Source organism: Chamaea fasciata, unplaced genomic scaffold (genome assembly GCF_029207755.1).
Source record: "Chamaea fasciata isolate MVZ Bird 193981 ecotype frontalis unplaced genomic scaffold, bChaFas1.0.hap1 SCAF_3, whole genome shotgun sequence".
Lineage (NCBI taxonomy): Eukaryota > Metazoa > Chordata > Aves > Passeriformes > Sylviidae > Chamaea > Chamaea fasciata.
Window position 1 is genome coordinate 69,245,208 of NW_027094088.1, and position 132,630 is coordinate 69,377,837.

Sequence of the window (132,630 nt, forward strand, 5' to 3'; positions counted from 1 at the left end):
GTTTCAGAGGCCATGGGACCATCAGAAGTGCAAAAGCTACTCAGCAAAACGTTGCCAGAAACTTTTTTGCTAGTAAATTTGTGCGTATCATCCTGAGGTGTTCAAAGGCATGTCAGAAAATGCCCCTCACTACCTGAAAAGCAGCAGCAGGCCAAGTCCAAAGGGTACTGGAGAAGGTTTTGCTTGACTGTTCTCTCCAGTGCAGATGTGTGTGCGTTTGTACCCTCTGCACAAAGGACTGTCTGGCCTTGCCTGCAGGAGGTGGGGTAAGTGTCAACAGTGATTCTTTCCAGATCTGCTCTTAATTTCATCTGTCCTCATCAAATACTGCTGTCCTCCAAATCCTGCTGTTAAAGCCTCCAAAGCCTAGCAGTTAAAGAAAAGATCTCCTCACAAGAGCAGACACACCACAAGTGCTGCCATGAAGAATTTCATAGAATCATAGAATGGTTTGGGCTAGAAGGAACCTTAGAGATCATTTGGCTCCAGCCCCCTTCCATGGCCAGGGACACCTTCCGCTAGACCAGATTGCTCACAGCCCCATCCAGCCTGGTCTTGAATACTTCCAGGGATGGGGTTTCCACAGCTTCTCTGGGCAATCTGTTCCAGTGTCTCACCACCCTCATAGTGAAGAATTTCTTCCTGATGTCTAATCTAAACCTGTCCTCTTTCAGTTCAAAGCCATTCCCACTTGTCCTTTCACTTCATGCCCTTGAAAAAGTCCCTCTCCAGATCTCCTGTAGCCCCTTTTAGGCACTGGAAGGTCCTGTAAGGTCTCCCCAGAGTCTTCTCTCCTCCAGACTGAACAACCCCAACTATCTCAGCCTGTCTCCATAGGAGAGGTGCTCCAGTCCTTTGGTCATCAAACCATACAAGAACTGAAGAAGTGAAGTCAGTCCATGCAGCCTGTGGCACACCCTATAGGGTGCTATAGGACACCAGTCACACAAAACATCTGAGATGTTCCCATCTGAATCCAAGCCTTAGCAGAGACATCCTGGCATGGCCAGCTCCACATCTCTCATTCCGCACTCAGCAGCCGGATGCGAAACAACAATTACATTGTGAAATGTCATGGGTCCACTGGGAAGCAAAAACACATCAATATTGTCTCCTGGTTGCATTGAGCCATGATGATTTTGCTTGACTACATGCCTGGATGAAACAACAGACAACACAAACAGAGATGGGGCCAGAGCTTGCATGTGCACTACTTTTATCTTCCTGCCTTTCCAGTGCACCCATCGCAGCAGCGTCTAGGCGATAAGTCTGTCTCTTTGCGAAACAGGAAGACCGTGGGCTGGCTGGCTTCTCTGATGAGCTATAAATTACAGGGGTTTTACCTGGCTGCCAGCCTCGCTGTGCACTAGGTAATGCAGGGTGCTGTGGTGGCCGGTGATAGGATAATTACTGTTATTGCATTAGGAGAGAATAGCTGAGACTTAAGAGCCGGAGGGTAAAAGAGTCCCAGAAATTGGAGCACCAAAGGCATTGCCAGCTTCATGCACACAAAGGCGACCGACCTATAAATAATCTGACCTCTTTGTTCCAGTAAAATGGCACAAGAATTAAGACCCCGGTTTAGGAAGAAACTTAAAATGCATGACTAAACTCAGCATAGCTGAGCAGACCTATTGACATGCCGGGGGCCCAAAGGCATTTCTGCTCTGTGAGCCTTTGTGCTCACCTGCGAGAGCGGCTGGCAGAGGTGTCCCGCTGGCAGAGCTGCTTTCCAGAGGCTGTGGGAGGCCAGCTTAATTACTGCAGGTAAAGGAGCAAAAGCACCCTGCCAAATTTCAAGTGGGACTTCTCAATAGTCTCTAGTCTTCCTCTGCTTTCTAAGTTACAGCTAAAGAAAGAGACCTCTGTTAACCTCAGTTACCTGATAGTAGCTGGCAATTTGAAAATTAAAAGCTGACATGTAGAGCAAAAATATGAAGTGTTAGAACATGAGCCTAACAAATGTAGCCCAAAAATTTTCCAGTAAAACAAACCCCAAAACAAAACAGGGACCAGGAAAAAAAAAAAAAAAAGATTAGCCAGCAGCAGGGCAGGTCATCTCTAGGTTAGCTTCACCCTGCATGTATATCATCTCTCAGCTTTTGGGAGAAAACCCACCCAAAGATGTGCTTGTTCAAATTAAAAGGCTTGTCGTTAGACCCACAAACCACATGGAATCCTTGATAAAGTAAAACTAGAACTACTTCTGAAAAGAAAGCTTTGATGGTTGCCTGACATGGGGAGTAGCACCATTTACAAATATTTTTCTCCGAGGTCTTGATCACAGAGACTTAGAAAAAGTATACCTGAAAATTATTAGTGAATATAAATATGTTATAAACCCTCCCCTGCTCTTTTTTTTTTATATCTTTGCAGTAGAGAGAGAGTAAATAGCTATTTTCCTCATGCTGGAGGTGGGGAGTAAGCATGGAGAAACTGCAAGACTGACTCAGCATCACCCACCACCAACCCCTGGCCTGGCCCCCCAAGTTTGGGATCCACGACAAACACGTGTGTCCCAGGGAAGACATACGCAGGGTGGGTGTAAGAGCCATTCTGTTCCTTGGGAGGTGAGTAACAGGGTTTGGTAAGCAAAGTTGGATCAAGTGGAGTATCAGACTTGATTGTGTGCTACTGGTTCAGCAACTTAGCTGCTGGCTGGCATAACAATAATCCAGCAGCCTTTTTCCCAGGTGAGGGGGAAACAATAGGACACGCAAAGTGATCTGCCAGAAAGTTTGCAGTGGACATTTGGACAAAAGCAGGAAGTCCAACCACCCTCATTTGTGCTGTGAACACCTGGAAGACATGGAGCTCTCAGGTGCACACCTGTCCCTTTTGCCTGCACTGTTTTTTGTTGTGTCCAGGAATAGTAAGGGTGAGGAAAGAGCCACATTCTTCTCTTATGACTGCTTATCCCGATCCACAGCATCTCTCCACCAGCCTTCCCTGTGCCCCACATGTACACACAGCCCCTAAAGCAAGCACTTTAAGACTGGAAGTGTAATCCAAGTTTGGACTATAATTCTTCCTAGGTAGCTCAGTCAGTAGTTACTGTGGAGCAATTAGGAACTAACAGGTCCAGCAGAGAGACATGGTGTTTTCTGGTGGCTTTTTCCAAGCTCCCAGGGCAATTTTTGGCTGTTTTCCTGAGTGGCTCACAGCCCCGTCATGGTGTTATCTGTCAGAAACTCAGTGGCCCAAAGCTCTGCAGCCACAGGCTGTGTGTGCCCTGTGCTTACACCATTTCCTGCTGGGAGCCATGATGTTAAAAGCCATATTGTCCGCCTGTTTCTCACACTCCTCCCGTGAGTGCGGCCCCAGTGTCCCAAAGAGCCGTCAGGCTGCCCACAAAGCCAAGAGGCAAAGTTCATCTTTTTGTTCTGAGGCAGCGCAGTGCCTGGCACAACTATTTCTGGTCCCTGACTCAGAGCACAACCATCTTTGAAATAAATAAAATGAAGAAGGAGAACATCTCTGGGCCTATATTTGACACTTGTATTCCCACACCATTTGGCTTTATATAAACATATGAATTGGTATGGTGGTTATTTTGACTCATCTGCTTAGCAATCATTTTATTTTAATCAATATTTATTTAACTCACCAGCTAGACAAAAGCTCCCTAATTTCTTCATCTGATTTAATTGATGTTCCCTGACAGAATGAAGCTAGACTGGATAAGACAGTACAAGCTGTGCCAGTCTTCTTTGGTTTGCATCTCTTTTAACAAGTCGTGTGACTGTCACAGAGCCAAGCACATCTTACATCTCGCACAGGAACTGGGACCATACGTGGCTGTATACCCTGGGACAAAGAGCCAAGAAACACGCCAAAACAATAAGCGTTGACACAATAATTAGCATATTGCTTCTCCATGCAAATTACCTCTTCATACATTGTGAAACACTTTGCATTGTCAGAGGACTTCAGAGGAGCCTGGAGTTTCTTACAGGCACCACAATAATTGAATAAATGTCTTCAGTTGTAACATTAAAATACAATTCTGGATGAAGGACCATAGAAAGAAGCATGCACATTGTGCAGATAAAAATGTATGGGATACATCTACCTGTATCAGGAATAGCATGGCCAGCAGGAGCAGGGAGGTCATTCTTCCCCTGTACTTGGCACTGGTGAGGCCACACCTCGAGTGCTGTGTCCAGTTCTGGCCCCTCAGTTTAGGAAGGACGCTGAGATGCTTGAGCGCATCCAGAGGAGGCAACGAGGCTGGTGAGGGGCTTGGAACACAAACCCTGTGAGGAACGACTGAGGGAGCTGGGGTTGTTTAGCCTGGAGAAAAGGAGACTCAGAGGCGACCTTATCAGTCTCTACAACCTCCTGAAAGGTGGCTGTAGTCAGGTGGGGGTTGGTCTCTTTCTCCAGGCAGAGAACTGGACAGAACTGACAGAACAAGAGGTCACATCTTCAGCTGCGCCAAGGGAAATACAGGCTGGATATTAGGGAAAAGTTTTTTACAGAAAGGGTGATAAAGTATAGGAATGGTCTGCCCGGGGAGGTGGTGGAGTCACCATCCCTGGATGAGTTTAAAAAAGACTCGATGTGGCACTCGATGCCATGGTTTAGTTGAGGTGTTAGAGCTGGGTTGGACTTGATGATCTTGGAGGCCACTTTCAACCCAGTGATTCTATGATTCTGTGACACCCCAACCATGAAACACACACCATAAATTATGTTCCTGAAGGAGCTTTCAGGCCACGAATATTTCAGGCCTTCTTAGAAGTACATTTTGGTTTTTTATTTGAAGGAAATGATCTGTACCTTGTGTCATCTTAACCTCATGCCAAGGGTGAGGAGTGGCTGCAAGTTGAAGGATTGAATCACAAAGCTCAATCTTAGCCCAGTACTCCACTTGCCTGGAAAGAAAGGTTCACTTTAACAAATGCTAAAACACACTGGCTTTCAGAGGAACTAATTTTTCAAGCTCAGTCACAAGTGCAGGGGGAAAAATGATCCTCCAGTCAACACGTGGAAAAGCTTAAGTGAAGCAACCTGTAACTTGCTGCCCAGATTAGTTCATGCCCAGCTCTCTCTGCCAGCATTTAAAGTCTTTGTGAAATGCTAAAGTGTAAAGGGTAGCAGCGTCTCTCAAGGCCAAAGTCAACTGATGTTAGGAATGGGTACAGTAATTTTACAGCCATTAACAGCATTAATGACCCTGTGAGCCAAGACAGAAATCTGCTAGAAACACCCAGAACTGCCTCTGCAAGGAGGAAAAATTGCCTTGCCTCCACAAGCATACTGCACTGCTGTAAAAATCATGTAAATATCTTGACTGCAGGCTGAGAGGGCAGAGCTGTCTGCAGTGACAGAGAGAGATCCCATCCAGAGACAAATGTGACACCATGAAGCACCCACCAGGACACCTAGACTTGAATGTAGGTTGAGATACATCAGAGCAGGGTGGTGAGTCCTACAAAGGGAGCTGCTTCATCACTGCAAAGTTTTAGAAGCAGGTCACCATCCTCTAATGGAGGGTCCTGGGTTTCATTGAGAAGACCAGAGCTCATAGATGGTGCCCTTCCCTTTCTCTCTGGCAATGCCCTTTTAGTGCTCCTCACCTGTGTTGCCACATGCTCGCGCTACCACAGCTTCTTGATGGAAAAACACCAGCTGCCAGCACATTCGAGTGCTTCAAGTAAGGCTTTGGGGGAGGGGGGGCGGGGGGGGGGGAGGCCTGGAAAAGGTCTTGTAAAGACCCAGACCCCACTCCTGAGGGCTCCAGGCAACAGGAGACAAATGAAGAAATCTCATCTTCTCCAAAGGCACTCAGTCCTGCTCAAGATTTGTTCAAGCTTGGTTTTCTACACAAACAAGTGGTCAGACACTCCCTGTACAGCAGCTCTTGAAAACATTGCCTGTTTTTGGTCAAGCATGGCAGGACTGAGGATTTATGTAATCACTCAGTTTCTGGAAGTTTTCATGCAAATGTTACCCTTTCCTGGTTTGCACGGGAAGATATGGCCAGAGGAGTTAGAGGTACTGGCAGAGGACGTGGAAGTGCGTATGGATTCATGGGGTGTCTGTTTCCCACAGCAGAGGAGCAACTGATTGCAGCTGGAATCATGGGACATGCCTGCTCCAAGGCCAGATCCTGGCTTTCACGCCTGCACATCCAGGAATGAGGGGAGGTCCCAGCCCTGGGGGGTTGAGTGGCACCGTATGAAATAGCTTTCATTCTGGTCCAAGTGCAATCTAGCTCCTCCACTCTGTGCCCCAACAAGTCCTGGCTGTCAGCAAAAGCTGCCATCCTTGAAAACTGCCCGTAATTGCAGGCTTTCTGTGCTCAGAGGGAAAGGGGAGGGACTGGATCAAAAAAACACCTTGGGTCTCTGAAACACAGAAAACATGTCCGAGTTGGTTCAATAGCCTTTCACAAATTCAATAAAAGATTATCCGAATCATCCATAATGAAAGCAGGTTTGGCGTCCTTGTCCCTGGGCTAGTGGTAATGCAGAATCCTCATGTGCAGTTTCTTACAATTGATGCTATTATTCGGGAAAGGCTTCAAGTACTGTCCTGTGGGGGGTGATAAAAAACCCACCCCAAACCCAAAAGGATGCATGGGCGGAATTGTGATAGAAATTTGTACTTTTCCTGCCTGTGAACAATAATTCATTCAGTTAGTGCTTTATCAGAACTAATTTAACCCATTTTTTCATTTAAAGGACAGGAAAGCAAGTTCAAGTAGGTTTCTCTAACATAAAGGACATCTTTGAACCCAACTTTTGCTCCTGTTCACCCCACCCCCACCTATGCTATTAAATGGCTTGAAACATGACACAAAAATACATGTCTTATCATATCAGTTGGCTTCTCTCACTATAGCAGCCCTTATCAACGTTCAGCAGCCCTATTAATGCAGTCCCCTTCAATCAGCATGAAAAAGTAGAGCTCCACAGATCTCTGATCCGTCCCTTCCCGGTATCACGGGCCATTTCTGGATGCCGAATAAAGAGCAGGAACTCTTTTAATGCCAGCAGTTTGCTCCTTTACATGTGGCCTGTATGCCTGTGGTCCACAGTCCTCACAGCTTGCTCCATGGAAGACTCTGAGCTGCCAATCTCACATGAAGCTGTCCTTCCCCGGATGCAGCTGCTGGAGCTCCGTCCCTGTCCCACTGGGTTCCTTCCAGTGGCAAGGCTGGGAGAGCCCTGTGCTTATGCCCTTTGTCCAGCACATACTTTTAGGGGAAAGTTTACCTGTGTAAGTATAACATATATTGTACTGCTAAATGCAAACTGCTCTGAAAATATAACCTAGATTTGCCTTAATCCTACACTACGTTCTTGAGAGATGTGATGGAATAAAGTGCTAGAAAACCATTCCTCATGAACTGCCAAGATTTTTGTAGAAAAGAACTGTGGAGACCCAAACCTACAGAGCCTACTGCAAGAAGTAGAGCTTCAGGGGTCAAACTGTTCAGGAACTGGGAAGTGGACACCCTCAATGGGCACTAAATTTGACTTAAAAAACAGAGAAACACAGACTTTGGCAGCCATATCTCTGTTCTTTTTAGTAGCAGTATATTTACCATGTTGTAGTCCTCATTGGATATATTGGCAAGCCCTTTACTAACATTTTCCCTTGGGTTATTTTCATTTCATGCATGGTTGTATTTCATTTAGGTTTCCCAAGAATTTACAAAATAATGTAAACAAATGTTTTCAAAATTGTTTGCATCTCTCCTTTTCCCCCCATGGAACTGGGGTGTCCTTGAGATATTATACTGGACCTTAGCCAACAGACTGAGAAACAGGATTGGCAAAAACAGAGGAAGGATGTTGCAACACACCAGTTGAATCTTTTCCCCTAGGGTTTTGAGTTTGGTCTGGCCAGAGAGGTTGGCAGGAGGTGAAGGTGACAACCTCTCCACTTTTGCTCCACGTGGAGGCAGGCTTGAAAGCGGGAAGCCTGTTTACTGCAAATGCCTCTTGGGCAGAGTTTAAACCAGGCTTGAGAGGTTATTTGGGGTCCACAGGACACCCCAGGGCCGTCTTTTTTCCCTGAGGCTTCATGCCCCTCTTTCAGGGCATGCAGGTCAGGTAGGGAGACACAATCTCTGCAGACAATTTGTGTTGCAAGACAGAAACTGCAATGCACGGTTGCTAGCTATGAAAAACTATCCAGGGAGAAGGTTTCTCTCTTACGAAATGCATCTCCTGATCACCCTGCAGAAATCATCCCTGCCCTTGCTTGTGCTGCCATTCCTCAGCTTTTCAGTTCTATCTTTGACTCCCTTACAAGCTTTTAAGAATGTCTCCACACGAGGCTGCCGAGCAGTGCCAGCCTTGCTGCCTTTCCTAAAATGTCCACTTTCAATTAGAGGAAAAGAATCCCCAACACCTATCTCAGCGTCACACTATTGGTGCAAGTGGTTTAAGCTTTACTGGGGCTTATCAGATAGAATTCTAGTTAATCTAAGGTCAATTTCTATAGCCAGAGTGCTTGTTTATTATTCTTTAGTGCATTGTTTGGTGGCGTTATTGACATATAAAATGGTGAAATGAATGGTGGAATGATCTTCCCTTCAAGTATTTAGTCATGCACACAAAAGCAAAGAAGTTTCTACTTCCCTGACAATTTTGTTTCTCTATTTCCAACATCATTCTTCAGTGTCTGAAGAATCATTCCTCGGTTAAATAAAAGTGTCTGTGCTTTTTGTAGGAAAGGAGGAAAAAGCAGGTATTTTTATCTTGCCTTTGAGAACTGTTACCATTGTAAGAATGGACTAAATTTGGACCCGTCACCTAGAGCCCAAACACATGTACTGCCAAATTGATTCCCTTTTTCTAGACTTCTAGTTTGCATTAGGTTGAATATGAAAACAATTTCTTAATGTTCTTAACATTAAACCCCCACTTGGTACAAATGCAATTCAAAAGGTGCAAATTGCTAAAAGTTTGAGGAGAGACACTTCTTTAGCTGCTAATCTAGGTAATCACAGGTTCTCAGTGTCCTCTCTTTGAAACTCTTCTGTATCTTACCATCTGCACACATCATCATCATCAGGTCAATTAGTGGTGATAAAGAAAACTGTTAAGAGAAAACTTCCTTCAGAACTTTTGGCTTCGATGTTTACAAGGCACTGCGTCTGCCACATGAGCATTCAGATCACCAAACTTCGTATTTATGTGAGGTGAACACCTTTTTCTTGGGGAAAAGGAACAAACTCCTCTTGCCAGTCAATTCATTAGGGTTTTGTCATTGTTTGCATGGAGTGATTTAGGCATGACTGGGGAGCAGGCTCTTCAGGAGCCACACGCACATGGATTACACAACACACAAAAAGCTTGATAGTGTCATTACCACACCTCTGTTTTTTTAAATACACTTCCTCCTGCTTTTAGGTTGGGTCCAGTTATTCATAGGAACACCTGGCTCTGCACAAGGAAGCACTAAATCCTTTGCCTTCAAAGGACACAGACAGCAAGGAAGGTCAAGTATTACTCAGGGATTTCTGACCAGATCTTCTGATCAGATCTCTTATTTTCTCAGTAAAATGCAGCACATCATTTTTGCATGTACAGCTCTGGAGGAAAGGCCTTGATTAAACCAGTGAAGCTAAAGCATGTCCCTGAATGTCACTAAAACAGGGAAACATAAAAATCAGCATTTAAACGTACCATTGAGCAACTAATCCCAGTTAATCCCAACATCTCCTGAAAGTCCCTTGTGGCACAGGATGGGCAAGGACCAGCCATCTCCTGCAGCCATGGATCATGCCAACAGCTTCACAGCCAGGAATGGCTCCTCCTCACCCAGGGGCACAGGGTCTGCAGTCCCACAGCCAGCCAGGAGTCCTCAACACTCCACCAGTGGGACCAGGAGAGGAGTCAGACAGAGGGAAGTTCAAGGTTTGTTTGCTTTGTTTGCTTGTTTGTTTGCTTGTTCTCTTCAGAGAGCCTGAGCCGCCCACCCCTCAAAACAACAACACCAGCACAAGGGAGCAAGAGACTAATTTATCATTATTTGGAAGGAACTGCTCTAGGTTTACTCATAGGTAAGGGCAGTTGTAGATGAAAGAGCAACAAGGACAAGGACAGACCCCTGGCAGGTTTTTCTCCAGATCTGTGCCCTGGGCAGGGCAGGAAATAGGATCTGCAGCACCATAAATCACCTCACAGCAAAGGGAGAAGAGAAACGGATTGTGAAATGAACTGTAAAATAAACTTCTAATGTAAACATCGAACAGGCATGGGGTTGTTTTTTCTGTCTGGGAGCCCAGGTCTGGTACAGTTTACTGGCTGACTGTGCTGGGACCTTGTTTGGTGAGGTTACTCCTTGCCTTGTTGCAGGGCAAGGAGGCAGCTATCACTCTTTTTTGCTAGTAGGAGAGGAGGCTGGTGCTGCCACAAGCATCTTCTTGTCCTCTGGTGTAATTTTCTTGCTCAGGCTCTGAAGCTTTGCCCACACTTGCCATTATGGACTGTCTGGATCCTCCTGCCCCAAAATGACACCCTCCCATACACCTGCCTTGGTGACCTGGCAACAGTGATGGGGACACCCCAAAAGGCTTCAGGCTGCATCTTTCACCAGGGCCTCAGTTTTCTGATAAGCAGGTGCTCACCCAAAGCTGCCTCTCCCTGACATGTCCCTGCCCACTCCAGTCCTGCTGCTCACAGCCAGTGGGGGCTTTGCTGCTTGCACCTTTTCCTGGTTTGGCCTGTTGTCCCTGCCGGGAAAGCCAACACGTGCCCTCAGCAGGGAAAGCAGGCCACCTCGGATACAAACACTGCAGGAATGTCTGTATTTTCACCTGTGTTTATACTTCTAGTCCAGAAGGAGTCAGATTCTGTGATCCTCAGGGGTCCCTTCCAACTCAGCATATCCTGGGATCCTGTGATTGTACTACACAAATTCCTCCCTGGGGTCGGGGGCACACCCTGGCTCATGCGTCAGCACAGTGGGACAACATTACTCAATACCTGTTACAGTCAAACCAGCAGAAAAGATAACAGTTTGCTACTGTACATAGAGACCTGTGCCTCATGCCTCAGGTAGGAAAGGACAGAAGCCTCGATGCCTTTTTTTTTGTTTGTTTGTTTGTTTGTTTTGTTTTTTTGTCATCCTGTTTTAAAGCTGCTTTAAGTCCTTAAGGCAAGTCATAGGAGCTAGAGGTTAGAAGTGACCTCTGGAGCTAATCCTCCTGCTCTGAGGCAGGGCCATGGAAAATCCAGGCAAACATTTTGCTCCCAAAATCACCCTTAATGAAGAAAAGTCCACACCTCTAAGGAAATGTGTTAATTATCCTCATAGCTGAGAGAACATAACCTACATTTCCTGCAGATGAAACACAGCTATGTCCTCTCCTTACTGGGTATGAAGGGTGGGGGATTTTAAGTAATTTTCTACATGAAGTGATGTAAAGGTATTTTGTGTCCCCTCTCAACTTGTTCTAACAAATAACATCAGCCTTTTCCCCCCACTGGTCCCCATTCTCACTGCCTCTGCTCATTCTTGCTCCCCTCCAGCCTGGCTTAACATCCTAGGGGCCCCCTGTGCCACAACTCTACAGCAGGAGCTTAGACAGTTTTTGCCTTATTACGGCCAAACAACACCTTTTTGCCAGGGTTGTTGCTTGTGCCCCACTTGGCATTTTGCAGCTGGCCTCTTTCCTCAGCACAACACCTTTGTCTCCTGAATCTCACCTGGCTGACTTTCCCTCCCAGCTTCTCATGTTGGCACATGGTGGCAGTCCTCATTCTGCACGAGGGCCTTGCTGGGTGCTGGGCATGTGTCCTCCAGCTGCTGGGCTGGCTGACACACCAGCACTCAAAGGCTGCTGCCAACTTTTGGGCTTCCAGGGCCCCGCAGCCATGGGCACTCAGACATGGCTGGGTGGGGCAGGTGGCAGGAGGACTAGAGCGACAAGTGTGGCACAAGATTAGGCTCACAGAAGGAGCATAGAAGGGACAGTTGGGAGGGGAGATAGCAGGCAAGTCCTACTTTTAGAAATGCACACAAGCAAGCCGATAGTTATTGAAGTCTCTTGGCGAAAAAGCAGCTGCTCTCTCCAAATTCCTCTTCTCTGGTCAAGCACCTGTGGTTTTTCTGCCAGGTAGAAGGTAGAGGGGCTGAAAACTGACAATTGGCCAAAAAGTTTGTGGGATACGGTGGAGAAATCCCCAGGATGTAAGGACTGGTCATTGTTTTCCAGAATGAGAGTCTTCATCCCATAATGGCCTACCCAAAATTTGGGAGTAAACTGCTTAAACACAAAGTACTTCAGCAGTTTGTCATAATTCAGGTTTCAGATAAGAGGGATCAGAACAATGTAATTCTGCTCCATCTCTTTCTTCAAACATTTCTTTTGTCAGACTCTTATTATTATCTTATATTTCAGGTGCCAGATTCAACCCACATCTAACATTTCTAGTATAGCTCTATCCTGAAACTCTCGGCACATGGGTCATGTCTGAGACAAGGCTAGACCAAAAAGAAATGCGTGTGAACTCTGAGTGTGTGTGTGTGTACAGATGTTAGACAAGTCACCTTTAGATAAGTCTTTCTTCAGCCATGAGCTCATCCAACCATGAGCTCTGCCCGTATGGTAAATTTGACCTTCAAGTTAGTCTTGAAATGCTGAACATGTGCCTATAGAGGACTGTCAGTTATAGTGGAAAAGAAACAGATAAGCTTTTTGTTAGCTTATGGATGAGGTGATCAGCATAAAATGTTCAAATTCTGATAACATTCAGCTGGAAAAGTTTGCAGATTCTTGACTCATTGAAATAGAGAGAATCAAAGATTATCAATTTTATTTTGCAGATTATGGCCCAGGGAATTATTGCAGGTCGCATGTGCCAGCACTGCCAGAGAGCAGACACCCCTGTCAACTCTGTAGCTGGTTGTTCTGGGCTGCACCTAAACTGTACAAAGCTACCTCACAATATTCATTTCTCACAGAAAAACTTGGCAGAGCATGAAAAAAGAGAGACATTTTCTGAAAGAACAAGGCACTGATTTCTTTCCTATTTCTTTTTCGTCTGTAGGAGTTTGCTCTGAAGTGGTGGGCTGATGTCCCTTCAAGCTGCCATACCTGGTAGGAGGTTCACAAACCATTTGTACTCTCAGCTCTACATCTCCTCACCTTAGCAGACCTGTGAATACAGCCACCAGACCACACAAACTTACTATTCCAAGTGAAGCAATGTTCAGGGTTTAGCCTGTGTTCGGAAAGGGTGGCTGATGCATCTAGAGCAGCAAACTGTGTCTTGTGTAACTCGTAGCAGCAAAACAAGTGTGTCTTCCTAGTGTAGCTGGAATGGTGTGACTTATGCTGGCAATGAGCTCTTACCAGGTAACTGTGTTACCTGGACTTCTTGCTTTACAAAAAGCCTCATAAAAAATAATCATGTCCACAACTTAGATAATTGACCCAACAAACATTTCAATAACTGGCCTTAGAAAAACAGAGAATGTAAAAAAGTCATAGAATGAAGAAAAAAAAAATCATTTCCAAAGAAAGATTCATGAGGATTAAAAGATAGGAAGATCATTGCTGACAGCAATGGAAATCACTGGTGACTTTAGATATGGATTGAAGAATGACGGAGCGGAATGAAAAAGAGGTTCAGATGCCCCCATGGGATTGTATCATTTAAAGAGTAGCATTTTATGAAACCCTTTCTACTTGTCGCTTTGTTTTTCACTCCTGTGTGCTCACATCTCTTGACATTTTCTCTGGACACAAGGAGAAGCCCCATTGGATGCATGGTCCATGAGATCCATAAGGTGGGAGCTGGCCATCCCCTCCTCCTCACACATCCCTTTGTGTGGGAAAATCAAACCCTGAGAGTATTCAGCTAACAGCAACATCATGTTGTCATCCCGGAGGCCCTTTCTTAATAAGGGAACAAAGCTTTGGCAAGGGAAGGTGAAGACATTGTGGAAAAGCAAAGATGTTCAGGTGGGAGATTTAAGAGGCTGGAAATGCAGCTGCAGAGTCTCAGCCACGTCCCCCAGGACCCAGCAATTCAGGGCATTTCCTGCAGACAACTTCTCACCTTGACGTCCTCTGGTGAAAGACCAAGTGAAATCGGCTCACCCTGAAGTGCTTGTTCTGGATGAGGAGAAGGGAAGAGAGGCTTTGCATTTGTGTTGCTCCAGGGAAACTTCCCACGTGACTGCTCCTGTCTGTGTAACTTGGTTAGTGCTGACCCTTTGGTGGCAACCACCGTGCCCAGACTGCAGAGCGAACACAACCCCACCGCACGTCCCCATACATCCATGCCTGACCTTCCCTTCTGCTACCTTCTCCAGAGGCAGAAGCTTCCGAGAAGACACCCAAAGGTAGCTGTCCCCCTCAGGAAGAGACTTAGATCCAGCTCTGAAAGCCACTATAATTTTATAACTGCTCAGGCAGAGTAGAATTTTAACTTGAATTGTGGCTTTTCCATGGGAGTCTGCTAGGCTGAGTGACAGTGCATGGCAAAAACTTCTGTATAAATGAGACAGCCTCACCATAAATTTTGACTAACAGATACACACTGAGGTTGATAACACAATTTGATACTGCAAATATGACTCCCCAGAGAAGTGTGAATGACAATGGGTTTCATTTAATGAGTAAAAGGAGAATGTTGGGGTTTCTTTATTGTATGTCTTTTATGAATTGCTTTATTGCTTTCTAAGCAGTGACTTTTCTCCAGGACATTCATCCATTAATTAATGGTATACAAGCCTGGTTAGACTTAAGAGGAGCCTAATAAGAGATTTTTTAAAAAGCGCTGGTGAAAAATGAATTTTCTACTGAAACAACAAATTCAAGACAAACACCAGGCCAGTCATTCACAGCAGAAGCTTGGATAGGCTGGACCTCTCCCTCCTGGAGGGGAAGGTGTCAGGAGCAGCTTCCTCTGCTGCTCTCCAGGGAGCCCATTTGAGGTGACTCTGCCAATGCACAGTTTTCCTTCATCTTTTGCTTTGGAGGTCAGAGGTGGAGTACGCTTGTATTTCTTAACTTGCACTTTCTAACCAATGCCACCCTTTTCCAAGGTGGTTAGGAACAGCATTGTCCATGCAGCAGGTGAATCTTCAGCGAGGTTACCAGACACCAGAGCAAGGTGCTGGCATCTGCTGTGTTTGCTCCCACTGATGTCCTTCCCATCCTCCTGCACTGGACCTTGCTGCACCAGCCATGGGATCTTTCAGGGTTTACGGTGGCCCTCAGAGCATGAAGAAGAGCCAAGGTCCGACATTTCTGTGGTGCCAGGGTCCACAGGTGCCAGCAGCAGCCTCAATGCCCATTGCAGTGAGCACTGCTGGAAGGCTAATGCCCAGAGAAAGGCAACACTTGGGAGTTGCTCTGTGCCTTAAATTTCAGCAAAAACAAACTTTTAAGGGATTGCCCCCAAAATATTGAAAACTGAGGGAAAAGACTCCTAATCAGCATGATATTTGTCTTGGAAGTTGGAAATAGTTTCATGAGATGTCATGTATCTTTACAGTTTCCCCCCATTTCTCCACATGTCACTCAGAGGACACAAGCATCTTTAAACCTCCACGGCATAATGTAATATTAAAAGAATGTTACAGCAGTTACCCTCATTTAGGTCAGTTGTTCCTACTGAATTGGGACATTTTATCTCATTTTCTAGATTAAATCAGGTCCTTGGTCTGTCATCAAACCATCAAAAAATAAAAGCAGGAGACGCTTTGTTCTAGTAAGTAAATGTTTTGACATATGCAAAACTGCTCATGTCATGAGTATGCAAAGAAAATCCAGGTGCAAAAATAAAAATTCCAAGCTGGAGATTCTGAATTTTGTCAGACAATTCCGAAGTTTCTCAAGGATTTAAACCACAGTTTAAACCCCGCCCCCCCAAAAACAACAACAACAACAAAAAAACCAAAACCAAAAAAACCCCCCAAATCCATAAAAAAGCAACAACAACAAAAAAACAACAACAACAACAAAAAAACCACCAAAAAAACCCCAAACCCCCAACTTACTTGGTTCTTTTGTTGCTCTGATGGAATTTTCTATGCTTTGTACTTATGTGATAAATATATTTTCATTTTTAAACATTCCACAGGCAGAGCCAGCGGGAAAAAAACCTCTGTGGGCTGGGTTGGGCAAACAGAGATGTCATGAGACACTGCAGAAGCTGCTGGCAGTGGCATGAATCTGTGCACCAGCAAGAACAGTATCTACTCCATCTAGCTTGGGCTCCACTTCATCCAGGAAAACTTCCTTTTGAAGGGGGAGATTCCAGTCATGATGACTCCAACCAGTAAAAGAGGTAGCCTCCCAGATTTACTTATCTCACCCTGCTTGAAAGCACCCCTAACTTCCTTGGAAGCAGTAACCAAACAAGAGCTATAAAATACTGTTTTCCCTGGTCAGGCTGAACTCACGACTCAGCATATGTGGTGGGGAGCTCCTAAAATAGCTCTCGGTTGCCTCACCAGCCTCAGCAGCAACTTGAAAAGTCTTTTGCCTTCTGGGACAACTTGGAGAAGTTTTAAAATGTTTGGACTTATTTTGAAAGTACTGTGAAAGATAAGAATGATCTATTCCAAGGCTGGGTGAACTGAAGGTCACAGCTAAGGTATTGCACAACAGACCCAAGTAGGTTCAGCACAAAACTCGCTCAGGATTTGAACAGCTCGTCTTCAATGCTGCCGCCGCCCCTGCCTAAATTCAGGTTAAAGCTGAGTCCCTTTGATCTGGCACCTCACTGGGGCCAACCAACCACAATAGTTTGTTCCAAATCAGTGAGGCGATGCCAAGGCAGAGGGCACAGGTTCTTCCCTGGCAGAGCGTTGTTGGAGAAGCCTTCTGATAAAACCGAGCAAACAGCTCTGTTTGTGAGAAGCTGCAGTTGCTGCAGGACAAGTGCACTGTCACTCTTGAGTTTAATGCATACTTTCTCCGAGTCAAAGGCTATTTATTCTCTGTCTGGATCTTGTCATGTTTTAGGCTATCTCTAGTTAGAACAAAACCTGAACAGCTCTTGCTATGTTTAACAAGGGATATCCCCAAGCTGCTCTTTATTGCTGCAGTACTTCAGCATAGTGTTCCTGTGGGCTCTGCACGGACATTGGAGCTTGTCCCCATGGAGTAACAAGAATGTCCCCCCCCCCCTTCCTGTGAGGAAAGGCTCCTCTTTCGTGAAAATGTAATTTCTTCCTGAAAGACGACTCCAAAAGACCATATACGTCTCTGACTTCCCATCAGGGTGGGAGAGGAGTTTTTTTGTTGACATGTCTCTCATTTCCAAGCACACTCTCCAGTGCCTCAGCCAGAGCCCTCAGTATAACTTTCTGCTGAGTCAGGCTGTTGGTTTTATTATCCCAAATCCCAAACGGGTGGTTTCAAGTACTCCAGGCATTTTTCAAAGACAGTTTGAAACCCAGCCAAGCCCATGGTGTGGGGTGTAACCCTTCTCCCAACAGGTCTGCAGCCGGACTGGTTCTCTCCCAGGTCAGGCGAGCTGGTCAGCAGTTGCAGAGTGCAGCTGCCACTCCTGAGGACAACCCCCCTCGTCCCCAGATTCAAGTGAACTTTGTGATTTTTTTAGCAGCAGTAAATGATCCCCCTGGGGGTTATTTGACCACCAAAACTACACTGGCTTGGCTGAAGGATTGAAGGGCCGAGGCCCATGTCAATATGCATTGACAGATATTAGTGGAGGCAGGCTGGGGACCCCTCCCCAGCTCCAAGCTGCCCACCAGGAATTTTCACTTGCTGCTTGAAAGTGACCCTTTCTCCAGGGGTCACATGTCTGTCCATGACACAATAAAACAGGGCAAAGGCAAATGTGCAACGTAGAGATCCATTATGCTTTATTTACATGCGTCACCATCTCTTTTACAAACTAGATTACAATTTAAAATGGAATACACAAGGCAATATCTACTAACACCAAGTGGAGTAAGCACTGCGTCTCTACTTCATTTGGAAAGGGGCAGGTTTTGCTCCAAAACAAACTTCCTTCCAACCTCTGAGCAGTAAGGTAATATATTCCTCCAGGGCAGCATCTTTTTCCTTTTTTTTTTTTTTTTTCCTTTTTTTTTTTTTTTTTTAATATAAAATCCTCAGTAAGACTGCAACGTGAGAGTGTCTGCTTTCAAATGAAAGTACAAGATAGCCCAAATGAAAAGTATAAACTGTTCAGCTCTTCGGTATGTAAAGACGGCCATGCGCGATAAGGCTGTGGATTTAATATTCTTCCAATTTACATGGCTTGAAACAGAAACAGATAAAACAGTTTTACAGATACTGTATACATATTTTTTCCAATCATGCAACTTTTTAAAAAAAAAGTTTAACATGTGAAGCCAAATGTACAACCCATTTTTTCCAATCCATAGTTACGAAATGTATCTGGTCCCCCTTCGCATCTGTTGGCAATTCCAAAGGTTTATTGTGTACTTGAAACACTTACAGGACACCAATTGCCAAGCAATGATATAATTTTGGAGAAATACATGACCTAAAAGGTAAGTTTTTTAAGCAGTGGCACAAAGATTTCTGGAGTTAAGCAGTGTTTAACTATCCAATTATTCTTAAGAGATTTTTTTTTACAAAGTCATTAAATCATTAAATCAAGACCCAACCTGTGACTAGAAACTGCATAAATAACACCTTTTTAGACCTTTTGTTTAGACCAAGTGTTCAAAAGATAACCATGTAATTGTGATCTTGACCTTCATCTGTTTTACATGATTTCACAAGGAAAACTTCTAGGCATAAACATGTTCAAAGACTCAAAGGCCAAATTTTCAAAAAGTAGGTTCCCCAACCTAGCTATTCAAGGCTTAATTTTGACACCTAAATATCTGGCCCTTTGAATTCAGGGAGATTTATTTAGCACCTCTGGAGTGAAGAGCCTTTGCTGGGCACCTCAGCAGGTGTAGAGGGTGATGACCTTACCCTGGGCCTGGGGGAACCTGTCACCTCCCTTTCCTTCAAGAAGCCATGAGGGCAGAGCAGAGCAGCTCGCCTCTGCGATCACGCTGGAGTCGCTGATGTTCGGTGCCTGACACCAGGCACTTCTGCTTGAAAATTCTGGCCCCAAAACTGAGCAACAGAAACCAAAACAAAATGAAGAGGCTGGCCAAGTCCACCCCTCTTCAGTGAGTGCTGCATGTTCTCCAAAGCAGGGGCTCAAGCTGTCCCAGCCATGCCAATGGGAATGCACCCTTTGACATTGCTGGGAGGCAGGTAAGCCTTTCAGCTACTAATACTTTTCTTTTAAAAAAACTTCTCTGTCATTGATGGGCTGTCTCTAAACCAAGTGGTTTTTTTCCATTTTCTGAACAGAAAGGGGCCATAGTTTTGTCTCTCAATTCTGCCAGTGGAAAGCAGTTCCTCTGAACCCAAGCAGGCTAAGTTGCTGGAACAGAGCAGAATTTGCAGTCGTTTCATTTAAGCTTTCCCTTGCCCTTGCCAAGAACTGAACCTGTACTAAGAAAAGAAATAAATCAGGGGGTTTGGTCACTTTGGCCATACCATTGAGCCAGGCTTTACTGATCTGTCAGCGATGGAGGGTCCTTGGGCAGCACTGGGGGTCTCACTGGAAGCTAATCTGTGTAGGGATCAAAAGCTGCACCTCCGCATGAGGGGCCACCGAGTGAGCTCTGATGACAGCCAAAATGTGGGGTTGGGGCACAAGCCCAGCCACAGGGGAGCAGCTGCAGAGAAGCCTCAGCGAAGGAAACACCAGAGGGAAGTCCTTCAGCATTCACTCACATTTTGCAGTGTACCAGCTACTGGTACACGCTCACAGAAGGCCAGTGATGAACTCCTGATCAATTTCAGTAGAAGGTGCCTGCAACCGGACTCGGGCAAGCAGGGTGCCCAGCTGTGCCACACAAGCATCTTGGGAAGCCAGCTGGTGATAGACATGCACCAGCCAGCTCCCATGAATGCAATAAACTAGGCCACATGCTAACAAATAGAACCCCTCAGTGTAAAAAGAAAGGAGAAGTTTTTTTAAAAGGCAAATGATAAACCCTTGGCTGCTTGGAAGAGTTGATATGCTACAGGGCTATGCTAACCACAACTGCACAGAGGCTACACAGTCATAACTGGGGAGAGAAACCAAGAGGTGCATCTTTATGAGAGAACAGCATGGGGGCTACGGTACAAAACCAAAACTTCCATCACACTAGGAGCTGTTGTTTCACCAAAATCACCTCAGGGACCTGGAAAGTAAGGAGTGAGGAAGGGCCCACGAATGCATATGAATGTTGGTGCATGACTGTGCATGTGTGGTGGCAGTGGCAAGAGGGAGTCACTCCACATTGCATGGGACACGGGTCGGTGGGAACTCATGCACTGAGACTTTGGGTTAAAATGCTAGTTTTTGTTTTCCTAACATCCATGCATAATGATCCATTTCTGTACATAATAAAATATATTTATATATTTATATGCATAATGCTTTTATGCAAAGGAAAAAAAACTTCATATATCGCTTTGGAGAATTATGTATACACTGTCCTATTCAGAACCTCTTCATACCAAGTTCCTATGTACCACTGGTGTTTTCCCCTCTTTTTTTGTGTCCCTCCCCCCCAAGATATTAATAAAAAGTAATCAAACTTTCCAGATTATAGAGAGGATCTATACAGCACCATACCTTTTATTCATTATTATTATTAATTATTATTCATTTTACAAAAGAAAATCTTAGAAGCAAAATATATAAAACTGCCTTGTCTTTCAGTGTCATTTATCCTGCTACAATCTACACTCATATGAAAAGCCATTTATATGATACTGTCACCTTGCCATTCCCACTCCTGCTTCTTCTGCCTCAATGGATTATACATAATGAGAAGGAAAAAATAATCAAGGATATGTCCAAAACAACAACAACAAAAATAAACAGGATCACTAATGCCATAACATACCCTGCAGTGATCTGTGCCTCAGCTCCTGGCATTGTCACTGGAAGTCACCAGCGGCTAGGTTTCCTTTAATTTCTGCATTTTCAAACACATCTCTGCAGGTGACCACGTCCACCTTGTGTGGCAGCTCAGCCCACAATTCCTCACTGTGGCAGTGAGGGCAGCTTTGCTAACGTAAGGCAGGAGGGGAGCCTGCTCCAGTGGGCAGGAAAGGGGCTCCTGCCTTGGTGCATGTGAGGGCAACGGCGCCCGCTGTCAGTCCGTCCTCATGAGCCAAGAGGCAAACTCACCAGCTTCCCTTGCTTTGCAACCAACTCTGGGTTGACCCATATGGAAAACAGGGGTGTACCATTAAACTTAAGGACAGAGTAAGAAAGAAACAAACCCACCAACCCAACAAACAAACAAACAAACAAACAGGCCAGGCACATCCCCTCTCTGGAATCCAGCCAGCTGATAGGACTAACAAATGCTGTATCTTCAGAAAACCCTGACACCTGAGCCGTGTTGGGTTACGGTCATTTCCATGCATGTGCACAGTGCCTCAGATTTCCCAGGGAGAGAACGCAAAAATGGTTAAAAAATCTATGGAAATCAAGCTGGAGGCTGTAGCAGGGAGGGTGGGCAGATAGGGAAAACCTCCAAAAAGAAAAGCCAACTTAAAACATCCCATAAACCATTAATATATTGACACACCACATACTCATTGACAAGTAACTAGTGTAAAGGCTACACAGTGTGTTCTCAACAGGATGGTGCTGAACATTGTCTCCACAGCAGGTGCTTGGCCATCCCAGAAAAGGAAGATTTTGCATACATCAGAATGAGTTCAATTTCCAACAAAAAGAGAAAAAAAAAAAATAGAGGGGGAGAAAAAAAAAAGTAGGTTCTTCACTCCAGTAAGGGGCCTATTAACAGTCTGCTTCATTAGGAAAATAATGCAGGGTTCACAAAGGTTGTAAGCTGTAAACAGTATCACTGTCCACTTGCTGACAGCAGATTTGGCAAAGGGTTCTCTCTCTACATCTCGTGTCAGTTTGAGGGCCTGGAGAGGAGAAAAAGAAGAAAAGACAGTGAGATTACTGCATGTAGGAAAAAAAAAACAAACCCACAACAAAAAAGGCAACTAAGCAAACCTCCAAACAAAACAACAGCTAACACCGAGGAGCAATTCAGATATGTTTACACCCAGGAACTTCAAACATATAGCAATGAATAAGATCACCCTGCCTGAAAATACTTCTCCTTTGCCAAGGTTCATGTGTTTCTTTGCCGGCTTAGCTACTCCCAAACATGACAAAAAAGCCCCTCTCTCCGATGAAAAATGATGGTCAAGTCTGATTTACAGAAACCAAGTGCATTGTCTATTTGTTAAGAGTATTTCCAGGTAGAAGCAATGAAGGACCTTCCAGTTTTTCTCCATTTTTCATGATCACCTTTTCTCAGAATCACCAAAAAGCTGAATAAATCTTCTGTAAGTGTTTGACATCCACCACCACCCCTGAAGGACAGATGAAGACGATGCTCAAGACAAACTGTAAGGAGCCACAGAATTTCAGTGTGGACTTCGGAGTTTTCCATTTTCCTGCTCACAGAACACACCAGCAACAGACAGGGTCCACCCGGCTTTAAAAACTGGGTAAGGATCCATCTGATTCTGTAGCCAAGAAACTTCTCTGTGGAGAGAGAAGCATGGGGAAGACACCTTGGATACAGCATGGAGATGCCTATGAAGAAACACTGAAAACAGACAAACATTTCAACCAAGGGGGCCAAGGGGACAGAGTTTTAAAAGAACTCAGTGGCTTAAAGATATAGGCAGGTACCACATAGGGTTTTGGAAAGTATGTACATTTAAACATTCCCATGAAATCCTCTCTACATTTTCAGAAAGTCCACTTGGTAGACATCCATGTTGCTGGGCATGGAGCTTCTGGCTCTGAAATGGCTTCTGAAAACGGGGTTTAGAAAACAGGGTTTAGTCCCCTCACACCACTTACCACCTTTTGAGGATTTTCGCCAAGACAAAAGATTGATGATTTTTTTTATACAGTGCAAGAACAAGGGGACACTGGCTGAATCCAAAAAGCCATTGAGCTGATTGCAGGAATGCCTTTGCTTTCAAAAGACCCTGCTATCAGCCACCCTCATGAAAAATGGTGGATTTAGTGGAATTGCTGTTTTAACCAGGATGGCCATCTCCTGCAAGGAGGATCACTCAAAGACTGTCTCCTGTCTAAGGTGCCAGGCACTGATCCTATGATAACAATTTATTAAAATGACCTATTCTGATAATGCTAAATGATTGATGGAAATTTAATCATTTTGTCTCGTGGTTATTAGAGCAACTGCGTGACAGCTGCTCCCTGCACCATTAGGGGAGAACTTCATTCAGCACAGCTTAGGGAGCAGACAGATTGCGCATTTCACCCAAACAAAATTTGGCTTTAGCCTTAATTACGTGGAGGGGTTTGGGGTAGACTGTTTTGTGAATAAAGCGATTTCCAACTGGATCAACATATTGATTTCTTCATTTTCAAAGGGCAAATTAACGCTGGCCGTTCGTTAATGTGACTGCCTGGCAAGGACTCCATTTGGTGTGCCCCGATGGCCGTAACAAGGTCAGCAGAAGATACCCAGACAGCCCTGGTAGCGCCCAGTAAAACCTGGCTAGCGGCTCATAAGCAGCTCAAACAAGTGCAAGCCCATTTCTCTACTTCTTAAAGCCTGAGCACCAGAGTGGGCCGGAAATGAGTGACTTCCCAAAGCACAACATCCTCTGAAGGCAAGGCTCGGGTCCCAAATGCCACAGCCTAGCAAGTCAGCTCCCTCTCAGGCAGCTGCCAGCTATGCTGAGCATGCATGGGCTTAACTCTGGCACGTGTGAGAAGCCTTGCTGACTTTGAATAAAGCTACTGATTAAAAACAAAACAGTACAGAAACTCCCAATAAAGCATATTGCTTAAAGTTTAAATTAAAAATCTATGTGAAATACTATACTATGAAACCAAGTGATGAGAAAAAAACTGGAGGATGGGTTAAGCTGAGCATCTTTTGTGGAAGTGGCACTGCCCAATATTTTTTCTTGTGGGACCTGTACTTCAGGCCGTGCCAACATTTTGGAGACAAATGTACAGCTGAGATGTGCATCACATAGCAGAATCAACCTATGTTCCACTTTCACAGCTCTGCTTACATGGACTTTGCAAATGGATTAAAAATGAAAAGAGCTAGATCAAAGTCTTAACCTTCCTGCCTTCAAATTTCCCTGTCAAAGTCTGCAACAGACCCACACAGTCTTGCTTTCTGTCTCACCACAAAAAGCCTATTTACCCTGAGTTAGCACCCTGCTATCCCACAGTGATGAAAACTGTATCAAGGCAGGGGAACAAGTGCTCCACTTACATCTCTATCACAGAATCAGAGAATGGTTTGGCCTGGAAGGGACTTTAAAGATTGTCTGGTCCAATCCCCCTGAAGTGAGCAAGAACATCTCCAACTACATCAGGTTGCTCAGAGCCTCATCCAACCTGGCCTTGAGCAGTTTCAGGGCTGGGTCATCTGTCACCTCACTGGGCAACCTGTTGTGGTGTTTTTCCACCTTCATTGTAAAAAACATTTTCCTTATACTTTATCTAAATCTACCCTCTTCTGGTTCAAAACCATTACCCTTGTCCTACTGCAACAGGCCCTGCTAAAATCTTTGCAAAGACTTGTGCAGGAAATGAGATGCCCTTTTCTTCTGTCCTATTCTCTGCCCTCTCATCCTCTACCTTGCTACTAACCAGTTACAAATACTACTCTCATTCTGTGGCCAAGCTGACTGGTTTTAATTTCCCTCCAGCAAGAACATTTTGTCACCTCTGTCTCATATCATTCCACCACTTAACTGCACTCCCAAGCCCCATGCCAGCTTGTGCACCATCAGAGCAGCTCTGAAGAACCATTTGCCACCTATTGCTTTCTCCACTTGATTCCCAATGGTGCCAATTATGAAGCACTGGAAATTCCTTCAGAACGGAAGGGTGACGCGGCAATGCTCCCCAGAGAGGGGCATAGATAAAGTGCCCTGGTCTACCAGGGAGCCAACACAGCAACCAGCACATAAAGTTTTCTGTTGGAAGAAAAGCTGTGTGCTCCTCTACACAATTATGGTATGAGAATCTGCACTGCCAACGCACAGCTCCTCTGCATGGCAGCCTAACATGGATCCCTTGATTTGGCTGCAAGGCTTGTTGAGTGGATCTCATCTTGGAAAATATCACCCTTTAGAGGTCTGTAAAACAAGGGTTCTCCCTGGGTACCATTTTCTAACAACTCTCCAGGGACAGGAAATCCCAATAACTACTTTAACTGTCTAGACACTTGGGATGCAAACATTTTCAAGGAAACTTGTGTCCTTTAGTGACAGATGTACATCTGTTCTGGTGCCTCTGCCCTTTGATTTGTCTTCACCTCTAGCAATCGAGCTTCTACTCCGAAGTGGGGGTAGGCTCAAAAAGCAAGACTTGATTATGTGTGGTTACAAGTTATTACTCTGCCTGAGGTTTCACAGCTGAAGACTGGAAAATTCACAGAATTTGTTTAAACACAAGTAAGGAAGATAACTACTGTGGCCAGTCTTTCTATAATGAGAAATTACAGCATGAGATTTATACTTCAAGCACAATAAAAACTGGAAATCCCAATGCCACAGCAGGTATGCCACAGTGACACCCTACAGGCTTTGCACACACTGCACTAGGATGGCCCTGTGCTGAGGGACAACACTGAGGTCAGGGGACAAAGCCCAAGGACAAAAAAAAAAAAGAGTTGGCAACTTAATATGGGGCTTTATTTCCTGAACTTTCGGGTATTTTGCAACTTCGCTTTTTCTCTTTAAATTCTGCTTGCAAAAATAGATCTTTCCCAGCTCAGAACTGGGGGCAGAGAGTAAGGGTTGAAGGATGGAAAGAGGAAGAATGCTAGCCCAGAACCAGGACTTATGGGAGCTAAAATGTTGTGGTGCTTGTAGCTGCATAAGCACGTAAAGCACGAAAGTGTCTCTTTTCCTTCTTTTGCTGCTCTTCTTCCAAGGAACACTGAAAACCATAGGAGACAACCACGTGTTTTGTAAGTAAATGTAACTTAAGACAGAAGATCATTCTCTCATCCTGTACCAGCTCTCTGGGAAAGAAGGCCAGAACTGTAGTGAGCTGCCACAACTGTTTATAAGCAGGTTATTCTGATATCCCACTGGTCTACATCATCATATAAAAGTCCAGGTTGGAAGGGATCAGCATCATCTGGTCCAACTTTCTGTTCAAGGCAGGGCCTTAGGTTAGATTATTCAGAATCCTGTCATGTATTTTCAGCATAGGAGAATCCACTGCTCCCTGGGCAGTTCATTTTACCCACAAAGGTGGGTAAAGTCCCTTCTACCCATTGTACAGTTGAAAAGGAAACTCTGAGAAACTCAAGCACTTGATACACAATTGCTGCTGAGAACCATCACATCTGGCTGGGTTTAATCCTCCACCCTGGCCAACACAGGAGAGCTTAGATACAGGACAACTTCTCTCCTTAAGGTCATCAGGTCTCTTACTTGACAACCTTTTGGTCAATTTTAATCCCTGGATTTTGTCCAGGAGCCCAAGGAGCGGGATGGAAATCCTGCCAGCTATGGGTGACACTGCCAATGACCGAGAGACACCAGCCCAGGTATTCAACACAGCCCTTTTTAGGCAGGATGTTATTGGACTAGAGGAAGAAGGCAAAAAATACTTACAAAATACATCTTTTTTTAGGGGTAAAGCCCATCAGCTGGCATAACTGTGCTTTCTTTAGGTACTCGGGAGCACTGGGAAGTAGATGTCTACTGTGGAGCACAAAAAGATGTGTAACTATGGCACCTGTGCAAGACCAGAGAAGGATTTTGCTTGCATTTTTTGAATCTGAAGAAAAATAGTCACATTTTAGAGTGACAGGCACCTGCATGGCTAGAGACATCCTGAATTATGGGTTTATAGTGCTATGGAAACATGCTATGTAGCCGTTATTCTGAATGTGCTCACAGACAGCTTCTTTTTCTTTGCTAGGTACCAAGCCTATTTTAAAAACATCTTCCCTGCTTGGAATCTTCTTATTTTTCTCTACAGTAAGTTGAAAATGAGAAGCCAATACCATGTTGAAAAAAGGCAGGACATCTTCTATCGTAACTTACAAGTAGCAGAGGAGGCAAGAGAGGAAAGATCCTACCTCAAACCCAGATTTTATCTACATTTGTATGTAGATAAAAGCCAGGAGATGCAGGCAGTGCAAGGGAAAAACAATGGGCAAGACATTCAGCTCAGCTGTAGAAGTGCGTAAGCACAAGCCATTCTCCACAGCATCATTTGGGAAAAGTGGCCTTTTTCCTGGAGTAATGGCAGAGAGCTGCGGCTGCACAGCAGCTTCCGCTAGCCGAGCTGCATCCCCGTCCCATTCCTGCTCAGCAGATGTCCCCTCTGCCAGACTCCAATAACTGCCACCCTGTGCAGCAGTTGGAGTGGAAAAGCTGATTAAACAGCACCGGCAGACTGGACCAGAGCGGAGCATTCCCACCACCCAGCCACAGGTACCTGACTGAACAGGGTCAGTGTTCCCACACACCGCTCAGGACTTCACTGGGGACAGTGCTGATGGGAACATCCTGCTGGACATCCTTCACCATTGGCACCAGGAGCTCAGGGGAGCTCCTTCCTTCATCCCCCTTCCCCAGGCCAGGACAGAAAGGCTGGCTATCGGCACAGAGTACCACTCAAACATGCACTCCCACTGCCCACACTGTATCCGTGCTTTTTGGCTGTCATCAACACAAGACAAACCTCTCCAGCTGTCAGTTCATCACCTGGGATGAGTGCCCAATTGCTACAAAAAAAAAGATCCTGACCTTTCCTCAGCTGCATGACGCTATGTTTCTAAAAAGGAGTTCTTATTACGCACTTCTTCAAGAAAGTATGCTTTCATGGGGGCTATTTAAAAGTCTGGCTCAAAGGAAGGAATGAACAAAGAAAAGCCACCTGTAACCAGCCCAGTTATCAGGCAAACCACATATCGAGGGACCAATACTGATCTGCAGCTCTAAACAATCATTATGGCTCATTCACATGAGACAGACAATTTGCAAAGACTCATTCTGTAACAAAACCTGTGCACTGCTGATCCAAGGAGGAAAGCACTGGGGAGACCAGTTGATGTGGGCTGTTCTAAAAATATCAGTTTGTGCTGTCATCTGGTGAGAGTATGTCATCCTGTAATCTTAGCATCTGCAGGGACAGCAAGTTTCTGCCTAATTATTGCTGCTGAATCACATGACAAAGCATGAGGTTCTAAAAAATACATCTATATAAAACACCAACAGAAGAACACCCAAACCACAGGATACGACCACTGTCCTGGCTTCAGCTGCTTTATACTCACAACACAAGCCTGTGCAGGCAACCCTGGTTTTTACAGATCTTTTCCCTGCGTTAATAAAACCCCAAACAATAAACCCAGATTAAAAACATACCAGAACAAAAAAGCCCTACTCCCAGAAGGAGTGAGCAATTCATTGTGTTTGTGTACCAGCTCCTGCTGTCTTCACACAGCATAAGTCACAGCATCCCTGCAAGCCCAGGACTGGCCTCTGTATGCAAGGGGCTTTGATGAGCTTCAGTGGGACCTCATGGGGGGCAGTCCCAATGGGATTTGCCCAGATTTCCCCTCTCCTCCTCCCGAGCAGTCATGAGCACAGAGTTTCTTCCTGTGCCACTGATGTATTCCTCAGCCACCGAGGAGCCTGCTCAGGGCAAGCCCTCCTTGGAGTTGAAGGGATCTCTGTTCTCCACAAAATACATTCTCTACATAAATATTTTTGTTCAAAGACTAAACTTGGCATGTGTGGAGTTCAGCTAGTCACAAAACCACCTTTCAAGACTTGGGCTGGCAGAAACATTTAAATGTTACAAGTGCCACCACCTTAACCACTAGCCGACTAGAAATGGAGCAGAAGAATGTGCTGCTCTTGAATTTCCTTTAGATTTTTTAAAGGCAGACAGCCACACCTTAGCTCTGTGTACGAAACCTGGCAGACCTACTCCTAAGACCTCATTTTTGAAAATAAGAGAGAAGGATGTGCAGCTATGGTACTGAGGCAGTCACATGTCATCAGGTAAGAGGTCCAGTAATTCAGCTCTCATGGGCAGAAGTTTTCTGGCAGAAAACAAAAATCATCTTCTTTGTGGCAAACTGTACAGAACTCCCTGATTCAAAACTCCATCCAAATGGAGACCTTTGACTACTTATTTTCACTTTTAAGATGGTGGTGTAAACATGAAGTCACCCTCAGACTTATTTGTCTTAGGTATGAATTGATACCAGAAACAGGCTGAAGACCAATTAACAAACTGGCAAATAGTCCAAGCTGACATGGACTAATTAAAGACTAACAGACATTTTGTTAGGCTTCCTAAGATTTTTTTTTCACCAGAGACGTTAATCATCAAGTGCGAACATTACATGACATTGCTATTTGCAGCTTGTGTATTCTGCAATAAGAAGATGTGGGACCTAGATGATACTAGTGGAGAATGAGTGACTTTAACTGATCCGTCAAGTATTTTACATGGAATTTTCAAATAAGTCCATGTGAGTCCAGCACAGCTCTGTTACAGAGCCCAGGGGCACCCTGATAAATGACATATTGAAGTCTCTTTCAGAAGATGCAGCTCAGGTGAGTTTTTCAGACTATGACACCAACTCAGGAAGTTCCTGCTCTGCGCCTGCTGAGCCTTTCTCCACCCCATGCCCAACCCTGTCAGCATTGCTGCCTGCATGATGCCATTGTAAACTGGATCACTGAAACAATCCAGGTAAAAGCAACTTCTTGGATGGGTTTTGGTGCTGGAGAAAGTGTTTGCTCATGCAGCAACTGTTCACCAGCTCCTGACCTTCCAGGCAGCAGCAAATGACCTGAATAGTCTTCCCTGATGCTCTGTTTTGGGATTACTCTTTGGCAAAAGCCAAATCCCTTTGGACTTGCCGAGTGAGACAGACTCCAGAGCAAAGTGCAGAGTTGTGGGAATCCCAGACTAAGAGAAGGACCCATTAATTTCAAAATAAAAGGTATTCCAGGGACAGATGAAGGAACAGTGATGTTTATTTATTGCTAAACCCGCTGAAATACCAAGGTGATGATTGTCTGAGTGGGAGGAGGGCATTATCCAGTCCTTTTGGAAAGCAGGTAGAGATAGAAGAACAGAGGCCCCAGGCAGTATAAGAGAAAAAAAATTATGGCTGAGTGAATAAAGCAAGAAAAAAAATAGTTTCTCCATTCTGTCTTGTAAAAGAAAAAAAAAAACCCAAATCAAACCCAAATTCATTTATATGCCTCAGTGAGGGCACTCTGAAAGGCTGGGCATGGGCAGCCTCATGAGCACAGGTTGGTAGGGTGGGATTGAGCAGGATTCTTTGCAGGGACCACGCACAGGTTTATGTGCAGCAAACATGCACAGCCACTAAACCTGCAACAGTGGCATCTCCTGCAGGGTTTCTTAAATTTCCCTATGAAGAAATTGCAGTTGATTTTCTTCCAAAGTAAACCTCCCTCTATACCTAAGTATGAATAAATTAAATATCTGTGTATTTGCCTTCTTTCTTTTCTTCCTGAAAACTGACTCCAATGTTTCTCTTATTTTTAATCGAAAACACAGCACTCAGTATTCTTAGGTATGCCAATAATCCATTGTAACTGCTTTTGCCTGCCTGCAGAACACACCTGGCTACCCTTGTGAAAAAGATTTAACATAAGCAATTGCCAGGCTGTTATGCCGAAAGCATTCCCCAATCTTTGGGCTTGTAAAGACTCACTACTGGGGTCATGAACATTGCTGAGAGAAGATTTTAATTCAGGGATCCCTACTGCTGTAATGGGGAAGTAACCAAGAAAAGCAACAGAGAATGACTGCATCTGATGTCATGCGAGAAGCCCCTATCAAATCGTGAGATGCTCACAGGGAGGCAAACTCTCAAACAGCACTGCTTAACAGATGAGGAAGGGTGCATGATGAACCAGCTCAGCAGAAATCATCTGTGCTTGCACCTGATACCGGAGGCACCCCGCAGCAGCCGGTCCACTTGTCAGGAAGAGGGAGAGAGGCTTCCACAGATGACTGGACAGTAATCCGCCAAGGAGAGCTGTCTCGTTAATAAATCTGTCCTCTGCAATGAGACTCTGCTCACACAGATGTGTCAGTTCCTTTATTCAGAGGGAGCAGCCTGAAAAAGATCACGGCAACTATGCTTTCCACAGATGCCAGAGGCTGGGGTGAAGAGGCAGCAAGGAGCATCAGTGAGGAGGTGGGGTGCTGCCTCTCCTCCACACTGCCCACACAAGTCCCCCTGCGGCGGCTGCTACCTACACGCAGCACGCGAAGCTATGGAAGCAGGAGGCTGCCCTATTTGCCTGTGTCAAGATAAACTGTCAATAACGTGTATTTTTCAGGCCCCATTTGACAGATTGTACTGCTGGATGTTGCACAGCAATAAAGTTCCTACAGCCTTTTCTTTTTACATTGTGCAAAGAAGGTTTTTAAATCCAAGCAGCTCATGCACCCGAAGGAAGAGAGAACTGGTCAACAAGCACGATCTTCTGCAAATTTTTGCTTCCTCATCCTTGAATCAATTCTCTTTTTTTCCCCACTTTCTTTTCCTAAATTCTCCAGTACTGGAACTGAAGAAAGCCCAAAACTCATCCACAACCCTGGCCTTGCCAAGTTGCTGCCTTGTTGAGGGTCTGTGGGACGCAGTGTCCTCTATAGCCCTTCTCCACAGCCCATCTCCTGGCTGTGCACCGCAGTGCTCTTGCTAAGAGTGAGAAGATGTGCAACGACCAGAGGAAATCCTTGCACTGACAGAGAAAGGACTGTGCACACCAACCACTCCATCAGATCGTGGCAGCTTTGCAGATTGACTGAAAGGAGGATGCCTGAGCAGCCTCGTTCTCCCTCACAAAGAGCAGATCACAGCATGTCTCCTGAGGTGCTCTGTACATACAGGAAACAGGAAAACATTCTCGAGGTTCACCACTGCTGCTCACCTACCACAAAGCTTCCCCTTGAACATCTAACTGTGAAATAGTGAATGAAAATGCAATTAAAGATGAAAGGGACAAATTATGCACCATAAAGTCAAAGGACACTGACTCCTTCTTTCTGTCCTTCAACTGGAAAATACAAAAGTTGGAAGTAAGCTGTAAACTGAAAGAATGCCTCATTTAACCTCACCACTGAGATGCTCTACATACTATTCTGAAGTTAATAGAAGACTTTCAATAATTTATAGTTAACCTTTTATCCTATTACATTTTGGAATTTACTCCCTTATACTAATAAATAACCAAAGGAGAAAGCGTACTTTGTGTGGCACCTGCCCTATGAGTCAGGGAATATGTATGTGTGAGCAGGTAGAGGTATGGGCAGGATCCTACAGAATCACAAAAAAGTTGACAGAAACAATGATTACAAGTCCCCAGCTGTGGAAAATAAGCAACGGGAAAAAACGTATCAATCTTGAAAAAAATTAATCTGAAGAAGCTAACATTTAAAAAACACCTATGTCAGACCCCAAATCTACAGACACTCTCTTGGAGGAGTCCAAAAGAAAAAGATATCTACCCCAGTCAGGGGTGGGGGAGAGGAGGACAACAGTTATTGCATACTTAAAACATTAAGTAGGCCAGGACATCCCTGAGACCAGGATCCCACCAATATATAATTCCTCCATTTGATACCATTTTTTGGCCAAGAAATACGATTTTACGAAAAAGCAAACCCAAACAACTTTGCTAGTGTTGCTATGCCACAGCAGCAGCACCACTCTGATTCTGTCCAGATCTGTCCCACACACCTGACCCCCAGTGAGTGCTCTGATCTTGCAAAGACACTCTTCTCCTCCCCCACAGCAACACTGCTCCACTGACTGCAGAGCCCCTCGCCCCATCCCTGTGTAACACAGCCTGGCTACACGTGGCATCAGCAAGAAAGAACCCATCTGTTGCGACATCAAAGAAGATGAGTTAGAGCTCTGAGATTCCTAAAACCCACAAATACTCCACCTTGGTTTGCCTGATTTGTCATTAACATTTCTCATGCCTAAATTAAGAAGGGTGCTGAGCACCAGATGCGTGCTGACAGTTTTGCAGTCGAGCAGCTTTCATAGCTTAGCCTCGTTTCCCTCCACACCTCCACGTTTCTTGGTTGTGCCTGTTGCATACCAACACACAGCAAGCCAAATTACTATTATTACTGTGCACTAACTAGTAAGGGTTTGGTGCAAACTCCAATAAAACTAAGGAACCAATTATTTTACCACATCCATGGGGCACTGACCTGTTTGCCCGTTTTCCCTGTTCTCAAAGATCCTTCAGCCTGGTACCCAACTCTGTGATGAAGCCTGTTTAGCACCAGTGAAGTTCCCCACATTCAGACTGACAACGTTCTGAGCTGAGATGAGGGAATCAAAGTTAAAATCCAGCCCATCGGCATCCATGAGTTCACTGCGGATAATGGACTCCATGTCACACTCCAGGCTCCCATTGAAAATATCCAGGTCCAAGTCACTCGGGAATTTCTCATGTCCCATGACCGGGAGGTTCACGCTAGAGGAGTACAAAGAGGAGCCTGACAGCGGGTCAGAAAGTGTTTGCATAGACTGATTGACAGGTGACTGCTGATGTTTGGTGGATCCCAAGCTGCTGGAGTCACTCAAGCCTATGTTACTGATGGAGTTGGACAAGGCACGGCTGCCACTAAGAGAGGAGCTGTGGGACTGGTGCTGGTGATGGGACAGGTTCTGATTGACCAGGCCGCCCTGGCTGGACTGCGCGGCAAACGACATCATGGGGTCGTTGCGGAGCATTATATTCCTGCGGGAATTCTGGGCGGACACAGCTGTGCTGGCTTGTGACATGAGTGGGTCAGACTGTGTCATCATGACATCACTGTGACTAAGCGCATCCGAGGTGAGGAGATCCTGCAGCGTCTGGTTGTTGTAATGGGAAATGGAAGAGAAGGTGGCCTGCTTGTTCTCCTGAATAGTCTGCATGGGTGACTGGCGGAGGGAATTCAGGGACGACGGCCCAAACACAGCGTTGTTGAAACTACTTGATGGGGAGCCCAGCCCTGAACCTTTGGAACCATAAGGAAAACTGGAGCTTCTCTGCATTATCCCTCCTGTGGGCGACTGCTGGGAGGGAGGGAGTGTTATATTGTCCAAGAGATCATCCATGAGGTTATCAGTGAGTCCATCATTCAAGTTCATTGTCCCAGCCATATCAGTCAACCTAGGCAACTCCACAGTACATGGTTTGTTTACCGATGGGGACAAGCTCGATGGACTACTGTACAGCATGGGAGAAAGTGGAGCATCGTCGTCTTGAACATCATCGAGCTCAGTGCTTGCCAAAATTGGTGACAAGCGGCCACTGATCGTACTGGCGTTTGAATTTGTACGGGAGCGGAAATCTGTCCAAGCATCCAGCTCGTCACTGCTGCGGGAGGTGGGACTCCCTGGCCACTTGGAGAGCTGGGAAGGGCTGTCCTCGCTCGTCTCCTGGGCTGTCTGCAGGGCTGCCTTTTTCTTGGCCGCCCGCCCTCTGCTCTTGGTGTACTTGTTGCTGTTGTCCATTGACACAGCGCGTCTCCGGGGCGCCTTGCCACCTTTTCCACCATCTGGATTGATCATCCACCAAGAGCTTTTCCCAGTGCCTTCATTCTGCACCCTGACGAATCGGCTGTGGAGTGACAAGTTGTGCCGGATCGAATTCTGCAGGAAAGGAGCAAAACAAAACGTCAAGATCGGCTCCCCACTTCTTTTACAACCCAAATCTCAATCATTAAACCAACATCCCATGATAACAGTAACCTGAATAAAATCATTGAACCCTCACGGACATCTCCGTGAACTTCTCTGGTGCTGGATATAGGAAGGCTAGTGTGTGACTGTGGCATGGCAGTGTCCTGCTGTAAAGCAAGCCCCAAGCTTGCACTAGCTGTGCATTCCTTGTGCCCATCTCTACACCCCTAAAAGCTTCATCCTAAGAAAAGGCATCTGACATTCCTGATAGAAAAGAGCTAGATGTTTCTCCCTTACTTTTGACTCAGGACAAACTACTACTATCAGTAATCTTGCCATCAGTTCCTTGAAATAAAAACTGGAAAGGCACAGCAAAAATCTGGCTGGAGGGGTAGTCACACTCATCGCAGCCTCTGCAAATGTCTTTTTAATTCTTCATGGGCACGTGTGCTGTATATTTGTTACAATAATTCCTGAGAAAACTGCAAGTGCTGTTGCTCCTCTCCCACAGGCACTCTGTGCATGACTAAGCTGTACTTTCTCTCTTGATTAGAGGCACCAGAATTATGCCCATACGGCAGTAGCTGGCCAGCTGTCCCCTCACTATAGTATCCTCACAGTCTTCAAAACATGATGTGACACAGTATGCAACGATATCCCTGTCCCCGTAAGCTGCTGGATACAGAGCTGTGTAAAGCTGCTGTACACAGCTGGATACTCCGTGCGGTACAGGATGCTATGAAATACAGGGCTCTCAGGGGAGCCTGCACGCAGCCTGCTCTTGCATCCTACCTGCTTGCACTCGTCAGCAGCATCGCACTGCCCAAACACCACGTTGGGTCAAACCGATGACAATCACCTCAGAATCAGAAAGATTCTTGAGAAAAGATTTCCTGAGGAAACCAGCCCACAGTACCCCCAGAGAAACGGCACCAGATTTAAACCAAAATAACTAAGATGAAAATCCCACTCCACTCATCCTGCTGATCTTGTGCTTAAAATATGGATCAAAGAAAAGAAAAGCAAATAGTATTTGTTAGTGTGAATGCCTCCACGTTTGGTAAATCAACATTTTTTTCCCATGTGGAAGTCAAAAGATTTTTGGAGCTATCCCATATTCCTTTGAAAAACTCCTTGTGCTATTCCTCTAATTTCCTCTAAGCTTAAAGGGTGCAGTGTTATTTTTTCTTAAATTTTGGCAATTACCAGGTGTATCTGTGAAAAGGATAAAATTGCATTTGTTCTATCAACATCTTCTAAAAACACATAGTCAGCAAGACCGTAACACAATCAAACCATTCAGAACAAGTGCCCTTTGTTTACAAAACACTGAAGAAACGCCAGGTTTAAATGGGCAAAGAATGAATCAGTCAACAAATCATTCACCAGCACCTCAATATTTGCATCCTTAGGAAAAATGGATGCTTGACATAAATAAACTGGAGATACATATAAAGCAGGACAGCCCAGCTTTTTTAAAAACAATTCTTTTCAGTATAAAATGCCTTTCTTTCCCCACTGTTGAGCATTGTGGTTTTTGTCAGATTGTGAAATGGAAAACATGCCTGAAGTTCTCGCATGCAGACAGCAGACATGGTTGTGATTATCACTTAATGAAAAGAGAAATCATATGGACCATGCTTCAAAACAGCAACTGTTATGTTTTAAACAATTTACACAAAGCAGCTGATCAGACTTTGCTGACATGCTCAAGAGAAGTCTGGGTCAGTGCCTATAAACATGTCCATTTCTGAGGGACTATCATGCCATCAAAATACAGTGAATTGAGTTGCGCCATAATAGTTCTTCAGTCTAAAGAGGGAAAAAGCTTTTTATTGTTTAACTGATGACATTTTAACCATATTTTGAGTCTGGCAACAGTCTAACTTGTAATAACTAGGCACCACTCCTTACTTCCTCAGGTTTCTCTCTGTAAAACTGGCTGGAGAACAGATTTTTTTTTTTTTAATAACCTTTCTTGATATTCCAGCTTGTACTGCATCTCTGCAGATAGCTCTCACCCTCACTCCCCATAACTTCGATGAACAACCACTTGTGAGAATATCTGCACAGGGATTTCTCCACACAAAGTCCACGCCAGGCTTCAAAAACCATACACACCAAGCTGATCCCCACCTAAAAATGCTGGGTATAAGAATACATGGCATCCTGACACTTGCTAATGTAAAACAAATCTAAGAGAGAAGAAACACCTGAGGTGGTATATGCAGGGTGCCATGCACAGCTTCAGACATAAAAACACTTAGCCAAAGTGCCAGCAGCTAACAGTTTTCAGCCTATAGTATTTTCATAAAAGGGCTCATTTCTGCTGCTGGTATCTGTAGTATGAAAGTATTTGGCCTAAAACCATGAAAAATCCTAAATGGTAAAATTGTGAGACTGAGGCACCTTTCAGGATGAGGACTCCTGCATGTGCGGATATGTATGTGCACATGTATAATTTTCTTCTTATTATATCCTTTTGCTCAGTGTCCATTTTACACAAATAATAAAAGAATGTAATAATCCTTCTGCACTGAAAATTGGTGGTTATAAAAAATCCAAGCAGTTTGTTTTCCTTTACATTAAACACTATGCCACTTATAATCCTGCTTCTGTTTTTCTTTGCTTTTCTTCTGCAGGAAGATTTTCTTAAGCATAATTATGGGCTAATTTATTTTTGTGTATCCCATCTCCACCCTCTGTTCAAACACTGCCTTAAAACCCACTTCTTTCAAGTAACCTCCCCCAGTAACCTCTTCAGCAACACTATCTTGAGTTTTTTGGCTTCTCCTTCTGTTGGATGCCCTGCCAAATCAAATTAGGGCTGGATACTATTATCCTTTCTCATGCAAGTTTTGCTACAGAAGCCACCAGGATTGACAACTCACATCAGTAAAGGCTGTTGCACTGTGCTACCAGGTGGCAATCTGGATGGAAATAACTGTATTTTCTACATGTTTTCTGAGCTGTCAAAAATATTCCCATCCGCTTAAAAGATAGGAAAGTATATGGGGACAATCGTCGCTCACAACCACGTACATTACTAATATATGACCACGCAACAAACCACAAAGGAGGTGGGGAGGCAAAGAAAATACAGCTTATCATTTGAACCCGCTGCTGATGAAATTAATGGGGATTTGTCTTTGACTCATGTGGGAGATGAATTAGGCCATAATGATGGAAACTTAACACATTTTTCCATGCCAAAATGAGATGAGAAACTTTAAAAGATCCATAAATGAACTTCCATCATGTGTCCTGGGGACCATCTGTAGATGGGATAGATGCTAGCCAGGCTGCAGACAGCTCAGATACCACCGATGGGTACAACATATGGACTGTACTGGAGCAGAGCAAAAAAGAAATATGATGAGCTCCTCCCTTTATTAGTGTTACTATTTATACTGGGCTTGAAGAATGCCGTGCGCTCCACTGAAAGCCAGAAGACTGAGGTTCCTACAGATAACATCTAGAGCATCATGTACTGCCCTGAGGCCAGACCAGCTGGATTGAAGTCTCCTTTGAAAGTGGACCTGCAAGAAGAGGGAATGTCCCTGGAGACAAGAAGACTCAGGGCAGAGGAACACACAAGACAGGGCAGAACTGGTGTGAGCAGAGGGTGGTGCAGTGCCACAGGCAAGCGGTGTTGCTGTCCTCCCTTGGCATAGGCTGATGGCACCAGGAGAATGGGTGAGCTGGGTGCCCAGGACAGCAACACCAGGGCTTATATCACTTTCCCCAAACTCAGGGACATGCTCTCAACTTCAATAAATGTTGATCCACTGCACTGTGTTTTATTCGGTTAATACTCCTCCAGCTACATTTTGCTCGCAAGAAAATCCCCCGAGATCAGCTACCATGTCCTAATTACACAAGTCTCTCTCAATATTTTGATAAGACTGCAAACCGGCAAGCTGACAGAGAGCACACTCAAACATTTCCAAAGTGCCGTATCCCTAATTTGATACAAACAACTGAATGAGTCTCCCAAGGAGGCTGGGACATGCTATTTCAACACTCAGACCCGGCCAGACAACAGCAGCAAATGTTTGAGCTTTCAAAATGGAGAAAATTCCCCCTCCCTGTGCCCATTTCAGCCTCTTCCAAGCCATGTTTACCTTGTGGAGCCTGTCCACTAACTCAGACACCAGCTGCAAGTGCTTCCACTGCAGTACAGAGTCTTTTTTGTCTGGAAGCAACATGTGGTATCAATTTATCATCCTCGACAACGCAACAAGGAATCCACTCACTTTAAAAATAAAATGAGAGTTGTGTAACTTAACTCTTAAAAGTCCCTGCTTCTTTTTTTTTTAAGGAAAAAAAAAAAAAAGAAAAAGAGAAAAAAAACCCCCTAAAGATTAGCAAGATGAGGTGCAGCTGGTGGCTGACGAGTCCAAGTTACACACTGGTCTGTTTTTCTTTCAGTGTTTTGTAGTGAGTAGCGAATTTGCTATTTCAGGTATGGGCTCCTAAACTGTAAAGTTAGGGCTAAAAATCAAAAGCAGTAGTTTAACAAGTGGGATATTAGGACATGTTGGGAGAAAAACAAACACTATCTGCAGACCCATAAATGCTGCTAATGCTCACTTGGGAGAATTACACTTTATTTCACCCTGTATTAAAATATATAATGTTTTTACTTCACCATATGAAGTTGTCTAGTGGCCATACAGTAGAGAAAAGCATCAGATCTAATACTACTGAAAAGAAGTCATGAAAATAACTCCAGTTATCAACCTCCAGCTGAACAGAGGGAATCCAGCTTCTCCATGGCTCTGCTTGCTCACTTGAATTTCAGTTTTCAGCTTATGTCATCTTGCTCAAAATGTTCTCACAGAAATCTCGTTTGGGATGAATACCACTAGAGATACCTTCCACCAAAAAATTATTTTCTTTAAGAAAGCCCTACTTTTTTTGATTCAGTGGTTGATGAAACTGGAGTCTGTTAGTAATTCAACACATTTTGCCCACCTGTCCAGACCAGTGTCTCTGCCTTCTCTTTGAAGTAACTCAAAACTTGCTTCAACTACCAGTTTTCCTAGAATCACAGAAGCACAGAAGATGTTGAGTTGGAAGGGACACATCAGAATCATCAAGTCCAACACCCAGCCATGCACAGGACACCCCCAGAGTCACACCATGTGCCTGAGAGCATTGTCCAAACACTTGAACTTAGACAAGTAATGCTGTGACCACTTACCTGGGGAACCCCGCCACCCTCTGGGTGAAAAACCTTTTCCTGATCTCCAGCCTAACCCTCCCCTGGCACAGCTTCATGCCATTGTCTTGGGTTCAGTCAATGGTCACCACAAAGAAGAGACCAGTACCCTCTCCTCCTCTCATGAGGAAGTTGCCGATTGCAATGAGTTCTCCCCTCAGTCTCTTTTTTTCTCCAGGCTAAACAGACCAAGTGACCTCAGTGCTCCTCATATGACTACTCCTCAAAGCCTTTCCCCATCCTTGTGGCCTTCCTTCGGACACTTTCTAGTAGCTCAATGTTGTTTTTACAACTGTGGTGCCCAAAACTCCACACAAGACTAAAGGGGATGCTGCATCAGTGCAGAGCAGAGTGCATTTTACACTCTGATTTATAAAAATCGCATTTTACATTTCACATGTTTTACATTTTGTTTGCTGTAAAGTCCCCAAGGAGATCCAGTTGCAACTAAAGAAGAAAACAGATGCAGTAGCTAAAGTTGCCAGTGATGTGCATGTACATAGGAATTCCTGGTGAGAGGGATTTGCAAGCCTAGGGAAGTTGATCTTTACAAAGTACCAGTCTATTGGTTCCATACAGTCCTTTGTTGCCTAGCTCCATAAGGCTGAAGTGCTACTCTTCTCAAAGAACTTTGAAATCCCAAAGAGGTGTCAGAATTTCCTCCTCTTTCCCATGAGTTTTTGCAAACCAGAAAAATGCATATAATTTAATAAAGTAGTGAGGGTGCTCTGCAGATACAGGAAAAGCCAGAACTAAAACATAAAGAGAGTTCTCCCACAATATCTATCCAGCAATGTTGTCCTGATATAGCTCTTTTTCCATATTAAACCAAATATTATGTGTTCCAGATTGTTATATTTTCCCTAAATTATGGAAGCCGAAGGGACAAAAAAAGCATTAAGAAAATTACGCACAGAAAAAGAAATCTTCTCTGACACCCAAAGTGGTTTTGATGCCTGATGTTTGGTATCATCTGCATACTCCCTAGGCAGCTCCCAAAAATCCCACCAGCTGTCCAGCAGAAGCAGGCAGCCAGAGCACACCAGAGTCCTGCAGGGTACACCCCTTCACACCCAGCTGGCAAAGGCACTGTCCTCACACTCCTGGATATGTGGGGTGGGTGACACACTCCTGGATACGTAGGGCTGCTCAGCCCTACCCAAGCACGCCCTCCTTTAGGAAAAGGGAAAAAATATCCCACAGATTTAAGAGAGTCAGGTCAGCATCTGAAAGGTGGCTCTGTGGTTTCCCTTTCTCATCCTCTCTTCAAAGGAATTTTCTGACCTTGGCGGTAGGGGAAGAACACTAGAAGAAGCCTCCGTTATGATTAGCTCTGCCTGCACTTCTGCCCATTGTCCCCCACCCCAGAAGAGCAGAGCCTTAAGGGATTTAAGCTTCCTGGGAGAACAGTAAGTCCAGAAAAGGTTTATCCCCTGCAATGTGCTGGCTCGGATAGGACAGGAGTACATGGATCTTCCTCCGTCCTGCACACAGGGCAGCGCGCCGTGCCAAATTACCACAGGAGAAAGTGATTAGCACGGGGAAAACAAACCCTCCCCGACACGCACGCCACGCTTCCCCAGCTGCGCTGGCCACGAGGGCAGACAGCGAGCGACCTGCCCAGCAAGGGGGTTTATGACCTCCTCTTTAAAAAGGAAAGCATCTCAAAACATCGACCTATGGGAATTGAGTCATGACTTGAAAGTTTTTCCTAAAAGAAAAAAGTAAAAAAAAAATTAATTCTAGTTAAAACAACAACCACTGCCTCGCTCTTTGCAAACAGTGATATTGCAAATTGCTACACTGACGTAAATAAAACTTAGCTGAAAATATACACTGCCTGGAAATTGCCTCAGAACACCACGCTTCCAGTTAGCAGAAAAATGTCCAGTTATTTTACAGTCAGACATGCTCTGACCACATGAGGACTCTAATAAATAACATTTGTTTTGCTGTGAATGGAGCATGCTGGTTGTCATTTACCCTGGGTGTTGGGAGACGGGAAGCAAAGTGCAAGGAAAATGCTGATACTTTAACGCAACTGTGGAACAGGAAGGTCAGGCTCTCTAGCAACCCCTCCCAGTGTCAGAAGCCAGGTACCTCGGCACCCTTTGCTATAGGAAGTTCCCTAAAAAATAAGTTGTTATCCTCTGCATGTTATGGCAATGCTTTTTCACATTAGAATAGGATTTGGGAATCAGGAGGCAGGCACTGTCACTAAGAGGTTGCTAGGGCACCTTGTCAAGAGGCACCTTTTTCAGTCCCTTCCTCCCACTTCATATTGTGGCTGCCCAAAACTCAAAAACACAGTTGATTTAAATGAAAGGATTTAACTTAATTAAGAGCAAGAATTTACTGTGAGGCATTGCACCTGTAAGTGAAATCCCAAGGCAACTCATCACAGGCTTGACTGGGACACGAACAGAGTCAGCCAGAAACTTATTGAACTTAAACCCAAGGAGTTGCATACAAAAAGGGTGCAATGAAAACACAGGGCTGTGCCTTTGCAGAGTCAGAGCAAAACAGCTGTAATTTCTGTTCAGCAGTGGTATCACCAGCAGATAACGTCTTTCTTTCCTCCTAATGTTTCTCAATGGCAAGCCCCAGCATTTCAAGTGCTTCCACTGTAGGAACTTTGGAAATAACACCAGGCTTTATTTGTGGAGCTCCTTCAGGACAGCATTGCTGCATTCCTCCTCCATGCCACAGAGCCCCCAGAGAAGTGCAGTGCACAACTAATCAACCTGAACACTGTATGTAACAGTAACTCCCACAAAAACAGCTACTTCTGTCAGCATAGCCCAAATCCACCAGCTGCTGAAGCTACTGAAGAGTATTCCCAAACCTCAGCGGTCACCCAGTTAGACCTCAATGAAAACAATGCAATTTTACTGCAAGGCAGACTTTCACCAAGAAGGCTTTGGGTTTATATTGCTAGAAAGAAGATCTAGGGGAAAAAAAAATGCACCTCTGTTTTTAATTTCTTAGATGCAAAGATCCCAGCACTACTCTCACGCAGCATTGTGGAAGCCAGAGTGCTCAATTCTATTTTTACTCATTCTCAGCATATGGCTGTTACTATACATTGACTATTTAGAAACAAGTATGGGCGTTCTTTCATGCCTTTATAAATAAATGTGAGTGATGCTACTGCTTATAATAATTCACTAAAAATAGTAGCTTCCCATGGAAGATCACAAAAGCCTCTCACTGCTGAATCACCTATTATAAATCTTTATTTTTTTGAAATCTTTTGCGGCCATCGGTTGATTTTTTTTAACACTTTCTAAGCCTATGAAATGCAACTAAACCAGCAACAACTCCCACCACACAGTGGAATGGGGGGAGTAAAATCTATGTGTGTGGAGACAGCATTCCAGGGCTCCTGGAAGCCAAGCTCAAGGCCGCCCTGCCCACGGCTCTGTGAAGTGCTAGCTCTGAAATGATAAATTGTTAAACACCTGGCCTGGATTAATTGGAAGTGTTGAGCTGCACACACTAAATTGCCAATCTGGTGACAGTTATAGCAAACATGTGACTGATGAGAGGAACAGATCCTATACACTGTTGCCTGACTTGAGTTTGATCTGGCCCGAGCAAGCCCTTCAAAAGCTAGCACAGGCACCTGAGACCTCTCAAGAAAGCCCACAAGCAACCTCCAAACCAGCCCCCAGCATTTCTGCTCTGTCAACTAATCTGAAACAGGACCCCTCTCCTGTGCTATTTTAAGCATATAATTACTTTATTATTGAACCAGAAGATACTATCTGATATATATTTTTTAAAAAAAAGCATTTTAAAATATGATATGCTTCACTTGGCAGCTGAGGTGGCAAAGGGAATGGTCCTGCTTCACAGACCTGAGCTCTGGGGGAAGCTGGGGATGCACCTAAGCGTGGCTCTCGGTGGGTCTGACCCACTGACTTTTTCAGGCAAAAACCCCTTGGGAGCCTTACGAAGGGCAGCTGGTGTGGGAACATGTACCTGTGACTCCAGATATCCACTGAGTTGCTGCAGCACTCTGGTGGACCGGGTGTGAATTAGGAGACAAGGATTTGTAACAGAGCAACTTGAAAAACAGGTATCTCCTCCTTCACGACTCTGGACTGGATAGCTACCAATAAATACCTGAGCACTCTTCAAAACGTAATGGCAGCTGTAAAATATTAATGCCTTTTGAAAGTAGAAAGTGATCGGTTTTCCTTTTGATGTATTTTGATGTGCATTCTGCTTGCGTCCTGTGAATAACACATGGGTCCTCCCCAGCCTCTTGGTTACACAGATTCCTGTATTTTCCCTCTGCACTGGGGAACATATTTTAAACACTGCACTTAGGGGTGTATTTGAAGAATCATACAGACTCACTTTCCGTATGCACAAACACAGCTCATGCTGTGCCAGACGACATGGGTGGACAAAAATATCCATCTCCACACCATTTTTACAAGAATAGCAGCAAGGTGGGTTTACCCACCTTACTCCAGAAGTCTTTCCCCAGCCCATTCTTTGATCTGTCTTTCACTGATACACTGCATCAGGGCACGCAGTCCCAAAACCATGTCTGCCCAGAAACTCACCACCAAGGCATGTGGTTTTAGTTTCCATGCTGTGATGCCCTGGATGGAATCTCCAAGTTGACAGCATTTGATTCTTTTTTCCCTCCCTATAGAAAAAAGCTTTTCTGCAGACGTAAAATCTGGGCAGCTCCAGGTCAGACCCGGAGCTAGTGACACCAGCCACCCTGGGAGTGAAATGGGCACCTCCACCGAACAGGCCCATCAGTCTGACATCCTGTTCTCGTCGGAGAGTGCCTGACCCTCTCCACTGGTGGGGGTGGATCTCATCCCCTGGCAAGGAGGTTTTGGGATGGTGACTCCCACTGCCTCCCAGGGCATGGCAGCTTGAGAGAGCTCCTCCGCACCCAAACCAAACTCTACGTCTCTGCATTCATCCCAGCCTCACCTAACCCCACTTATGAACTGTTTCAGTTTTCATTGAACCTCACCTCACTCGGACAACGTGCATGTTACTGGTTCTACTGGATTTTTAAAATTTATTTTCTGTTTACTGCAGGGACAAAATATACCCGAGGAGCTGACAAAAGGGAATATGACACCTATTACAATGCCAATGAATCAGACCTTTGCTACAGCAAGCAGGACATTCCTGTTTCACACGTAACTGGCAGCAGCACCATCCCAGAAACCTCACAATACAGGTAAATGCACAAGCATGAAAAGTAATTTTTTTTAAGCTGTTTACCTAATTTTAAAAAATAAAACCACTGTCATCGATACAATCAAAATCCCAAGTGCTGAATGTTGAGCCTAAAGCTAGACTGTGTCAAAATGCTTCATCACTTGATGCTTTGTTAAAGCCCCACCCCAACACCAGAGCCTGAATAGCAGAATGATGAGTGGAGGAGCCTTTTCATGTTCTGGATTTGAACCTGTACACATGAGTAATCCCTCCTGAGGCCAACACTCAGGCCATGATGGGGTCCTTGTATTGTTCCATACATGCCTTTCTCAGAGGCAGCTGTGGAGCCACAGGGCAATGGGTTTTAGGACCTTGACTGTGTCAACATCAAGAGCCGTCACCAGGTACTATGACAAGAACCACCCACCCTGTAGGATGCAGTCTGGTTGAACTCCACGTGTGGGAAGGACTGCACCCATAAAAGACATTTGCATCTGAAAGTTTACACCCTCAACAGGCAGACAAAGAAGCACTAACTCAATAAAGATACTACAGAAAATAAAATGAAGAGATTTGTTTTGCTTTCATTTCCTAGCACAAACTGGCCTCGCCCTCTCGGCCCTTCAGGACAGGCCTTGAGGCAACTTCACAGACACCATCCTGTATGGTGGAAAATTTTAAGTTTTGACTTGCTGAATCAAAATCAGCATTTTGGGGTTGCATTTTGGGGTTGCAGTAGCCATCTGGACTCTAAGATGGCCCTACAATTCCTCCAAATACATTCTCTCCCAGATAACATTCTGCTTTTTAGAGAAACTAGCCCAGATCCCACATAGGTTGGGTGGACACAGGCCACACTTGTTTTTTAGGGGAAGACTGTTGACTTTTATTAGTGGAACTACACTGCTACAAGTAAGCTCTTCTTCAACACCTACATATTCAAGACATAGGGCAAATTTTAAAGGACAATGCCAAGAATGACGATGCCCTTGTACATCATCTTTTTCTTATGACACTGTTCACAGCATTCATAGCTCAAGAATGCAAGGCCTCCTAAGTATGCCAGGTATCATTTCCATAACCAAAGTACACAAGAAACAAGCACCTTCAAGTTGCAGTTGAATAGATGAGGGCAAAAAGAGCAAGCAATGGCAAATACTTACGGGGATATTTTCCCTCCATCGGAAAGGGAAAGGACCCACTACACCAAGAACCCTGAGATGCATATACATTATGAAAGGCCTGCTAATACTTTTGCAATATGAGATGACATGCAAAATGTAAAATGGGCTTACTAGGTTTGTGCTTTTTATTTTCTTCTTCTTCTTCCCACCCCCTACCCCCCATGACTGAAGTTTAGAGGTGACGGAATATCTAGGGGAAAAAAAAAAAAGAAATTAACCAGGCTACTTTCTGGTTAAGGTTACAAAAAGGGGAATGAAAAAACAATGAGATGGAAGAGTCCACACCAATCTCCAATTTGACTTTTTTCAGAGCTAGTGGAAACTAATTCTGTTTAGGAGGATCTGCTCATGTGCCTGTTGCAAAGTGAGATTCTCACCTGCAAAGGCTTTTTTTGCATGTCTAAATGCATGTGAACTACTTTGTGTGCTTGAACAGGAATGTCCTCAATGTGCAGGGTAGATGTGCACCAGCCTTTGCCAGACTCTGCCTTGTTGACAAGGATAAACATGAGGAGACAAACAGAAATTTCCAATTTTGTTCACAGGCAAGTTTAAAAGCTTGCAAAAGCTAATAAAAACCTTCTAGTAGTTTTGTAACAGGCTCTTTTTGAGGTGAAAATGCACCATATTAATTATTTTCAGCAGAAATGGGTTTTTGGTGCCATCCAATCACAGCTATGACACCAGCAGCCCGTCTGCAGGAGAGCGACAGCTGAGTCACTAATGCTAAAACAGGGATGAGAAAAAGAAAATGAAAAAGAAAGTAGGCTACTTCCCCTGAGGAGCTAAATACAGTATTTAATGGCATCTTTTTATAAGGTTAACAAATCAAATGCTTCAGCTGTGAATTGTTGCCATCATTGTAACTACAACAGGATGACCCTGAACAGCCTATCTCCATCTAGGTTTTTTCCTCCTGTGACACATAAATAAGGAGGAAGAGGCTGGGAGCAGCCTGGCCTTTCACCATACTCTGATCTTCGGGGAGACAGGTTGTGATAACCACATAAGGACTGGCAGGACAAACAGCTATGCTGTCAACACAGGGGGAAGGCGGCAGGAGGGAGCAGCTGGGTACTTGTCTCTTCCTGCATCTGCAGCAGCTGCCATCTTCATCAGCTGCTGCCCCCGTGGCACTCTGCCTGCACGAGCTGGAGTAGGCAGCACTCGGGTTCCTCTTGTTTAACTTACACTCAAGAGTTGTGTCCCCTCCCTGCCCCACTGCCCTTAAATGAGTGTGTCAAAAGTAATTAAAGTCAGGAGGGCAAGAAACCTTAAAGCTCTGTGTACAGAGGAGCATCCTTTTTCCATCACCACAGAAGTGCTGGACACTTTGGACTCCATGTTGCAAGTTGCATTTTAGTAAGGTGCCTTTTAGTGAAGTATCTAAGAAATATGTGCATACTCCAGAAAATATCTGTTCAGCAGAAAAGGACTGAAGCAGATTCTCCAGAAAATCAACTGCAGCTACTTGACAAAGCCTTCTGTGTTAGGAGACCCTATATATAAGGTATTAGAGCACAACAGAATGAAATTTTTGCTGTTTTACCCAAGGTCATGGCTGTCAGCAATAGGCCTGGCTCAGGGCTGCACCAGGGGAGCTGCTTTTGCACCTTCAGGCCCCAACAAATGGTTCCCACTGCAAGAGCCAAAAATGTAATCACAAATGCAACATGATCACGGGGTGGTTCGGAACATTGCCTCCTGATCTGATAGCCAAACACGGGAGTGCACAAGACACTGGTATGCAGGGAACTGGGCCACCTGGGCAGATAATTCCTGGCAAGATCATGTGCACTTGGACTAACCTTCCTCCTTGAGGGCAATGCCAGGGAGTGCACATTGGACACTGGTAGCACTGCATTTATATATTCTTTTTAGGGAGACACTTTCTCTGAGTTGTAGAGTTTAGCCAAACCCAGCCATGCCTGCCAAACACACAAAATTTCTATTTAATTAATCCCATGCATGTCTTCAGCCGACTCCCTGCTGAGTTGGCTTAAAGCACCCCATCCACGCCTTATCGCAAACTCTGACCATGTTTTTATGACTACTTTAAGCATAATTTGAGCATGATGCCAAATAGCAAATAAGTCACCGTTCGTGCAAAATGTCTGGCTGACCTCTGTAGGACTCTTCACATGAGAAAAAGTTTGCAGGATTAGGACCAAAGCCTGGAAGCAGGGTCATCCCTTCCCTCTGCCCACACCCCCCCCTCCCTTGGCTCTAACATCGAGTACATGCTGTCCTCTTCATTACTCCAACACAGTCCTTAAGGCCTTAGACCTGAATGAAGAAAACGAGCAAGTTCTGTGACGCAGAGTATTTAAATGTGGAGAAAAAGGGCAACTGTTAGGCAGAATCTGCTAGAAGGAAGAGAAGGAATTGGCAGAGTGCCAAGAGACAAGAGTCCATAGTCTTCAAATTTCAAAGGCTTTCAGGATAGATGACCTCAAGATACTTTCACAAGCTAGTCTGAAGGAGTCACAGTTTGGTAGTTTACTGGTTTTTTCCTCCTCACCTTTTTTCCACCGAGATAACTTTGGTTTTTTTTCACTTGGTGAAGGACAAAATAACTTTAATAACTTCAAATAACTTTACTCCCCCGTGGCACTTACATGTCAATTAGCTCTGGATTGCTGCTATATACTGGGACAGTGTACATGCTTGGGAAAGCGTCCCTGGGAATTGTAACGCCATAAAACGCCTCGGTGCTTCAACCCTACCCCATCATTCTGGTACACCAGTCAGTGAACACAGAGTGCTTTCTTCTGCTGTGCCCCTCTCTCTCCCCCACTCCCTCCATGGAATTAGGACATTGCTGGAACTCAGCACAATGCTATTTGCAGCCATGCATGTTTGAAAGAAAAAACGAAGTCCAGGATTGTATTTCAGGCTGCCTGAGATTCAGCCCCCTTCTGCTGCTCAAAACCACAAAGACAGTGTTTGCATGTTGAGATAACAACTATAGCAAAATGAAGACTAAAACAGTAAGCAATCCCTTTTAAATGCACACAGGGCAGGGAGTGACTGCCAAGAAGCACTGGCACTAACCCGATGGAGCCTCATGAACATTTGACTTGTTTTGCTCCCAGATTTCCACCCTGAGTCCCAGGGGCATGGAAGTCATCTGGGGGCACAATTGGGTTTGTTATCTAATGACAACGAGCTCTGCTCTTTGGGTGAGATATTTGCAACTTCAGGAAGTACCCAGAGAAAAGTTGGGGGATGAGTCCCATGAGCCAAGTTTTCAGGGGAGCTACTGAGAAGAAAAAAAACTGCCTGGGAAAAGTCATGGTGTCATGCCATTGTCCTGTTAGATGGATTTTTGGACTTTGCCACACATGCTGCAGCAAGGTTTTCACCCTACAGCCCCAAGCACTGCAATACAGGCACTTAATGGGCTAAATCACATCAGGCCTCCAGACTTGCAGTGGTTGATAGAAACAGTCTTCTTCAGAAACAGGAAAAATTTCAAGCATCCTACAGGACACAATCCACACTTCTCCATGACTGCCTCAACACATAAGGGTAAAATGAAAAGCCTGGAACAGACGTCAGCAGCTCCCAGAGGCCTGACAAGCACTGGAAAGGAGAGCTTTCCAGCACCAAGAAAAGGCTGGGAGTATCACCTTCCCCTGGGTACATAGCAACAGTTGCTAGTTTTGGCAGGCAGCGAGATGCAGTGCAAGACGTGAGGGTGACATCATTTGATTATCACCTCCCTTCCCTTAGATTCAATTGGATTCCAATAAGAAATTATTTTTAGAATCACTACAGACAAAAGCCTTGAAAACTAATTTATTACAGATTTGGGTAGAGGAGGCTGGGGACTATATTAATAGCAGACAAAGCCTTAACAAGGGCCAAGTATTTGGAACCCAAAACCACAGCAGGAACAGTGTCTACATATTAACAGTGAAGGTAATTAACCTTCTGAAAAACACACGTGAAGGTGGGATGGATTCTCCACTGCCTTAAGTTTTTGCATTTAAAACTGGATATTCTTCCAAAACATGGGATGAAGCTGAAACTGAATTTGGTATTTGCTGTTGAAAGATCTGATGGGACCTCTGGTACTTTTACTCAGAAGTCCTGCCCTTAAAACTTAAAAGCTTGCCTGCTGCCTGTGCTTGGGAAATTAAGTCCCCGTTTGTTGATTCAGGCACTTGCAGTTTCTAAGAAAGTTAAGAATTACTAGAGAATATCATGACATCTGATATAAACTCTCCAGAGGAAGCAGTACAGGAAAAAAAAAGCTCTCCAAAATATTAAGCCTGAGGTCCATTGCTTTTGCCCTGGGCACAAGAAATGAATAACATCATGTCTTGTTACTTCATGACACCAAGAGCTTGAAAGGAATTGATCTTGCCTCCAATTTCAAGGTAGCCACGGTGTTTGTTTAGGAGAAGAGGCTCACATGACAGGCAGGAGCTTCTGAAGGAGACCTTTCCCTGAAGTGGTAGCAGCTGTCTGGAAATAAATAACTACAGGGATTCCCAGGCAGTTGTGGAACTGTCAGCAGCAGTCCACTGCTTAGTGGTGCACAGCATTTCTTCATTATGTTTATGCAACTACAGGTATTAGTATTTACAGCAAGCGGCTTCTTTTTACATCCCTAACTTTGAATATTTGATATCCTATATGAATTTTAATGGACTGTCGTACTGTCTTCTGTTTTTTAGCTTGCCATTTAGTATGCTTGCACAGTGACAGACTAATGAACTACTGAGTGATGTGAGGAATCATGTAGTATGCCACAACAACTTGTTTTGTAAAATAACAGGGCAGAGCTTTGTCTACTTTTATAGCAAGGACGGAGTCTCTGCTCTGCTTGCCCCAAACGACAGTGAGAAAAAGTGTTTTGAGCAAGAAAGAAGGAAAACCAAAAAGCAGAACAGAAGTGAAACTGCACTGTCAGGTTTTCATTCTGTTAGAGCCCTTGTAATCAAACCCAGGAAGGCTACCCAGTGAGGGGCCCTGGGCTATCACATCATCCCCACTGCAAAACTTCTGACTGACGTAAGCAATTGAATTGTCTGCTAATTTGATTTCTACAACTCACTGCATCGGGACGTGACTGATAAGAGCTGACTGGCAATTCCCACAGATAGGGATTTTGCAGAGCCTTGCACGCCGTACAGCGTAGCCAACTCCACCCATTTCTTTCTGCACATGCCACTGTCGCCCACAAATCTGAGGCAGACACACACGACTCTATCAGCAGGACCATATGTGTCTGCAGAGATAGCAAAGTGAGACTGCCATAATTTAGCCAAATAAACAACTTCACATACAAGAAATGACATGTAGCAGAAGAGATCCAGGAAAGGACACAGTTCAAGCCTCCTAAATTCAGAGACTGTTTGCTCCAAGTAAGAGAGCAGAGGCAAGAGGCAACCCAATAGCCACAAATTCCTCAGCAATACTGATTTTCTGTTAGGGAGAAGTCAAAGCCAAGAAGGACAAACCAAACCATACCCAAAGCAGAGGATATAGACTTCTTCCAAACTGATTCATCTAAATTGAGGATTTTTTTATGTGTGAAAGGCCTTGGATAAATATTTGGGCAAGAATGGGAAAATGGATAGCAAAGTCAGACTAGCAAGTAACAGCAATAATGTGAAAATGTTTGGTGTGGTAAAGTGGACAATAAATTATGAACCATCTGGCCCATAGAGATTTAGGAGAGACTGTCTGCCAGTGAGGCCAAGCAACTCTTTTTTCTGGAGTGGGATAGGAAAGAAAGCACAAGGGCAAAGACTGAAACTCTTGTTCACTAGAAAAGGAGATTTTTGAAAACCCTCAGAGGAGGCAGGAGAGACTTCAAAGTAGACTGCAAAAGTTCGGGCTTCCTGGAGTGACATGCCTTAAGCTGAAGGCTGTGCAGGGACCTGGGGCCACAACTGACTCAAACAAAAGATGCAGCACTGCTGCTGGAAGGCTGGGAGATGCCTGACCTTACCTGCCCAAGTCTCACTGCACCCTCCTTCTCAAGGGCCAGCAAGGATTTACTGCTACCCCTGAGGTAGGCAGGGGTCATAGAATCAGAGAATCCTTAAGGCTGGAAAAGACCTAAGATCATCAAGTCCAACTAACCTAAACCCAGCGTGTTCAGCACTAAACCATGTCCCTAAGTGTCACATCCACACGTTTTTTTAACACTTCCTGGGGTGGTGATCCCACCACTTTCCTGGGCAACCTGACCTACCTTTCAGTGAACAAAAAAGGGTCAGTGTACAACAGAGTATCAAGCTGCAACAGACACGCTCCCCAGTGTGGCTGCATCCTTTCTTCCTGCCCAAAAAGTGCCCGCTGAGGCTCAGTGACCAGAGCTCTGAGGAGCAGCACTCAGGGACCTCAAGTCCTGTTGGCCACTGATGACAGTGACCCCATGAAACAGCTTTCTCAAATCAAAATATGATTTACTAGGAACAGAAGGTAGGCAGTGTAGTATTTTCTAAAACTGACTCAAAATAAGGTATTTGTCTCTCCTAGCTTGGTCCCAGGCCAATACATGTTCCAGGAGCTGCTGAGAAGCTGAGATTCCTGCAAACTTAAAGGCAGGTGTCTAATCTGGTGAGTGGCTCTCAAAACAACTGCCTACTTTCTGCATGAAGACTTTTTTTAATTCTTAGCAGTTCCTTTGATCTGTTCCTCCTTAACACTCTCAAAAAACCTGAAGCTGAGGAGGTAGCATCTTCCCAGTTAATGGCTTCAGTATTGTATCTTAATCCCTCCTGAAGCACCTTCCCAGAGTTATTTTACCAGCAGCCACTGTCTTGCCTGCCCGGTTGTTTTTAAAACTACTTTGATACAAAACCAACAACACACACATCCCTGAAGCAACCACCCCAGTACTGGGGCATACACCCTCTCCATCCCCAGCTGGAGATGCATGCCATGCTGGGGATAGAGGGCAAGGAAGTGTGGGACAAGCCCCACTGCACATCTTTAGGCATCCTGGATGCCCAAGCTGGGAGCTGAGGCTAGTGAGGCATCCTGACACTTGAGGCTTCTTTCAGAGGTCCCAAGATCAGAACTGCCCTGCTGCTCATGTGAGGCATGGAGACATCTGAAGCTGGGCCACAATGATTTCCTCCTCTTCTCTCTTCCCAAAAATATTCTTTCTTTGAGCTTCTCCCTTTTCACTGCTGGGATTACAAGCTCTGTGCAAGCTGGTCTCATCTTTGCATACCCAGAGAAATAAACCAAATCATATCAATAGCATATAAAAAAGCAGAAATTTATCTCAAGACCATAGTGTTTCTATTAAGGTGACTGGAGGCAAACACTTATGCCCCAAAGGATGGGGAAGACAGGCAGGCAGAAAGGTATGGGAAAAAGAATTAGTAGCAGAAACAACATGATAATTCATCTCTACCAACAAAAAGGTGCTACAGACTTTCTTCTTGCCCTTCTCAAACTACTTGTAACAAACAATAAAGGTTTATCTAACAATAAAACAGACAAAGCACTTAATATCTGTAATTTCAGCCTCAGAGAATAAACTACTTAATCCTTCATTTTTTAAGTTTCTTTTACTTCTAAAAACAATCACTAGCTCCTCACTCTGGTGCTTCTACAGCAATGTAGCAGGCATCAAATGACAAGATAAGAAACTGACAAATCTCAGTCCAAAGGAGAAATCTGTCTACCCCGACTTAAGAGGAGAAACTTTCCTGTTCAGCTCCCTCTTGAGAAAATGCGGCATAAATAAATACAGTGCTTTTCCTACCTTCCTCATTTAGGAAAAAAACACCATCACCACCATGTGACACAGCCTCAAGACCACAGCTTTCTAGAAAGAAAGGTCAAGTGAAACAGTTCTTCCTAAAGAGTTTGCCTGACTGCAGAAACAGGATTGCACCAAGCAATGAGCAGCAGGACGAGTGCCTTAAATCACACTTCACAGGTGCTTCTCTGTCCATGATGCCAGCATGGTCAGCAAAGGAGTGGGGAGGTGGGGAGGAAATACAGGGATGTTGCCACAGTGTTTACATTGACCATATTTGTGCCTGACAGGTCCTGGAAAAGGCAAGGCCACCTGGCCACCAACAACAGCCAGGCATTGGACCAGGCCAACAAAAAAGCTCTCTATCTCCATTCCACCAAGGTGGAGGCATGACCACGTAAAAGAGAAGGCAGGAAGCAGTGATCAACTGGAAAACTACCATGAAGAAAAACCCAAGCAGTACCACAAAAATATGAAAACTCAGGGAAAAAAATTCTATGAAAATACTGTAATAGGTTACCTTTATGTGAATGACTCTTCACGCTCGCCTAGACTGAGTCACTCTGTGAACTGCCTCGCGGTCCATCTGGCTGCCAGCTCCTGGCTAAACTTGAACATCCTGTGACTGAAATGAATGCATCAAAGGCTAAGGCACCGCAAGGTAACAGAGTTTGCTTTGTCCAGCACTTCCAGATGCACCAGCATTCCCCTTATGCTAACTCTCATATATCCTCTGGGTCTGTGTTTGGTGTATTTCTGACTTGCAGAGGCTGTAAAGAAAGGGTAGACTTGAACTTTGCCTCTCACCCTAATTTCATGGACCTCCTCAATCCATCTCTGGCCATGTACCATTGACAGTATAGCTTTGGATGTGAAACTGTTTGAAACTTGTCCATTGCTCTGGACATAAAATTTTGCAACCACCTATGTAAACAACTTTCAAATACTGGAGGATGCAGTTGCTGCAGACGAATGCAGGCACAGAAACCACTCTGACAAGACCTTACAGAAAGTGAGACTGCACTGCTGGATACTGCACTTCCACAGTCTGACTTTCAACCCGTTTGCAGCTGTAGTGGAAGGGGGAAGGGAAAAAAAAAAATTAAAAAGTATTCCTTACATTCCCAGCTTTCCTCCCCAGATCAGGAACACACTCTATATTTAAGGTGGCAATATAAACTTAAATTATCTTTCCGGCCCTCACTAAAACTATTTTTAAACCAGAGTCAGGTACAAAACAAATATCCCAGCTAATGCAATGTGTATTACTCAGTGATGATAAACACTATACACCCACCTAGACTTTTCACTTGATGTGGTTGGAAACTGCTATGTAAGGTGGAAAAAGTAAGGCAGGCTGCTTTATTTTTGGCATTTACTTAAGAGTTTAGGCTTACTGCATGAGTACATTTACTCTGGCTCTGTGTGCTGCTTCCAGCCAACTGTGTAAAGATATTTAGTGGCTATTTTTTTGTCGGGAAGAAAGAGGTATCACCCCCCCCCCACCCCCGTCGTGTCTCCTACTCCACCACACCACCAGGCTGCAAGAAGGGAGTGCGCTGGGAGGGGACCTTCTCTTTCTCATCTGACAGAGCAGAGCTCAGCAAGGTAAAGCTCTGTCTAGCCAACAAAGCTCTTTACCACGAATATCCTTATTAAACACAGCCTTATCAGAGACCAGTTTCTGCAGTCTGAAGCAGTCAGGAATTAACTCTGTCAATGTAAAATTTCAAGCCAGGATTAGCGCCCAGACCCAAGGGGATGTGAGCAAGTGCTCAAGCCACAGCAGAGTCACCTGACTGTGCTCACACCACATCAGGGGCTGCCCAAGGGGCCAGGGCTCAGGCTGTGCACCCACCAGGTACCTTGATGGTACCCCAGCCCCTCAAAGGGCTCACCCTCCAGGCTGCTGCAGAAGACGAGGGATGCTGAGACCTGTATGTCAAACAGAATGGAAGGGAAAGGCTCTGCCAATGCTTCCAAAAGAGGACAGGCTGAGGGAAGACTCTGGTCCAGCAGCATCACCTGAGTACAGAGGTCATGAAAAACCAGCCTGGAAGGGGCAGACAGCACTCCACAAGTGTAGGCCAGGACTATCAGCATGGGAGGTTCACCAGCACTTCCCAAAAGGGTGCCACCTATCCAGCAAGGTGCATGGCCAAGATACAAACTCACACAGTATGCTCCTTTGTCAGCCTCCGGCTCTAATCCCCACCCACAGGACCAGGCTGTGTCTTCCGCCTTATCACTAGACAAAGCTGTCTATCCCCAGCACAGCCCCCAGGGCTGTGGGACCAACGCTGCCTGCCTTCGCTCCAGGGCCACCCTCATCCACTGGCACGGCACAGCTTGGCCTGCAGAAGGTGCAAGCTTTACCACACAACTCCATGAGTCAAGGCCTTAATGGTGACCTCGCTTCTCCTGCTAATATTGGAAGCTGGCAATGCTATTGATGGAGACTCCATGAAACATGTTTGTAATACTGAGCTAGTAAGGCAGCAATGAGGCTACTGTGCCCTGTCATTAGCAATCCCAGTGGAAGAGCCTCCATGCTGCCCTTTCCTACAGAATACCTGTCCACCTCGCAGTAAGGCAGAAGTACATTTCAGTGCACGCCCAAAGTACAGTAACTCTTAAACTCTTTCCCTGAGCTTATTTTACAGCAGTTACTAAACAGTTAAGCTCAATACTGAGTCCAAATATGAACATGGGGAAAATACTTCCATTGCCTTTGGCACAAAGTAAGTGCAAAAGTTGCCTTTCTGCTTCACTAAAAGCCTGAAAAGCAAACAATCCACAAAGCGTACATTGTTCAAGAAGGGAGTGCAAACAAGCCTAAAAGCAGATTAACTTTGAAGGTGTTGTGCGGGAGCAAAGCAGGCAGCACCTACTGTTCTCAGCCCAGTACCCCAGGCAGCATGCACAGAACCCAGCACCGACTGGGATCCTGACCATTAATCTCCCCGTCAACACTGTGAAAGCTGAAGCTGCACCTCAGAAAACAATCAGCTATCAAAAGAGAAAAAGAAAAAGAAAAAGAAAAAGAAAAAGAAAAAGAAAAAGAAAAAGAAAAAGAAAAAGAAAAAGAAAAAGAAAAAGAAAAAGAAAAAGAAAAAGAAAAAGAAAAAGAAAAAGAAAAAGAAAAAAGAAAAATAGGTACAGTCCTAAGAGCTTTAACAAGACATGGCCTTCACCCCCGAAGAGCACACGCTCCTTCTTTTAAGACTTATTCATCCTTTTCTAAACAAAATGAAGAAGCTTTCAGTGAGCCAAAACCTGTAGGGAGATTTTCAGTCACCAGAGGCAGTAGCACATGCCTTGATTCCTACTCAAGTCAGCAGAAATCAGGTGCCTATCCCATCCGCGCCTCTGAAATCCCCTCAGTAACAGCTTAATGCCACAAAAGGGAGAAGCAAATGAGTTTTGTCTATAGGCTGCTTCTCAAACAAAGAATACAAATTGCATGTGACAGGCTGCTGCACAAGTTTGACTGTATGTGTCTACGTGCAAGTGGAAGAGCTAATGGAGAAGTATGCCAGCCTCAGAAGGGCATATTGCTGCCAGTCATTTTTAATATAAAATAAAATAAAATAAAATAAAATAAAATAAAATAAAATAAAATAAAATAAAATAAAATAAAATAAAAATAGCATCCCAGAGATCCTGTAGGCCCCACTATGCAAGACCATTCGATCTGAGTAACCTGCAATTTGGAAGTAGCATGCACCACTGCCTGCCCATGGCCATGGACCCCATGGGCCACACAGCTCACTCATCAGAACTGGAATTTCCAGGCACAGAGCACCAACAAGACTTCCAGCCTACTGTCCTAAGAGCTAACCCCAGTCCACCCCAAATCCTCCCCCTTTTCTTTGAAGGCATTTACCTCCATGTCCCAAAGCATCTGTTTAGAGAAGCATGGCAACTCCATGGCTACAGCTGTGAAACATTCCTGCTGCCCAGGCCTGCCCTTGGACTGTACCCCTAGATTTTCTGGAGATGATTAGGTGGTTGCATGAGTGTATAGTTTTCCACCCTTAGCAGCTCCTTTGTCTAGGGAGCTGCCTGCCTACACACAGCTCCACCACCACGATGAGAGTGCAGGCTCATGTTGGGTGGCACTACTCCAAACAGGGCTCCCAGAGTCCACTAGTCTCTTTTTTATTCTTCTTCACTCCTCTCTGTGCTCTGCATCGTGCCTCAATGAGCATGAGCACACCTTGGGAATTCACAGCCAAGGCTTCAGATGAAATCAACCAAGCACTGCAAATTCAAGGATTTTTAAAAAAGTTTTGGTTCATCTTTCAAAAGCAGAGAAAGAGCACAATTTAAAATTTAGATCTAATCTTCCTGTGTAGGATGCCTGGACTAAGGTTGGGAGCCAAGTCAGACACCTATGAATTCAAGTTCTCATCTAGACCTGCTGGCTTCCAAAAGGCTCCTCTGCTCGTCACTTCACTGCAATTGAACCATCATCTCCCCTACCCACCCTTTATCTTCTCCAAATCTCCCTGGGTGATAAAAAGTGAATTTTGTAAACACACTGGCATTTTGATGTGGATTTTCAGTTCAAAAGTATTCAAAGTGACATGCATTTGGCAACACTGGAGAAATCGTATGCAGAAGGTTCCATCCTCACACTGAGCATTTGGGGAGGAACATCCAGCAAGGTGTTGGGTGTGCTAATGTGAAATCAGTTTGTAAGGACCAGTACCTCCCTCAGTCGTTAGCATTTAAAAGAGGCCACGGCTTTCAGAGGGACCCAAGACAGACTCAGAATTTCAATTAGATTCATGTGCTCACTTCCTTCAGGTTCTTCTAAAACCAAACCCAGTGCTTACACCTATAATCATACCTAGATTTTGAAATACCTTTCTCCTTTTGTGTGTGTGCAAGTCTTTAATGGGTAAAATCTTTTATGTGGATGCTTAACTACAATACTTAAGTATTTCTTGAAGTAAACACAAGTTAAGCTCATTTAGATTTAAGTAGGTGTTTGCCTGCTTGCCTTTCTGAAGGCAGATGAACTTAATTACATGTATATTCTTCTAAACAAGGGCCCTTTGGACATCTAGCATTACTTTTTGCAGTTTGTTTGTTTTTTTTTTTAATCAAGATGTTCACACCACACTACAGAGTTTATAAACTCAGTTATATTTATATCCTTATAATATTTTCAGACTGGGATATGTGAGTACAGCATATACTTACGTGGAATACATTAATTTTCATCTGAAGAAAACCATTTACACATAGCCAGTTTCACTACAAATTTAAGCAGTATACGATTAGCACTAATTGTTGGATATGCTGTTTTACTGTGTAATACACTGATCTTCTAAAACCTTGAATTGCAATGTTTAATAATCTATCCCTAAACAGCGGTCTAAACTTGGCTTCTCCGTATATTTTGTCTTACTGTATTTGACTTGTTAATTATCTGCCCAAAAGCTGCACTCAAAGGAAAGTAAAATGTAAAGATCCATGTTAAGATAGACATATTTGGATTCATCTCGTTGGAAATCAGTAATGCTAACTTTCACATTATAAGTAATGCTTAGATGAAAGACAGGCATGAAGTACTTTCCAATGAAATGTATGGAAGCCCTTAACAGTGCCTTATACAAGATTAAAACAAAGCAAAGAAAACAAACGAAAGGCACAAGCACAGCAGACATTGAATGACCACTCTCATACACATCTGTGTCTAACTTCTCATCTGAGGAACTTGTACCTTGAACTTGTACAAGTGTGCCACTTCTCCAGAGGACTGTTGGGAGAACACAGGACAGGTCAAGGCAGGGACAGTGACTAAGGTCAGCACACTGGCTGTAACACACTCTGTTAAAATTGCAGCTGCACCAGAGTGGAGGTTTTATGCAGAAAAGGAAGCGGCTCTGCCCTTTTGCACATCTGCGACGCAATGCACTATTAAGCAAAATTAACTGATTATGTAGCAAACATGGCAAAATGAAGCCCTGACTCCTCTGACAGCGCTATCTCCTTTTTAATGAGGCACAGAACAATCTGTTACCAGGGTTAATGCTGCAGACAGTGTTTATGGTAATGGGCCCCAGCTCATCTATTTTTTTTATAGCTCAGTGGGTACTGCAGATGCCAGAGGTACCATACATTAACTGCTGAGCCTACAGGGGCACAGTGTTTGGCCATGTCACTGGATATGAACAAACTTGTACAAAGGGCCTCCAACAGTTTAATAAGTTTAATGACATCTATTCTAGTCATCCCAATCTGTTCCTCCAGCTTGCCTTATTAACACTGGGTCCAATGCATTCACACCTGTAAGGCTCATCTTCCTCCGTTACCTGGAACTTTCCTTGCCTCAAGTATGTTGTGCTGGCCATGCCTAACTTATCAGGCTTTTGTAAGCCAAGGAGCAGCTGAAGAACATTGCTAGAAAACCCTACAGGCAACTGCAGAATCAGCTGAACTGTGCACAAAATAGGTCACTTCTGCATTATCAAATGCATTTAGTGTAAGTACAATCATCAGAGAAATGAAAAAACTACAGTAAAGAACAGAGAAGGAGGGCAGGCCATCAACAGCAAGTGTGAAGTCCTGTTTCTTCACAAGAGAATGCCACCATCAGATCGCCCTCTTTGGTAAAAGAACAGACTTTAAATTGGACACAGCTTTTATCACGTAATTAAAGGCTGCAAGAGGGCATATTTAGGTTTTTCAGTACTGTGATGAACACTGGAAGCAAGAGCATGGAATAAAGCATTAAAAATCAGTAACAGCAGTCTATGGAAAGGAACCAGATAGGAGCTGCTACCTGTGCAAGAAGCCCACTGCCTTCCCACAAAGCCTCCTCAACACTTGCAACTTCTCTGAAGAGCATGTTGCAAAGGGGAAAAATGCCCATGAGACAGTGTAAAAAGTAGTTTTCAACTCCCAGTTCTTTAGAGGCCATGCATCTCTGAAAGACTGTCTCCAGAATTTTCTCCCCAGTGACCATCAACACCAGCTCTTCTGCCTAGATATCCTGCTTAAAATTCACATCCTGCTTAAAATTTACACCCTACTAACTCTAATGAACAGCTCTCACTGAAGGGAGGCTGTTCCCCTAAGGAGCCAGAAAGTCTTGTATTTAACGACCCTGACATATGAATGTCCTGTGTTAACAGAGCAGGTTGACACAGGACACAAAGATGACAAGTGCTTTACTGAGGATCCCTTCCTGTACAAGGCAGTCCACAGGCTGCACTTCTTCCTCTTGCAGACAGAATCACCTGCAATCCATTACGGCCTTGAGCATTTTCATTATTTGAAATCACAAATGTAATTCAGCACCTTTAAAAGTAGTAAGGGCCCACATTGGAAGTTGGGATTCAAACCATTTTGAGTGACACGGTGTGCCACAATGAGCACAACTCTTCCTGTGTAGTATGCAGACTGACAGGAAAGCATCACAAGGTAGGGGGTCAACCAAATTTTTTCATGTCAATTATCAAATTATTTCATGTCAGTCAAAATCACCTTCCTCTCTGTTCTTAGGACACACTCCAGACAGGCCATAAGCACCGTATTTGTCAAGTGAAGTACTGAAAACAAGACACCAGTTTTGTTTGCTGCATGGTTTCTTGTGCAAAGTGAATGCTTTCATCATCTAAACACGTGGATTTCATAAATAAATTTTAAAAAACTGAAGTGAAAATAAACCTATTCTGATTACTTGGTTGTTCTCCGTACTTTACTTGAGAAATACAGATTGAAAGATTACATACAGGATAGCACTGATGCAGAGGGATTGTGACACCACACCGAACCATAACGAGACTAATTCCTCCATCTCCTCCTAATCCCTCTGAGAATGCAGGACATTTACTTCTATTATCACCATGTTCCACGTCCCAGCCCTGGCTGCTGGCTACTGTAGTACAGTATGTACTCTACAGAGTTGCTGAGTCAAAGAAAAAACAGCCCAAGTAATTAGAAAACAAACAAACAAAAATAGACTTTTCCTTCTATCCCTCCCTTCCTCCTTAAATAAAGCAACATCACAGACTGTGAATCACACTGTGGCCATCATATGACCATATCAAAAGCCTTGTATTTGTTATTTCTTTTGCTGTGCACGCAGACAAGATAAAAATGTTTTACTGAGAGCTAGTCATCATAAAGTACTCACTGACACAATCATTTATCTTTGCATGCAAGGGATCTCAAGATCCCTTTGATTGCTGTTTACAGACTACAGATTTTTTGGAGGAGGGAGTATTAACTAGGGAGAAGTCATATCATATGTTTGATCCTAGTATTTGTTGGCTTAGGAGCAGCATGGTTGTGTGGGACTTGTTCAATTTTAAAATGTACCTGCTGATATGAAAAGTAAATGTGTTTTTACAAGAAAATCAACAAATACAATATATTATGTATATATTATGTAGTATACTCTTTCTCTTTTTGTGCCTCGGTTTCGACCTAACACACAAACTGGACCCCTTAAAGCTTCACTTGCACTGAAACTTAAAATAAATAATGTCTACACATCCCAAGCAGTACATGAACAACAGTCACCATTTAAATAACACCAGAAAAACTGGAATCAATTTACAGTAAGTTTTCAAAACCAGCATTTAACACAGCCCTAAAGCCTGTAAGTGGCACAAGAATGCCTACTTCCAGATAGAGCTATACTGTGTTGAAAGGCACTGGCAGAATGGAAAATGCACTCACTTCAACCAACCACTTCCACTATTATTTCCCTTTAAAGAAAGCAAATTACTGAATTATCAACTGTAAATGACTTCTGGGTCACAGAAGGAGGTGGAAGGGTTGAAACCTTGAACTATAGCTGCTGATGCCTAGTGTCTTTATCTTCCTGCTCCCTATGGCGTGTAGTTGCTGGTTATCTCAGAGGATGAACGACCTGCCTGCAATGAATTATGCCTGCTTATCTTCCAGACAGGCTATACACCAAGTCATTAAGTCATCTAAGACTATAACCCCAAGGGAATTACCAAATGAATGTGAAATCCTGTCCTGCTCTTAGCCCTTGTGCTTCTGGTGCAGGCACCACAGGGAGCAAACGCGGGGCTTGAATGTCTCTCACCTGTTGGCGTGGCTACTTGTTTTCTGATATTAACATTTTCTGCTTCTAAGACTGCAAAGTTAGCTAGCATCAGAATAGTAACAACAGTCATTTCCTTCAGAGGAAGGGAAAACAAAGCCCCTCTTTGACCACCAAGATTTCCAAACCTCCAACGTACCAGCTGAGACAAGCAGCGAACATGAGACTAGCAGAGAGCTTACGGCTATCATATTTGTGTTGGGATATAATGGGTTTTGTCCAGATGAAAGGGTGCACTTCTTCTGAAGAGCAGCACATTTTTTAATTAAAAGAAATTGATTTAGTGACAGGATTTACAATTGGGTATCTGACAAGCTCACTGACCTTCACACACATATACGAATGACTGAGGCTTGATGCGTTCAGAGAAACGAATTCTCGCTTGAAACCACAAAACACTGAGATCACTGACTCCTGCAGAACCCAAGGAACCCCCTCTAAAGCAGAGTGTATCAAAGGAGACTTAGTGTAAAGATTGATCTGCACAGCAAACCTTTCCAGATAACACTTCATAAAGTCAGGGGGATAAATAACATCTTTAAATAGAGAGAAAAAAGCATGTCTGACAAAGGCTCACCCATGCTTTATTACAGCCTGGTAAAGCTTTAGCTCACCATTTGCCTGGGATGCCATACTTACTGTCCCTACTCCCATTGCTCCTTGTACTGAGTAAGTTGTGCAGTAGTTAAATATCTCCTTTCAAGTATTTCAGTGCCCACAAAAAAGAAAGAAGCTCAGCAGCACCCTTAATGAGAAGAGACACACTAGCACCTCCAGACAGTGCTAAACAGTTTGGCACCCAGCCTCTAAAGCTGTTTCCAGGGGGCTGTTGCTCAGGTTTGTTTTTAGTTTCCCATTATCTGCAGCCAGGGTAATGAACACCCTAGGAGGTGTTTCCTTGGAAGTGGTGGTGCGAGAGCCTCTGTGTTCCACCCTGGCTAAACAGCAACCAAACCTAAGTTTTACTGGGAAGGGAAATAAGCAGGATTCTCCATGAAAGAACAAGCGCATCAGAATGGAAATCTGCGCCTTCACAAAAGGGCAATGACAATCTCTAACCTTCTGCCTGGTGATGCCTACAAAACACATGAACGAATGACGCTCAGCACCATTTCAGGATCCCCTTCTAAATTTAAAATTATAGATGAAAAATAATAATAATTTTTTAAAAGCTCGGTTTTCTTTATTTACAAGCCTTACTGAATGAAAACCTCTCCCAGCCTGGTCAACCTGATAGGTTTCTCTGAATGTTACCAGATAAAAAATAAAACCTAATCCTTGCTTGAATGTTCCTGGGACAGGGCCAGGATATTTATATCTTTCCAGGGCAAAACTCAAACTAGGCCTTGTGCTGTGCCAAGAAAAGTCCTGCTAGGACAAGGAAAGAGGAAATTGCTCCTGTTTCCATGTGGACATCAGAAAACTTTGTCTGGAAAACAGAAGATGCCACACAGATGGTCAGAGAGCAACCAGACTTCCATTAGAAAGCTACACACAACACTCCTCCCAAAACTTTTTGTTTTGTTGGTTTTTTTTGAGGATGGCTCAGGCTTGTTGTTCTTCTGTGTGTTTTGGTTTGCCTTTTTTTTTTTTTTTTTTTTTAAATCAGGACCTTCTACGTGAATAAAAAGTAATCTAAGTAATCTAAGTTTCTTTTTCAATCAGTACACCATACCCAGAGACATACCGGGCACCTCCACAAGTGTGATTTTAATCTTATCTTCCTATGCATAGTGGTTTATATAAAGACTTAAGGTTTTTTTTTTTCTCTTATATAACACCTATTTTTTCACACTGTACCTCCAGCCACTACCATAAACAAGGAATTAAACTGCATGATGGTGAAAAGTTATCACTAACAGACCAGCTTCTAAGCCTGCAAGCAGTCTGCTAAAGGAAAAATAAAAGCAACAGATTTTCAGTTTTAGTGGACAAGGAAAGCAAGGGCTCCCTTGTTAGCTTCTATTTATGGTCCCACAGCAGATGACCTGAATCTCCTCCATACTCATCCCCCTCTACAGAGCCTATAGCTTAGATTATTCACTTCTTAATGAAAACACCACCTGCCAGATGGACAAGAGAATAATTACATTACACTTACATTAATAAAATATGTACAAGTCCCGTTTGCTGTGCACAGAGCAGTGCTATACATCTGGATCTGTGTACAGCAGAAAGACTTTCAGAAATGGGATTTTCCTTGCTTTATTTTTTGGTAATAAAGATCAGCATCTGATTCATGCAATTGCCTGATGCAAATCTACCTGATGTGGGAAAGGCAGCTCTTGGAGTAATAAGCTGCCTTTCCTTATCATCTGAGCTGGCTGGTTTTGTAGGCCAGGGTTCAACTATTGCATCCACAACACGCCAGCATTCCCACCTGAAACCCCAGACAGAATGGAAGACACACCACCAGGAACTGCACAGAAGGACAGAGCTCTAATGGGAGTCAAACAGAGGTAGGGACCTTATCTGAACTTGATAAAAAAGCTTTGGATTTAAGTCTAGGGGTGAGCAAAAGTTCAAGCCAATTATGCTCCCATATCCCTAATGCTATCCATGGCATCAACCAACAGCACGTCCTGCCCTGGTGCTGTGTCTCAGGGAGCATTTCCACCTCTTTGGCAAAAGCATCATTATTCATATTTCTAGGAGCCAGAGGTAGAGTATTAGAAACCAAAATGCCTGAATGGGCAGTGCAGCACATAATAGTTTCATCATTAAAAAGATGGCCACAGAGTGAGTCACTTACTGTATGGCCACAGCTGCATCTGCATTGAACTGAGGAGTACAGAAAATTGACTTCCCCTCCCGAGAAACATCCTGAACCTTTAATGGTGTTTATCCAGGAGGGCAAGAAGACAACCAACTTTCTGCTGGTTGAACCCATTTCTCTCTAACCTCAAGAGAACCTTACATCTTTAACAAAAAAGGCCATATTTTGCTAAAAACATGTTTTAAAGTTTAACATTCATAAATTGTGCTAACATAGAAATTTCAGTAATACCATTTCTTTCTGTCTGTCCCACTACTTCAAATACTACTCAGAAATACTACTCTGGGGCTAATGAGACTTTTCCAGCCTATTCCAACTTTCTTGGCTCTTGTTCCTCGTTCCTCACTTGGAGCGGAGCTGTAAAAGACCCTTCCGGGACTTATCAATGCGTATTTGCAGACACTCAAAGAAACTACTGGTTGGTTGGGCTGAACACATAAATTCTGCCATTCAGCTCAGTGGTATCAGAAATGCTGGATGGCTGTTGTCCTCACAGGGCAAAACAACAGGAGTACAGTTGTTCAGTGTACACTCAGTTCACTGTCTCTGCTTCTGGGAAATCAGTGAAGTTTCTCCTTAGAATGATGATCATGTTTTGGGTAAGTAAATAAGATGGAAGAAGTCCAGAGCTCACACTAAACAATGCTACAAAAACCTTGCACACAAACCATCCTGTCTTTCTGGCTGACGACTAAACACATATTTCCTTGAGGGAAGAAAACATCTCAATCAGTTTCCCTGAGACCCGAACTTCAGACCTAGCCAGACAGCAGTCCTAATTTCACCAGGAGCCAGACTCCAGCCCTGGATGGTTTCCATCAAGATTCCATTAAGCCTGTGCATGTGCAGCTCTCATAATTTGCAAGAGCCACGTGTGTGTTCAAGAGCAGATTTGGACGCTGCATTTGTTTCTGGCTCCATAATGGTTCTCATGCCCCTTAAGTAACAGTCTGTTTTCTGGAAACTTAGTAATTTCTTAAACATGTTCACAAGTTTGTCCCTCTTATCTGGCAAACAAGATTGAAATTATCAAATGTCTGTAGCTTTTGTTTTTACTTTTGAAGACAAAAGCCTGTGTCTCTGAAGGAAGATATTGGTTAGACCGCATAGTTTCCTGCTCAGGAATCTTTTTCCTTTACCAATACCAATGTCTGCAGAGGTCCTGCCACGTACAGCTCCTACTCTGTCTCCTCGGTTCCACTGAGTCAGTATAAAGTGTCAGAGAACTGGACTAACCCCTCTTTTATGAAACCAGAAACTACCTCAGAACAGAGAATACCCGAAGAACAGCTTTGCACAAGAAATAGTTCAGGTAGCCTGTGATCCCAGGCAATTCCCATTGTTCTTGGCAAGAGCAGGGTATAGATCTAAATTCCCAAACGCAGCAATGTTTATTGCACTAGCTTGGTGATTCACTAAGTACAGGATGTGCCCAATTATTCTGTGTATTTTTCCAATCCTATTTCATAAACTTCGGTTGCACAAGTACAGCAATACATTCTTTCTTTCTTGTCCATTAAAATTAATTTTAAGAAAGGCCATCTGACTCGAACAATAAAATCACCTACTGGCTATATGTGTGAGGCTTTTTTGTTTTGTTGTTGTAACCATGGAATCAAAAACCTCGGCTGTTAAGTGCATGTATTCTGTGATACAATCACTTTATTTTTTGTCTCAACCTGCTGAGAAAAGTTTTGCTTTTAACTTAGGATGCTGGGTTTGTTCCAAATCCAAAAATTAAAAACAGCAGTTCTGAAGGACATGAATATGTAAGCCAACAACATTCGACTGTCTAACATAAAAATTAGCAGAATTGTTATTACTAAAAACAAACTATTAGATCTTTCCAAGATAAATAAAAACTCAGAATTCTGACTATCAGTCCACAAAGCAAGCCTCTAATTCAGTTTGTTTGAACACACCACCAGGGATGAAAGAGATACAACTTCAATTCTTGTATCTCGAAGTTAATTTCACTACCTTAAGCAAGCTGGCTGTAAACTGAAGCTTCGCCTCATTTTCCTTCTAAGATGTCTTATTACAAGTAAATACAAGTCTTTGAATTATCATCAAGGCTCACAACCATGCCCCATTGCTACACAGTCAAGATTATTTTATGAATGAAGTGTGGGGTTCGCTGCAAAAGTAGCAAAGGGAACAATACGCAAGAGGAATGCAGTGCAAGGTCCCCAACTCCCACACAAGGCACACACAGTGTTTATGAGAACCCCAGCAGCCAGGATGTGTTTGGCTGTGATGAAGCAGGTTTCACCTGGAGAGCTCACATTACCCTGCCCGAAGCAGATGGGGCAGCCTGAGGTACAGTAACTTCCTATAAGCCACATGCCTCCCTTTGGTACCACAGATGCAAAGGAAACCGGGGTTTCTTAAACCTCCAGCTAAGTTTAGCCTGGTTGTGTCCACACAAGTGGGTGGCCTGAAGCAGTTCTGAAGCAACCCCCCCAGCCATCCCTCCCAGTGCAAGCTGGCTTTCTTCACAGGGTGGCTCTGCTAGGCCCAAATGAAATTCCTTTCAGAAAAAACTGAAAACGAAATTCAGGTATAGGACCAGATGCCTTCACATCTTTGAATTAAGACTGAAATATATGAAATGAGCAGCGCTTTTGGCAGATTCAACCCACACATTTAGTCCAAAGGACCAGACAAAATCTAGTCTGAAATAAAATGTTCAGCTTGAATATAGTGTAGATACAGGAGCCTCTGTACCTGCTGCTTTGATCTACTCATCCTCTCCTACCATGCCACACAGCAGGTAAAAAAGCCCCTGTATGTCCAGCATGGCGAGCTGACAGGCCAGCCAATGCCTCCTGACATGTGTTCAGGACCGACACCCAACATATTTTTCCTGGACAGCCAAGTATTGCACTAACAAACCCTTTTATGCTCTAAATTTAAGGATGAAGGTACAACCTTCACACTCCAGATCACAAATCCACAAGGCAGATCAGAGTTCTGGTCCAGCTTGGATGAGCTCTTCTCTGACAGGACCCGCACAACTGTTGAATCCCATCATAGAAAGTACACCAGAAGTGGCTGCCCACTACAAACCTGAGGCATCTACACCACTGCACAAGGCCAGGCAACACCTGAAACACCATTGATGTGACCGTGAATGAGATCACTCACTCTTTCCAGTGGCGCTCAAGACAGCTGAGCCCACAGTGCCCTGAGACACTCGGATCTGGCAAAGCAGTGCCAACCAAACCAGGTCAGCCGGTTTGAAGCAGGCTCATCCCTGCTCCTGGCAGCAGAGGTTTACCTCCAGCAGCTGCCCAGCACTTCAAGGAAATAAGCATCACCTCACCACTTCGCGCATGCACCCCGCAGTCACAGTCACTGGTCAGGCTTTGCAACCTCACTGGAAAGAGACACGAAGAGTAAGATAGGCCAAATTAAAACCCTAAGCCCATTAATCACACCCTCATGACTTCAGATAATGCAATGTGCACCATATGCTTATGTAGGTCTTGCCCTTGGCCATAATCTAGATTATGGAATAAACAAGGAGCAGGACTGTGGTGAAAAAAATGAAACAACACCAAGCAGGAGGGACAGGCAAGAGTCACGTGAATTCACTCTCTCGATGGAAGGCAGTTATGCAAAAACTTCATACCTGAGGTCAAATGGCTCAATTAACATTCCTGAAATGAAACTCATCGATTCTTCACAAAAAATGCATCACATCAGAAGTGATAGCATGTACCCACCCTTTGACACCCTCAGTGCCTGAAGTGGACCTCAAATGGATCATTACTGCTTTGCAAAGTTCTCTGTGAAGAACTGCCAAAAGAACAAAGGTATGTGAAATATCACTTTATCATTCCTACAGTGGAAGTAATCACAGAAATGGCAATGGAAGAATGCAGCTGAAGTAGATTCCTCTGGCCTGCTGCAAGGCACCGAGAAAGCTCTTCAGCCTCACTGGAGAATTGCAGGGATCTCTGCATTAAAGTGATGTCATGCCTCTATTTGCAGACAGTGTTGCATGATATTTGAAGAGCTGCATTAATAGAAATCTTTTAAATAAAAAATGCAAGTGAAAATTGGACATACTGAAATTGCATGATCTCCATGCTATGCTAAATATTAATTCTGTTTGGTATAATGGTAGACTACTTCACATGGAAAAAACCCCATTACTTTTGAGGGGGAAATGATCCATGTGGAGATTTACGAAGATTTAAAATCAAACACATCAGAAAATGAGTGTTCCTATTTAGGTTAATTGCTTAAAGTCAATTTTTTTTCCTAAAAGATGGTATTTCTACACATCTGATATAGCAGGTTTACAGTGGGGAGATGACAAGTCCCAGAGGGAAGCTGTCCTTGCAATCCTTTAACACTTAACACATTACACAGAATCACAAAATCTATAAGGTTGTAAAAGATTTTTGAGATCATTGAGTCCAACCTATGATCTAATACAACCCTGTCAACTAGACTATGGCACTAAGTGCCACATCCAGTCTTTCCTTAAACACCTCCAGGGGTGGTGACTCCATCACCTCCTTGGGCAGCCCATTCCAATATCTAATCACCATTTCTGTGAAGAAATTCCTCCTGATGTCCAATCAAACTAAACCTCCCCTGGAGCAGCTTGAGGCCATTTCCCCTCATCCTACTGTTGGTTGCCTGGGAGAAGAGATCAACCCCACCTGGCCACCATCTCCTTTCAGGCAGTTACAGAGAGCAATAAGGTCACCCCTGAGCCTCCTTTTCTCCAGGGTAAACAACCCCAGCTCCCTCAGCTGCTGCTCACAGGACTTGTGCTCCAGACCCTTCACCAGCTTCACTGCCCTTCTCTGGACTCATTCCAGCCCCTCAATGTCCTTTGTGTACTGAGGGGCCCAGAACCGAACACAGGATTCGAGGTGTGCCCTCATCAGTGCCAAATATAGAGGAAGAATGTTCTATCAACAGCCTTAGTATCCAGATATAAATCACCTGTTTTTTCATTCTATCTCCCAGTGCATTTTTTTTGCCTGCAGATAGTGAAAGATTGTTTCTAAGTGATAAAACTGTGTTAATTCCTGCAACTCCTGGCAGAAACAGCAGGACACTTTAAACAATGTAGTCTCCATGTAAGACATTTACCTTACAGGTGACTTTAATGCACACAATAGAAAATGTCCTTCTATCTTTATCAAAGACTTGTTATCAGCTCAAAATCCAATTAGCTTAATAAAATAAAAGGAGAAAAAAAAAAAGAGGAAAAAAAAAAAGGACAGAGCGAGGTTGGCAAGAACATGGGTAGGACAGGAACTGCCCAGAATCTCTTCTGTATCTGATGTCCCCTTCAGCCCACCTGAAAGGGCTTGTTTGTACCTAGGTAGAAAGCCTAGACTGATGCTAGGATTGGGAAAGTGTCTTTTTCTGACCTAAAGAGACCACATTTAGATATCCATGGTACCTAGAGTGCTATAATGGAAAGATGGGGCGCAGAGTGAGTTTCCTAAAGAGAACAATTCAACCCAGCAGGTACGAGCTGTGTTGTGAGCTCTCCTTGTCTGCAGAGAGCACCTTGGACACACACAGCCATTGCAGAAGAACCTGGAGGAGCTGATGGGGGGAGGCAGCCCCAGGTAACACTGCTTCACCCTGAAAGAAGCTTGGAGTGCAGCAGGCACAGTAAGGAACACTGTGGAGGCAACTGTTTTGCCTGAGCTTTTCAGTTTGAGTAATCTTAGATAATATGAGTGACAATAGTAGATAATAAAAAACAACAGTAAATATACAACCTTAAGCCTTCTGAACTTCTTTGATCCCAACAAACCATGCTGTCAAGTACTTGCAGTGCTGTAAACCTTGCCAGGATGGTGGGGGAAGACACCAAAAACACACCACCAAGAATACCACGCCTCAGTGAGAACTAATCAGTGCTATCTGCTCTGCTGAAAAGGAAGCCACAGAGCAGGGGAAAGGAGAGCTCACCCTCTAGAGCCAGGGCTCTGCCTGGGGACAAACAGCAGCCAGCATTCCCATTACATGCACCCCCAGCTGCCACTGCACAGCATGGGTGGGCATCCTGCCTACCCAGCAGGCACAGGAAAGCCATGTTCTCTTGTGCTTGGGGTAAGCAGACTCAAAAGTCAAAAGCCCTTCTTGGACAGGGACTACAGGCACAAAAGCACAAGCCATGACTTGTATTAGCAATCCCTGTGCTGGAGCAAATGCTTTCTCTAAACACGTTGATATGCACCACTGGAAGTGGACAATGCTTCTACTGCCTCCCCGACCATTCTTGTTGATAAAACACAAAGGCATCATCTTTAGCGGCCTTCCTCTTTTACCTCCCCCTCAAGCCAACAGTAGCCAACCACTAAAAATAAAGGTAAAAGCTGCTCCATGAAGGTTCTAAAGATGACAGCAGTGCTGCATGCCTCGAAGGAATCATTTGTCCCCAGCATTTCAGGCATTCAGACAGAGAGACACTTGGCTTAATGCTCCTTCTCCTCTCCCCTCCCCTCCTTCTTGGAAATGGTATTCTGCCTGAACAGTTTGCTCCGAGTACCCGTAACCATCCTTGGCTTTAAATGCCTCTTTCCTCCAGGAATCATTTCAGAGTAGGCCACTCTATTTATGCTGCTCTTCTGTAATCGGGGAACGAAAGAATATCGCTTGCAAGACATGCCCGCCTGGTTCACAACCTATCTCCAGGCGGTGCCAACAATAGGACTGCTTATAGCTAATCCATTTACTTGGCTTACCTGTTATATTCCCATCCCCTTAATAAGCACTACACAGCAGCTTCACCAAACTTGGAAACTGCTAGGTGACCTACAGTAACCTCCCCTGTGCCACATACTTGGAAAGCTGGGGATTTGGATTTACACAGAAGCAAACCAAAATTGTCATGGAGCTTCCAGCGGCCTGCCATTGAGAGAAGACATCTGTGCCCTTCCCTACGTGGAGACAGTGCCGTAACCATTTGTGGATACAAGCACCTCCCTCTCCATGGCTAACCTTCAAGGAACAGAAGCCACATACAACACAAATAGCAGCTCCCTTTTCAATGTCTGAAAAAAAAAAAATCGCATTACACTACCTTTTTCTACACCCTCTTGCAGGCAGAAAAGGTTCCTAAAATGCTGCTGACGTCTGTAGTAAAAGGGAATTTAGCCTCCTGAAAGTGGCTCTGAAATGCTGGAACTCACATTTCCTTTCTTCCCTTCAAGAAGCAGCAGCTTCAGTGCTGCTTCTCCCTGCAAAATGCTGTGCAAGGTAACAGGCAAACAAAATTCAGTAGTAAATGGAGAGTGGAGCTCCAGTGGCCTCAGAAGAGCTGCAGCTCCTGCATTTACAAAAGCCCAAATTCTTCATCACACGCAGAACAAAATAGAGAAATGGATCACTAATACAGAATGGAAGATCCACATTACTTCTACTTAAAACAAAACACTTAACCTATTTGGATAGGCAAAGAAAGCTATCTTTCCCTACAAAGAGGTCTAGAGAGGGAAGTGGGGATTTTGGAACTTTGGCATCAGAAATACATTCAATTACAATGCTAAAAAAACAAAAATCCACAAACTAAATTCAATTAAAAGAAAAAAAACCAACACCCTCCCCCCCCCGAGATATTGACTAAAAAAATTATTAGTAGGAGAAAGCCTCTAATAGAACTGAACTTTAATGGAAACTCCAGCTAGATGCTGTGGAGCAAGTGAAGAGACTCAAATACTAGGAAGTGTGTTTGGAAGCACATTTCAGGATGCACTGAAGTAGTGATACTTACATAAATTTTTTTAAGAAAAGTAAAGGACTATGAGAGTAAAGCTCTAAAAGATACAACTTTCAGGAGAAGCAGCAGGAGTCCAAGGATTCAGATTATCTAAGAGAACACCTGGTCGTTTGTACCTTCCCTGTGCAAAGGTCTCCGATATCAGACATCAGCTGATGTTAGCAGACAAAAATGGAATACTAAAAAACCCAAACAGTGGCTTGACAAAATCAGAGAGGAAAAGAAGTATCAAATTTCTTATAACAACAACAAAAAACCCCAAACAAACAAAACAACAACAACAAAAAAGGTAATTAACCACCGTGAAAAAGAATTCCAAAAACTTTTTTATCTTAAATCTTTAAATTAGAACTGGATGCCTTAAGAGTAACTTCAAGCTCAGCCAGAATTCACATCCTTTATGTAGGAATTATTAGATGAAATTTGATGTCCTGTATGTCACACAGACATCAAATCATGAGCATAATCAGTCTCTCCAGCTTTAAAATCTATTATTTCTATTCTATCTATGCTAGGAACTCAATTACATTTTGTAACCATCAAAACCTATACAAATACTATCATGTTGCTGCAAAAGACAAGCTAAAGAAGAAACCGTTAATAAGTAACAAAGCATTGTAAAATAAGGCCTCTTAACAAAAATGTATTAATGAATTAATTTTTTTTTAAAAAAGGTGCTTTATAAAACTCATCTAGACCTGAGGCAATTCCTCCTCACATTACCCTACTGTTAAAACACAATTTTTAAAGTAAAATTTCATGGTTAACAAATAGGATCAATAATCATAACAAAATGTGTTCACCTATTTTCTGCTGCTTGACTGGGGAAAAAAAAAAAAAAACCCACAAGAATAAAGGGAGAAAAAGTCTCTTTTCAAATCCAACACCTGGACCCTAGTTGATAAGAAGTGCTCTTTTTACAGATGCTTCATTCCAGAATGGAGAAAAAAAAATTCTTAGAGAATAAAACACTTTGAGTTGGAACAGCAATTTCCATTATTAGCACTAGAAGACATTAGCAGTTAATGTCTTTCTCATAAGGATGCATCCTCCCTTGTGGCTGGCCTGGATGAGAGACTTACAGCGCTGGGTGCTACATGAACACAGAGTACCAAAAAAAGTCTGCTCTTTCAAACAGCTTGTTTAGAGCAAGCTGCCTTTGTCCCACATCTCAAGGAAATGCAGAAGGTAGGTGAGAGAACCATACTTTTTGGAAATTGTAGCTGCACTTTGTATCACTCCAACATCTCTCCCTTCCCTGTTGTGCCGTCACCTTCCATCCCCTCTTGCTAAGGTTGAACAGTACATGCTTACTTAGACCTGTGAGTAGATTAATAACAGCTCCCGATACATAAAATGAAGTAGATGGGACTCTATCATCTTTCTATATTAATGCCACTTTACTTAATCCAATCTCCTAATTTCACTAAAATATTAAGCATAGTTTTCAAATTTGCATTTTATTATTAATTGAAGGAATTTTATGGTGATTTTTCCCCCTCCCTAACAAAACAGAAAAAAAAGAGGGCTAGTCCATTTTTTTGAGAACAGGCTTTTTCTTAGTAATAAAAAGGATCATATGACAACAGTTTTGCAGTGTATCGTGCAAGCTCTGCTGGAGTCAATCCAATTTCTATACAAGTGCTGCCATTTGGACAACAAAGCCGCCTTATTGAAACGGGCAGGCTTCATCTTAATTCTGGCACTACTGAATGGAGAATACACACTAGCTGGGGAACAATGAACCAAGAAAAGAGTTACAAATCTCTCGTGACAACTGCACGCCAAGGAAGAGAAGACGCATTATGATAGTGTTGCTTGCTCTGCTTCTTCCCAAGACCACTTTCAAACAAAGATGGCTTTTTTGCGCCCAAAGCTGAAGGCTCTTTCCAGATTTTACACATGTACCTTCCAACCCTGATCACACATCCAGTGAGACCCTCCACTACTGTGCCATTCCTCGGACAAAGGTGAGGAAAAAGAAGCTCCCACCTACCCACTCCCTCTCCTCTCCTGCCTGTTCTGTCACACCTCCTATTTAGAGCCTCCCCTATTTTCACATTTAAAACACATACAGCTGGACTGTTGTATTGTTCTGAGGAAATAAGTATTTGCCCTTTATTAAATTTACTTAACTTACTTCTCAGTGAAATTTAACTTCTGAATTCCTGAGATTTTCTGAAGTTAGGCTTAGCTCAAAAGTGCCTGCCTTGACCTTGGCTCCAGAAATGAGTTTGGCTCACACCAGCGACATAAGCAGAAACTCCCCCCAACATGATGCATTGTGATGAACCATTCCATACAGCTGTATAAATAAATGCTGAAGTGTATATGTGATACGATATATTGTGCAACAGTGTGCATTACAACTCTTACAGAAGAGTGTGCATAAAATCCCTTACAGAACAAGTTAGAAAATGCTGTCACCTACCTAGTGTTTTCTCCCAGCATACATTTTTAAGTGGGAGTGTAAGAAACCAGTATAATCCCATACAGGGGAAAAAAATAAAATTAGATCTCAAGCTAGCAGAAGATCGCGTGCACATCACTTAGTCATGCCAGTGACTCTCAGGTGACAGCGAGTGACACTGCTGGGGGAACGCACACACCTGGGCAGAAAGGGGTGGTGACTCCAAGCCTGGCTCTCATTTGTAGTGAAGTTTTCCACTTTGCTTTAGTTTGCACAGAAGACACTGAGACTGCATCCACAGGAGCAGACCAAACCTTTTCCTGCAATTCAAGGCAATTTCACAGTGTTTGCAGGAAAACCTGGCATTGGGTATTTATCCCCACCACAAACGACAACGTCTCTTGAGGCTGCTAGCATTTTGGTAGGGTAAACACAAGGACATATATACACCCATAAAAACATGCACACACATAGGGAGATAGGACAAAACCTTGTGAAACCTGCGAAACAGGCCAGCTCAGTCCATGAGCTTCAGTGTAATGAGGTTCTTAAAACCTTTCAGGTATTTACTCTGGCAAATACAACCTGATAATAGAGGTATTTGTAATATAAATCAAATGCAGGTACGTGCATGTTTTTTTTTTAATTAAAGCAATTACAATCTTTTAAATATTTGAATATAAAGCTTTGCTCGGTAATTCTGGTAAGAAGGATCCAGGAAAATACTAGCTTCAAAGACTCCTGGAGGGAAACACCGACTCATCACAAAATGCTAAGCATTTACAAAGAGATCTTTCAAGGACAACAGCAGAGCTTTCTCCTCATATCCCACCAGTAAAAGCCAACAGGATTTGAGAGACTAACTCTTCTAGTATACCTGAAAATCTCCTCATCACTGTTCAAATTGAAAACTGGAAAGCATGAAGGACTTTAAATCAAAAGGCATTTAAACTAAAGCCTTTTCTGTCACACCTGGTTTCAGAAACTTGATAATTCTAATACTGATTTGTACAAAATGTCCCATGGAAAGGCAGAATTGGAGGGTCAAAAGCAGGATGAGTACCCTTCCCATGCCCACATATACAAGAGGAGAAGGAGAAATGGCACTTTCTTTTCCTTATTAATAAACAGCTTTGGATTCTCACTCAGCAAAAAGGAATTAATTTTATCTCCAGTGGATTGCAGCATCTTGGCAGGAAACACAGAACACGAGTTTAATCTTTCTAGACCAAGTCCTCAAGCTTGGTTGATGAGAATGAAAATATGCAATGGGAGTTTTTCTCTCTGCAAATAATTGTATGGGAGGGAGATGAAGCAAGTCACGGACTTAATGAGCAGAATTGCTCAGCTCAGCCATTTTGCTGTTCTGCAAGGGAAGCACAGCTTTCGTTCTCTTTGACCAATGGGACTCTTTTGAGACTAGGAGTCTGGATCCACAGTCTACAACAACCACTACTCTCTTACATCTAATATGAATTACTGAAAGATGGGGCAAAAATAAAAGCCCTGGAAGCCAGGAAATTTTGAGAACATCAGAAAAATGTAAAACAGTAAAAGTCCAGTCACTCAAAGTACCTGGAGAAGACCCTGGAGCTAGAAGGAATGTGTCAGAGCACATGGTCCAAGCTGGGGCTGTCCTCCCCAGCTGTATGCAAAGGCTACAGAGAGACAACGACAGAGCTGGGCCGTGACTAACAGGTCCCCCTATCAAAAGTGAATTACAAAATACAATGTGAAAGGTACCGTAACGAGATAACTACTAATCTGCTAATAAAGGCAAAGGTTGACTGTGTTCAAAAAGCTGCTAGACCAGCCACATGGAGATCTCAACTCTCTGTGGAACACTTCCCTTGAAGACCACAGCTAAAGCTGGCCTATACAAACCAGTCAAGAGTTCACTTTCCGTCCATCAGAGTTGGGACTCACAGTGCTTACAAACCTGCAAATATGGGTACAACACACTGCATGGGGCATGTACATCACAAAGACAGCTGAGGTCTCCAGCAGCTCTCAGGGATCCTGAAAGCCTCACAGCACCCCAACTTCGATTCCCGATCAGTGCATCCATATCAAGATGATTTGGGTCCAAAGGCTTGGACTCCTCTGGGAAAAAAACCCTCCAAGTTGTCATCTCCACTGTGTCAATCTTGCTAGAGAAAAAAATGCAATTATCCAATCCATCACAAATTCTAACTGAAAAACATTGCTGATGAGAAAAGGTACCAGGTTACACGTGAAGGGTACAATATGCTTTTATTAAGAAAAATCTACTAACTTGCTCTCTAAAACTTTTGATCAAAGCTCGGAGAGAGGCAACTGAGTGCTGAACAAAAGAACCTCCTTCATCACTGTTTAACACATTTAAATTCACAGGTAATAACTCTGATAAAATATACTAGATCCTGGACTCAGTTCTACTTCCCTGCTTGCAATTTCTTAAAAAAGTCCCTAGAAAATAAAAAGCACCTTGCAAATCTATCATAACAAGTCCCTAGAGAAGAAGACTCCGCGTACAAGGTTACAGCTGCCATCCATCCTTCATGCAAAGGAAGACAGAAGGTGACTGCTCCGGTGTCTGCCCTTTTGTCCTTTTCCACGTGCCAATGATTGAGAAATGCAATGCAATTTAAAAAATTCAACAAAGTAAGTTTGTGTATTCTATCTGATTATCAGGTGTTTTAAGATTACACTTGAGTAATTAGATTAACAACGCAATAGGGAAGAAATACAGCTATGACACAGGGGGCTTTTTTGCAATCCTTTCTGTTAAAGTATTGTGAAAAGCACAGATAAATTTCCAGCATTTTCTAGCACAGTAATGCTGGAAATCTGCTTCATCTGAGTCAGGAATTCCAAAACGGAAAAGAGGAAAAAAGAAAAAAAGAAAAAAAAAAAAGAAAAGAAAAAAGAAAACAGAAACCAACTGTAAATAAGGAGACATTTAGAAGTGCCCAGTCTATTCAAGGGAACTTTTAAAGTTCATGAACAAGCTCTTTTAAATCTTCTGCATTTGTCTTTGTTTCCAGCATTATAAATTCAGCCCAACCAAGGGGAAATTAACACAGACTCAGAAAGAAGTGCAGGGGAAATAAGATGAGCTCCTGTATGTTTCCCAAGTGAGGAAAGGTCATTCTCTAAAACAATGTAAAATATGGGATTAATTTCAGTCGGCTTGTCATAACTCACACAAGGTCTGAGCCACTTTTCAGCAGCCCGCCAAGCCAGACTGAAAACTATAATAATAGAAGTCTGACTCCTAAGTGACATTGTTTTTGAGCCCAGAGGCTCCCAACACAGAGTGGCAGGCGGCAGAGCCTTTGACACCAAATGAGCCAGATTTTGTGTTGCCTTAGCACAAACACTGGCCACGTGCAGACACGTCCGGCTAGGTTGCAAAACCACACCATGTCCCACTGGTGTCCTCTCATCTTGCTCCTTCCTGTCTCAAGAAGAGGATGCTTTTGGCAAGGTGTTTAACATCCCTAAAGCACAGCATAAGCCACTCCCCATGCCCAGACTCTGAATGAGCAATTACTGTGATAAAGCAAGAGCTTGTAAAACGATGCCTAAATGTGAGAAATAAAAAAAAATTTAAAAAAATAATTAAAAAAAAATCTTAGTATGTACTTTTATTGTCTGGGAAAGTTGTTCACATTCTTCCTTAAGAACTTTTCACTCTTCTGTGAAAGAAACAGAATTGTAGTTCAAAACTGACGTCACATTATGACATTAAATCAACTTTCATTCCCTCCTTTCTGAGCCAGAAGACACAGAAGAACATCCTGCATTAAACCAAAAATATATGGAATATTAGCTACATATGAGACTTCTCTGGCATAATCTTGCAGCTGTGCTTAGATAAAATGAAAACAAGTATGAAATTTCAAATTAATTTTCTCTTTTTCTTGCTTAGAATCTAAGTAACTGCTGTTAGGTAGCAAACTATGACCACCACATACACTGGGCTAATGAAATAACCTCCCACAAAAATAATCACTGCAGACAAAAAAAAAAGAGAGAGGCTACTAGAGGGTAAATAAACCTAACCACTGAGAAGTACCTAACATAAGCAAATGAATACAAAACTGTTCTCAAGACCATTCCATTAAATATGAATTCTGAAATTATTTCTGTTCCGCAGGAATTAGTTCACCTAGCATATTATGCACCAATATAATTACCACCACATCTTCATCCTGGTATGGAGAAGCAGCTGCAAATATCCTGACAAAATGACAATGATCCCATGATAACTGCAGCCCTCTAATATTTGCTACAGGAAAACGATGCAGAAAACTCCCAGTCTGCTGTTTGTTTGCTCTGAATACACGTAACTGCCCAGAACAGAATGAAATTTTTAAGATCTTGCAAAGGAAACATTCAGGTTTTGAGTTACCTGCCTCCACACTGCAATGAACAGAGCCTTTGGGTCACATGGCTTTGATTGTCCCTGGTACCTCCCACCTTAGGGAGGACAGCTGTAAGTCACACCCTGCGAGACCATGTCAACACCCTTCATCCTCAAATGGCCTGGTAGGATCACCCCACACCTAGCTACACTTCCAGGGGCACATAGGCAGTTGCCTCACAACCTTTAGGATTAAAATTTTGCTGGTCCAACATGCAAAGAAGTCAGAAAATCTCCCAAAACGTGCAGCCTCTTCTGAGCGAAACCACTTGCACCATGTGGAAGAGAGAGGAACATCTTTGGATTTTGTTCATCTTGCAAAATACGGAACAGTCTTAATTGCCTCACATATTAGAGATAATAACAAAGGATCTAAGTTCACTCTGTGGAAACACAGCACCAATTTGAAATTAATTCTCGGGCTGAAAAGAATAAACACAACTCCCTCAGTAAAGTACAGACTGGAGGCAGGAAAGATGGGAAGGCTGGACAACTGTGTTCCAGCACTGTAAAGAACTATTTATTCCTAAAGGAAGAGGCTTGCTTTCCCCAGGTGGTTGGGGAAGTAGAGGCAGAACGTTCCTAAAGATAGGTTGCCTCTGATCCTCTTAATACACTAGATTAAAATAATTTCATTTCTTTTTGCCAGAGGTCTTGGAAACATCTATATCTTGGCTAGCTTTAAGATACTTAAAAAACAATTCAGCCCCATCTCTTGCTATTTATTTCTTTAAATGACAGCATGTGGTATGAAAGACAAGTTCTTGCAGCCAAAAGGTATTTAAACACAGACATGCTATCAGATTGAAATATCACATGCATTTACACTCTTCCCTTTATGGCTCTCCAGTTCCTGACTCAGACAGCTCCTCACGGGATAATGGGAGTCCTGAAGAAAATGGGAAGTCCCCACTACTGGACCCCCAAACGACTGCAGAAGTCCTGGTGGACACTGCACCCACATTGTAAGAAACTACCCTAACTCCAGCATAGCAGCACTGATGTGTTTCACACACTGGGACCAGGCTCTCCTGGCAGCTCAGGGTGGGGTGTCTTTGCCCAAGAAAAGGAAAGAGACAGCCGACACCAATTATCATTTTGCACCCTAAAACATTCTGGCACTGATTTGGCCAATTTGAATCAAGTTCACCATGGTGAGCAGTAAGAGCAGTGGGAAGTATTTTCTTGGGTTTGAAGAAGAAACCTGGCCTCACACGGCACTGCACAGGGAGACTGCCAGCCCAAGATGCCTCTCTCCTCACACCCTAAAGCTGATCACCGTCTCCTCCTTACAATTCAACCCCCCCTGCAGTAAGAGACAGACAGACCCACAGCCTTAGTGAGTGCTCCCCCAACCTTGCTGAATTCAATGACTGCCAAAATACCCATTTGAGAGGGTTAGCCAGGAGGCAGCCAGCAAGGGAAGGAAGTGCCTGTGGAAATGGTAACGGGGGTGGATATTTCATACACCACCACAACTGGGCACTACATACAGGAGTGAGCTGGCCCTCTCGATGCCCCTATCTGTGTTTGCAACAGCATGCTGGGGAGTACAGATCCTTTTCTTTCGGTTGCCCCTAGAAGAAGTGGGGAGACCCCACCAGAGGAGATGGAAAGTTGGCAGCATCCTGACTAAAGCTGCTCGGCCTGGCCTGGCAGCATCCTCCCCCACAGCCACTGGCAGCAGGGTGACCCCCGAGGTACCGCAGCTGCTCCAGCAGCAGAGTAGTCTCCTACCTGGCAGAGCGCTGCCTCGGCAGCGGAGCCTGCGGGAGGCATGTATTAAAAACAGGGTGGTAACTGTAAATCCTCGGGATCTTTCTGGCTCTGCAGAGCCCTCTCAGAGCCATTAGGCAGGGAAAGGCTGATTCCCCGAGGGACCTGGAACCACTCACGGGCTGATAACCACGCAAGTGCACACACACAAATGGATGCAGAGCTAGAAAAGCCAGGGGTGAAAGGAATCATGCTAAAGATTAAAAACAACAACAAAAATGAAAGAACTTTCTTTCCTCCCCACTAAATCATTAGAGGGCTTTGAATTCCTTCAGACGTGGCATTTTCACGCAGACTCTCTTTAGGTAAACAAACTGCTTTTAATGAATTTTTATAGCCCTCACAAGACATTCATTAAATGCACAGCAACTGCAGGACGCAGAGGTGACAGTCTTACGTAGAACCTTTTTCGTCTAGGAAGCTACTTCACTTGATGCTAAAAACCAATTTGCACCTTGGATCAAGACCACCACTAAAAACCACTTTTTTCTTTTGGGAGGGAAAGATAATAAGCTCCTTTTTCAGAACTGAAGTTCAAAAATACAGGATACTAAAACTCGCTAGTTCAGAACCAAAAGGGTTCATATTCATCACCAGGATAACCACAGATGCTTTTCCTAACCAAAGCGATCCAAATTCACCCCGTGTGGCAGCAGCCCAGTCCCTCTGCCTCCTGACAGACATACTTTACCCTTCATATGCAGCAACAACTTGTCCTGAAACCCATGGAAAGCACAGAGGCCCTCAAAAGTTCTTTAAAATGTTGTGAACAGCTGTTTAAATTCCTCCTCCCATTACACTTACTGGAAAGAGGGGAAAACCGCCACCACCCTGTGCAGAGCCTTGCACAGCCACACCAACCTGAGGCACACAGCAATGTCTAAGGTGAGCTGGGAAGGTGCCAGATTAAACAAAGGCAAGCACGGGACGGCGCAGGGGCCGAGCCCAGGTTGCAGGGCTGACCTACCTGCACACCCTGGCAGCTGAGTGGGGTTCAGATCATCTGGGCATTGCAGGGTGCGAGGAGCAGACAGCAAAAACCTTCAGGCAAGCAATCTGTGCAGCCTAACACCAAATTTCTTCAGATACACAAATAAAAAAATCACATTCACCGAACAAATAAAAGCTACACCTGCAGCAAGCTTGGCTGCATGGGGCAGATCATCCGTCTTCAGCCTTTCAGAAGACCTCAAAACACCAGGGGAAACATTGGGTTTGATTTTGTCAGAAACCACCCACAAAGTGTGGCCATGGACCAGTGACAGGGAAGCGCCTTTCATTTCCCCAACATCTGACCAAAATCCTACCAAGGTCAGCTTCTGCTAGCTGTTAAAAAACCTCTGTGAACCAAGCTGGCTGTTTTAATTCAGTTTCAAGTGGACTGCGCATAGATCCCAAGGTGGTAAAAGCTTTAGCAATGCAGTGGACAGGAACATACCCTTCACACAAAGCTCAGTACAACAAGTACGAATCAGGAGCGGCCATGCAGGAGAGGAGCCAAGGACAGAGAGGAGGCTGAAAATCCAGTTACCCACTCCATTCCTAGAAATGATTCAGCTAGATTGGACTTACAGCAAATGGGCAGAAGCACAACAAGTAGCTTGTCTTTGCTCTCTACATTTTATGAATAAGTATTTCAGCTCCTGAACCCTTGATCTTTCTTCCCATAAAATGCTATTGCAAAAGCCAACTCATATTTTCCACACACAAGGAAAAGTAGTTGCTACCCATTCAATTCCTTAACCAAACACATACACTTAATACACCAGCAGCTTTCTTCCTCACCCTTTTTGCATTTTTTTCTTCAAAAAATGCTTAAGTTTCTTCTTTCTGGGTCTTTCTTTTCAATGTTACAATATTCTTTTTTGACGGTGCCATCCCTAACTTTTGGGTGCAGAAGAAATCTTCAGGATGATGCAGTAAACATTAATACCAAGATTTCTGCTGCTAACAACCTTATCAGAGCATGGTGTTTTCCTGTGAGATTTTCACTCTTTTAGAGCAGTTAACAAGTGAATGAAAAGTTAGTAAATTCCTTGACTGCACTGCAATAAAATAAATTTAGGAAAAAAACTCTAAAATCTCCTCAAGCACAGAATATAGGAGGGGTGAAAGGAGGTGTTTTGGAAATTGTACATGTGCAGTCATGATGTGTTACTTCCAAAAACACACTTCCAGCTGTTATGTGTAAATATTGGCTTTAAAATGAAACCCTAGACGTGCTGGCATTTGGTTGGATCTGTTGGCTGGTGGGGCACTCTCGGGTGACACCATGTACATGCTGTGCTGTCACAGAGCGTGCTGGTCCCTCCCATCCTGGTGTGTCACCAGCATTGCATCACTGCCAGTGAAATAACGCAGCTGCCTCATTGCTTTTTTTTCCTTTTTTTTAAGTGACAGCAAATTTCAGCGCAGTAAATCTCTGAGCCTGTGCCCAGCTTTACTTCTCGCACAGGTCAGCTTCTCTGCTTTATAGGATCCTTCTTTCTCCCTCAACATGGCCTCATTTGAGGAAAATAACATTCTCACCACCTGAAAGATGTCGTGATTAAGGTCAAAGTTTGACAGCCATGTTATTGCCTGTCATTGTCCCTTAGGCTCCTGGGATTACTGCTTTCCCTGGCCATTATTGTTGCCATCCCAGAAGCAAGTGAGTTAGATGGTCTCTCCAATAACATCTACAATCTACCACAAACCTGAGCACTGCTAAAAGACCCCAGAAGTCACTGACAAATCTCAGCAGCAAAATACACAAAACTTTCCTGGAGTAAACACAGCAGCAGCAATAGGTGTGGTAAGTACTGTCTTATCAGGCTGCTGGCCTTCACTACTGTTCAGCAGACAGGAGGAGGCCACAGCCAGGTTGCCCACATGGCTTTCATAGAGCACTGCAGTGCCATAACCAAGACGCAGAAAAGTTCATTCATCCAGCTTTGTCCACTACTTACCCACAGCAAACCTGCCAAAGTGTCACACAAAGTGTATTATGGCAGAGCTATCTGTAGCCACTGCTTGTCATTTTAGTAGGACACCGTAGTCCATCAAAACATCCTACCATATGGTTCAAGCATGATTTGACAAAATCCATTCGGTTACCAGCAAAAAAAACCCCAAAAAACAAAACAAGCCACCACCATAAAATAATTTTCTTTTTCTGTATTTTGACAGTGCAGGAAAAACCCACTTTGTGTGAGCTTTCAAAAGGGTTCCCAAACGATGGACACATAGAAAACACTGCTGATCCCTCCAGAGCACCCTCTTTTCATTTTGACAATTAAATGCATGAGTATAGGGTTCAGCATCGTCTGCAGCTGCAAACACTCTAGCTGAAACCTGCAAGCTACGTACTTGTTCAACCAGATTCATGTTATTATCTTTTCCCTTTCCTTTCGTTGTGGCAAGAGTAACAATTTAATTAGACAGGAGAAGGAAAAAAAAAAAAAAAAAGCCCGTATTATTTATAACTGCAGCGCAATACATTATTTTTAGCTAAAGGACTCTGAAGAAAGAAACACTGACCAGACCGATTTTCATGTACAACTTCCTGAATTTGTGATTCACAGCCAAATTTCAGGGACAAGTTTAACTTAGGTTTTGATCCTTTTGACCTTGGCAGATCAACAAGAGCTCTAGTTTTAGAGCTGCAGCTTCGCTTCTTCTCAGCTCTATAGATATAAAGCTCAACAGGTCCACTGGCTACAAAATGAGCAACACTTCAGAAAAGGCAGCCTTTGAAGAAACAAAGCTGTCATCCAGCTGTGGCTCTTGGGGAAATTTGGGAGATGGGGAGCATTTACTCAGGCACACCACCACACTGATAGGAGCGGGATGTATCCCATTACGGGAACTGCGCGTTCACAAACAAGTGCCAGAGTCACAGGTTGTCCTGTGCCACGCGGCAGAGATAACACCAACAGGCTTCACGCTGCCAACCCACCCTCCCCAGCCACTTTTTTTTTTTTTTTTAAACCTAAGCTATATTTGACTTCACTGTCAAGTATTTCACCACAGCTGCTATTCTCAGGTTCTCCTAAAATACACACAGTAGGCACTGTACTATTGCACATACAAACATCTACCTTCCTACCACAGCTATTTATGATTAAAATAACTTTTCTCCATTTCTGATTTCATTTCCTTTCTCCAGACCCTGTTTTACATTGCACAGAAGGTACTTTCAAGACCAGAACTAGCCTCTAGCATGAAATAAAGAAGTAAAATGTTAGCCTGGTTAGAAGTTTAGAATTTAATGTCCAGTTTCCCTAGTGAGTGACCTATAAGCAGGACATATCTCTGATGCCTCACAGTTTAGGGAAAAGAAAGGACTCCAAGTCAGCAATTAGCTAGGGGGCGGTGGTAAAGAGGAGTTGCCTGTCTTCTCCTGGTCCCTCAGATATCACCAGTGCCCATTCCAGCCTCTGCTGGGTTTGTTACATACCTTACTGGGCCTTGCACAGCACAAAAATCTGCCTCAAACTGCAGGCATCACTGTCAAAAATTGTGCAGGTGCACAACAGTGGCACTTAGCAATGGTGGATCTTACTCTGTCTAAAAACAAACTTCTTGGGTAAAGAACACCACATAGGCTTTTCAGTTGCACTGAAATTGGATAAAATGGTGGCATGCAATTTAGCACACTTTTCCACCTTTCTGGGACACTTTCATGGTTCAGGAGTTCTCTGCTGATGTGATGCAAGAAAAAGAGCACGTGGCTTCTCTGCATCTGGAAGATGGCCTCTCTGCATTGAAACCCACAGCATTACCTTCTAAACTCACTCATACATGTTGGAAGAGCAAACACACCTTGTTTTCATCCACCCTTGCACCAGGCAAGAGTGAAGGTAAAGCATTAGCACCACAATTACAGTGCAGAGGAGGCTGTACACAGAAGCAGACTAAGTTTTCACTGAGCTCCCAGCAGAAGCTCTGCAAGTGGTTGTGATGTTCTGACAGATGTTCTCAGCACCTGGTTCTTATCCAAACCCTCCCTTAGAGGCACGTGCTCCACTAAAGAAGACCTTGTTTTCAGTGCATGTATTCTTCCATAATTGAATGTGTTGAATCCCAAAGCTTCTTTTCCTCCCGAAGCTTTTGCATGATTCGTAACTTCAGCGTGACATTAGTTCTGATGTGTCTGGAGGGCTGAGCAAAACCCCTCCTACTCCCTGAAACGTTACGCTGGACACAGTTGACCAGCCTCATTCCTTGTCCGTGATCATCCTGCCTACTCAGCCAACTATTAAATAATTAACCCACGCTGAGGCAAAGGCTCCTTTCTGCTTCATGGAATGGGGCCTCAAGTTTTCAGTGTGAAGCTCCTTTGTACTGAACCCAGCATGTCCTAGAAATCTTTCTGTGGGCAGCTGTACTCTGTATAAACAGTAATATAAACAACGGAGATTAAAGGGGCTCATCTCTCGCTGTTAAAGACAAACAAATACAATTGTTACAAATCATTCTGAGGTGATAAGGGATTTGGGGTGAGCGAAGCTGAACCCTGACTCCATGACCCTGTGTCATGCATCCAAGCACATTGAGAGGAAGCTCCCAGTGGTTCTGAAGCTGGATCCACAAGCCATCCCAGAAAGGCACAGGCACTAGTGCTCCAAGGCTGCACTTTGGCAGCACTGCACTCCATTCTGCCTCCTGTTTGGAGTCGCCTCCCCTCACTTACCAGTGCCTAAAGTCAGCTGCACCAACTGAACCTTAATCCTAGGTTTTAGCACAACCCAAGCAGTTGGATCCTTCATGCATGCACACACTCTGAACCCATCATTTCCTAACACAATTTGGTAGTTTCCCTAAACAGCTGCTGCTTCCAAAGATCCTTAGCCCTCCTTCTCCCTGCTTTTAAGTTCCCTTTCATTTAGAATTCAGGCATTTACATTTCTAGGATGGAAAAAGGATATTTGTGATCAGATGTTCTAGACACCCCCATACATCGGAAATCAGGGGACAGGAGTTTAAAATACCACGCTACTAGTGGTCTGTGCTGCCTCTTCCAGCTCCAAAGCCCACTGCTGCAGGAGTGAAGCTGCTGCTCTCCCTGGTCCAGCACTGTCAGATCCCCAAGGCAGACCAGAGAGACTCTTCTTGACACCTGTCCATTTAAAACAACTGCTGGATTTGCAGTCAGAGAAAACCCCCCTTATTTGTCCTGCCCTCAAGATCAGACTGACAAGGAAGGCTGTTGGAAATTTTTTTTGTCTTGACTTCTGGCATGGGATCGTTTGGACATTTCATTTAACAGACATGCTGCATCCACAGTACCTGAAGTTTTTCCAGGTCTCTGCATGCAGTATATCGCCACTGTGGTCTTTGTCTTGTACTATAGGACTTTGGCTTGTCATAAGGGGACAGAAAATGCTTTATCTGACATGCTGTGGGCCGGATTCCTGAGAGACTTTGGAAAAAGATGCCCATTGGCATGGGTGACTAGACCAGGCCCATCCACTTCAAGGTCTTTGTAGGCCAGAAAGGTGCACATATATTGCAAAAAAAGGAGAAAACTACCACCATGTCAGAACTCAAAGTTACATGGTTTTCTTTAATTTTTTTTAACCTACTTTTCATATCTTTCTACTGAAAGAAGAGGTTTACAGCATGGAGAGTTGCATCAAACAAAACTCTGTTTAACAGCCTTATCTCAATCCCACAACATGTTAATTCAAGGTTGTTACCTCTTCCATCTCCTTTCCTTGCACACTAGAAAACAAACAAAATATACAAAGGGCACATGGAAAAGCCTCAGTGCGGTACAAACCAGACAGATTTTCTGACTCAACTTCAATCTCTTCACTTTTTTGTTCTCCACAGACACTAAGAAATATGTACAATTCTTGTAGCTATGTAAGTTGCCCATTTCTAACTGATGCAGGCTTCAATAGATGACCTGGAGCATGGAGAAAAAAGTTACTTAAACTCCTCCACTCTCCATAAATGCAAAAGAAAAACCTCAGCTGGCAGCCAGCATGCTGCAGTACTGACACTGTTCCTAAAACCTACAAACCAGTCCCCAGCATGTGTTGCGGCGGACACTTATCTGCACTTTAAATGTGTACATTTGAATGCTTTTGAATGCACAGAAACCAGGCAATGTAAATAGAAAACAGTTTTAACATGACACAGAGACACAGGGTAATGCTCCCTCCACATTAGGCAGCTAAAGCTTCAGCCGACAACGCCGGCTACATGACAGAAACGCTCCATCAAGCCAGTGCTATGGTTCTGCAAAACTGTAAATGATTACAGAATAATGCCCTGCAATCAGAGAACAAAATGTGTGCTGCAGATTAATCACTTTCCAAGACGGGAAAGGAAAGATAGGCTTGAGAGATAAATCTGGCTGGGGTGTTTATGCAAGCGTATCATGCTCCTTAGTACTGAATGTCCCAGAACTTACAGAGGAAGTAAACAATGTGCTGGGGGGGTGTGCGGGGGGTGTGCGAGGGGTGTGCGTGTGCCCGCGCTCACAACCCCAAATAAGACAGCTTGTGAGAAATGCTGAACTTTCAGTTCTGAAGCACGGGCGTCAGGAGTTACTTTACTGCCGGCTGTACTGCTCCTGCCTGGGAAAATCTAAAACAAGGAGCCCTTCAGGTACAGCCGACGCTTCTCCCTGGCATTTCAAACTTCCCTATAAAACTCCACAAGGATGCCCACGGACTCCTGAGCCTTCTCCCCCATGTCGCCTCAGCAGCTACAGCAGATGGGCAGTGCATTTGAAGGCAAGGACTGCAAGCACTTCTGGTTGGGATTTACTTCTGGAAGCACACTCTGGCAACCTACATTTTCAGTGTCCCTCTAGCATAAAATCACACTGCTTTTGGCTGTTTAGGCAATGCCAGCTTTCATGCACTTCTGTTTTCTCTGTAAACATATTTACATTTGTAACTCCTAACTGGCTTAACACTACACAGACATTTCGAGGAAAACTCTACCAGCACTTGAATTAAATGCAACACTTTGACAATCAATTACAAGCACAGTAAAATGACAGCAAAGGGTGCAGGGGAGGCTGGTGACATGGATTTAGATCAAGGGCTGCACAGGTTCATTGGGAAGGCTTTCTGCAAAAGCTCACCAGGGGCCAACACCACAGCAGACTGAGTCACCAAAGCGACACATCACAAAAAAGTTAGAAAACCTTCACGCTGAGAGTTTCAGTTGTCATCAATGGCTTTGAAAGACATAGGGGCACCATGCTGCAATTCTTCACCTGAGGATGACAGTCTTACACCAAATTTGTTTCCACACAGGAGCTAATAAAAATTTCCTAAAAACTAAAGTGAGAGGCAGTGCTAGGGTATGCACTGCAACAGTGCTGCATATAGGGAAAATATTTCACAGAAATCAACTACTGGGGTCCCTTCTCCCTGCAAATATCTGACTCTCTATTAGAACAAACAATACACCACTAATAACAAGACTGTGATATAGCCGTGAGGTTCCCCTAAAGCAAAATCCTACCCATGCTAGTAATTGATTCAGCAATGTGCACCAGTTCAATGGCACAGGCAGACTCCAATTCTTGGAAACATTACATCCACTCTAATTCTCCTCCCAAGGTCACCACAACCATCAGAAAATCCCCGTAGTCCTGACCCAGAGAGCTGTGTCTAAACAGCTGTTATCAATAGCCTGGGAAACTGAAGCACTGCACCTGAAAGGCATTAGCCACCACAGGTGATTCCCTCAGCCAACCACCCTGCCAGAGAGGCTCGGAGAGCAGTGGCAGAGAACAAACTGCAGATTTCTCTTGCAGGGGAAAAAGCAGGGTGTGCTAGATTTGCCTTTGCACTATTTGTTGCAATGTGTGTTTACATACACTTTATTGCAACTGAAAGAGGACAGGACACGCTGTTACCTGATTAAAGTTTTGAACTTTTATCATGAAGGAACAAGGGACTCATAGATGACACACTCGATGCCTAAGCTCTTTAACGGATCAATACAAGGTTATTCACACAAATAAATGACTTGGTTTAGCTAGCACCACAATTCAGTATGAGTTTCTCAACCCAATTCTGATAATAAAAACACTGTCATCAGCTTCCCTGGATGTGAAGGCATTTTACCAGAACCATTAAAGACCAGGCATGAAGTTAGCATCAGAGGCAGAAGGCACAAGAAAATATGAAGCAATATCAGAAAGGGTCAGCTACATCATTCTATTTTCAAGTCTAAATCCACCAAGTCAGAGGGTTCTTACTGGAGGACACAGAATATGCTATGACTATGGACTGTACACTTTCATTCCTTCTGTTTTTTCAGTCATGAACTTGAATGTCTCTTCTCTTTTCACAGATAAGGAAGGAAAAAGGAACAGCCCCTCACCATGGAAATAAGAGCAATTACTACCTATACCATCAAATATTTTAGGGACAGCCCAGTAGCCCTTTGAATTGTAGAATCTCAAATGCTGTTTTGGTGTCTAGGTCAGGCCACAGAGAAGGAAGACATCCAAGTCTCTCTGAGACAGGACCCTCCATCTCTTACACAAATGAGCAACCTCTCAGTACCCAGCATCGGCAGAAGGAACAGGATTATCCAAATGACTAAGGATTTGCACACTGACAGCACCAGGACTGCTTACCTAAGGGTGGATCAGTCAAAAATATAAACAGTGTTCTAAATTATAGGTGGTGCTGTGAGCCCCACCTACACCTTGTGTTGTCCAACATTTCCTACTACAAAACCCTGTTTGTTCCTCAGCACTAATAACTTTGCAAACCTGAACTAAAACTGGGATTAGAAGCAGGATAAGTGGTCCAGGATATGCAAGCAAGACACAGGAAATACACAATCCTGGGGCAGGGGAGAAATGTGGAATGGGGAGCTGGACAAAAAAAACAGACAAGCTGGACAAGCAGAATAGATACAAATACCAGCGGGGGCAGGCAGAGGTGTGGAAGATCACAGGAAAAGGAAGAAGAGGGATGCATGGAGCAAGACTGGGAATCACAGAAGAAGAGACTGGGATGAGAGAACATAGTGAGGAGCTTGGGGAGGGGAGGAGAAGATACGGCACTGGGACAGTGCTCATCAGGGAAGTATCTGTGGATACTGAGGAGGCAAATGACACAGACAATCACACCGGGAAGGGCGTATTTCTTTAGTCGGAGCCAAGGGCAACAACTATGGCACAGCGCCCACAGAGAGAGCAGGAATGAGCTGAAACCCTGAGTACCCCTTGAAAGATCCAGCCTAACAAAGGAGAATAGGGGTGGATAGAACCTGTGAGCTCCTTACTATGTCATGGCCAGCGTGAGAAGTAATTTCAAGTATTAGAGGCAAGTTTATTTCTGACATTTTGTACTTCACAAGCACTTTTATACTGATACTTTTTTTTTTTGTGTAGATTTTTGGATAGAGAATGGTCTTGTTTAGTCCTTCTGCTTAGCCCTTCACTGAACAGCAAGAATTATCCACAGAGATACTCCAGTGATCTACAGTTTGTGGTCAAAACCATGCAAAATCTCCCCAGCAGCTCCTAGAAAATGGGGAAAACCAATCACTGGCATTGCTCAAACCCACCCACTGTGTCGTGAAATTTCTAGGGAGAAAGCTGCTGACCCCCACAGTCTGTAACCACCTGGAAGAATTAGTGGTCTGATACCTGACACAGTTTCCTGCAAAAAATAAAATATCACCTCTCTGACCATCAAAAGCTTTTTTTTTTAACCAAGCAGAACCAACAGGCACCAACAAAAATGTCAAACCAGAAAGAAGGCACTCAAAACTGGATAAATTTAGTAAGACGTCACGATTCAACTACAATTGAAGGAAATCCATACTTAATTTCTCAAACAACTGCTATCATACAGTTCAGGCAGTGTTTTTCCTTCAGGCAGAGAAGACACCAAATACACACTGTTTCTCAATTTACTACTTTTTTCCTCTTTTCTGTCTTTCAATTAGAGAGCATTGTCATTCCACAAGCTTAGTACAAGCCTGAATAGAAATGACACGTGAGAAGCTTTTGCCAGGGTTAAGTCCTGACACAGCTGTTGGAAAAACCCAAAATGAACATTTCATCCTGGCCAAATCAGTGTTCTTTTCACTATTTATACTCTTGGATTCAGCAGCTGCAAGTGACGCTACAGGTCGTGTTGTCCAAAATGGACAAGGAATCTGAAGATCCTCTCAAGTTTTGGAGGCTTGCTGCAAGTTTAAGTAGAATACCAAACTCTGGTTAGAACTGATTTTTCAGCAAAAATTTCCATAAAGAAAAAAAGAAGAAAGAAAGAAAGAAAAAAAACAAAACAAAAAAAAAAAAAAAAAAAAAAAGGGAAAAAAAAAAGGTGCCTTTTTTCCTGCTTCCATTTTTCAGCACCATAGGATCAACAGTGGCTGCTCAGCTGATAATGCCTTCTTTATTTGAAATTATTTTTCTCCTTTCACCACCCACATTCATCTGGGACTTATGCAGTATTATTCTGCCTGACACTGGTCCAAAACAGCAAACAATTTCTTTAACAGCACGATAAGCAGAGAAGACCCTAACAGAGCTGCTTCGTTGCCTAAGAACCCCCTTCCATAGCAAAAACAAGGCTGAAAAACTTGTAAGGAGGATAGATACAGCTGTGCCTTTAACACCACAACCTCTCTGGTATTTTACATTTGGCATCTGGCATTTTACAAGCAGGGAAACATTTCTGCTGTACTTTGGCCTTCTGTCATCTGAGAGAGGTGGAGATTTATGCCCTTTCTCCTTCTGAATTAGACTACTTCAGTGCCCTATTTTATATTCCTCCTGACAGGTCCCTATTTTGTATAAAACAAAAAGTACTACTGCCACTGTGTTGCGTGGCCAAAGCCCTTTCCAGCTGCAAAAGTCCTGCCACTGAGTCAAGCAGCAAGATGTAACTTTGCAGTTAAAACTGTGAGGATAAAATAACTTTGCCCAGCAACATATTAATTTCCAGCAGGATTCGATAAAATTATAATTCACTCTCCAGAAAAAGACTAAAACATTAAACATATTATACTGAGAAAGTCAAAATAGGTCATTCAATCAGCGTTATTCCCCCTTCATTTCACACATAATACAAAGCACTTAAGTAGTTTCTCTTGCAATTAGCATCATCTTTGTCTCTTTGGTGTCTAAAATACACTGGAGATATGAAGCTGCTCTGTACTGCAGCCCAGGCCCTGCTTCCCACCATCACCGACTCCTCAATAAATACAGAGGTGAAATCCTGTCTTCAGTGATTTCAACAATGATAATTTTCTTTTGTTATTCCAATTCCCTGGTCTATCAGCTCAAACAATAGGCCTTTTCCCTCTGATTAAAATGGAATACAGGCGCGCTCAGGAAGAAACCCAGCATCTCCAGCTGCTAATGCACATCCCACTCCATCTTACAACCAAGAAGACTTGTTACCTGGCAGAGCCTTGAAGAAAGTGGGCTAGAAACAGTCTTCGTGAGGAACGGTGGGGTTTTAAAGAGATCTTTCCTGGATGTGAGAAGTCTGACATATGCTTCAGACGCATTTTAATTTAGAAGAATGTTGGGAAGATTTTATTTATGTTTCTAATTAGGTAAACAGTATGCTTCTTCCACCTGCTTTGAGCTACCCCACTAGGCCCAGTAGACATCAGATGTCTATGAACATACATCATGTTGATTTACACCCTACCACTAGCTCACGGAATCCTTCCTCCTCCCAGTCCCGTATGCCACTACCTTATGGACTACACACTTCCCTTCTTTTTTGTTTGGAAAATGGCCTCACTATTGATTTTCAAATACCTTCCTAAGCACACAGCTCCCTTCCCCATAGCTTTACATAGAACAGTTCCTCATAAAAGATTTCTCTCCTACCCCAAGCATGCAAACCTTGTAGCACATTTTAATCGGAAGTATTTTTGCCGCGCATGAATCAGGATGCAAGAGCACTGGGGTAAGAAATAAATCTCAACATGCCACGGGAAGTGAAAATCACACTGTCAACATCATGATGAACATGATACTAGGTCGGAGCTTTTGGCTGCTGCACAAGCTAGGCTGGAAACCTCTGGCCCAGTTGATGCAGAGCCGACGTGACTTCCATCTGCAAATCGAAGATTTTAGATGTAGCCCACTTATCTGGGACGCATATATGGCTGAGGCTACAAATTCAAAAAACGCTTCAGAATTTTTACAGCTCCTCGGCGGCAGCATCATTTTCAGTGCCAAAGTTCTTGTCCTACAAAGGCATAGAAGGGTCAGCAGCCTCCCACTGTAGGTCTTGATGCATACTTAAAGAAGCACCATTCACTCTGAAACGTGACATCTCACACAAACGGTTTTGAGTTCCCCCATACAGTGAAACTCTTAGGCACAATAGATCGTGTTGCACAAAAACAGGGACAGCAGCTCTACATGTCTCAGCTTACAAGCATCTCAGGACACGACTTGAACTGGCATCACCTTCTTGTACAAATTCCTGGAAAAAAACATTCTCTGAAAATTAGTCAAGGTCCAGAGCAGTTGTGCAGAACAAACAGTAAGTTACAGGCTTTCAGGAAACCATATCACTGCTCTCTGCACAAAACCAATCAGCAAAAAAGGTGATAATGTGGGAACTCACACTCACAATAAGACATTCTTTCTTGAGCACTGTTCTCACTTGTCAGATGCCGAATTTTATGTACTAAAGCACATCTAGAACTTAATATGTGAAACCGATAAATCCTCCATGAAGTATTAGCAAATATATTTACACAAGATTGGGGTTCACACAAAGTCGGAAACTTTTGATCTGGATTACGTCTCCCATTTAAAGGTATGTTTACACTGCAAATTTCAAGTAAGAAAGTGGGGTTAACCTTGGTCACAATGTGTCTTTGGAGAGCTGCAATAGGTGCTTGAAGAGATAGTGTGCAGAGAAAAAAACCCAGACACAGCAGGATTTAAAAGCACTGCTATGTGAGTACATATCAAGACAACTCAGTCCACATTCTAGATAAAACAAATATGGCCCTGGAATTCGGCCCATGTCCTAAAATTATTTCTTTAGAATAACGCATTTATTTTTCTGCATCATATGTTGGAAAAAGCATAGAAACCAATGTGATACAGCATTAGAAAACACTAAGTTATAAGGGCAAATTGTCTCCAGAGTCAGAGCTGCTGACTGTCTAGACTAAGAGTGCAGCTTGTATTAGATATAACTAGGTAATTAACACATTTTTAAACAAAGCTTTGTTTACTTAAGTATGACACTGTTACTAATGCTCCCTGGTCATACTCAGTCCTGACATGGGGCTCAGGCTCAGCTGCAATCACGATTTTTAGCACTGCTGGCTTGAGTCTGTCTAGCACTAATCCAAATGTGTGCTCCTGCCTAAACACGGCCTTTAGCAGGGACGAGAGTCAGACCTGCCTTCTTTACTTCATTCAAGCTCTTCTTTACCCGTGAAAGTTGCACTGTCATCAACCTACACCCATGCAAACTCTTTTTCATTCCCACTTCAAACTGGGCAGTTGCAGCAGCCAGGACGCAGAGTGAAGCCCCAGCAGACACATCCTGATGGTTTTGGGTGTTCCACTATCTGTCCTCCCACAGCAGACCGCCGTCTGTCCTCATCAGTCTTCCGACTTATCTGTTGTCTCCCACTCCTCTAGGGTCGGGATAAGCAGATGTTACCTCCCTGATCAAGTCCTGGCAAGCAGCCCAGACCTGCCCTTTCTGCTCGCGTGACTCAGGAGCCAGCAAACCGACTGAAAACTCTTTCCTAGGACTGAGTCCCACCCAGTGATCACAGTCCCGGGAGTGCCATGGCCTCCGCTGCTCCCTAGAGAGAGACAGAGACCTCGGAAGGCCAGGGAGACAGGTTGGCCTGAAGACACTGCAAGGCTGAGGGCTGGGTTACGAGGAGACCCCAGGCAGACCCACAGCACAACACAGAGTGTGAAGGCAGCCTGAGAGGTAAGTGTCAAAGGAGAAAAACGGCTCCTTTGGCAGCACTCCTGCCTCCTGCCCTCATTCCACAGCTCTCAGCTAGGTTTTGGCATGGAGACGTCAGCACAGATCCACCCTTCACCTCGGCACGGGCAGCGGGTGAAGGGACGCAGAAGTGGCGTGACCCAGTGATTCACCCCATGGAAATGCACCCGACCACGGGCAGCTCTCAGGTGTAGAGCAGCCCCAGGCTGCACAGGCACAGCCCGGCACCCACAGCCTCCTGACCCCCAAAACTGGAGGCACGCACTGCAAAGGTCTCGACAACAAGCTGTCAGTGCCACATGGCACCGTCCTTGCTTCAAGTGGTCCTTCCTCCACCAGTTCCTCCCACAATGGTCCGTGGGCTGCCCCTACCCTTCTGTACCAGCCTGCACCATCCTCACACCTCTCTTTACACGCAGCGAGTAGAAATTTCACCATCAGGGGAAAAACAATAAAGAAAAACAAAATAATACCTTGCCAAATAAACATGTTCATGTGAAAGCCCAGCATTCCATAATTCAGCTCTGAAGTATGCAGCGTGTTGTGATAGAGCAAGCAATACACTCAATTTGTTAGCACAAGTCTGTTATAAGAGCTAATTTTCACAAAGCATTTCTTTACTAGTACAAATCCACAGAAGGGCCGTTCTCTGTCTGTGAAATCTTAAGAAGGTATTTGAAAAAAGTATTTAAATAGCCTTTATTTTTAATAGGTACCAGCATACAAATAAAGAAAATTGCCCCAGTAAGCAAAGTCCAGGTAGGACACAGAGAGAGTTATTAACAACATATCGATGCTGCTAACTCCCAGCCTGCCTCAAAATTCCCTGCAAAGCAGCATCAGAAGCATATCAATCCTTCAGCAAACGTGCAAGGTGGGTGGCCCAAAGAAAGGACTCTGGCTTTGCAGGGCAAGAGGGGCTCCTCCTGGACCTCACAGCCAAACATAGCACCAGGAAGAAACTACTCTGACAAAAAGCAATGCTCTGCTCTAGCCCTACTGGAAGGCATCTCCCTTGCTATTTCACACCAAGAATGAGGCAGAGCACTGATGCAATCACTCACTTGTTCCCAACACCTCACACTGCACTGGCATTGCTTTTCATCAGTCCTGTAGCCTAACTGTGTCCATGTCATATCCCCAGCCAAAACTGCACAATATGCCCGGCACAGCTACGATCCAGCCCTCCACCTCCCACGGAGGTGCACCATGCAACCCTTCAGCTGGTGTTACAAGTGGGAAGGATGGAGAAGGTGAAGTAGAATATAATGTCCCTGGAGTCTCCCAAGATAGGAATGAAAAACTAGGGTATGGGGAATTGAGGTACAGATTTAAAAAAAAAAAATAAAATACTGGTATTTGGAAATTGAACAAGTCCTCTCTGGTTCTTACTCCCCTCACGGGTTTTAGACCAATGATCTGTGACAACCTTTACCCAACACACTACCCAGGAGATAACTTAGGTAATGTAGTTGATAGATATAGCAAGACCCCTGCTGTTGTTGGAGATCACGCTCCACTCCAGCAGTGGCCTGCTCTCAATGGCTGCAGGAGCCCAAAGGCCCATCATCCTCATCCACATAGAGCTGGAGATGACCTCCCTGCAGGGCACCACAGTGTGCCCCAGCCACTCCTACATCCCCTCCCCAGCCTTGCACACCTGAACTTTTCCTACTACTTCACCCCAAAGGGGCTGGGGTCACACCACCACAGGACTCCAGATGCCCCTGCAGTTCCTGGCAGGCTGAGAAGCACGGCTCTTTCTCTGCTGCCTCAAGAAGACGAGGAAGAGCTGTACCCACCACTAGCAGGAAATGCTTAGAAACATGCTAGTTTGCTTGGGAAGCTAAGGTGTCAAATAAATGCCAAATACACATGGGTAAGGAGTTGGTGCCTATCAGTGGTACAACTGGATCCCACACGCACAGCTGGAACATCAGGAAACTGGTACAGCCATGATGAGAAGCATGGGATACCCCAACCTGACCTTGTCTGAAGCAAGTTAGAACAAAACATCTCACTCTGAAGGAAAACCCCCTTCTGCAGACAAGCCACTTTTTAATAATAAGTGTTAAATGGACTATTCAAGCAGGTAATTAATGTTAATTAACATATGTCAGGCCATAAATTGGCTAAATGCACCTCATTTTCCAAGCCTGGTGTGTGGCAATGCTCAGGAAATTGTAACAGAACAGTCTAAGTTTGTAGAGGCACAAAAAAACCCCGAGCAAATAAAAGGTTAAGCATAATCTTCACTTAACTCATGGTGTGCTGAGCCAGCAGTACAGAAAACTGCATGACTATGCACATTACTTGAACACTTCATTTTGCTCCTGAACCGCTGTGCTACGCACATATTGTCAGTCCCAAGAAAAGCCACATCAAAAAAAACCCTGCAGCTCCCTGAGTGCTGTGTTATCAGCCAGGCCTTTACTGGGATTGTGACTGTGTGTGGGACCCGGACGCATCTCCTGCTCCAGGACCTGGCCAAGCTGTGGCCCTTTCCAAAGCTAATTTGAGAATCGCAGTTTTCTACGGCAAGGGGAACAAATCAGCAGCAGGAAGATGCTCAGAGCTTCCCCTTCTCCAGACAGAGTACCTCCAAATGTGCAGGGCCTCTTGCCTTTAAAACAAACTAATATTGACATTTTGTAATGCTGCCCTTGGGCACATTTTCTGTGACAGACATAGTAGTAAGGCTTTTTTAAAAAGTGGGAGAGAAACAAGAACATGCAGAGACTTCAGTCTAAGTAGCAACTTGCATTAGGAAACACTTTCAGTTTCTCCTTTGGCAAGCTGCCACTACACCAAGATCCACTTTAATTGCATTGCAAATAAGGAACAATCCTCACAAAAGATTTTCCATACTTCCACGCAAAATAGCTGGCTGCCAAAATCTAGCAGGGCACCTTTAGGAGGCTGCCACCTAGAGAAATGCTTTGGCTGGCTATCCTGTTTTCCCTTATCTCCAAGACAATCCCTTCGGCCTCCCTTTGAAGCCTGCACACCCACCGTAATTTTCTGGGGTGGTTTTCATGCTCGTTCCCCCCGTCCACCCCAGGAGAGTTGGCTGAAACCCACCCAGGCGCTGCAGGAGGGCGCGGGGGGGGGCTGCCCCAGAGCTGCCTACCTTCTACTCAGGGCTGCTACTTTGTCCACATCAGCACAAAGAGCTTTCACAAAACCACACAGCTAACCCTAATCACTCGCCTTTCTAAATGCACCAGCACGTGCCCAGCCTCCCCTAATCTCCCAGGATTACAGCAAAGTAGTGTAGCACCACCAAAATGACCCGAATACAAAATGGCCTCGAGAGTAAGACACCGCTTGCTTCACCAGGACAACACCAAGCAGGGGCAGGATGTCCCAGGGCAGCCGTGCCAGGACATTTCTCCTCCTCAGCCTCATACTCTCAGACAGTGTTTGTTCAAGCCAGTGCAATACATAGGATATAGCTGCCACTAAGGTGATTTAATTTTTATTAGCCTTAACTGTGTACTTTCAAACACACAGGTAAGAGGAGACACCAACCCCTTACTATCAAGCTTCCTATTTTAAATACGCTCAAATTTTAAATACGTACAAATATTGACACTAATAAACCTATTATAGACAATGTCAATTGCTGCTTGACTGTTTTAGGTAACCCTCTGTCTCTGAAGAACGGAGGGACATTGATTCCAGCATTTATCATGCAGATCTACCTGGCAATACCGTATCATTGACTGGAAGTTTCCCATTCACATCAGAAGTTGAGTTTATCAGAGCCTGTGATTCTTCGCAGCTGAAGGCATTCACCAAGGTGATGTGTTTATGTCTGCATTTAACAAATCCTTCAGCAGAGGTGCTCCTCACTGTCACACTGTGAATCAAACAATATCAGTGATTCTGGGAGAGCTACTTCCTTGGTCTCTCTCTCATTCCTCCAACAGCTGTCACCTGCTTGCATGAGCTGGGGAAAAGTGAGATCTTTGATGTACATTACAGATATGAAATAACAACATGTGCTAATATCTACATATGGTTTCTACTGGAAAGTTTAAAAAGTCATTTGTTACTGTGATACTGAAGTATACTCCTCTTTGATGCAAGACATTTGTTATCTAGTGGTTTCAACCGCTGGAACCACACATCTCTTTATACTGCTCGGCACAAAAGTCACTTACAAATGTTTCTGAGTATTTTGTTAAAGAACAACATAGTAAGGCTTTGATCAGGTAAGATGCTTAAGCAGCAAGTTTAAGCACACAAGTAATCCCAGTGAAGTCCCAAGGATCCATTCACGTGCTTAAATCCATGCTCTGTTTGGTAGGTCAAAACTAAAAATAATCACGCTAGAGCTGGAAACTCAAACCCTTCGGTACAGATGAACAAGGCAACACAAAAAAGTATTTTAAAAAATAGAAGGCTGGAAAAAAAATCTTAATTGGGAAACAGAACCTCTAAAGAAATAAAAAGAAAAAAGTTTGAAAGCAGAGGAAAAAAAGAAACTCTTGCAGACTCCCGTTTTACATTGCCACTCCTGATAAAGACATTGTGTGTCAGTCCAAGGAAGGAGAAATAAGAAGACAGAGTGGTGTTACTTCCTTCTCACATCTTTGCAAGAAGATGATAAAAAAGACACATCTTGTGTATCAGCATCTGGCTAACAGATTTAGACATCTGTCTACATCACTGGCAAATTTCTCAAGCCTTTTCAAGTCTCAGTAATTAGAGAAGAGACTTGTGCATTTGCTGCACTGAAGGCACTGCAGCCCTTTGGTACATAGGGGCCAATAAAACATGGTAAGAAATGATGGAATGTCCGTGCACAAAGTTTACAAAAACCTCCGCTTCAAAGTAAATACCCCAGCAGCTAGTGCTTATCTTTTATGGGGAAGATGAATACAACAGATGTAAAACAGAATAGGCTTCTGATATGAAAAACAAATCAAAGCAAATCAGCTACATTTAAATTTGGGAATTGCTGGTATCTCTGTATAAAGAACAAGATTCACAGTCTTGACATACTGCTTAACAAAGAGGAAAATAGTCCCCCTAGTGTACTCTCCATGTAGAAAAGACTGTTTCACAAGATAGTGCTGCAAGAAATTACAAAATAACATTGTGGGAAGAGGTACGGAATTACTTAAGCTGTAGTGAAACTGGGCACCTCTACTACGTACACGAAAAAAAAAGGTTTTTCAGTCTCCCATTTCAAGATTATTGAGGGAAGTGAGTGCTTCACCATAAATACTTGCGAGGTAAAACTTAGTTTTTAAGTCAGTACACTAGTTTTGTGACTGCAGGACTTTGACTGGGTAGCAGGAAATGAGGAAAGATCTAGTCATCGAGGAGCTCTGTAGAAGTACCTGAACAGTCACCGGGCACAGTGCATTTCACAAGGGTGAAACCAGCACACCCCGGGATCTCTTCCCCCCTCCGGTGACGACAAACATAAATACCGTAAATACCGACCTTCCCTAAGTATCCAAGACAGAAGCAGATATTGGAACATGCGTGGAAACCCTCTCCAGTGGTTTGGAAGTGTACAGGATTGTACCAACCGGGACTGCCCGTGGCACACTGGAGTGTCGGGAGCGTGGCACTGCTGCAGCAGTGCACTGTACACTACTGCCCTAGTTAGCTTCAGGCACTATTAGGTTAGTCAACGTCCCACCAGGGCCAGGGGAAGGGGGAAGCAAAGGAGATTGTTGGGGGGGTGTATTGGGCAAACCTTATCCGAATTACCGGAAACATAATAAATGCCTTCCTAACCACATCTGAAATATTCACTTCTGCTTTAATGCCCTAGGCAGGAAAAAAAAAAGTGATAGTTGTAACTTTAATTTATAGCTCTTAAAATAATTGTTTGAGGAAAATAATCCCGGCTATGTTTATGGATTATGGTATTCGGCACATCTCACTGGAAACAGTATTAATATTTCATATCTAATAATACATAAGGTAATAAGACCAAGTTCTCTTCTTCCCTTCTTTTAAAATAACAATTTTCCCACTCTGTGGCAGAGCAGAATGTTGTTAAATGGGCTTGCTGCCTTCAACGATGAGTTTAGCTGTGTAAAAATATTCTAAATTAACACAGAAGTCTTCCAATACAGAACTATCTTCTGTTCATTTAAAGTCTCAGTGTAACTAGCAAACTGAAGAAGTCTAATGTGAAAAGCTGACATTAGGTCCTGAAGAGTTATATTCATTACCTGTGAAGAAAACAAAAATGATAAAAATACATAATGTGTTTTAATATCAGGAGACTAAGATGGAATCCCCATATAAGACTGTTGCTCTTCACAAACCAAGCTACTCTCCAGTCAAGAAATAGAAGTAGTCCTCTTCTGAATGTATACGCACTTGAAAAAGAAATCCTAGCCTTGCTAAGGAATTGCATTTTCCAGTTTTGGATGCCTGGAAAATTATTAGCTCCCGGTCTACCCTTTGCCCCCTCCAGTATGCCCCTACCACCCACACACAACTGCACCCACCGTTAACGCGACCGAATGCCTCACCCTAACTTCAGAGACAGTTCACCATCATTAGAGGCAGAATTTGCTGCTACCAGTGTGCCTGCATCTCGTGAGAAAGGTCATCCTAAAGGCTTGTGAGAAACTTCTGAACTAAATTATAACAGAAGAATCTCAAGGGATCCAAGTTTTTAACATTTTAATTAGCTCCAAGTACCAGTTAATGCTGCTCAGCAAAGGAATCAATATCAAATTAACAGTATAAATTGTCAGAAAAATTGTGACGGTATTAAGGATACTAATCAATGTAAGCACTTCATGTTATGGCCCAGATTCTGCTTCTGCTAGAGTGAAAAGGAGTTTTGCCACCAAATTCAGCCAAAACAGTGTCAGGCCCGTTGTTAGGTAAGTCTTCGTTGGAATCAGATATTGAGAATTTACTGAAAATTCAAAGGACCAGATAAAAATGCTGGATTTGTCACAGCAGCTGACATCTAAAGCCACTGCTTCTGTGTTATACCAAACAACTTACGAAGGCACAGGCTGTCATTGGAAGATGTAACCCTTTATCACACTCTGCGTCACACTTGTAAAGTCAGATCAAAATTCAACACCTAATACAGACACAAAAGCTGTAAAAAGGATGTGTGGTTTTAAAAGCCTTGTCTTCAACTAGCTCCGCCAGCAATAAACTTTGTGTTTGTATTTTCCCCAGCCTGAGACAGGTCTGTCAACTAAATACTTCCTCTACTGTGCTTCATTTGGAAGGTAAAAATCATACAGCCGCACTTCAATTCCTAGCAGCAAGTCCTGCTCAGGCACCAAAATACAAGACAGGGCTGCTAGTACAGAAACTGCCAGAAATGTTTCATCTATACAGTATTTCTGACCAACTTGTATACTGAAAGTTATCACTTGATCCAAACCTAGATAGATTCAAAGAGAAAATTTAATTTCTCTGTAAAAGCATTGAACTCGCTGGCAAATTCACCTTCAGCCATCCATTCAAAAACTCCGTGTCAGATGTCACTAGTATCGGCCCTCAGCAGCAACTGAACCTTGCCGGGATTTCCTTCTGCAAACAGTATCGGCATCAAGCAGCACCTGCATTTCTGTACAGCTGCAAGTACGTGACATTTTGGCGTCCAACAGACGCTGACAGATGAACAGGAAAGCGAGAAGAAAAAACGCGGTTCTGGAAATCACTTCAAATGTGCTTTATGTGCAGTTCTGGCTCCTTGTAGGCCTTGTAAGACTTTCTTGAGGGTAAAACCCTGCCTGCCTGCAACGTGCTTTTGCACGCGCTGAGTAAACAAGCCACAAAATCAGATTTTTTTTCCCCCTCATTTATTAAAACGGTAGTACTCTTAGCTGCTCGCTGTCGCAGTGCTGGACAGAAAATGCTGGGCTATCAGTAGACGGTGCTCTCATACACTGGCACCGCAGGAATCACAAACCAAGCGCTCCCGCGGCTGAACAGCCAATAACTCCATGCTTTGATTAACTTTATGAAGAAATGTCAAAACTGGAATTTCCTTCTACTGCCTTTGAGGAACACATGGGCAAAAAACTGAGGGTTTTCTTGACAAAAATAATAAAGTCGTTCTGTATTTGAGCCTTGAGACTCAGACTGACCATGCATAAAAGCAATTCTGCTCATTTCCATCATGAGTTACCTGTGGTGTTACCATAACTTAAAAAAAAAAAAAAAAAAAAGGCACAACAAAACCCACACACCTTATAAATATTTTTCTTTCTCCCTCTCTCTTTCCCTGCTCTTGTGCTTGTGCATCACAAAAGCCAGCTCCGCTCCAGCGTGTACTCTGCCCCCAGAGTCAATAGCCCTCATCCCTTGTACACAGCAACAGGAAAGAGACAAAACTTTCCTTAATCCCTCCCTTAAAAAAAGCAAAGCCGACAGGGCGACCACCATCAGCACGACCAGCACCAGCGCCCGGAGGGCTGCTGTCGGGGCCAGCCGCCAGCACCCCGCTCCGCGACCGCATCCTCCACGGGCAGCCCGCCCGTCGGGGCGGCGCGGCGCGGCGGGAGCGGCGTGCCCCCGGGATCCCGCCTCACCTTCCACCCGGCCGAGCTGTTGCTGTCGCCCTTGTCCTTGAAGTAGGGCACGCAGCGGACCATCCAGTCGTAGATCTGGGAGAGAGTGAGGCGCTTCTCCGGAGAGCTCTCGATGGCGCGGGTGATGAGGTCGGCATAGGAGAGGTTGCCCCACGCGTTGCGCCGCGACGAGCACTTCCTCGGCGCCGCCGCCGGGCCCCCGCTCAGCCCCCCGCCGCCTGCCGCCGCCGCCGCTCCCCCCGGCGAGAGGCTCGGCCCCTCCGGGCCGCCGCCGGGCAGCGGGGCCAGCAGCCGCGCCGCCTCCTCCGGCACGGCGGTGGTCGCCGCCGCCGCCGCCGCCGCTTCTCCGCCCGCGGGGGCCGCGCTGCCGACGGTCATGGCCGAGCCGCCCCCCTCCTCCTCGTCGTCCTCCTCCTCGGGGATCATGGAGGCGGCGTCGGCGGTCGACTCGCCGGCGGGCTTGGCTGGGCTGGCCTGCAGCTCGGGCCTCTGCAGGGGCCAGGTGCAGGAGCGGGGGCGGCTCTGCGGCTCGAACTCGGGGTCCAGCTCCACGTCCAGGGGCGAGAGCGGGGCGGGGGGCGACGCCTCTGCCATCTTGGCCTCCCCCGCGGGCGGCTGCGGGGCGCTGCGACGGGGCGGGCGGGCGGCCGCCGACCCCGCTCCTCCTCCGCCGCCTCCTCGGTGCCGACGGGAGCCTAGCAGGCGGGGGGCGGCCGGGCGGGCATGCCGCGCTCCGCTAAGGCTGGCCGGCTCTCTGCTGCGCCCCGAGCCCCGCTCCCCGCGGGCGATGCGCACGCCGGAGCTGGGAGGCGGGGGGAGAAGGGGAGGGAGGGAGGGAAAAAAAAAAAATCAGATTAGGAGCCGGAGCGGCCGCGCAGGGCGGCAGCACGGGCCGGGCGGTGCCGGAGGTGCCCGCGGCGCTGCCCTCCGCGCCGGCGGAGCGGCGGCCGCTCCCGCGGTGCGTGTGTGCGTTTGTTTATGTTTCACTCCATGCGGATGCAGAAGTAGCTCCAGCGGGAACCGCGCTGTATTCAGCCGGGAGAGGACCCCCCCACGCCCCCGGCGCCTCCGCGCTCGCTCCTCGACGCTTCCGCAGATATCTTGCCTTTTGGGGGAGGTGGTCCTTTGCGCCCTCCGTTGGCAGGAGGGCAGAGAGAGGGGTCCTTTGGGTTACGCCGAAGACTTTTTCCTTCTTCAAAACGCCCTAAAAAGAGCCGAAGTCTTAGCATACATCCAACTGCACACTAGCGTAAACCTGTCACTTTGCGGTGCCCCCAAGCCACACGCAAGCAATCCCCAAAATCTCAGAGCCGACGGAAGCAGGGGTTAGGAGAAGGCCACCCCGGGGGCTGGTCGGTTAAAAAAAAATAGTAATAAATCCTCCTTCTTGCAGGGAAAAAGCAACCACAACGGAACAAATCAAATCACCAGTCTTCCAACAGGTCCAGTAGCTTTAAGCCCTCCCTAGGGCTGCCAAAGAGAATAGGTTTTGTTCCAGCATCAACACCACATTCATAACCTCCTTGCTCCTGCTGCTGCCATCTTGACAGTTTTTCCCCCCTTCACTTAAGTCATTTAAAAAGCGCAGGCAGACGAGGCAGGGAAAGCCACATCGGGAGGGGCGGGAGGCGCCGGGGGGGTGCTGGATCGACAGCCACCTCCACAACCGGCAGCAATCGAGATCCGAATTCACGGGAGGAAGAAGCAGCGCTGCTGCATGGTTCCTGCTGCTCCTGCGCCTTCAGCTCCAGAGAGCCTTCCCTTTAAAGGCGAAGGATGGGAAAACGGCAGAGCGCCCGCTCCCCCTGCGAGCAGCCGGCGAGAGGCAAGCGATCCGCCCGCGCCCAGCCCGTCCGCCGCCGCAGCCCGCCCGAGCAGCCTGTCACCCTGCTCGCCGCCGACTTCCACATCCCTCCTCCTAACAACCACCGGCAGCAACACAAAGTTATAGACACACGCAGGGAGGCTCAACCAAACCGCACGGCTCGGCACGGCCCGCCCACAGGCGGGCGGAGGGCGGGCGGTGCGCGCAGGAGCCGCCCCAAAGGGGCGGGAGCGCCGGGATGGGGGGAGCCGCCGGGATGGGCGGGCTGGAGAAGCTGCCGGCACCTGGTGAGGGCAGCGCTTCTTTGCTCACTGTCCCTGCGGCTCTGGAGCCCTGTCCGGCCGGCCCGGTGGAAAGCGCTCAAGCCTCTCCAAGTACTCGGTATATCTTTCCAAGGGTTGTATTAGCCCTGTTTCTTTTCTGTTTCCACTGGTCGTAAATTATTGGTGCATGAGCTATTCTGGTAAACTTTAAAATATAAGTAATTTAGTAATTCTTTGCAAACTTTCACTCTGCCTGTGGGTGATGCCAGGAACATGTTCAGACATGTCCGCACGTGACTTTAATCCCGCTGTACTTCCTCCTTGGAGGCCATGCCCTAGCAGAAAGCTCTCCAAAGTAGCTCACTTGAAGATGTAGTTAATTATGGGTTCAATAAAGGGTGACCCACAAAACCAAAGAACATAAAAGCTATTAATATGGACGTAGTTATAAATACTTCACGTGGCAACTTCTGTGTATCAGTTCTCACCTGGCTTGATACTGACCTAGGCTGTAGAATAGATTTAGTCCAAGAGTAGCATTGTCTCTGAGACAAGACACAGTCAATAGCGTGGACTGAGAAGCAGGTGTGCTTCTGAAGCTTTGCTCGATAGAATTTGCAGACAAATGAAACTATTCCTGATGTATTGCGTTATAGACAAGTAGAGAGATTTGAAAACCATTCAGTTTGATTAGAAAAGAGCAAGGCCCTGATCCTGCATGCCTTACACATCCTTCTAAGTAAGGCCAAAGGCCCTAAGGATCGAGTTAGGTTTTGAATTCAAGTAGCACTGAAGTTAGGAATAGTTTAGTGTGATTTTATTACAAGGGATAGCATTTCAGCATGCATTCAATTAATCCCTGGCTATCTAAATATAGCAGGAGACACTGAATTAATCAGAATGAATGCAGATTTTGAGTAACGGAAATAATTTTCATTGCAACTCCATTTTGGGTCACAATGTTGAGTGCCTTGCCATGGCTTTTTTGGTAACATGGCCCTACAGGAATGCAAGCCAGCTCAAAAAGACACCAGCCACTCTGCAATTGTGACACTGGCATTCACGTGTACAATTTAGCAGTAGGTAAGGAGGAAAACAACAGTGGCATTGAAGAGCCAACAACCAAGTTCGGACAAAAAGGTGTGGTAAGAAGACATTTAGTCCAACGCCACATCTCCAAGGAGCCTTTCCTTGTGGCTTTCAGCAGTTAGCCAGAGAAGGCTGGCTATGAAACTGTGACTGGTGCTGAACCCCTTCCTAAAACTAGCTACTGCTTGGGGCTGATTTTGACCGCTGCAGAAACCTCCACATGGAGCGCATCCTGAGGTTCCGGGGAAGGCATAGCACTTTGACCTTGGGCTGGGTTACAAACAGCAAATCTAGTCCTAAATGATATTATCATCTTCATTTATTTATTTAATTGGCATTGCATTACTCTACAGGCACTGCTATTAGGTCTCATTGTTCTGGATGAAGGCCCTGCACGTGGTTAGAAATGCTCCACTCCCTGGCAGAATTGCAGTCTAAGTGAGGCAGGAGAGGGCGGGACAAAGGAAATAAGTAAGTAGTAACCCTATTAAAAAAGATGATGGACTGAGGCACTGAACAATTACATGACTGTACTGAGGTCATACAGGAAGCCCATGCCAGAACTGAGAAATAAAACTGGATCACCTGAGTGGCAGCCTTGAGCAAGGTTATCTGTCCTCTTCAGAATTCACTGGTATATCAGTCGCACAGCCTTTATCATATGTCATGGTACCAGTTCTTCAGAGCTCCATGCGCCATGTGTGTGCCCATGATAATGCAGTTTAGGGGTGTAATTAAAACCACAGTATAATTGTTTCTACACATTTTGCTTATGAAAAGTGCCTGAACAATACAGAGAGACACAGGAGCTCTGCTTATTGTCGTTCCATGGCTGGGCCCACTGAAATACACATAAAAACTGATCAAAATTTAATCTAAAGCCTGCACAATTTTCAGTCTCCTCCTTTGAGTACTTTCATGCCTCAAGGGTGGGATTTTCCAAAAGGCTCCATTTATGGGAGTTTTATCAGTGACTTCAACAGGAATAAAGTTAGGCCAGCCCTCAGGCCATTTGAAAGCCGGCTCACTTACTTTGCCTACTTAGACTGTGAGTGTTTTAGGGCAGGGCTTCGTCTTCCTCTGCATCTTCTTTTATCTACTACGGCCGCTCAAGCTAATGTGGGGGAACGGGGAACATGTGTGCCTATCACGGTATCTGGATTATATGGATCGGGCAGGGTCACAGTCACATGGCCGCTAGAGAAGTGCAGGTGACATTTCTAGTTTCACCTTTCACACAAATATCTTAACTGCAGAAGCAGGGTTGGAGCTAAAGTCTCATGGGGGGTGGGAGACCTGGAATTTCTTGTCAGTACAACACTGTGGACATCTCTCTGTGAAGTGTACTGCCGCTCAATAAATGAATGTTATATTGCACTTACGTTAAACAATGGCTGCATTGTCTTCATGGACCTCATACAAACAAGTATATCATGGGTTGTTTTGTAAGGCACCTGCAGCCTGGTCTCTGAGCAGTTTGTGTCCCCTGCAATAACCCTGTGTACCCCTCCCATTCACCCCGTGAGAGAGTGGCTCCCTTAGTGTGTTTTTTTTCTTCCCACAGTTCCCTACTGTGTCCTTTAAACACAGGCTGGGCAACAGGCAGTAGGCTTTGTGGCTGATTCAGAGCAACCTGGATGCTCATGATTAGAAAGAAATGTCATTTATAAACCAGCCAAATTCATACCCTGAGTCTTTAACTTTTTGACCTAGTTTGAATAAAACTGGCTAATGGGTTTCACAGTTGTTACGGAAAGATTGGCTGACTGGCAGATACAGAACAAGGGTCCAAATTGTGCCAAGGAAACATGATGGGTTTGCCAAAGATAGCTGCATATTTCTAACTATAAAATTTTTCCTGAAGTGATGAACAGCAACTTAAAGATCACTTCAAGTTGGACTCTCTCAGCATTATTTATGAGGCCTGCAATACTGGTATTTCGCTGAAATCTCTCTTCTTAATGTCCTATTGAAGGAGCATCTCAGCTTCCATTTTAAACCAATAGCCAGGTTCTTGATGTGCCATGGATGTGACCCAAATATACTTTGAGGGCCAGGAAGAAAGATAAGAGATGAGGGAAAAGCAAAAACTAATTGCATTTTTTAAACCCTTTTTAAAAACCTGCACTTTAGGCTGACGTTACTCAAAAGATTGCTTCATAATTTTTAAATACTTGGGAGTACGTGGAGTTCTTTATACTGTTAGGGTGCAGTCGAATTGCTGAGATACAGCAAAAAACTCCACCTTTTTATTATTATTATTCATCTTGGATTATATGGAAGAATTTTGACTTGTGAAGATGGACAGCTCTCTCTCCCCCTTAGCTTGGGCTGGTCTGAGTGACCAAACGCCGTTCCGCCTCGCCACTGACTCGTTGTGCAACGCGGCCGTGTCCACTTAAGCCCGTCTCGGTTACCCTACGTGGGGTTAATTATACCCACTTATCTCTTAATTGCTCCATCATTATAACTTAACACCTTCCTGCGCCCACACAGGGCGGGAGGGGGAGAGGCGACGCTGGCTCCGCCCCGGCCCCCGCCCCGCCCCCAGCGCGGCCCCGCCCCCACCAAGCTAGGCTGCGCCGTGCGAACTGAATGATGTCATGCTCCGGGGCCGCGCGTGACCGCCGGGGCCCGCCCTCGCCGCCCATTGGTCGGCGCCCGTCGCCCGTCAGGCCAGCGACGCCTCCCATTGGCCGACGCCTCCGCCCCGCCGCCGCCCCTCGGAAAATAATAAACAATCGAGTAAAATGCGGCGCGGGGTGGGGGTCCGGGCGGGCTCTGCGCCCCCTTCCCTGGAGGTCCCCCTCGCTCCGGGCGCTGCCTGCAGCCCTGCCGCCAGAAAAGCCTTTCCTAAAGGTGCCGTGGCGCTCGCACGAAAATTGCCTTCAGCCAGAGGCTACCGCTGCACTGAGGACCAAGCAAAGCCATCTCTCGGCGTTCCCCGATCCCCTTGTCTCAAAGCTAAGTTGTGCCAGGCTGCAGGTGCCCTCCAGATGTGGGCTTCGAGGCAGTGGAGATCTGTGTGGGGTGGGAGGGGAAGGGACGGGGTGGGTACGTGTCTGGCAGTCAGGTGTGCCAAGTGCCTAGAGGCAGGGCACCGTCAGGGAGACCTGGAAGCCACGCCTCTGAAACTATGTCAGTGTGTTGGTTGTCTTCACGGGGCAAAAAAACGTCCCCGAGGTGACTGTCCTGTCTGCATGGTGCTGTGCATGATGCATCCTCAATCCTTGCTTGGTTGTGGTGGTGCTTACACAGCACAGCCCTAAAATAAGTGCTTCTCACAGCCCTGCTTCTCTCTACCCGCAAACAGAAGTCGCGCTTGTACAGCAGTGGATTTAATCGGGGATCAGGTGACGAGAATGAGGGCTGCAGGAAAGGATTTACCTTCTCTCAGGCTCGCAGCCTTGCCTCTCCTTTTGAGAGGAGGTGCCCAATACGGCCTATTTCACTTCCTCCAAATAATTAATTATTTTCTCCCGTACGTGGCCCCTGGAGGAAGAAGTCTAAGCACCTCCCTCATGCTGTCATCCTGTACTTCCAGTCATCAGAGCACTTGTTCAGGAGCTGAAGATGTGGCTCCTGGTCCTTTCCCGAGAACTTTATGTTTTCTTCTCTGACAGATGTTTGATGTAAAGTACATAGAGCACACTTTCAAAAGGGGACTGAAATCCAAGGCTGCTCCCCTCCCTTCCCCACGGCAATGTTATTATTGCTAGGTCATGGCCTCTCCTTGATTGCTCCCGTGAATCCCGAAGCCCCACCCTCTCCTCCAAGCAGCAGTACGGGTTCAACAGGCTGGTTGGAAATGGAATGCGTGTTAGGCTAGCCTGCCTGCCTGGTAAGATACTCTTGGGGAAGGTCAGAGCGAGGCATCTGAACCCCTGTGGGCAGAAGGAGGAGAAAATGACCTCGTGTCTCCTGGTGTGAGGGGCACTGCGAGGCATACAGGGGAAAGGAAATCTCCCCTGGGAAACTGAGGAAGGGTTCAAAGGGGCTGGGGAAGTGTTAAGCAAAGGCAGTCAGCGGCTTAGCACATGGTGGGGAAGTCGGTAAGCATTTGCAGCTGGTTCTTTCTCTCCTGCCTCGGAGGAACTGGGTAACTGCTGACTCAGGAGCTGCATCAAGTCAGAGGAATGGGAAGGGGGTCGTGTTTCCTGAGTGCCTGTACACGCCGCAGAGCGATGGGATAGAGCCGGGCACCTCCTACCTTGCTGTCCCGTCTTGAAGAGTGATTACAGCAGCGTGCTCTAAGAAGCCAGAGCCTATTGGTATGTGTTGGATGTGCTCTGAGCAGGCTACGCAGCCGGGGCCGTGGGTCTCGTCTTGAATGGAAACGTGTCCGAGCTACGAATTCCAACACTGGGTCCAGGGGGAAGACAGGCACAGAGCTGCCCAACCTGGGGTGGTTGTGGCAGAACATCCTGTATCTTGAGATGCTGGCAACCTAAAAACAGAACTTCGTTGCCTCCAGGATTAGGCATCAGTTGAGCAGGGGATTTTGGGAGGGCAGTTCTGAACTTTAATGCCTCGGTTCTGCCCCGGCCCTGTTCTGGTATTAAAGACCTTACATTCCTTGCAGCCCGTGTGAATGTCATTCACACATGCTTAGGCTGCAGTTACAACAACTGCCCTGCAAACTCCTGCTGGATCTGAAAAGTTGAATTCTTCCATTTGCATGCACCCTTGGCCTTGGCCTGCCTTGCAAAATCAATTCCTTCAGTTCAGGAACCCAAAACTTCAACTGAAGTCATTCAGTGCCAGTTTAGCTATGGAAAGGCAATGACACCAAGAGTGAGACCTGATTTTATTGTTTTTTCAGTTTATTTTTCGGGGGTACCATTTAGGTGAGCCCATCTAATTGAATGCATGCTGATCTGCTAAAGAGCTTGCTGCTTCTAAATACAGTAGTTACTCTTCGTAATAGGCATGTCTAGTTTAATATATAGGTAGAGATATTATAAACCTTGTTTAACCAAAATGAACTTCTTTTTTCCTTGGAAGTAAACAGGGAAAACTGGGGAGGAACTCTAGCTGAGGTCTGACAGATGTTCAAGTATGTGAAGCTTAAAGAGGAACGTGTGCTATTCAGTTTGCTCACAGAGCCTTTGTGACCTGTGTCTTCATAGTAATGATGACACAAGCTTTTTTGAATAAAAGGAAGAAATTAACTGCCGTGGCTAATTGCACCCTTGCTAGCTTGCTAGCCAAGGACACCATTTGACTGTGAAAATTGTTGGTGTACCCAAATCTCTCAGCTGGAGAGAATATCCAAAGTGAGAGTGTTCCCATATCTGTGGGTTAGAAGGGCTATTTAAAAAACTTCCTTTAATTGGAAAATTAAACACTGTTACTTTAAAACAGTGGTGCACTGCTTTGAAAAATTTAGATCATGTGGAATCATTTATTGCTTTTCAATATGTATTCAGTCTCTGGTGCAATTTTATGTACTTGCTAATGCATAAAGTCTTTTGGAGCAGGAATAAAGCACCACAAAACATGATTTAATGCTGTAGGGTCACCAGATCTGTTTCACATTACTGGATGTTTCAATCTGCTGAAAAGAAGGGATTGTCCCCAAACCAGTGAAACAATGGTGGGGGGAAGAAGGGGAAGCCCATAAATCTGAAACACTTCAGAAATATAGTACACATATCAACAAAAACTTTTCAAAAGATTCAGTGGGGATTGGGCTGCATAAGAGATTAAAAATATGTTCATTTATATTAAGTAACAGGAAAGTTAAAATAAAGTCAGTATTAATAGTACAATACTTGGTTGCAATTTAAGGCGTCTTAATAAATCATGTTTTCAAACAGTACAGGCCTACATAAGCATGTGACTGTAAGAGAAAATAAGAGCAAGTAATCCGGGAGTGCACAAAAGTGCTTTTGTTTGCACTTCTGTGGTCACTGGAAGTGCCTATTCTTGTGCTTATTCACAAACACCTCTGGCTCCTTCTTCCAGAAATCCTATCCAAACGTTTTTGTTCTGACTTCGTTAGAGAGCTTTGTGCTTTGGTTCTTTTCATATGACTTGTTCAGGGTTCAGTCTTACAGCGTCTTTCCCCTGGCAAGGGACTGAGATGGGTCTGATGCTTTTGCTGCTTTCTTTTTCCTTTTGCCTTCGTTTCCCCCCAGAGTGACAAGCCGTGGGGCAGTCTTTGCGCTTGGGGCCTGGGCATTTCTCTTTCACAGGTTCAGCAGGGATCAGCAAGAAGAGGCCAAGTCTGACAAGTAAAGCATGCATGGTTTGAGCCACCTGGCAATGAACTCTGCAGGCACAGGAGGCAACCTTTCTGCTTTTATCATGAACCTGAGAGCAGTATAACTGTCTGGCTAGTTATAATTTAACAGAAACTCCATTTTTCATCTCGCTGTGGTGATATGCTTTCTTTTAAATGTCATCTGTAGAGTCTCCCAAGTGAGTGGGAGCTTCAGCTTTGCTTTGTATTTCTTACAGATACTGACAAAAACCAATCCACCAGGTTACTGAATAAGGGCCATATTTCTTCTTAGAGGCCTAAGCACAGTTAAAAGAGTTTGCAGTAACTTTAATACTTCAATAAAAATGTTTTTCAGTATATATTTGTCATTTATAGCCAGTAGAATAATTGACTGGTTCTTTTATTAATTTTGAAATCTTACGTTTTCAGCAGCTTTATTAAGCAAGTAGATTAATCTTCAGCTTTCCTGTAACTTGTTTCCTGAGCTTGTTCATCATGGCTGTGCCTTCCATCATTCTTTGGTAATTGATAGTAGTTATTTGAAATAAGTTCAGATCTTTTGTTCAAAATATACAGAGTATGCATGTGTCTTCTGGATCAACCCCTTAATATGACCTCTCTTGGCTGCTCAAATTATAGTATCAAAATAAAAATCTTCAGAAAAATTGAGCCACTTGAATGAATACATAATCAGCATTAAAACCAATACCATGAGGACTGATTGCTGTCTTTAATTAACTTGCACCCAGATCCTGTATCTTAGCCATTGGAAGACCTTAAATCAAATCCTCTTTAAATTCCTTTTAAGCTGTTTCAAGAATAGTTGTCAGTTTGGGCATGTATTCCTACTTTAACCTGTGTGTATGTTTGTTAAGACTGTTGCTTGTCTGTAGATGGCAACAGCATTACAGTGCTGAAGTAGCCCCCAGTCTGTGAAATAAGGCTGTGATGCTGGTGAGCATTAACTTTGAGAATGGAGAGAAAAAATATCTTGCCTTTTTCTTTTCTGTTTTGTTTTTTAGTTTTTGTTTTTGTTTGGTGTGTGTTTTTTGGTTTTTTTGGTTGTTTTTTTTTTGTTTGGTTTTTTTTAATGTCTGCAGCAGTGGCAATGGGGACTGTTCTACTTGCAGGAATGTTGGGACTAATCATGTGAGAAAAGATCCTGGAGTGATGAGGCAGCATATTTCCCATGTCTGAGGTCAGGATTTGTTCTGTGAAGCTGACCTTTAAAACAGCCTGAAAATGAGGAACGTGGCACCAGAGAGCAGGGCAGGAAGCATAAAATTATGTAAGATATGTTTCTTCTGCATATGAAATACTTTTTTTTTTTTTTTTAAAGCTCCAGGTTTGTGATTCAGCATTTTGTGCCACTGAGAGATACAAGAATGGGTAAAATTCTGTAGCAAAAAAGAAAGTCCCTATTGTTCTAATCCAAAGCTAATAAAATTTAGCTGTCAGGTATTTTTGTTCCCTTCTGATGAGCTGGGGTTGAGATTATACTTTTCCAAAATCACTCTCCCCTCAGCCTCCTGATCTGAGAACCTTGGAATTGAAGACAAAGTTTTATTTAGGCACAGCCTGGGCACCTTTTCTATATATAATCTGTGCGAAGTGCCTCCAGCTTTGTTGGCATTGGATTCCTGGGTGACTGCTGTTTCAGCTCTGACAAGAAACTGCAGGACAGGCCTGTGATGAGGAAGCTCCAGGGTGCTGGTGCCCAGTGGATGTTTGCAGGACAGGCAGGTCAGGGACCCCCCAGGGCTGAAGCATCAGCTTGGGTGAGGTTGCCAGCCTGGATTTGATCCCAGCTGCATGGTGATGCAAGCCCTAGACACAAGCTCTCCTCTCTGAGCTTATGCAAAAGTGCCTTTACTGCCTTTTTTTTTCCTTCTTGCCTTTTCACCCTGTGCCCTTTTCCTTGTTGAGATGCATGAGGTTGCATTGAGAGGTTTGATGCAACTGCCGGATGTCCCAGCCTGTTGCTGCCACCTTCGTCTTAGAAACACTGCTGACCTGTTTGGAAGGAGAAAATGAGGGAGCCATTTCATTCTTCTCCCTCCTCAGGAAGACTGGTTCTGTTTTAGGATGGCATTTACCACTCTTGGTAAAGGAGGTGGGAGTGGTGGGGAGCACTCCCAGCTAGTGGAGCTCAGCTGGGTCCATGCAGAGCCTGGTCCCTGGCACAGTGTTGGCCTCAGGATGTTAGCACATTCCCAGGTATGGGCATGAAAAGTCTGCAGTCACTACACTTCGATGGGTAAGAGGGTTTAACAGCCTGTACATAGGCAGTCTGTGCCCATTGGCTCATTTATCCCTAGGGATGTGGTCTGGGTGTGCCTGGAGCGATCTGTGCTCAGAGCAGAACCCTGCACAGGGGCAGGGCAGCCTTGCGTTCCAGTGTTGAATTATGTGGGAAAAGGGAGACAGCCTTGTCATGCTTTCCCTTTACCTGTTGAGATGGCACACCAGTGGAGGTGACTGATAGCTCTTTTTTGGTTGCTCCAAAAGCCAGAAAGAAGGAAGCTGGCTTGCATCTGCCTCAGACTCTGAATAGGTTGCTTTTTTGTTGTTGTTGTTTTTTTTTTAAGAGTCCTAAGGGACAAGCAAATGGATATAAGCACGTACTGTTTTTGTGAGATCAGCACTGGGATGGCCTGCATGTTATAAATTGATGTTGAAAAATGGGTGGTGGAACATTAGAGCCACACAAAATGATTCAGAGCCTGAAGAAAATGCTTTGCAATGGGAGACATGAAGTACTTTGTCTCTTTAGTTTATCAAAAAAGGCCAAGCAGAGAATTGATTATGATGGTGAAAGAACTTCCTTGGAAGAAAAATATCAGGTACTGAAAGGCTCTTTAATCTAGTAAATTATGGGAATGTATTTCAGCAAGCTGAAGTCAGATACATTCACATGAAAATCTGGGCACAAATTTATTGGAATGAAGGTGGTTAATCACCATAACAAGCTGTCAGGATAGCTGGAACCTTTTCCAGATGTGTCCAAGCCAAGATAGGCCTGTTTCTGAAGAGAGTGCACTAACCACAGTTAAAAGTGTGAGGGACACTGCAGTCAAGTCTCAGGCAAGGTAAACAGGTGAGGTTTGAAGGACTGTGATGTGTGACAGGCTTGACTAACAGCTCTCAAAGGAGCTGTGAAGATCTAATGGTTCCCATCTGTCCTTAACCTCTGAGAGACTGAGAAAAACAGCACTTAGCAGAAAGTGGAAGGGAGGAATCAGAATGACAGCCTCATCACTGGCACACTCCTGTGACCTCTGTTTCTAGAAGGACTGTGTCTTTCTCCTGCTTGGGGCTTTACTAACGTTTGCTCTACTCCCAACACAAGAACAACCTTTCTCCAATCCACAAGCTCTCTGTACAGATTGGCATCAGCACCTTTTGTTTTAGGAGAGCATGAGTAAAAATTTGTGATGCTTAGCAGCTCAGTGGTAGCTAGGATAAGTAGTGGTGGGGGTTTTTTGGTGTTTTTTTTTGTTTGTTTGTTTGGTTTTTTTGTGGGATTTTTTTTTCCTTCCCTTTAAATTCATCTTCTTAAGCTTTGGACTTCCCTGTTCTTCACTTGCCTGTTCTTCACACCTCCTAGTTCCCCTGGTATCCATTTCCTTGTATTGCCTTTGCCACCAGGCTCAGTGTATTTTCCTGCATTGATAATCTGTGTTGCATGATGTCTTGGAGGGTGCTTCCTACCTATAATTTGACAAAATAAACCCTGTCTTTCTTGAACAGATTTCACACAGGATAGGTATGTCCGTGATGTGCTGTGTAGATAAGAGCTTGTCAGGAACTTTTTGATAAAGTACTTTTCATCCAGAAGTACAAATCTCTAGCTGCTGTAGCTATTGACGGAAACACACTGAGGAATCTTTGCAAAATACCTGCAGTCTGTATCTAGAGAAGTGCTCTAATCTAACTTTAGAAACAAGAGTCCTTTTCCGGAAAACCAGTTGGTGGTGGAAATCGGGAATTTCTTATCTCCTGTTGCCTTTTCTGGAGTCCAAGTGCTTTCCTGCTTATTCCCTGTCTGCCAGGGATGATGCAAGTCTTTTAGTCTCTCAAGCCCTGAGACAAGTTTGCTCACTTTTCCTTGTTCGAATGGGCAACTATGTACAAAGTCAGAGCTGAAACAAGGCAAGTGATTTCCACACAGCATCCCTATATTCAAATTGGAGAGACATGGATTTGAAAGGTGGACTGTTTGGTTGATAAGGCATTGACTGGATGGATGCAGCCAGAGAGATGTGGTCAAAGACTCTGTCCCTTGAGACTCTGTCTCTTTAGTATCTTTATTATTGACAGTGGGACCAAGTGCACTGTCTTGGGTTTTGTAACCAAAAAAAAGTTTATTCCATCTGTTGAAACTGGTTGGGGAGATTTTTTCTTTATCTGTTGTAACTCCAGAGGGGAGGGGGTAACTGCCTTCTCTGATAACAAGCCAGCTGTTAAAAACTGCGTGGAGCATTGTTTCTTATCTCTGCTTTGTCTTCCACTACTCCCATGGGGATATCTTCTGTTAATGGGCCATTAAAGCTCACCAATGACACGACACTTTACATCATCCTACTGTAAGATGCTCTACCCAAGGAGGAGGAGCCAAACCATTTCCACCTAGATAAAAAGGAGCCACAAGTGTCACCAGACATCCAGTGTTCCCACGGGACTCCCAATGGAAGACCAGACCCATCTCTGGACCCTTTTCTCCACAGCACCATCTCTGCTTCCAACAGGACCACATCTTCCACTCCAGAAGGGCTTACTTCTGGACTGTTCCCAACACCCTGACCAATAGGGTGTCAGGTTGTATTTCTGACTCCGTCAGGGTTTCTAGGATTTTTTGTTTGTTTGTTTGCTTGCTTAGTCTTCTGTACTGCAACATTTGTATTTTTTATATCCCTAGTAAAGAACTGCTATACCTATTTCCAAAATCTTTGCCTGACAGCCTTTTAATTGCAAATTTATAATAATTTGGAAAGGGGTAGTGGGGGGGGGGGGGGGGAGGCTTACATTCCAAGGGAGACTCCAACCTTCCCTGGCAGATACCTGTCTATCTAAATCAAGACATGCACCCTCAGCAAGTTTGCAGATGGCACAAAGCTGAGTGCTGCAGTTGGCACAACAGAGGGAAGGGATGCCATCTAGAGGAATATGGACAAACTGGAGAAGTGGGCGCATGAGAACCTCATGAGGTTCAACAAGTGCAGGGTGCTGCAGCTGGGTCAGGGCAATCCCAGACAGTACAGACTGGAAGAAGAACTAATGGAGATCAGCCCTGCGGAGAAGGACTTTTGGATTCTTGTGGATGAAAAGCTAGATGGGACCAACAGTGTACACTTAGAGCCCAGAAAGCCAAACACCTCCTGGGCTGCATCAAGAGGTGTGGCCAGCAGGTCACGGGAGGTGATTCTGCCCCTTTACTCTGCTCTCTGAGCCCCCCCTTGGAGTGCTGCATCCAGCTCTGGGGATCCCAGCACAAGAAAGATGTGAACCTGTTTGAATGAGTCCAGAGGAGGCCATGAAGATGATCAGAGGGATGGAGCACCTCTCCTGACCTGACAGGCTGAGTGAGCTGGCATTGCTCTTCTCTTGATGGAGAACAGAAGGCTACAGGAAGACCTCATTGCAGCCTTCCAGTACTTAAAGTGGCTTATAAAAATGGGGGAGAAAGGCTTTTTCATGTAGTGATAAGACAAGGAGGAAGAGTTTTCAGCTTAAAGAGGATAGGTCTAGATTAGATGTTAGGGAGAAATTCTTTACTGTGAGGGTGGTGAGACACTGGAACAAATTTCCCAAGAAGCTGTGGATGCCCCATCCCTGGAAGTGTTCGAGGTAAGGCTGGATGGAGCTTGAAGCAACCTGATCTAATGGAAGGTATCCCTGCTGCTGGCAGGTGGGTAGGAACTTGATGACCTTTAAGGTCCTTTCCGACCCAAACCATTCTGTGATTGTATGAAATGAAGGGGTGGAGTTGTCATCCAGTTGTCATTCAGTTGTTGTCAATACCCACAAATCATTAACCTGGTTCATAGACTCTCTAGAACAGGGAAGTTAGAGGTAGAGCAGGGTTTTGAACTGACATCTCCAAATAGTGAGAGTCCTGACCTTATTTTTATGTGGGGAAAAAACCCTTTGAAGAATAAGAAATGTTGGCAGTGGGGAGGGGGGAGAGTCATGTTTGTTTTCCAACCAGTTTTCCTGAAGCCCCCGTATCTCTGGAAAGCAGAGGTATCTGCATGACTGAATTGCTCCAGCACAGGAAAGTACAGAGGATGTAAGAAGAATAAGGCTTTGGCTGGAGAGATGGAAGTGGTGAAGTGCTGCAGCCACTGGTAAGCTTTTCTGCAAAGACTGCAGTTGCAAACAGACCAGGCAGGAGCTCACCCACACTTAAAGAAACATTTACTTTTAGAACTTAAGAACCCGGGTTTTAGTCTGAACTCAACCCATGTTGAGTCTAAAACTTCTTTAAACTCTGGGTGAATGTTGCTTTTAACCTACCTTGTAGCTTGGATCCATTTGTTTAGTCATTGGCCAGATGAAAGTTATTCTTTGTCTCAGAGAAAAGATTGACCTTTGCTCTCTGTCTCAGATTTGCTTACTGTTATCCCCACAGTTCATCTGCTTTTACAGGACATATCCTGCTGCTAAATGTGGATAAAATAAGCCGATAGTTCTTTTCCTCTCTTTCCTTTCAGCTTGTTGATGCAGGATTCGGTCATACGCATGGTAATGTGTAACTGAAGGATGTTGGCCCTGCCCAGCTGGCTTAGATCTCACCTTTAAGCCTGTACTCAAAAAAACCTACCTATTCTGAGCAGCATGGGAAGCTCTCCAGGGCCCAGAATGTGAAAATTAATCAATTCTTGTAGAAATGTTTCTGCGATGCTGTGGAATCCAGCCAAGAGACATGATGAATGTGAAAACTGTTTTCTAGGACATCCAGTTTCATTTAATTTTGTCATGCCCATAGAACTTTTCAGCAAATGTCTGTATCTTTCCATCCTGCATCCTTTTGTGATGTGGTTACCCTGGCAATCCAGCTGACTTTCCAGAAAAGCCAGCTCCATCAAGGGTCATTGACTGGCTACATTAAAGGCCTTCAGTAGGCTTCAGCATCTATTGATGCCAGTTCTTTCATGGGCTTGGGCTGTTATGAGAAGAGATCTGCAGAACGGGTTATGCTCTAGCATGCCTGATTGGAGCTGATTTTTTTTCCTTGTTTCTTCTTCACTCTACATGAACCAATAATCTTGAAACAGTGAGGTAATTTTTCTGCATATCATCAGACTTCTCTTGCTGCAGATTCTCTGTAGGGGCAAAGTTTTCCAGGAAAGGTCTCTTCTTATGTACCTCCCTTCAATGTGTTTGTGCAATAGTTTGACTTTAAAAATCTTAATATAATTTCTTCCTTTAGGCAAGCCACGGAGGGACCAATGTTTAACAAGTTCGTCTATATTTTCCACTTGAATTTAGCATTTTTTATCACTTGAGGATTAAGAAATAGAGCCTAAAAGGTACTTAAGTATGCAAGAACACTGAGCATTGAAATGCCTGACTTCCTGAGTGCCACGTGGTGTGCTTGCACTTTCTGAGGGGAAAGTTTGGTGCCTCAGAAGAGCAGAACTGAATGCACAAGGAGCTGCTTGCACCAATCAACAGAGGTATGAGCCTGGAAGGGGAAATCACATGGTCAGACCAAGACCAAGACCAAGACCAAGACCAAGCAGACAAGAGCTGCTCTCATGACAAAAACAAACAGCAAAATAATTTTTAAAAACCCAAACCGAACAACAACCTATGAAATGTTAAGCAGAGGTTGACCCATCCCCTCTAGTACCTTCTAGTTTCTTTGCTTATGTTTTTAGGGAGGATACAGTCTATACATTCTCCTAGGATGTTGTCAGTAGATAGGATTTCTGCAAGCTGAACACTGGGGGAGAAGTGGAGACACTGATGATGAAGGAGTGGCAGAACAGGACTAGGGAGCTTCTTGAAGCTCTTGACCATAGTAAGCCCAAGCAAGGGCCATCTTTTTTTATAAAGGCACAGTCATGGGGGTATTTTTGAGGAGCCTGTCATAAGCCAAATCCTACAAGTGCTCTGGATTACAGAGCATTGAGGTCTCAGGCTTGTTTAAAAGCCAGACTCCTCTAAGTCTGTTCCTGATATTGTGATTTTTTAAAAACAGGATCTCAGCAGAAAACAACCACAACAGAGAGATTTCTTCACTGAGATACCAAGAGAAACTCACAGCTGCCCTTAAATGGGGGGGAATTCACAGCTGCACCTGAAGTTGTGTGAGTCCCTCTTTCTTTTAAGACCACCTGTATGTGCAATGAGCATTTCAGAATTATTTCAATCCCAGGAACAGGTGGCACTACCAGATCCACTTGTCAAAAACTCCCCACACGCAGGGGCAGCAATGACCCCCACCAAGAACTTCTGCACCCCAGGGTGGAGACAGTCTTCCATCACTGCCAAACATATGCTAAAAATGATGGGTTGGAGGCAGGGATCCACCTGGATCCCTGTCACAAGGTAGCCATGCAGAAGCTTTCCAAAGGCTTTTTGGGGCTCTGCCTGTGGCTTTACTCAGGAGCACACATGCCCTGTACCCTGCACCGAAGGATCCTGCTGGTGCTGTGACTGGGAGGATTCAGCTGGAGCCATTGCAAGGCAGCATCTGGCCATGGGGAGAAGGCTGGGATAGGATCGAGCAACATGAAAGGGGTCACAGCACCAAGAGAGTTCAAGAAGTTTGGACAGTACTCTCAGGGACATGGTGTGAGTCTTGGGGATGGTCCAGTGCAGGACCAGGAGCTGGACTCGGTGATCCCTGTGGGTCCCTTCCAAGTTACATTATTCTGTGATACAAGGCAGCCCCAATTTCAAGGAAGCCCTTGCTTCCCAAAATCAAGTAATAAGGGACTGTGTTATAATGATTGTGTATTAAAACCATAAATTATGGTGGGTCATCCCTGTCCTGTGGAAGGCTCTGCTGCCCACCTGCCCCACACTTCCCTGCCCAGCAGCCACCCTGCAGCCCCTCGCGACCCCTCTGCCCCCTATTTTTGTGTCCACCCTGCCTGACATGGGACACAGGGGTGTACCCCATGCTGGGGGGGTGTGGGTGTTTGGGGTCTCCTTTTTTTTTTTTTTCCCCCAGCACTTCACAGAATTTTTCAGGTTGGAGGGGGCCTTCTGGAGCTCACCCAGTCTGAGCCCTCTGCCAAAGCAGGTGACACAGGAACGTGTCCAGGTTTTGGAGTCTCTCCAGAGAAGGACACTCCACAACCTCCACGGACAGCCTATTCCAGTAACATAAAGAAGTTCTACCTCATGTTGAGGTGGAACTTACTGTGTTTTAGTTCACGTCCATTGCTCCTCATCCTGTCGCTGGGCAGCACCGAAAGTAGTCTGGCACTATCCTCTTGGCTCCTGCCTTTGAGACAGGTATATATGCATTAATCCCTTCTCAGTCTTCTCCACACTAAACTTTCTGAAAGGGGTCACAGCTCAGGCTCGTACGGTGTCTTTGTTTGACTTTGTTCTCAGCCTGGCGGTGACAGCCTGGGCTGTGTTTTCACCCTCTCCTTGCCAGGCCGCGCCGCCGCCGCCCGGCCGCGGAGCGCGCCCGCCATCTTGTGGGCTCTGCCCGCCTTGCAGGCCGCCCTCAGCCGAGCTCGGCCTTTAACGGGAGTTTTCCCGAGCAGATTTAGAATATGGAAGATAACTGGGACTGGAACAGGTTGCCCGGAGAAGTTGCGGATGTCTCATCCCTGGAAGTGTTCAAGGCTCGGTTGGGTGGGGCTCTGAACAACCTGGCCAGGTGGAACGTGTCCCTGCCCATGGCAGGGGGGTGGGAACTTTAAGGTCCATTCTATCCCAAGATATTCTATGATTCTGATTCTGTGATTTTGCAAACAAGGGTAGGAGGAAGCCGAAAGCAGTGTCCTAATGCAGGCATTCCCGTTATCCCTGGGAAGTGGCTGATTGCAGAGTGGATGTATTTCCAGAGCCCTAGCAGGTGCAAGTCTTGTGGGGAACTTGGGCTATCTGGATGACTCCTGTTATCCTAAGGACAGGTATCCCCACAAATCCCTGCCAGGCTAGGATTTCATAGCCCCAGCCTGCTAAATTTTTTACCATCAGAGAGGCCAGCGTGTGCAGATTCTGGAGAAGATAAGTGAAGAACAGGGAATGCGTTTTGACTGGAAGTGCCGCTGAATTGCAGAAACAGTAAGCGTGGTTGATGAGAAGTTGTCTGCTTGGCACTACTAAAACAGTCTGCTGAAGAGAGAGTGATGCAAGTGCATGCACACTCTTCTAGGAAAGGGTGAGGGACAAAGTTTTTCCTCCCCTGAGGCAAGAGAAGAGATCCCAACACAGAGTGGAGCCAGATGATGGCATATGATGTGCCCGAGTACAGAAGCATTCTTATAGAACTAGGGGTTAGCTTTCCCTTCTCAGTCAGTCTTTCATAATTTACTCTTTATCGTGCTGTAGCCTGGACTCTCTGTTTTGCCTGGATAATGGAGCAGTGGTGCCTCAATTCACTTAAAATACAGCATTGAACTTGTCTGTTGTCACTGATGGTAGATGCACCAAATTTAGAAGAGAGGGACCCACAAGTCCTGACAACTTCCCTAACATCTCCATTCAACAGGAGCATCTCAGCCTGAGTGAAACAGTAAAATCTCCCCAGAGCCTGTAGCACAACAGGGCTTTGTACGTCCTCCCCCATGCAAGGAGGGATCCTTCCTTCCACAGGAGAGCTGTGAAGCTAATAGGAAGGTGAGGGCTTGTGTCATTTTTAAGCCAAGAAATGGGAAGCTCTGCTGGAACTCGCTTTGCCCTGCCGTTACCCTCTGCTCACCCTGTTAATATGCAAAAAAATATTCAATCATCTTTCTGTTTGAAAGACAAGAGGTACTAGAGTCCAGCTTCTCTTTTGTAGGGACTCATCTTGCACCCTGGTCAACTCCCTAAATACATTGGATGATTTTGACCCAAAGGCTGAGGCTTCTGAAGCTCATTTCTTATTTGGGACATAGGCAGGAGCTTGTGGCATTAATGACTCAATGGCTTCAGCTCTAAATGAGCTGGCAAAGGTGTTCTCAGCCCAGAAATTTTTTCTATTTCCAGCTGTAGCGGTGGAGCAGAGAACCAGGTCACAGGATCACAGCATATGCTGAGTTGGAAGGATCTCTCAGGATCCTCCAAGTCCAACTCCTGGCCCTGCACAGCACTACTCCAAGAATCACACCTTACATCTGCGAACATTGTGCAAATGCTTTTTGAACTCTCTCAGGCTTGGTGCTGTGACCACTTCCCTATGGAGCCTGTGCCAATGCCCAACCACCCTCTGGGTGAAGAACCTTTTCCTAAAATCCAACCCAACCCTCCCCTGACACAACTTCAGGCCATTCCCTCTCTGGGTCCTGTCACTGGTCTCCACAGAGAAGAGATCAGTGTCTGCCCCTCCTCTTCCTCTTTCCAGAGCACTGCTTTCCAGCCTCTCATTCCCCAGTCTGTCCATGCATCCAGGGTTGCCCCATCCCAGGTGCAGAATCTGGCACTTTCCCTCTTTGAACTTCATATGGTTGGTGGTTGCCCAGTCCTCTAATTTGTCAAGGTCTCTCTGCTGGGTCTCCCTGCCCCTGAAGGCTTGAACAGCTCCTCCCAATTTAGTATCATTGGCAACTTACCCAGGATCCCTTCAGATTCTGCATCCAAGTCATTTATGAAGATGTTGAAGAGCACAGGGCTGAGAATGGAGCCCTGTGGGAAGCCCATCAGTGACAGGTCACCAGTCCGATGTCACCCCATTCCCTATAACCCTTTGTGCCTGAGTGGTGAGCCAGTTGCTCACCCATGGCATGACATGTTTATCCAGCTGTGTGCTTTGACATTTTGTCCAGAAGGATACTGTGAGAGAGTATTGAAAGCTTTACTAAAATTCAAAAAGATTACATCAACTGGCTTCCCTTGATCAGCTAGGTGGGTTGCCTTGTTGTAAAATGAAGTTTGACAAGCAGGATCTTCCCCTCAGGAGGCCATGCTGGCTGTGACTGATGAATGGTGATTTCCTGGTTGGTCATGCTCTCCTTGCAAACCTTGTTCCTCTTCCACACCAAGTCACCTATAACACTTTGCTTCTGATTCATCATTGCTGCCTCATTTTGGAAAACTGAAATAAATGCTGGACCAAACCAAGGAGAACTGCAGGGCTGCCTGGATGCTATGCTGTAGGGGTGGGTGGTTAAACAGCAGGCAGCTGGCTGTCAAGCCTGTGAGTGTGACAGGAGGAAGAGCTGAGGTGGAGGAGTGGGATGGAGGGTGCCCAAGCAGCACCATTCAACCCACCAAGGGCAAGCAAAGCAATAGAAGGCAGTCCCTGTTCAGAGAGGGGACACTAGTTAGTTTGAACAGGAAAAGGGAATCTGGCAAGGACAAGGGCACAGTTTTGCAATGGTACAGGGGACCCCTGGAAAGACTGTGAAATGAGAACAATCAATTAACAAGCTGCTGTGGCTTCAGAAAAGCCATTATAGACATACTGGTGTAATGAGCACATCTGATGCGCAGAAGCTGTTTAACCTTCAGCCTCTTGCCTTGTAAAGCACCTCTGGGGCAGTGGGTAAAGCTGTTAATTATTAAGGTCAACCCTAGCAGACAGAGGTGTCCTCAAGTATGGGTTGCTGTGATACACTCAGATAATTTCTCCATTATGTCAATAACTAATTTCCTGAATTGTTCAAGAATTGATGGATTAGCATCCATTAACCAAGTCTTAACTCATGGCTATGGGAGCAGTTACAGGCCGCAAGGACTGCAGAACCCATCTGTAACTCCTTGAGCACATGTAATATATATAGATAGACAGTACTGCAGCACCTTGGTGTTAGTCAAATAACCAATGTATGTAAAAAGGCTGGGCAGGCAGTGACAGGCACTGGCTTGAACAGATGTCTTGATGTTTATCCTCAGGTGCTCTGAGAGCGGAGGATAAAGCCACTCTGACTTTTAAAGAACTGTGTATTGAGGAATTATAAATGAACAGAATCACAACCAAAGCAAAGTACACATTATATTCACTACCAAAAGGGCTTTTTCCTTTTTTCTGAAGAAAAAAAAAAAAAAAAAAAAAAACAACCAAAAAAAAAAAACCAAAAAAACCCCCCCAAAAAAACAAACAAAAAAACACAAATCCATACAGCAAACATTTAATGGATTTGATAAGTGTGACATTTTACATTGTTCAACCTTATGCTGCAAGACAAATCTCATTGCTTTTATTTATGCAGGCCTTATAATTTTGTGTACCTAAATGCAAACTTTTATTTCCACAGCCTATGAAAAAACCTTTGGAGACTGGAATACAGGTAGGTAAGAAAATCCTTTGCTTCACAAAGTGTTTTTATTGTTTTCCCTCAAAGCCAAGGGCGACTGGAAAAGCAACTATCCGAGGTGGAGCTGTTGTGAGGGGACACGGGGGGGGGGCACAGCGCTGGATCTGCCTGAGCCTGGCACAGCGACTGCACCCGGCTCGAGGAGAAGGAGGGAAATGGCCGTGTGACTCCGGCACAGCATTACCTGTGTCTGCACTGACCTGCCTCAGACTCTTCTGGCTTACTGCCTGGAGTTAAACCAAAGGAGGCTGAGGAGAGACAGGAAAGAGAAGGAAACGAAACTATGATGGTGATAAAGCCTACTAATACCAGGATTCCTTTAGGGAATCGGTGGGGAGCGAGGCACTGGAATAACTGCTGCCAGCCTGCTGCCAGAAGAGTGACAAGCGGTTTTACCAAGGGCACCCATGAACACAAAAAGATACTAAACTCTCCCCCAGCACAGGTGAAAGGGCTGGGGACTGGGGCTCTGGAAAGGAGGTCAGAGCAGTTCTTAAGAAGAAATATTACTGGACTTGCAGCTGCACGTGGGTGTCCCACCAAAGCTGAGGATGATGGACTCTGAGAGGGGATTTCAGGGGCTTGTCTAAGCTGCTGAAAAGGTAGAAAAGGGGAAGTCCCAAGCACCAACACCTCCCTCAGGTTAAGGCTTGTCTCCTGGTTTATGACAGGCTTTGGGCTGTACTGCCAGCTATTCTGCCCCAAAGGGAGAGTTTCAGCTGTCCAATGCAGGGTATTTGGAGGGGAAGGGATTGGCAGGCAATGGTCAAAGACAGCAATCCTGTTTAAATGCCAACACAGGGAGTAGGGTGGGCGAGACAGGCAGGAGGTGCCAGCCCGGTCACAGGGCAGTGAACATGGCAGCAGCCCTCAACTCCTGGGCTTGTGCCCTGGGAGAAATGTCAAAGCTGGAGTGGGGAGGGGCACTGCTCCCTTACCTGGAATGATGTCTACCTTTTTTCCCCCCCCAGACATCCTTTACTAGATCAGTCACTACCACCTTTCCCAACATACCTCATCTCACTTGTATTCCTTAGGCTGCCATGGCCGCAGCATCGCTGCTGCAGCATCACTGCAGTACCTGTGTGCAAGGGGCAGGTGGCCGTGGGAGAGGCCACAGGGGGAGAGCAAGCCCAGGTGCACCACAGGCTGGAGCTGTCTGCCCACCGAAACTGTGACTGAAATTTAATTTGCCTGGTGCATTCCGTGGACATTTTAATCAGCATTTCCTACAATCTACTTGGCAAAGAGGCTCGATTGGCAGCTGCCTGATTGAATGGGCTTTGCACCCAGTCTAACCTTCTCCATTTGCAATTTCCAGTGCTGGAAAACCTCTCTGTCTCACTTTCAGAAGTTTCTATAGCAATCACAGCCATCTCAGTGAAGCACTGGAAATGGCAGCCCATTCAGATTGTAATATTGCTGGACACTAATTGCTCCTCTCTCCACTGGCCTCTGAGATGTTACTTTTTGGGAGATATCAACTGCAACTGGAGGAGACTGGTCCTCTGCCTGTGTTTCCAACCAGCTTTTCTCCCCCTGCCCCCTGACGAACTTTGTTAGCTGTTTACAGTGTGTGAACCTCGATTAGCAGGGAAGTGTTGCTGGGCACATCATTCCTCAGCTACAGGAAAGACCTGACATGAGTGATGCGCTTAAAAGGCCTGCAGGAACAGACCTCACCACCCAACACATCATGTTGTGACCTGAACATTATCCATCACTGCATGTAGAAAAAGCTACACAAGTGTGTTTGCCTTTGCTAATTTAAAAGACCAGAGCACTCAAAGCTTTTTTTTTTTTTTTTTTTTTTTTTTTTTTTTTTTTTTTTTTGGTGTGTCGGTGAGCTTACTTTCTCTGGTTCGGTTGACTTCAGCTTAAACAATCACTTGATCTTTTGTTCCTTGCTTCATTTTTCAGTGGCTGTGATTGCTCTTAATTACTGTGACACTAAAGAACCATGTGCTAAAAATACATTAAGTAACTTCTTGCAATAAGAGAACGTGGTAGAATTATCCCACAGCTTGTGAAGAAACCAGTTAACCATTTCTTAAGCTCTTGTAATAATCTTCCTCTATACTTTTATGGCTATTGTTGCCTGCTGGAAAAATTAGCTTAAAGCTGAGTAAGGGGAATTGTGGATAAGTGTTTGCAATTTGGCTTTGGACTGACATAGTGTGGTTGCACTCAGAGAATTTGAAGTCTTTGCACTGGCAGCAGTACTCAAATCTGGGAATATAGGATTCACATTGGAAAAGAGTGGATTTTTATAACGATTTAAATGAACAATTTCAGCTAGAGAGTGGATTAACAGAGCCAACTAAACCCTTCACCCTGACAAAGAACTGGCGGGAGGACTATAGAAACACATCCAAAATTTTACCACCATGAATGCAGAGTACTAGGTCAGTGAGAAGCATTTCAGTATTTTAATGGCTCTCTTAGAAATCAATTCAATTTTAAACAAAAGTTGTTTTACAAATATGTGGAGCATGCAGAAGGCTGGAGAGGGAGCAAGTGGCCTGCATCCTCCATCTGCTCAATTCTCCCTCTCCTCTCACACTAGGAACTGCTAACTGCAAAGTCTCCCTTCTGGGCAGACACAGAGGCAAAAGCAGGCAGTGCCCCAAACCCAAGGGTCAGGAATGTCTCCCATTCTGCAGGTGCATGGCTGCACCCCCAGACCCCACACCCTGTATTTCATATGAGCCAGAGCTCCTGAGGCCCAAAGCCAAGCAGCAGGAAACTCCAAGCCCAGGGGTTCTGGGGAAGCTGAGACACAAAAATATGTGCTTCTCCATCAGAAATGAGGTTATGGAACAAGAGAATATTGAGTATCCCAGGATGAGGAGCAGTCTTCACTGACAAGAGATGGACACTTTGGGGATTGCTCATCTCTGAGAGGAAGTAGATCAGGATGACACAAGAGAAGCATTCACTGGACAAACAAAGCTGCAAAGATTGGCAAAGCCTGTTCTTGAAGAATTTCAGAAGAGGCAGCAAAGCTAAGGGACTTGTTTTTGAGCAAAATTTCTCATTAAACCCTGACAGCTTACTGCTGCAGGATGTTTGAAGGAAAAACAGGATCTTAAATTGATCTGGAGAGGGGTCCAATGTTTCCATGAGTGGCAAGGCACGCAACCATTATTGAGGGTGCAGCCTCTTCCTTCACAAACCTGTATGAATCTGTAAGGGGAGAGTAAGACATCCCATTCTGGATGCTCTTCTCAAACACTGGATACCACAATACTGCAAGCAAGACACTGGTTCAAGTTGGTTGCTTGACTTTCAATATTACAATATCCCTCCTCGAGAAATGGGAAAACATAATGTTTGCAGTAAAAGGTATAGAAATAGGCCCAAAGTTTAACTCCTGCTTAAAAATGTTACACCCCTGGTTTCTCAAGTCTGAACTGTGAAGCACTCCTTACCATCTGCCAGCAAGAACTGCCTGTCTGCCACTGGCATCCATGGAGAGGTGCCATGCTGCAGCAGTGCTCTCCCATTCTCAATGCTCACAGGTGTTCCTTCAGGGCACTTGCACTGGGGAGCTGCAGTCATCTTCCCAGCCCTTCAGTGTGGGGGTTTTCTGGAGGACTACATGTTAACTAACTGCTTCCCTGGGCAATTTTCCAAGCTGTGCCAAACCTGTAACAACTAACCACAGAACTAATTGGCTGACAGCAAAAGCACATCTTGAACAGCAAGAATCCCATATTACCGGGAGGGGGAAAAAGCACTTTAATTATGGTTTGCATACAGATATTTTGTCTCACCCTCAAGCTGTTGGAGGAAAGGGCCAAAGAGGTGGGAAAAAGAGTTCCAAACCCAAAAATTAGGGCTGCTGGCAGCGGTAACAGAGGCAGACAAGTCTAAACTACTTCTGGAGGAGGACCTTTCTGACAAGCCCTGGATATTCCAACCCAAAAGCTGAACCACGTGTAGGGCAGTGGCTACAGCTCATACAGGCAACCACGTGCCCAGAAACTGGCAGTGCTGCCAGTCTAGGTTTTCCC

At 44.7% G+C, this 132,630-nt stretch overlaps 1 protein-coding gene across 3 annotated transcripts; it reads right to left on the reverse strand.

Annotated features, from left to right (window-relative positions):
• Nucleotides 1-17,790: 17,790 nt before the first annotated feature.
• Nucleotides 17,791-107,708, reverse strand: FOXO3 (forkhead box O3). 3 transcript variants are annotated; one of them, XR_010720061.1, is made up of 5 exons: nt 105,782-107,708; nt 33,276-34,710; nt 30,989-31,164; nt 22,323-22,626; nt 17,791-21,931 (listed from the first exon to the last, which is right to left on the reverse strand). XR_010720061.1 is itself a non-coding variant. In XM_066179449.1 (3 exons), the coding sequence occupies exons 1-2, from the start codon at nt 106,373-106,375 to the stop codon at nt 33,310-33,312; spliced, it is 1,995 nt and encodes a 664-aa protein (XP_066035546.1). In that variant the 5' UTR covers nt 106,376-107,708; the 3' UTR covers nt 17,791-21,931; nt 33,276-33,309. The 3 variants fall into 3 exon arrangements, 1 of the variants encoding a protein (XP_066035546.1); XR_010720062.1 differs by lacking the exon at nt 22,323-22,626; XM_066179449.1 differs by lacking the exons at nt 22,323-22,626; nt 30,989-31,164.
• Nucleotides 107,709-132,630: the final 24,922 nt, after the last annotated feature.

Excerpts from the sequence above, each read along its gene's own strand:
- FOXO3 (XM_066179449.1), bottom strand. The coding sequence starts at position 106,375 with ATGGCAGAGGCGTCGCCCCCCGCCCCGCTCTCGCCCCTGGACGTGGAG. Across the intron at positions 34,711-105,781 it reads ACAGCTCGGCCGGGTGGAAG|AATTCGATCCGGCACAACTT; the intron begins GTGAGGCGGGAT and ends CCTTTCCTGCAG.